The sequence below is a fragment of the Anolis carolinensis genome, unplaced genomic scaffold, assembly GCF_035594765.1.
Source record: "Anolis carolinensis isolate JA03-04 unplaced genomic scaffold, rAnoCar3.1.pri scaffold_10, whole genome shotgun sequence".
NCBI lineage: Eukaryota > Metazoa > Chordata > Lepidosauria > Squamata > Dactyloidae > Anolis > Anolis carolinensis.
The window spans coordinates 28,252,337-28,396,515 of NW_026943821.1; the positions used below are offsets into that span (position 1 = coordinate 28,252,337).

At 47.1% G+C, this 144,179-nt stretch overlaps 1 protein-coding gene and 2 long non-coding RNA genes across 3 annotated transcripts; 1 reads left to right on the plus strand and 2 right to left on the minus strand.

Moving 5' to 3' along the window:
* Positions 1-20,116: 20,116 nt before the first annotated feature.
* LOC134293877 (uncharacterized) lies at positions 20,117-31,251 on the minus strand. Its single transcript, XR_010000856.1, has 2 exons — positions 22,592-31,251; positions 20,117-21,474 (listed from the first exon to the last, which is right to left on the minus strand). It is a non-coding gene; the product is annotated as an uncharacterized LOC134293877 (long non-coding RNA).
* Positions 31,252-50,967: 19,716 nt separating this feature from the next.
* foxo6 (forkhead box O6) lies at positions 50,968-110,745 on the minus strand. The gene is made up of 2 exons (XM_062962918.1): positions 109,479-110,745; positions 50,968-56,934 (listed from the first exon to the last, which is right to left on the minus strand). Exons 1-2 carry the CDS (start codon positions 110,001-110,003, stop codon positions 55,486-55,488), a joined length of 1,974 nt encoding a protein of 657 aa, XP_062818988.1. The 5' UTR covers positions 110,004-110,745; the 3' UTR covers positions 50,968-55,485.
* On the plus strand, positions 76,999-93,238 carry LOC134293878 (uncharacterized). Its single transcript, XR_010000857.1, has 2 exons — positions 76,999-77,161; positions 91,930-93,238. It is a non-coding gene; the product is annotated as an uncharacterized LOC134293878 (long non-coding RNA).
* Positions 110,746-144,179: the final 33,434 nt, after the last annotated feature.

Genomic DNA, 144,179 nt, shown 5'->3' on the forward strand with positions numbered 1-144,179 from the left:
GCCGGCATTTTTCTGGCATTTCCTTATGGGTGCCATAAAATACCTCCCTGTTTTTAATATGCTGCCATATATTCCGGATTATCGAAGCAGATAATCCAGATTATCTGCTTTAAATTAGATTATATGAGTCTACACTGTCTTGATTTTATATGGCAGTGTAGAAGGGTCGTAAGTTCCTTTCCTTTTGAATATTTGGGACCAATGTCTCTGGTGACGCCTGTTTCCATTGGCGCAGGATGGATTTGCGATTTCTCCTCGCCTACAATCTATATAGAAAGACACCCAAATTGCTGTTTTAATTACACAAGTGAAGAGGTATTTTTTCTAGTCACTAGCAAAGTTCAAAAACAAATTAAGTTTAACCTTTGAGTCATTAGAGAAAGCCTGGCATTTTCCTCTTTTTTCAAGCTCTAGGCAGTTGGGGAATTTCAGATTCCGAACTTGATGGTCTTCTTCCATTGGGAATGGTTTTCCCCACAGAATATCTTCCCCCAAAGTCATGTGGAAAGAAAGCCCTACAAATCTTGCACATACCTGAATATCCCCGTACCCCACAAGCACGCCAAAACCGTGTTCTATGCATGACAAAGCACGGATGTTGTCGTCACCAGGCCATCCAGTCCAACCGCATTCTGCCAAGATGCAGCCCCAAAAGATGGCCTGCTTGAAAGCCTTCAAATGAGCCTTCACCGGACTCTGAGGCAGAGAGTTCCACTGCTGAACAGCTCTCACAGTCAGGAAGGTCTTCCTCCCTATGGCTTCCCCTCTCTCACATCTTGATCCATGGCCCTCATCATGTCTCTCTCTGCCTTCTCTTCTGCAGGCTAAGCATTCCCAGCTCTTTAAGCCGCTCCTCATAGGGATTCTTGTTCTCCAGATTTGATTTCACTTACTTCTTACGGCTGGTGGGAAAACGAAGGCAAGGCATCCAGCCTGGATTTCCACACGTCCATGGATGTGAACCCAACAACCAGCTGGCGGAGAGAAGTTTGAGCAGCCGCGGCAACTTTGGACGGAGCATTTGTTTCTGTACACGCAGCAGCGAGTAGCGCTCATGAAAGATGGATGCCTCCTTGCTCCCTTTCCTGGTTTTGATTTATTATTTACTTTGCCTTTTTCCAGGCTTTTTTGAGGTGCTGTAAATCATCAAAATCATTTTTCTCTTCTGCTTGGCCAGTGGTGAGGGAGAAACCAAAGGGGAATGATTGCATACCACACTCCCTGGCATCACAGCAAGCTGGCCTGTGTGTGTGTGTGTGTGTGTGTGTGTGTGTGAAAGAAAGAGAGAGAGAGAGAGAGCGAGAGAGAGAGAGAGAGAGAGAGAGAGAGAGAAGGGAGGCGGAGAAGCAGATTCTTTTTACAGGGTAGTTTGAGAAGTTTAACTTTTCACAAAATGACTTGTTAAAATCTCATGGTCGAGATTAAATTTGTTACAACATAGAATTATTTCTTATTATTAGCTTGGGTACCCAGCGATGCCCGGGTTATCTGAAAAGGGCCTTGATTAATTTTGGATGTTAGGTCACATCAGTTTGGTCATATGTTACGCCATTTCTTAATGGCCATATTATTATTATTATTATTATTATTATTATTATTATTATTACTACTACTACTACTACTACTACTACTACTACTTATACCCTGCTTTCTCTCTCGAGAAGGAGATTCAAAATGGCTATGTAGATATTATTGTTATATTTGTTGTTGTTGTTATTATTATTATTATTATTATTATTATTATTATTATTATTATTATTCCCTGCTTTCTCTCTCCCGAAGGAGACTCAAAGTGGCTATGTATATATAATAATAATAATAATAATAATAATAATAATAATAATAATAATAATAATAATAATAATAATGTGTGTTCCTCATGAAGCTCCAGTTTTCCAGATGGTTAAACCAGAGCATCTCCCTCCGGGTCTGCTTCCACCACGATGGTGCCAAAATCGTCCCCGTTCCATCTCGAGCAGTGATGCTTGACTCTTCCAAAACAAGTGCCCTTGACCGCCGTCTGTACAGAACCAGAGGGATGGGGAGAAGAGGCGAGGGGACAAGGCAGCGGGACAGAGGCGGTGGTGGGCGCATGGCGCGTGGGTGGCCAACGGCGCAGTGACACAAACCCCGCCTTCAGCTGGATCCATCAAAGCGGTTGTCCTAAAAGGAAGGGGCAGGTCCCTGTTCAAGTTGCGGCCTGCCTCAGGCCCCTGCCATTGCTCCATGCGCTCTGCATGCGCTGACTCCCTTGACATCACCAGCCAGTGCCTTGGCTTCACACTTTCTTAAATGCAAGCCCCATTCCCGAAGCGCCTTTCTCATTCATTTCATAAAACGCTATGGAGACATGTCAGGGTCGTGGTGTACTAACCTTAGCAGTGCAGATGTGTTCCTGACTGTTGCCTAAATGTGGGTTTCCAGGCTCAGGATTGAGTCCAGAACACCCATTTGGACTGTTGTTAAAATGCTCTGCCTTGAGGAGAGGATTGTTTTGATTTTAGGGGTATTCTAGAGCAGGCATGGGCCAACTTCGGCCCTCCCTCCAGGCATTTTGGACTTCAACTCCCACTATTCCTCACAGCCTCAGGCCCTTTCCTTTTTTTACTTTCCTTTCCGCTTAAGCAGCTAAGGGGGATAATAATAATAATAATAATAATAATAATAATAATAATAATAATACTTTATTTATATTCCATCCTACTATCTCTCCAAGGGGACTCAGGGCAGATCACAATACACATACATGGCAATCATTCAATGCCATTTGGACAGACAGGACAGAACAGATCAGACAGAAAGGAGGTATGTTGTGTCAAAGTCCAGTTTCAATGCCTTGGAGGTTGTGCTTGGATTCATCCACAGGGGGTGCTGTTGCTCCGTTCTCTATGACGAAGGGCCATCAGGACTTCCTCCTTCCACCTTCCTTTTGGTCGCCGGCATTTCTGGTCTTATTTTTATGGTGTCGTAAAATACCTTCCCCTGCTTAACTAGCTGTACTTAATTTCTCTACTTACAGCTCTAAGCTGTTTTCGAACTGCTTAGGTAAACAGTGAGCTGGGCTCGATGGTCGGTCGGGTGCTCATCCCGACTGCTGGAAAAGAAGGGCCTCAGGCTGTTAGGAATTGTGGGAGTTGGAGTCCAAAACGCCTGGAGGGAGGGCCCAAGTCGGCCCAGGTCTGGTCTATGATGTTATGGTCCTTGCCCTCTCACCCTCCTTATTCATATATTACTAGACGATGCACAGCACAGTGAACCAAATGGCATCCAAGGACACGAGTCTATGCAATTTCACGTCTCCAGAGATTTCACTTGACAGGCAATCACGGCTGAGCCTTTTGCAACCCAACTGATGTCTTGGTGAGCTCCGGTGCCTCTAATTCGATCAGCCTATCGGTAATGGCCATGGTCTGCAGAGTCCATTGAAAAGGAAGGGCCGAAGAGTGTCTTGTGGTGGCTACAGGGGACGTGAGCACAGCTGGCAAACTCACAGCTACGTATCTCGCTGCCATTGCTTCTCCCACTTCCCAAGTGAAGGGAGATGGTCTCCTTCTCGTTTTCTGGAGTTAGCCTGAGTGGCAAAGAATGTGCATCTGGAGGGTTAGGAACGGGCTCTTGCGCAGATTTCTTGTGCTCATTCTCTCCCCGGAGGGCGTTTAATGAAATCCTTCATTATGTTCAGATAATTATAAGCTCCTTGTTCCCGCGGCTGCCTCGCTTCGCCATCTGTGCTGCCAGGTAAGTGTGAAGTCCTGACAATTCCAGGTGCAGGGAGGCCCCGGGGGGGGGGGGGGGGAAGGGGGGAGGAGTATCTCTGGTGGTAGTATACCTGTTGTTGACATTTCTGGATGCTAGGTTATAGAGGCAGCTGACTTTCTCTTCATGCTCCAAAGACTATGTCAGACTACATGGAGAAGCCATTGAAATCCACAAGAAGCAGGTGGACAACTTCAACGGAAAGGAGGAAACCATGAAAACAAACACAATCTGGCTCCCAGTATTAAACACCTCTAAAATCAGGACAGTAAATGAGGAACACCAGTTTGTGTTAAGGGTTGTCTACTTTGCTTTGTTTCTAGAAATGCTATAATATTGGTCCTCATTTTGGTTTTCCGTAGGGTGTGCTTTGCCGTTCGGGGAGACGGCGGCAAAATGATCCTCCCCCATCCCCTCTCCTCCCTGATTAATAATCAGCTTTAAGAGGGACAAGTTGGAAGAGGACAAGGAATAATCAGCACAGAAAAAAAGTGAAGATGCCAAGAAATAATGAACCATCGACAAGGCGCCAGAGGGAGCAGCAAAGGCAGAGACGGAAGCGATTTCTCAGGCAGAAGGGAAGGAAGAACCAGGGAAGGGAAGCCAACACAGAATGAGAAAAGTAGGAAAATTTGGAGAAATTTGGAAATAACGGACCCTTCAAAGCAGGAGTTCCAAGCTGACCTTGCTAGAGAGGTAAGCCCAACTCCCATCATTCCTAACTATAAAAGTCCAATGAATGTTATCAAATGCCTTCTCTGCATCCAAGAACATCATCGCTCCTTGTGGTCTTCATGCCCCTATCGATATTCTACAGCATTTTATTCCATATATTCCAGGCCTGGGCCAACTTTGGCCTTCTCTCCAGGTGTTTTGGATTCCAACTCCCACCATTCCTAACAGCCTATCTATAAAAGTCCAATGAATGTTATCAAATGCCTTCTCTGCATCCAAGAACATCATCGCTCCTTGCTGGTCTTCATGCCCCTATTGATATTCTACAGCATTTTATTCCCTATATTCCAGGCCTGGGCCAACTTTGGCCCTCCCTCCAGGTGTTTTGGACTCCAACTCCCACCATTCCTGGCCTCGGGCCCCTTCCTTTTCCCCCGCAGCCGCTTAAGCTCATTAAAGTAGGGCTAGTGTTACATCCCACACTACTCTCTTGTTGTTGACAGCTTTAGACTTGCGGAAAACACAGCCAACTGCTGAAAAAAACCCAACAACAACAACCAAGAATGCCATCAACCTGGAAATGAGAATTCCCAATATGTGCTCCTATAATTATTATAATTATACCACTTTATATTACAGCACTATGCAATTAACCACTGGCTGCCCTGTTAGTAACCTTGACAAAGAACAAAAGCGCAAGGAGTGAACCTGAGCCTTTTGGGGGATAAAAAAGACTAACTTGCACAAATCAAGAATTAACTTTTCTCAGGTGGATTGTTCAGAAATGGCTTTCCTGCCAAAACCCAGTTCCATGTGTAGTCCTGCCCTTGGTTTGACTGCATTGTTTTAACTCTTTCGCATAGCAGTTCAGCGCACCTAACAATTTGCATAAATGGTTAAATGTATCTAAATTAAATGATTAAAAATCTAAAATAAGGAGTGTCTGCTAAAACCAACAGAAACAGCAGAAGAGGATGAATCACACAATCCTGAAAGCTTGTACAATGAAATACCTTATTTACTCAATTCTAATGCTCACCTTTTTGGACTAAATTAAGTAAAGGTACAGGTTTTACCTGACATTAAGTCTTGTTGAGTTTGAGTCTGGGGGTTGGTGCTCATCTCCATTTCTAAGCTGAAGAGTCGGCGTTGTCCATAGACACCTCCAAGGTCAGCTGGCCATTTGGTTGTATCTGCTGAGACCTCTCTACCCTCTCCTTGGATTGTGTGAGCTCCCCTTTACGACCCCAGCAGACACCATGAAGGCCACGGCCATCCAAGAGTGACAGCCTTGGCCCGGCTGGACTGGCTGGACACTGACATAGCACCACAGAGTATTTGGTTTGATGGGAGTGGCACTATCCCGGTGGATCTGGAACTGGTCTGAAGCAAACTGCCCTGGATTAAGTGCCTGGTGTCGAGGAGACCGACGGTTGAAATGCTGCTGTAGAGAAAGCCCACCCATGTGTCCAGACCACCTCTTGGGGGGCTTTTGACCTAGGAGGCATTTCCTCACAATGAAGCACATAACCCTAACCCGAATTATATTATATCTCTCCCATGCAGCCAAATATATGGTGCTGGGTGACCTAGGAGGCATTTCCTCACAATGAAGCACATAACCCTAACCCGAATTATATTATATATCTCCCATGCAGCCAAATATATGGTGCTGGGTGACCTAGGAGGCATTTCCTCACAATGAAGCACATAACCCTAACCCGAATTATATTATATCTCTCCCATGCAGCCAAATATATGGTGCTGGGTGACCTAGGAGGCATTTCCTCACAATGAAGCACATAACCCTAACCCGAATTATATTATATCTCTCCCATGCAGCCAAATATATGGTGCTGGGTGACCTCGGAGGCATTTCCTCACAATGAAGCACATAACCCTAACCCGAATTATATTATATCTCTCCCATGCAGCCAAATATATGGTGCTGGGTGACCTAGGAGGCATTTCCTCACAATGAAGCACATAACCCTAACCCGAATTATATTATATCTCTCCCATGCAGCCAAATATATGGTGCTGGGTGACCTAGGAGGCATTTCCTCACAATGAAGCACATAACCCTAACCCGAATTATATTATATCTCTCCCATGCAGCCAAATATATGGTGCTGGGTGACCTAGGAGGCATTTCCTCACAATGAAGCACATAACCCTAACCCGAATTATATTATATCTCTCCCATGCAGCCAAATATATGGTGCTGGGTGACCTAGGAGGCATTTCCTCACAATGAAGCACATAACCCTAACCCGAATTATATTATATCTCTCCCATGCAGCCAAATATATGGTGCTGGGTGACCTAGGAGGCATTTCCTCACAATGAAGCACATAACCCTAACCCGAATTATATTATATCTCTCCCATGCAGCCAAATATATGGTGCTGGGTGACCTAGGAGGCATTTCCTCACAATGAAGCACATAACCCTAACCCGAATTATATTATATCTCTCCCATGCAGCCAAATATATGGTGCTGGGTGACCTCGGAGGCATTTCCTCACAATGAAGCACATAACCCTAACCCGAATTATATTATATCTCTCCCATGCAGCCAAATATATGGTGCTGGGTGACCTAGGAGGCATTTCCTCACAATGAAGCACATAACCCTAACCCGAATTATATTATATCTCTCCCATGCAGCCAAATATATGGTGCTGGGTGACCTAGGAGGCATTTCCTCACAATGAAGCACATAACCCTAACCCGAATTATATTATATCTCTCCCATGCAGCCAAATATATGGTGCTGGGTGACCTAGGAGGCATTTCCTCACAATGAAGCACATAACCCTAACCCGAATTATATCATATCTCTCCCATGCAGCGAATTATATGGTGTTGGGTGACCTCGGAGGCATTTCCTCACAATGAAGCACATAACCCTAACCCGAATTATATTATATCTCTCCCATGCAGCCAAATATATGGTGCTGGGTGACCTAGGAGGCATTTCCTCACAATGAAGCACATAACCCTAACCCGAATTATATTATATCTCTCCCATGCAGCCAAATATATGGTGCTGGGTGACCTCGGAGGCATTTCCTCACAATGAAGCACATAACCCTAACCCGAATTATATCATATCTCTCCTATGCAGCCAAATATATGGTGTTGGGTGACCTAGGAGGCATTTCCTCACAATGAAGCACATAACCCTAACCCGAATTATATTATATCTCTCCTATGCAGCGAATTATATGGTGCTGGGTGACCTAGGAGGCATTTCCTCACAATGAAGCACATAACCCTAACCCGAATTATATCATATCTCTCCCATGCAGCGAATTATATGGTGTTGGGTGACCTCGGAGGCATTTCCTCACAATGAAGCACATAACCCTAACCCGAATTATATTATATCTCTCCCATGCAGCGAATTATATGGTGTTGGGTGACCTAGGAGGCATTTCCTCACAATGAAGCACATAACCCTAACCCGAATTATATTATATCTCTCCCATGCAGCGAATTATATGGTGTTGGGTGACCTCGGAGGCATTTCCTCACAATGAAGCACATAACCCTAACCCGAATTATATCATATCTCTCCCATGCAGCGAATTATATGGTGTTGGGTGACCTAGGAGGCATTTCCTCACAATGAAGCACATAACCCTAACCCGAATTATATCATATCTCTCCCATGCAGCGAATTATATGGTGCTGGGTGACCTCGGAGGCATTTCCTCACAATGAAGCACATAACCCTAACCCGAATTATATTATATCTCTCCCATGCAGCGAATTATATGGTGTTGGGTGACCTCGGAGGCATTTCCTCACAATGAAGCACATAACCCTAACCCGAATTATATCATATCTCTCCCATGCAGCGAATTATATGGTGTTGGGTGACCTCGGAGGCATTTCCTCACAATGAAGCACATAACCCTAACCCGAATTATATCATATCTCTCCCATGCAGCGAATTATATGGTGTTGGGTGACCTCGGAGGCATTTCCTCACAATGAAGCACATAACCCTAACCCGAATTATATTATATCTCTCCCATGCAGCCAAATATATGGTGCTGGGTGACCTCGGAGGCATTTCCTCACAATGAAGCACATAACCCTAACCCGAATTATATTATATCTCTCCCATGCAGCCAAATATATGGTGCTGGGTGACCTCGGAGGCATTTCCTCACAATGAAGCACATAACCCTAACCCGAATTATATTATATCTCTCCCATGCAGCCAAATATATGGTGCTGGGTGACCTCGGAGGCATTTCCTCACAATGAAGCACATAACCCTAACCCGAATTATATCATATCTCTCCCATGCAGCGAATTATATGGTGCTGGGTGACCTCGGAGGCATTTCCTCACAATGAAGCACATAACCCTAACCCGAATTATATCATATCTCTCCCATGCAGCGAATTATATGGTGTTGGGTGACCTAGGAGGCATTTCCTCACAATGAAGCACATAACCCTAACCCGAATTATATCATATCTCTCCCATGCAGCGAATTATATGGTGTTGGGTGACCTAGGAGGCATTTCCTCACAATGAAGCACATAACCCTAACCCGAATTATATTATATCTCTCCCATGCAGCGAATTATATGGTGCTGGGTGACCTCGGAGGCATTTCCTCACAATGAAGCACATAACCCTAACCCGAATTATATCATATCTCTCCCATGCAGCGAATTATATGGTGCTGGGTGACCTAGGAGGCATTTCCTCACAATGAAGCACATAACCCTAACCCGAATTATATTATATCTCTCCCATGCAGCGAATTATATGGTGCTGGGTGACCTCGGAGGCATTTCCTCACAATGAAGCACATAACCCTAACCCGAATTATATCATATCTCTCCCATGCAGCCAAATATATGGTGCTGGGTGACCTCGGAGGCATTTCCTCACAATGAAGCACATAACCCTAACCCGAATTATATTATATCTCTCCCATGCAGCCAAATATATGGTGCTGGGTGACCTCGGAGGCATTTCCTCACAATGAAGCACATAACCCTAACCCGAATTATATCATATCTCTCCCATGCAGCGAATTATATGGTGCTGGGTGACCTAGGAGGCATTTCCTCACAATGAAGCACAGAACCCTAACCCGAATTATATCATATCTCTCCCATGCAGCGAATTATATGGTGTTGGGTGACCTCGGAGGCATTTCCTCACAATGAAGCACATAACCCTAACCCGAATTATATCATATCTCTCCCATGCAGCGAATTATATGGTGTTGGGTGACCTCGGAGGCATTTCCTCACAATGAAGCACATAACCCTAACCCGAATTATATTATATCTCTCCCATGCAGCCAAATATATGGTGCTGGGTGACCTCGGAGGCATTTCCTCACAATGAAGCACATAACCCTAACCCGAATTATATTATATCTCTCCCATGCAGCCAAATATATGGTGCTGGGTGACCTCGGAGGCATTTCCTCACAATGAAGCACATAACCCTAACCCGAATTATATTATATCTCTCCCATGCAGCCAAATATATGGTGCTGGGTGACCTCGGAGGCATTTCCTCACAATGAAGCACATAACCCTAACCCGAATTATATCATATCTCTCCCATGCAGCGAATTATATGGTGTTGGGTGGGGATGTGGAGGAATAAGTATCTCAGGCGCCTGAACCCTTCCTTCTATCTCAGGAGAGAGCACCATGGAGAAAGGCACAGGAGGCCTGATTGCAGCCTATTTGTTCCTATACTATCTTTATAGAAATGATGTAATTAAGGAAAGTAAGATTCTGCCAGCACACTTCGTTTTTAATTATAATTTCGACTATTTCATCAAGGAGTAATTAATTACATTGTCTTTAATCAGTTGTTTTATGAATCTAGCAGCGTGCAGTATTTTCACAGACCTAGAGTAGGCAGCTGCTCTTTTCCTTCTGCATCACTTAATGAAGGTAAATAGCTTGTGCTATTTAAAAAAAGCCCAAAAGTGTGTGTGTGTGTGTGTGTGTGTGTGGGGGGGGGGGGGTTGGGGGTTGGGGAGGGGAGGGGATCAGATCTGCAAAGGAGGAAAGGGCCAGAAAGGCTGAAAAGAGAGTGATGGGGAAGGCCGGCAGGCGGGCAGGCGGGGGCCATGGGCAAGCTTCACTGGGATAGAGATGTGGTCACTCTTTTTCAGGCCGGTTCCGTCCAGACTCGCAGGGATCCTCAAACCAAGGCTGCAGCCCCCCAAGGTCCTTTACTTGGTCCCTGCCCTAAACTTTAGACTTAGGGTTGACCTAAGTCTGAAAGGACTTGAAGGCACACAACAACAACAATCCTAATTTGGGACTATTTCAAAAGACAACCAATTATCTTCCTCTGAAAGGCGAATGCCATCTGCGCTGCAGAGTTGCAACTTCTCACATACAGCGTTTGGATGGGGGAGAAATTGCCGCTTGCCTTCACCCTGGTGAGTGTTTCCTCTAATCTGAAACTTTGGGCTGTTAGCAGGACGCCTGCCAGGCACGGACCCTCCTGATCCGTAGTCCAAAGCTCTACACTCGACCTCACACCTGGAAACGGGTCTTGCTTACTATCCGTGGAGTCCAACTGAAGCATCTTTTGCCGACTTCTCTATAAACACTGCATGTTGTTGTTGCTGCTTACAGATTTGCTAAAATGTGTGTTGTTCAGAAACCTTTTACTGTGGCCACGGGCCAACTTTTTCATGATCCCAACATTGAGCGAAAGAGTTTTTGGTGTTGGGACTCACAGTTTAAGGACCAGTGACTTGGACAAAAGGGGCCACACGTGCTCCTCCCACCGACATACGGAGACCCCTGAGTGGACACACAGGCCCACTCTCCGCACGCCCGCTTTGCCCACCCAGGCCTTTCGCCTTTTGCCTGTCGGTGAAGGTGATTCATGTGGCGCGACTCTGCACACACTCGGTCCCTTATCGTAAGAGGTTAGTTGCCATGGAAACCTGAAACAGATCTTGGCATCCTGTCGCGGATGGTTTTCCAAGCTGGCAGGGTAAGGAAACTGTGGGGAAAAAATAGAATAAGGGTGCATGAGGCGCAATATATTGGGAGACACTGGTATTGGACCATAAGAACTGTCAAAACGGTTCTCAGTATGATTTGCTCCATTCTTTGCATATATTATTGGCCACTTGCTATTCATGAACTCAACATATATAGAGATATACTTGCATATGTTTGTCTTCATAATTGCAAATCCTTCCCTTTGGCCTCTCTTCCTTTCCACTAATCTATACCGGCTCTTAGGAATTGTGGGAGTTGCCGTCCAAAACACCTGGAGGGAGGGCCGAAGTTGGTCCATGCCTGTATTAGAAACACAATGCCATGTATTATTATTTTCCATCTTCATCAGCATGATACTTCATCTTGTTTATGGGAAGCTTCCCATTGGAGTGGAAGTGATCTATTGGACAGATGGCAAGCTAGTTAATCTCCGCAGACCAAAACCAAGGTCACAACAACGTCTGTTATAGAACTCCAATATGATGATGATAACGTAGTCTGTGCGCATTCAGAAGAAGACCTACAACGTCTGTTCTAGAACTCTCAATATGCCGATGATAACGTAGTCTGTGCGCATTCAGAAGAAGACCTACAACGTCTGTTCTAGAACTCTCAATATGCCGATGATAACGTAGTCTGTGCGCATTCAAAAGAAGACTTGCAAACCACTCTAAACACCTTTGCAAAAGCATACAAGAAGCTCGGCCTCTCATTGAATATCAAGAAAAAGATTGAAAGATGAGCTTAAAGCTAACTTTTAAAACTAGCATAGACACCGAGAGAGAACTGGGAAGCCCTGGCCCTTGAGTGCTCTAGCTGGAGGTCAGCTGTGACCAGCAGTGCTGCGGAATGTGAAGAGGCATGAATGGAAGAAGGTGCATCAAACCAATCCTTGTTGGGACCGCCTTCTGTCTGGAAACGGATGCCCTCACTGTGGAAGAACATGTGGGTCAAGAATAGACCTGTTCGGCCCTAAGTATTCACTGCCACGACACTACACTTGGAGGACCATCATACTTGGACAACGAGGGATTGCCTAAGTAAAGCTATTGGATATACATTAGAGTTCCGGTTATTCGACATAAATGGGTGGGCCGAATGTCGAATAACCGGAACTGATGGATAATAGGGAGGCCCTATGATCCCTCCTGGCAAGCTGGTTCAGGGAAGTGCCCTGTGCGCATTGCTGCCTAGCAACGTGCATGGGGTGCCTCCAAAAGGCCTGGCATGTCGGATAATACGGAAGGTCGGATAACCAGAAGTTGGTTAACCAGGACTCTACTGTCCTAGTTGCTGAGAAGAAACAGGATGTGGCAGCACGTGAGCCCTGGCCCCAGCCTGGCCGCCCGTCCCTTATCGCTGTTCTTCCTAAAGCCGTGCCTTTGCACTTCTTTGAGAACTCCCCAGGCATATTCCCCTCTGGCGGTGACAGCGCTTCCTTTCGGCTTCAAAGAGGGAAATGCTCCACCTCGCCCAGACGTAGGGGCTTCACCTGGTCAGACCCAGATCTGCGCTGGGGCACGGGAAGAAAGAGGGCAAGGCCTCAGAGGGGGCTCACAGTGCACTGGCAGTGTGTTTGCGTGTGTGTGCGTGGGGGGGGCGTGTTGGGGATGGGGGATACGGAGAACACCTCCCTTTGCTGTATGGCTTGGTAGTACACCGTTGCCATGACAACCGCGCAGGGCCTCTTGCTGCCTGCCATGGCCAACACAAAGGAGGGGAACGAGCATCAATCGAGGCTGCTCAGCGCCTGGTGGAAATCAATCTCGCCTGGTGACACCGCTGCTCAGGGGCAGAAGTGCTGCGAGATCCATCAAATGACGGCTGGGGCTTCTCTTCCCCTCCTGCTCCCCCCCCGCCGACCCCGACCCCAATCATCACCCAGATCCTGACACTCCTTTGGGTTTCGCTCTCCCCTGCTGACCTTTACATTACTGAAAAGCTGTAACCAGTGTTGCAAGTGGACACGACACCAGGCAGCAAGGCAGCTTGCCAATTAGGAGGCACCTGGAGAAACCACGCTACCTGTCGGCAGCCCCGGACCACTAACTGAGCAAATTAGCCTCTTCCGTCAGTCACTCTTGGTGGGGGAGGCTTTCCTTGGCCCGGCCGGGAGCGAGCCTGGCCCTGCCACCACCCCCGGCAAGACCCCTCCTCACACAAGTCTGGCCCATGTGAGAAGGCGGAAGCCTGTGTCTCAGGCACCACTGACAAGGCCACGGTTTGGCGGACGGAGCAGTGGTCAGCTGGTCCAACCAAAGGCAACACCTCATCCTGGAGAGAAGTGGCCAGTGCTGAGGTCACCCAGTGGGTGTCCTAATTCCGCGACCTCATGCCGCCACCCCTTAAGACCGTTCCTCATGTTGTGGTGACCCCCCCACCATAACGGTATTTTTGTTGCTGCTCCATAGCTATCATTTTGCTCCTGTTATGAATCGTAATGTCAATGTCTCAGATGCAGGATGTACAGTACAGTCTCACTTATCCAAGCTAAACAGGCTGGCAGAACCTTGGATAAGCGAATATCTTGGATAATAAGGAGGGATTAAGGAAAAGCCTATTAAACATCAAATTAGGTTATGATTTTACAAATTAAGCACCAAAACGTCATGTTATACAACAAATTTGACCGAAAAAGTAGTTCAATACGCAGTAATGTTATGTTGTAATTTCTGTGTTTATGAATTTAGCACCAAAATATCACAATATATTGAAAACATTGACTACAAAAATGCCTTGGATAATCCAGAACCTTGGATAAGCAAGTCTTGGATAAGTGAGACTCTACTATATTTTCATTCACTGGACCAAGTTTGGAACCTATCCAATATGCCCAAATTTGAATACTGGTGAGGTTGATTTTGTCATTTGGGAGCTGTAGTTGCTGGGTTTTATAATTCAGCTACAATCAAAGAGCATTCTGAACTCCATCAATGATGGAACTGAACCAAACTTGTCCCAGAGAACTCTCATGACAGAAAATACTGGAAGGGTTTGGTGGGCATTGACCTTGAGATTGGGAGTTGTAGTTCAGCTACATCCAGAGGACTGTGGGCTCAAACAGTGATGAATCTGGACCAAACTTGGCACAAATACTAATGTGCCCAAATGTGAATACTGGTGGACTTTGCGGAAAATAGACCTTGACATTTGGGAGTTGCAGTTGCTGGATTTATAGTTCAATTTATATACAATCAAAGGGCATTCTGAACTCCACCAATGATGGAATTGAACCAATCTTGGCATACAGAATTCCCATGACAAACAGAAAATATTGGAAGGATTTGGGAGGAATTGACAGTCTTTGGCGACACCGCCCTCGTGACCCCTCCCCCAGGGGTCCCGACCCCCAGGTTGAGAAATGCTGTAGTGAGTGATCCCTGGGAGCCTCGCCGTTCAACAACTAATTCAGTGGATCTCTAGGAAGCATGGAACGTGTTGATTGGATGAGTCCTTAAAACCGGAGATTGCAAAATTGGTAAATAAATACGTTATTGGGGAGAAGTATATAGGCATTTTCTGTTCAAAATGAATTGGCAACTGGAAAAAAATTCATTTGTGTGAGACGGTGATGATTTTTCACAACCACAGCATTGTCATTCAGATAAATTTTCAAAGTGTGGATCATGGAATAACAACTCCCTTTAAATGTCCTCTGCCTCCTGAGTGAGAGGTTTGGGTCGTATTTCCAGAATAGGACGGCGCTCGCCTGGCTCTTCCATCAAGCCGCTCCCCATGCCGAAAAGCAGTCTCTCCTCTCCGGGCTGCCCATCTCGCCTCCACCTGTGCGCCTGAACCTGGCTCCTCTTCTCTTCTCCAAAGTCCCCTTAATGTGTCGAGAGAGGCTGCCTGCACCGCATGCACACACGCACACTCTCCGCTCCCCCTGTGCTCCATGGCCTGTGCTCTATGGGCTTCATTAACATGCAGATTAGCACAATCTGACTGACTCGTTTAGCTGCTCCTTCTTTCAAACAGTCACGCAACAATGGAAATGTTAATCAGGTTCTAGAAATGGATGGCACTTCTGCTCTATTTGTGAGAGAACGCAGGCACCGCCAAGCAGCGCTTGGGAATTCAATCCTCACTCAGTCCTTACTCAACCCTCATTCCCACGCAGTTGAGCAAAGGTCCCTTCCTCTCTGGACTTTGGCCCGCCCTGCAGGTCTCCTGGAGCTGAAGTCCAAAACACCGGGAGTCCCGAAGGAGACTCAGGGCGGATCACAATGCACATACACATGGCAAACATTCAGTTCCATTCTTAGACATACAACATATAGACAGACACAGAGGCAATTTCACATTTTCCAGCTTCATGAGGGTATGCTCAATTCTGGCCACAGGGGGAGCTGCTGCTTCACCGTCCACTTGTGACACTGAGTCCTTGATGGAGTACTTCCTCATTCCTTTCTGCCCGCTGCTGGAAGGTTTTATGGTGTTGTAAATTAGTTAAATTAGCCTCCCCACATTAAGCGGTGCCTAGAATTTTCTACTCAACAGATGCAACTGTTTTTCGAGCTGCTTAGGTGGGCAGCGAGCTGGGCTATTACCGGTTGGGAGCTCAATCCAACGTGGGCTTTGATCCCATGACCTCGGGGAGTAGTAATTTATTGCAGCTGGCTACTAACCAGCTGCACCATAGCCTGATCCAAAATAGAGGGCTCTCCTTGGACCAATCCTTTCATGTTTTTATTAAAAACCCTGAGACCCCAAAAGACCCAAAACCTGTGGGCAAGGAAAGGTGTTGCTGGTTCCTACAGAAGCCTAATTCATCTCCCTTCCACAGGTGAATTTTGGCTTGTATCTGCAAGTTGCACAAGCACATGTATATATACACACACCACAACACCTATTGCCACACATTATTTTGCGAGCCCAGAGCCATTGCCCTCCCCAGGCTCAGGCTGGCAAGAGTAAAGTCATGAGCACCCATCAATCTAAGGGCCCTACTCACATCCCTTTCCTCCACGGATCCACCAAAGAACAGCCACGAACTTCAACCTAAGCAAAGACCTGGAAACCAATCGGGAGCAATGGCAAACAGCACACTACGTCGGGTTGAGAGCACAGACTCTCAACCAAAGGGAATGCAGCCTCTGGTCTTTGCCTTCACCTTGCCCTGTCTTATTCTGAATTGCAGCCAGACATACTGGGAACCTCAACCCATGCTTCAGTGGAGCTGAAATCACATGTATGTGTCTGGGGCACATTTGGAGAGAACCAACCTCTTTTAATCCTTTCTATTTTGGAGCAAGCCACACTGAGTCTCATTCTGGTGTTTCCTTTATGCCCACATTTTGGGTATTGTCCTCCTTCTAGTCAACAGGCTTCTGTTTCTTCTTCCTCTTCTTCTTCCTCCTCCTCCTCTTCTTCTTCTTCTTCTTCTTCTTCTTCTTCTTCTTCTTCTTCTTCTTCTTCTTCTTCTTCTTCCGCTTCCGCTTCCGCTTCCTCTTCTTCTTCTTCTTCTTCTTCTTCTTCTTCTGCTTCTGCTTCTGCTTCTTCTTCCTCTTCCGCTTCCTCTTCCTCTTCTTCTTCTGCTTCTTCTTCCTCTTCCGCTTCCGCTTCCTCTTCCTCATCTGCTTCTGCTTCTGCTTCCGCTTCCTCTTCTTCTTCTTCTTCTGCTTCTGCTTCTTCTTCCTCTTCCGCTTCCGCTTCCTCTTCTGCTTCTGCTTCTGCTTCCTCTTCTTCTTCTTCTTCTTCTTCTTCTTCTTCTTCTTCTTCTTCTGCTTCCGCTTCCGCTTCTTCTTCTTCTTCTGCTTCTGCTTCTTCTTCCTCTTCCGCTTCCGCTTCCTCTTCTTCTTCTTCTTCTTCTTCTTCTTCTGCTTCTGCTTCTGCTTCTTCTTCCTCTTCCGCTTCCTCTTCCTCTACCTCTTCTTCTTCTGCTTCTGCTTCTTCTTCCTCTTCCGCTTCCGCTTCCTCTTCCTCATCTTCTTCTGCTTCTGCTTCTGCTTCCTCTTCTTCTACTTCTTCTTCTTCTTCTTCTTCTGCTTCTGCTTCTGCTTCCGCTTCTTCTTCTTCTTCTTCTTCTGCTTCTGCTTCTTCTTCCTCTTCCGCTTCCTCTTCCTCTTTTTCTTCTTCTTCTGCTTCTGCTTCTTCTTCCTCTTCCGCTTCCTCTTCCTCTTCCTCTTCTTCTTCTGCTTCTGCTTCTGCTTCTGCTTCTTCTGCTCAGGACATTTTACAGCTGGAGAATTCCTTCGGCGTGAGCATCAGGAGCCGGTCTAATTGCTCCCTCTCTGCTCCGACTTTGCCATTTTAATGGCTGCGCTCGCTCAGCTGGCAATGTCAAGTGTCTCCCTTTTGCTCTTGGCCTCGAAGGCCAGGCACAGCTTGCCTTTACCACTATTTAATGTGCGCAGGGGTGAGCATGGCACACATTGCGGCCTTTGGAGAAATCAAAAAGCGGTGTGGGAGGCGAGGGGGAGGGGAGGGAACTCGGCAGAGGAGGAGGAGGAGGAGGAGGCCATGAGGAACGGCCTGCACAGTCTGCTGCACACGCCTTGTTAACAGAGTCAGGGTGAGCACTGGCTTCCAAGGAAATGCCATCGCATCTCCTGGGCCTTGGTGGCTACAGCCTCGGCTGCTCTCGTACATACCACATCATGAGCACTTGTCGCTCGCTCCAGGGCAGGGGCTGCAGCCTGCAACCTGTTCTGGCCTCCAAGGCGGATTCAGATGCTAACCACCTAGCAGCATTATACTGCTACATTCAGGCTTGGTGGTCACAGCATGCCACTGGGAACATTATCTTTTCAGAGTGCATTTGGTAGGCTCCTCCAGCAAACCATCTATGGTAGGCATGGGCCAACTTCGGCCTTCCCTCCAAGTGTTTTGCACTAAAACTCCCACCATTCCTAACAGCAGGTAGGAGTTGAAGACCAAAACACTTGGAAGGAAGGCTGAATTTGGCCCATGCCTGGTCTGTGGCCATATAGGATTGTAGCAGGCATGGGCAAGCTTGGGCCCTGCCGGTGTTTTGGGCTTCAACTCCCACCATTCCTGGCCTCAGGCCCCTTCCTTTTCCCCCTTGGGCCCAACCAAGAAGTCATGAAGTCATCCCTTTGACACCTGGGCAAACTTTGGCCCTCCCGCCGGGTGTTTTGGACTTCAACTCCCACCATTCCTTACAGCCTCAGGCCCTTTCCTTTCCCCCCTCATCCGCTTAAGCCGCTTAATTTAACTTAATTTATGACACCATAAAAAACTGCTGGCGGGGTACGAAGAACAGGTGGAAGTGCTACCACCAAAAAGGAGTCAATTTCACGCAGCAGCTCCCCCTGTGACCGGAATCGAGCATCACCCTCATGAAGCCGGAAGCTGGAAAAATATTAAATTACCTCTGTGTCTGTCTGTATATGTTGTATGTCTAATAATGGTACTGAATGTTTGCCATGTATATGTGCATTGTGATATGCCCTGAGAAGGAAGGACGGAATATAAATACTGCAAATTAATTAATTAATTAATTAATATCTGATACTGACAAAAAATAAGAAAATATACTTAAAATTGATTGAAATAGAAATCTCGGATCAGAACATTTAGAAAGCAGCAAAACTAAATATTTCTTCTTAATGATTTGCAACGATTTGGGGGTGGTGGGCAGCGGATCAGGCGCCCTTATGAGAAACATAGTAAGGATGTAGTTAGTCAGCAGCTGAGCCGAGGCTGGTTTCTTTCTCTGGGTTATTTTTCCTTTCTGTACCTGAAATAAAGGATGTGGGAGAGAGAGAGAGAGAGGCGCATTGTGTGCCTAGAGGGCAGTGGAGCAATTTTGACTTTAAAAGATGAGAGAGGGAGCGAGGAAGAGAATGCTTGAGAGAAGTGAGCTTTAACAACTCCTGATCCAGTCCCTGGGCATTCATTAATGTTTCATGGTGCTTTCAATTATTGCCTCCTCTGCCACCGCCATCATCTGTCTCTTCAAATAGACAGTATAATAACCACTCAAGCAGAAATCCACGGCTGCCTGCCCATCATCTCCCCGTCACACGGCTCCCGCCCGCCCAGCCAGCGCCATGCGCTTCCCCGAAATCGCTCCCGGTGTGTCTGAAGGGGCTCGCCCACCCACCCACCCACCCACCCAGCACCACATGCATGGGCCTGGGCGCAGGGAAGGGGTCTGGCCCGGCTGGCAATGTGCTGTGCAGTCTCCCACATTGCCAGTTCGCCTTCTTCCTTCCCTTCCTCCAGTATTTTTTCTACAATCCCCTTCTGTGGTCTGATATAGGCACGCGGCTCACTTTGACAGCTTACATGCTGGAGGCTGGAAAGGCTTTGAAGGATACAATGAAATGGATGTTCTCTTGTTGCCATTTACATATATGACAGTCTATTTCCTTGCAGATATTTAAAGCAGTATCCTTTCCGTCTCCTCCAGAGTTTGCACCAAGTTCACCCCTGGAGCTCAAGGGTGAGTGAGGATCACATGGCCCTCAACAGCGATGGTTGGAACACAACTTCCAGCAATCCTCATCATTGCCTGCACTTGATAGTGTTGGGGTAATCTCTGAGCGGTTAGACTCAATTTAACCCTCTTTGGGGGAGATTCCACCAAAATGTAGCAGAGAAGCAAAAGTAAACTTCCAAATGCAGCAGTTACTTACATGCGGTGAGCAAAGAGAAGCCTTTGTCTATTTAGGATTGCAATGACTGCAGAGTCTCAGTAAAAGTTCAAAAAGCATTTATTCAGGTAAAAAGAACTCCATTGTAGATAGAAAGGCTTGGGAGCTGTCTAGTCTACTCTAGACTAGTTTCTAAGGAAAAATAAGAAAGGAAAAATAACAAACATCTAAATAGTTACATCTTGCCTGGAGGGACAGCAAGATGCTGTTGTTAGTTTGAAGAACAAAGGGAGAAGAGAGAACCAAAATGGTTCCAATCTCATGGTCCAGTTTATTGGGGCCATAAAAGACATTCTGACCAATGGGAAGTTAGTGTCCCTAAAGATTCACATTTCTACTAACTTCAAAGTAAGGGATGTGACGAAAACAGGATAGAAAGAGGGGAAACACAGTAAAGCCTGTCTAGGCATGCTTTGGAAACAGGGACAGGATTCCCTCAATCTAACTCTATCATCTATCTGACTACATTTAGACTTGAGTAGTCCAGGGTGATTCCCAACAGATAGGATGGCTGGGATTGAGCAGACAGCTGATGCTTTTTGTCACCACAATGAGCTCAGGATGCTTGTTCATTCAACTTGAGGCTGAGAGTCTGTCGTTCCCGTGGAAGAGAAGGCCCAGCAAACATGAATTTGTTCATTCTCCGAGTGGGCAGCCAAGCCCGTGATTGTCTAGCATGGCCACCTTGCCTTTTGGGTCTCACACCCTTTGCTTCATATGGAACGGGGCACTTGGGTTAATCAGGGCTCATCAGCAAATCCACGTCGCCGTTCCCTCCAGGTTCGTGCCCTGCGGCTGATGGGTCTAACCACGAGCCGTCTTCCTTCCCTCCTCGGGAATCTCCTGCTGAAGGCCGTGATGTCAGGGAAACCCCCAGCCAATCCTGGTGCGAATCCTAGCCTGTGTCTCTTTTCAGCCAATCAGGGAAAGGAGTGGGAAGTCTGAATAGCTATCAGAACTGTATAAAATGTCAAGCATGCTTTCATGAATTTGTACTTGAATCTTTTGAAGCGTATTGCTTGTACTTGCATCCTTTCTGGCCGAATCGTAATAAACCTCGGTAGCGTTGCCTTCAACCCGGAGTGCCTACACCCTGTCCTGGCTGATCTGGTTTAGCGAAGGCTCTCCGGGCATGGACCTCTCTATCCTCGGTTCTAGCTGTAATCACTACAATGTCATTGGGGGTTAATTCAAAATGCTTATTTGTTTATTGACATCACCAAGCCCTACCTCCTGAGCCTCAGCAAATATGCAAAGCATTCCTTGCCTAGTTCTCATGTGGTGAGAGTCAGCAGTGTCCAAATGTTTCTTCTGGCTTGGAAGAAAACTCACTAACTTTTTTACTCCAAGACCAGAATACGAGACATCAGACGGATTGGTCCTCACTAAAAGGTTACCTTCTGGAGAGAGAAAAAACAGATTTGTTCAGGACAGTTGGATCAGATTACAGATTAGCTAGAAAATGATAAGCAAAGATAGACACAAAAGGGAATACGGCAAGGGGGGCTATGGAAATTTAAGGGACAGAGAAGAAGAAAAATAAACAAAAATAAACAAAAAGAATAAGAAGAAGGAGGAGGAGGAGGAGGAGGAGGAGAAGAAGAAGAAGTACAGTAGAGTTATCCAACACTCGTTTATCCAACATTCTGGATTATCCAACACATTTTTGTAGTCAATGTTTTCGAGACATCATGATATTTTGGTGGTAAATTCGTAAATACAGTAATTACTACATAGCATTACTGGGCATTGAACTACTTTTTCTGTAAAATTTGTTGTCTAACATGATGTTTTGGTGCTTAATTTGTAAAATCGTAACCTAATTTGATGTTTAATAGGCTTTTCCTTAATCTTTCCTTATTATCCAACATATTTGCTTATCCAAGGTTCTGCCGGCCATTTAGCTTGGATAAGCGAGACTCTACTGTAGTAGTAGTAGTAGTTAAATCCACTGTGGAATGGCCTGGAGGGTTATCCATCCCTCAAATTTATTATTTAAGGTCTTTCTTTCTCTTTTTTCCCTTTCCCTTCTTCCCTTGTCTTCTCTTCCTCTTTCTTTCTTTCTTTCTTTCTTTCTTTCTTTCTTTCTTTCTTTCTTTCTTTCTTTCTTTCTTTCTTTCTTTCTTTCTTTCTTTCTTCCTTCCTTCCTTCCTTCCTTCCTTCCTTCCTTCCTTCCTTCCTTCCTTCCTTTCTCTCTCTTTTCTCTTTCCCCCTTTCTTTCCCTACTGCCAGCTTGGATACTCTCAATGTATCCAAGCCATTCTCTATTTTATGTATGTTTGGAAAAAACTTTATGCAATAAAGATTTTTTTTTTAAAAAAAAGAAAGAAATATAACCCCCCCCCCCCCCCAATCCACAAAAGACCCCAACTTTCTCATAAAGAATATTTCTATTGGTGAAGGCTAGCTGTGTCCCATTCCACCCGTCTGAATCCTCTCCAAGCCCAGACTGGGATCTGCAGGAGTAAGATTTATGGGAAGGTAATCTGGCCTGTTAATACCCTTTTCGCTCTGTACCTTAGGAAAGGAAGAAGTTACTTTCGGTGATCTTCGCAGGTGAAGAGCAACGGCGAGGTTTTGAAGCGACTTGCGCGCCACATAGTCCCTGGGTTCCTAAGCAACCAGTGCTCAAATCATGCCAAGAGGAAGAAGAGAAACTAAAATTTTGCTTGCAAAACCACGTGAGCGAGTTGTATGTTGTCGGAATCGTTCATGGGGTTTTTTTTTAAAGATCTTTTCATCCCTATTTGGGTCTTTCTGGGAGATATATTTTGATGTTTGATGTTGAGCTCTTTGGGAAAACAGTCTCTAAATCAGGCATGGGAAAACTTGGGCATTCCCTCCAGGTGTTTTGGACTCCAACTCCCACCATTCCTGGCCTCAGGCCCTTTCCTTTCTCCCCTCACACCCGACCAAGAACTCATGAAATCATCCCTTTGACACCTGGGCAAATTTGGGCATTCCTTCCAGGTGTTTTGGACTCCAACTCCCACCATTCCTGGCCTCAGGCCCTTTCCTTTCTCCCCTCGCACCCGACCAAGAACTCATGAAATCATCCCTTTGACACCTGGGCAAATTTGGGCCTTCTGTCCAGGTGTTTTGGACTCCAACTCCCACCATTCCTGGCTTCAGGCCCTTTCCTTTCCCCCCTCGGACCCGACCAAGAACTCATGAAATCATCCCTTTGACACCTGGGCAAATTTGGGCATTCCCTCCAGGTGTTTTGGACTCCAACTCCCACCATCCCTGGCCTCAGGCCCTTTCCTTTCCCCCCTCGGACCCGATCAAGAACTCATGAAATCATCCCTTTGACACCTGGGCAAATTTGGGCATTCCCTCCAGGTGTTTTGGACTCCAACTCCCACCATCCCTGGCCTCAGGCCCTTTCCTTTCCCCCCTCGGACCCGACCAAGAACTCATGAAATCATCCCTTTGACACCTGGGCAAATTTGGGCATTCCCTCCAGGTGTTTTGGACTCCAACTCCCACCATCCCTGGCCTCAGGCCCTTTCCTTTCCCCCCTCGGACCCGACCAAGAACTCATGAAATCATCCCTTTGACACCTGGGCAAATTTGGGCATTCCCTCCAGGTGTTTTGGACTCCAACTCCCACCATCCCTGGCCTCAGGCCCTTTCCTTTTCCCCCTCGGACCCGATCAAGAACTCATGAAATCATCCCTTTGACACCTGGGCAAATTTGGGCCTTCTGTCCAGGTGTTTTGTACTCCAACTCCCACCATTCCTGGCCTCAGGCCCCTTCCTTTTCCCCCTCAGCCGCTTTCCTTTCCCAGGGATGGTGGGAGTTGAAATCCAAAACACCTGGACGGAAGGCCCAAGTTTACCATGCCTGATCGAAATGCATTCTCCTTGTAAACACGAAATCTTCCTTTCTTCTCTTCCTCGCTTTGTCTGTCTGTCACCCTCTGAATTCCAGTTTAGCGACGTGAGTTTCAAATATTAATCCCCAAAGTGAGGTTTGCATCGTGCACGTCACACCACCTTTCCCGTAACTCACTTATTTTGCATCTTCTCCTCTTTTTCTGTGTTAATAAAATGCATGTGTGTATCTACAGTGCAGAGAAAAACCAATATGCATGAGCACATCCGCATTCTGCCCTCAAAATGTTCTATTAATACACCATCTGAAAAATTCTTTGAATCTGTTTAAATGCCTTCAAACAGATTCGGATTTTTTTTTTCCAGCAAGGGTGCTTTCAAGCAGATTCGGATTGTTTTTAAAGGAGTGTTTCATCGATCCGCACACACGTTCACTCTACAGTCATGGAATATGAGGATTCCGCACACTAGGAGCACTATGTAACATAAAATGCTACATTTACACACACACACACACACACACACACACACACACACACACACACACACATATATATATATATATATATATATATATATATATATATAGGGTAATGAAATTTCGGCCTAGGACAAAACAACAAAACTACACATCCCAGAAACACTAAACTTGGCAGCACAACCTCTCATCCATGCCTCTACGTTCATACAACAAAAAAAGAAAAAGAAAAATTAAGTCCTAATTAGAGGGAGAGGAATAGTTGTTTTTATCCAATTGCTGCCAGTTAGAAGGCTAAGCCCCGCCCACTTGGTCTCCTAGCAACCCACTCAGCCCAGGGGACAGGCAGAGTTAGGCCTCACTTAGGCCTCTTCCACACTGCCTATAAAATACAGATTATCTGATTTGAACTGGATTATATGACAGTGTAGACTCAAGGCCCTTCCACACAGCTATATAACCCATTTATAATGGACTTAATGTAAGGTAAAACCTTTACCCTTTACCTTAACTACCACAAAATCCTCAATACTATTTCCCATACCACCATACTTTGCCACAGCAACGCGTGGCCGGGCACAGCTAGTATATATATATATAAATGTAATGTGCATTTCTCCCATGGAGTAAACAACAAAACCACTGAACCAAATCACACCAAATTTGGCCACAAAAGACATAGTAATCCAATCTATGTCTTTCAATTTTAAAAACCTAGAAAAATAAAGTCCAAATTACAGAGGACGAGGAAGAGACGTTCTTCCCCTGGCTACCAGTCAGAAGGGTAGGCCCCGCCCCTTTAGGCCCCGCCCCCTTTGTGTCATAGCCACCCCCTCAGCCACAATGGCGCCTGGGGGACAGGCAGGGTTCACTTAGACTTCTTCCACACTGCCTATAAAAAAGAGATTATCTGGTATGAACTGGGTTATATGGCAGTGTAGACTCAAAGCACTTCCAAATAACCAGAATGCCAAAAGGAACAACCAAAATATTGTATATTCACAAGCTTTAGGAAATAACATATAATAACTACCACCAGTTCCTCAATACTTTATTTCCCATACCACCATACTTCGCCACAGCAACACATGGCTGGGCACAGCTAGTAAAACATAAAATTCCACACTATGTAACATAAAATGCAGCTCAGCAAAGGACAAGACATTCCCACTTGCCTCCAACAGACAGGAGTCCCTTCTCCCACCCTGGACATCATTCTACGGGGGGGGGGGGGGGGATATATATATATATATATATATATATATATATATATATATTCTAAACCCGACTTGCCTAGTTTCCAACAGACCTCACAACCTCTGAGGATGCCTGCGATAGATGCGGGTGAAACGTCAGGAGAGAATGCTTCTGGAACATGACCAGACAGCCCAGGAAACTCACAGCAACCCAGTAAAATAAAAAATCTTTCATGTTCAATTTAGTTTTTAAACACATATTTGTTTATCTACAAATATAATTAAGTAATGCAATTGTGAGTGGTATTAGTAGGAAAGGTTTGGAATGTAACATGGATGGATAACACCCACAAAGCATCCAGAAATACAAGGTGGGACAACTGCAGAATTGGTGGGAAAACGGGCAGCGTTCCAAGGCCATTCCTTTTTCTCTTTTGCAGCTGATCTGTTTTCCAAGTTGCTGCTAAAACGTCCCAAATGATAATTGCCTCCCATCTATCTTCTTCTATAATCAGCATATCATCAATTATGTGCTGCTGGCCTATCTGTAAATATTGTGATGTCCCAACATATTTTCTGCTTCTCATTTCCCTTTGCAAGAAACTTTAATATTCCTCTTTCTCGGAAATCATCACGTCTTGGCCTGATTAACATGTAATGCTTTCTGTGAATGTAAGCAATGAACCATTTCAGGCGTGAAAAAAGTCACTCTACTATGATTTTTTAAAAACCTGTTTCTGTTTCCTTTTCCTCCCCAAAAGCCGGGTTCCCTCTTGAGAAAACTTCTGTTTCCAGCTCATTGGCATTCTCATGCAGGATGATGTTAGCCTTGTGTCTTCAATGGTGATCTGCTTGTTATTCTAGTAGGAATGCCTCTGGGTTCGTGGATATTTTAAGCTTTAGTACTTTTTCAATAGTTTTCTGAATCCCGATCCCAACGTTTTTTGCCTTCTTGCAGGACCACCACATATGGAAACACGATCCCGCTGCTTGTTTGCATTTCCAACACGTGTTTATCAATTGTGGCTGCATTTCGGCTATTTTGACAGGTGTCATGTAGGATTGATAAAACATTTTGTAGCTATTTTCCAGAAGGGAGGAGTTTCTGAATATTTTTATTTTTACTCTCCAGGGGTGTTAGACGTGAGAGTCTTGATTGATTGGTGGATGCAGCCATCAAGGATAGATCCATCCCGGTGCCGGACGTCCCAAGAGGCACCAAAGGGCCCGATCCCACCCACCTGTCCCGCCAGGTGCCCCTCTTGACAGACGGGCGGGAGACCCCGTCCCTTGAATCCCGGCCGGGGTCTGCCTGAGGAACAACGGCCCCTCGCTCTCCCCTTCAGCCAGTGTAATTTCCTCTCCTAATCCCTATAAAGGCTAAGATATTCAAATGTGGTATTTTGAAGCCTAATCAATGTACTAAAGATGTTCTAGCGCCACTCAGATTTAATTTGATCCCTCTGCTCGCTTTGTGGGGCTTTTAATCAAAGAGAGGTTGCAATTAGGTTAATGTCAGGGGTCACTTGGAAGGGCTCGCCTCCATTCAACGCTGAGATTGAAATGGAGATCTTCCAAAACAAAGGGCGGAGCTGCAGGGAAAAAAAAGGGGGGGATCTGCAGGACGCCTCGTCCCTCCTTCACAAACCAACAAGACAACAAAGATGGGAAACCGTCAGACAATGATTCCTTGCAGCACGTCCAGGTCAAAACGTGGGAGCCGCCTTTACTTTTCTTAAAACTTCCATCAACTGAATGATTTGGGGTGTCATTAAAATCCAATAAGCTAACTGGGAATGAGTGGCCCTCACCGGCATTGTAAATGGAGATGGAAATGATAGCGTAACAGTATGGTTGCATGCATGTATGACACACACATGCTTCTCCCTCAGCCTTGTTTCATAGCAAACATCACACAGCAACAGGTACGAATGGATTGCCTTGGAGGCCAGTGGACCATCTTAGGGCATCTTTCAGGAGGGCTTTAGCTGTGTATAGCTGGCAGACAGTGGTCCTTTCAAACTCTGTGTGATTCCACCTGTAAGATGAGGGAGGGAATAAGGCGGAGGAAGGCTGCACTGATTGGCCCTCATGAACAGCCAGGCATTTCAGCTTCACACTTGACTTCCTTTTCTTTCTGAAATGTGCTCAGAACATTTGATAGAACATATACCATGCAACTGTGGAGAGGTCTACAGAGGAACCACCGCACGCAGCAGCATTGCCCAGACACGGATCAGGGAACATGAAGGGAGCTGCAGACGAGCTCAGCCAGAGAAGTCGGCCAGAGCAGAGCCCTTGGGGAACCCACCGGGACACAGGATATCATTCGAGAACACGGAAATGCTGGTCCATGTCAGGCTACACAGGGAAGCCACTGAATTCCACAAACATGTGGACAATGCCAACTGAAAGGAGGAACCATGAAAACGAACACAATCTGGCTAAAAGTATTAGAAAACTCTAAAATCAGGACAGTAAACAAAGAACATCACTCAGAAAACAGGGGAATTCCAGGCATGAAACAATCAGGGCCAGCTAACACCTCCCAACAAAGGATTCCCCCAGGCAGGAAGCAGACAGGCCCCTAAGCTGCAAGACCATTCAATGCTAATCAAGCTGAAGTTGGCCCAGGCCTGGACTATATGGCATAGAATGCTATAGGATATCTATAGGGGCATGAAGAGCAGCAAGGAGCGATGATGTTCTTGGATGCAGAGAAGGCATTTGATAACTTTTATAGGGTTTTTATGGATAGGTTGTTAGGAATGGTAGGAGTTGGAGTCCAAAACACCTGGAGGGAGGGCCCAAGTTGGCCTAGGCCTGGAATATATGGTACAGAATGCTATAGGATATCTATAGGGGCATGAAGAGCAGCAAGGGGCGATGATGTTCTTGGATGCAGAGAAGGCATTTGATAACTTTTATAGGGTTTTTATGGATAGGTTGTTAGGAATGGTAGGAGTTGGAGTCCAAAACACCTGGAGGGAGGGCCCAAGTTGGCCTAGGCCTGGAATATATGGTACAGAATGCTATAGGATATCTATAGGGGCATGAAGAGCAGCAAGGGGCGATGATGTTTTTGGATGCAGAGAAAGCATTCGATAACTTTTATATGATTTTTATGGATAGGCTGCTAGGAATGGTGGAAGTTGGAGTCCAAAACTCCTGTAGGGAAGGCCCAAAAAATATATTTTTTCCTAAGTTGGCCCACCAAAACAAACTTGAAGTCCAAAACACCTGAAGGGAAGGCCCAACAAATATATTTTTCCGAAGTTCTGTTTTTACTTCTCCGTTAGTGGGATTCTCACTCCTCACGTGCCAGATTCAAGGGGCTTGGGTGGTGGTTATGAAATGGTGAAGGGAAACCTGTTTTGCGGCAGGAGGAGAAACAGCTGCAGCACGTGGGACGGCACAGGAAGGAGGGAAGCAAGGAATAAATAATGCCTAATGGATTGGAGCAGGAATAAGAACACAACAAACCGGAGCGATGTATTAATCTGGAACGAAAGAGACAGGAAGGGTCTGTGTGGGAGAATTCCCAGCAGCAGCCAGAAGAATGACAAAAAGTTGGCCCGGAACTCCGGGCTTGGATCCACGCTGGAGGCCCAGTGAGGGTGCCATGTGCGGCTGGCAATATCCTGCGCTTGCGAGCCAAGATTTCAGAAGCCAGCTCTGGCAGCCTGGGCTCCTTCCCGTCCCCTGCAGATCTCCAGCCGAGAAGAGAACCTAAAGACGCATGCTGGCTACAGACAGGGATTGTCGAAGGAGGGCTGTCATGGCCGGAGTCACTGGGTCGCTGTGAGTTTTTCGGTCTGCCTGGCCATGTTCCAGAAGCATTCTCTCCTGACGTTTCGCCCACATCTGTGGCAGGCATTCTCAGACGTCTACATTTAAATGAGCTATTCCCTCTCAGTTATGTTTCCCGGTCCCACATGATGCCTCAGAAGCCTACTTGGAGGCCCTCTCGCAGGTGGGGCGCAATTACTTGAACCACCTTGGAGTCTAAGATCATCTTGGGGGGGGGGGGGGCTGCTCTCTGTATTTAATCTTAATTTAGTTTTACTTCAAGTTTATGTCTTTTATGTCCAGGGCACTAGGCAAGTGTCGTGTGTAATCCGCCTTGAGTTCCCCTTGGGGCTGAGAAAGGCGAGATATACCCTGTTTTCCCGAAAATAAGACAGTGTCTTATATTATTTTTTGCTCCCATAGATGTGCTAGGTCTTATTTTCAGGGGATGTCTTATTTTTCCATGGAGAAGAATTCACATTTATTGTTGAACAAAAAAAATGAACATTTATTCTATACTTGTACAGTAGTTGTCATCACAAACCAACATAACCAAACCAGACAAACTGTGACTCTTGTCAAGAATGTCTTGTTACTACCAATATTTCCATGTACAACTGGTATGTACATTTACCAATCTTGCATGCTCTGGTGCTTTGTTTGGCAGGCGCTGGGCATGCTTCCAAACAAAAACTTTGCTAGGTCTTACTTTCAGGGGAGGTCTTATATTTAGCAATTCAGCAAAACCTCTGCTAGGTCTTATTTTTTGGGGATGTCTTATTTTCAGGGAAACAGGGTAAATATGGTGAATAAATAAATAAATAAAACCTTGAGTGAAAACACCTTCTTGCTATGCGGACCACAAGGATGAGTTCTGGTTTATTCCCAGGCCTTCGGAGCCAACTCTTCTCTTTTGCTCGCCTTCCCTTTCATCTCCGCCTTCCATGTTCTCAGTTGAGTAGGCTTGACACCCAATGGTTTTGACGGATCTCTTCTACCCTCCAGAACATGGAAAGGACAATATCAGGGAAGTGGTCGGGATCAGGACGCGGGCAACTTGACGAAGAAGCAGATTGAAGTGGAGGAACCTTCTTCCCCGTTCCTCGCAACCTCAGAGGATGCCTGCCGTAGATGTGAGCGAAACGTCAGGAGAGAATGCTTCTGGAACATGGACATACAGCACAACAACCCCACAAGGATGAGTTCTGGTTTCTTCCCAGGCCTTTGGAGCCTACTCTTCTCTTTTGCTCGCCTTCCCTTTCATCTCCGCCTTCCATGTTCTCAGGTGAACAGGCTTGACACCCAATGGTTTTGACGGATCTCTTCTACCCTTCAGGACATGGCAAGGACAATATCAGGGAAGTGGTCGGGATCAGGACACGGACAACTTGACGAAGGAGCAGACTGAAGTGGGGGGCCCGTCCTCCGCCCCCTCCCTCCCTGCCTGCGTTTGCTTGCGCGGAGTTGAGGTTCTGATCTGTTGCGTGCGCTCTGATGAGGCGAGACTTGACACACTGTGCCAGAATAATGAAACGCAACACACATTAATAGGACCTCCCACTGTTTGATCGCTTCTGCTCCACTGGCCCCATTGAAGATTTCACTTTTCTCTTAACAGTCACAATAACAGAATGTGACATTAAGCCTTTTACAAGCAGCAATTTATTTTAAAATATTAGGGCACTCAAAACAGTATCCAGAATGTTAAATAAGATATGCATGAGATGGAAATCAGAGCAGCCAGGCTCGGAAGAGACAAGCCTGAGACAGGGAAGGCAGCGAGCTCCCCTTTTATTCTTAATTGCTGTTTAAGGCATAAAGACAGAGCTGAGCTTCAAGGGGAAGGAAGGAAGGAAGGAAGGAAGGAAGGAAGGAAGGAAGGAAGGAAGGAGGGAGGGAGGGAGGGAGGGAGGGAGGGAGGAAGGAAGGAAGGAAGGAAGGAAGGAGGGAGGGAGGGAGGGAGGGAGGGAGGGGGGAGGGAGGAAGGAAGGAAGGAAGGGAGGGAGGAAGGAAGGAGGGAGGAAGGAAGGAAGGAAGGGAGGGAGGGAGGAAGGAAGGAAGGAAAGAAGGAAGGAAGGAAGGAAGGAAGGAAGGAAGGAAGGAAGGAAGGAAGGAAGGAAGGAAGGAGAGGGCTTCTCGGCTTGCACTGCTCCCGCGCTGGAGTCTCTCTTGCACACTCATCTAAGTGTGGGAAGTAGGAGGGATTAATGTCAGGGGGGAGGCATATGGTGCTGAGAGTCTGCAGGGGACATGCACAGGGCCTGATCCTGTCTCCAGGGAAGTTTTGGGCTTTTGCATCAGCCTTCTGCCATCATGCACTTTGCAAATCATACATGCAAACAGAAGCATTGACATCTGTGTCATCCAAGCTGAATGCAACCATGATAGCTGTGAAGAAGTGCACATTTCATGGTTCTGCTCAGTGGTTTTATACCCACAAGGTGAGTGAGTTCAGTCAGTACGTATGCTATCGAACACCATTACCCCACCCCCCCCAAATAAAAAGAAACTATAGATTAGTCCCCCCGGCTGAGAAGGGCGGGGTATAAATGCTGGAAATAATAAATAAATAAATAAATAAATAAAGTTTGCCAGGGACATCAGGTTGAAATGATATAATGGGGATTAAGTCTTGGCCACCTTACAACAGGACTAACAGCAGCAAGGATCTCCTTCCTATGTTAGGTCTGTGAACATTTTCATCAAGGACAGATAGATGATAGATAGATAGATAGATAGATAGATAGATAGATAGATAGATAGATAGATAGATAGATAGATAGATCTCAGAAATGGACATGTAGCCAATATGCTGGAATCCCAGCTACAGGGGACATTGACCTCTGCTTGGCCTGGGCTAACAGATGAACTACCTGGCTATTGTGTCCGAGATGGGTGAGCTCCTGGACAAAGGTGACAGTCAGGAGCCACTGTCTCTGTGTAATAATAATAATATCTCATTTTTTCTCTCCTGCAGGAGATCCTGAACAAAGGTGATAGTCAGGATCCAATGTTTCCGTGTACAGAACAACAGGCAGTTTCCTCTGCAAGATCTGATCATGACTGGCTGATACTCGCCCAGCTGATCACTTCAATTGAATAGGTTTTGCCCGACCATACAATGGGTGTTGAGGGTGTTGGCACACTTCAAATGGGATCCCCAGGGAGGGAAATCAGGATGAGAAAACATTTTCAGGAATAAAATGAGATAAAATTGGGAAGGAACACCATTAGTCTTCCTAAGCCCATTATGTGCCTCACAGGGCGTTGTGGAAGGATCAAGGTTTTTCTTAAACTAAATGTTGAAATGTGTCCTGAGATGTGGGGAGTGTACAAAGTGCTTGTGCAACTCTTGGCGGGTTCATTGTGAAGTTGCCTAAAACTGGGGAAAAGGTCATTGCGGGCTTCATTACTGGCGCCTGTGTGGCCGCAGATTCCAGGGTTCATTTTGGGATCCTGGTTTTCAACACCAGAAAACAAATATATCAAAAGCGCTACTCCTCAGTTTTACTAAGAAAACAATTTTGCACTGATTCCACTGACTTTAAAATGGCAGAAGTCTTCAGTTCTGAAGTTAGTCAAAACCAGCTGTGCAAGAACTGCTAATGATGCTCCAAGACCAACCTGTCCTGATTCTTTGCACTGTTGCATTTTGAAGTATTTATTGGGAGTGGGAGTGGGAGTGGGAGACATTATTGCTGGATGTTGTTGGACTCTGGTATACTGGGGAAGAGGCTGATCAAGATGGCACGGAGGGTCAGAGCGGTCCCTCGACGAAGCGGTCAGCACCACAGGGCTCCAGCCGCTAAGAACAGCCCGACTCCTCTGCTTAGAAGGGAAAAGCATTTTTGCTGTCAAATTCTGATTCCCCAAATTGAAAGTGGGTCAAGAGAATGAAGGTGCGGAAAATACTGCAGTACCTTTGAAGAGGCAGCATTTACCTGGCTGAGAAGGAATCTCAATGAGGTGCTTTAATGAGACCCTCCTAGCAATCGGTAACACAATGGCTTGTGGCGGTCATTAACCCTATGGGTCAGTCCCCCGGGCAGAGGTCTGACAAGGATCTCTCTCCTTCTGGAGGAATGCACTCATCTTCCCAATTAGCGGCAGCTGGAATCTCACAAATGGCACAATATCTCATACTTGAAGCCAGTGGCTCTCAGCGTGCCGATTGTGCCATTTCCACCTTCCTGAACGACTCCAGCAGCCCTTTCACTATGGTTATGGTCTGTCGGAGAAATGTCTCTTTCAGGAAATGCATGGTGTCCACCTGTCAGGTTAGAGATGGCTCAGGAGACGAGATTTCGCTCCACAATACAAGAAGAATCACATCCATCCAGTCTCGGTCCGGCATCTTTCCGCCACTACCAATGTCTTAGAACGGGGGCCCCCAAACTAAGGCCCGGGGGCCGGATGCGGCCCTCCGAGGTCATTTACCTGGCCCCCGCCCTCAGTTTTATAATATTATTGTATATACATATAATATTGATAATAATATTATAATGTAATACAATATAACACTAATAATAATACCATATAATAATATTAATTATATATTCTATATTACTAATAATATTACAATATAGTGGTATAATTCAATATAGTAGTATATAATGCTAATATTGTGCTATGCTAATAATATAATATATTGCATGTACATATAATTTGTAAGCCACTCTGAGTCCCCTTTGGGGTGAGAAGGGTGTGATACAAATGTAGTAAATAAATGCAGTAAATAAATAAATAATAAATAAATTTTAGACTTGGACTCACCCAAAGTCTGAAATGACTTGAAGGCACACAACAACAACAACAACAACAACAACAACAACAATCTTAATTGACTTGACTATCTCACTGGCCAGAAGCAGGCCCACACTTCCCATTGAAATCCTGATCAATGTATGTTGGTTAAAATTGTTTTTATTTTTAAATATTGTATTGTTCTTTCATTGTTCTTGTTCTTGTTGTTGTTGTTTTTGCACTACAAATAAGACATGTGCAGTGTGCATCGGAATTTGTTTTTTTGTTTTTTTTTCAAATGATAATCCGGCCCTGCAACAGTCTGAAGGATTGTGGACCGGCCCTTGGATTAAAAAGTTTGAGGACCCCTGTCTTAGAATATGAAAGCCGCGACCGCCTTGAAGATCATGGGACTGTCGTAGAAATGTTCTATGATGGGGAATTTTTCCCATGTGATGAGGTCCTTAGCTGTTGGTTCACAATCTTCTCCCACGCCCTTCAAGTTCCTTTTCTAATTTAAATATATCTATATATCTATATATATAAAAGAGTGATGACATCAGGGCAGCGGACAAAACAACAAAACTACAGGCCCCCCAACTTCGAAATTTGACAACACAAGCTATCATCCACGCCTCTAGGTTGATACAACAAAAAGAAAAGAAAAATAAAGTCCTAATTAGAGAGAGAGGAATAATTGCTTTTACCCAATTGCTGCCAGTTAGAAGGCTAAGCTCCTCCAACTTGGTCTCCTAGCAACCCAATAAAAATAATAAAAAACACTAAAAATAATTTAAAACACTAAAAATTAATACAATAAAATAATAAAATATAATAAATAAAAAGATAACTTACAATACAATTAATTAAAAAATACAAATAACGTCAAATAAAAATTACACAACAATTTTTAACCAATACCACCACCACTTTGCCACAGCAACGCGTGGCCGGGCACAGCTAGTATATATATAAAATCAGTGGTTGCCTTTGAAGCAAAAATTAAAGCATATCGCACAACGTGTCCACCTATGTCTCCTTACCTGAAAGTTGGCTTTCTTTTCAGAAGAGAAGATATATATCAATACGATTAGACTATTACAGGCCTGGGCCAACTTGGGCCCTCCTGCTGGGTGTTTTGGACTTCAACTCCCACCATTCCTGGCCTCAGGCTTAAGCGGCTGAGGGGGAAAAGGAAGGGGCCTGAGGCCAGGAATGGTGGGAGTTGAAGTCCAAAACACCTGCAGGGAGGGCCCAAGTTGGCCCATGCCTGGACTATTAGAATGACAGAGTCTGAAAGGAAATCCAATTTATGTGAATGTTGATATCACTTCTGTTTTTTTTTTAAAAAAAATACAGATTAGTATAGAAAAAGGACAGCACTGATTAAGAGGGAAGTGACTCAAATTACGAACAGCTTGATTATTTGTCCTGCCAACTCCATTCCGAAAAATAAGATTTTTTTGTACCTCACAACATCTGAGGATGCCTGCCATAGATGTGGGCAAAACGTCAGGAGAGAATATTTAATTTTTTAATTTATTTATTTTTCAGTATTTCTATTCTGCCCTTCTTTCTCACCCCGAAGGGGACTCAGGGCAGATCACAATGTACACATACAAGGCGAACATTCAATGCCATCAGGCATACGACATATAGAGACAAACACAGAGGCAATTTAACATTTCTGGCTTCATGAGGGCATGCTCGATTCTGGCCACAGGGGGAGCTGCTGCTTAATAATATTACTAATAATAATAATAATAATCATCATCATCATCATCATCATTTATTTATATACCGCCCTATCTCCCGGATGGGACTCAGGGCGGTTTCCAATCATAAAAACAACACAAACATTACATAACAACGTAATAACACATTATTAAGCAAAGTAAAAATACAATTGTAGAAATAAATAACACTTACATAACCTGATCAAGAGGACGGGAACCATAAACCCAATATATTAAAATGTATCATTTCAAGTTAGAGAAATCTTGGGCAATATATTCAGGCCCAGAAATCGGCAGCATTCCAATGTAATTACTGAAAAACCTGCCGTCATCCACTGACGTTTCATCATCCACTGAAACACTGAGTCCTTGATGGAGTACTTCCTCATTCTTCCACACACTGCTGGAGATTTTATGGAGTCGTAAATTAGTTAAATTAGTCTCCCCGCATAAGCGGTACCTAAATTCCTACTTGACAGATTCAACTGCCTTTCAGCTGCTTAGGTCAACAGCAAGCTGGACTATTTATGGTCAGGAGCTTACCCTGACCCGGGCTGGCTTCGAACTCATGACCTCTCAGTCAGTAGTGATTTTATTTACTTATTTACAGCATTTATAGTCCGACCTTCTCACCCCGAAGGGGACTCAGGCGGATCACATTGCACACATAAAGGCAAACATTCAATGCCATAACATAGAACAGAGACAGAGACAAGATGCAGGCACGGGCTGGCCTCAAACTCATGACCTCTTAGTCTGAGTGATTTATTGCAGCTGGCTAATATTTCTGGAACATGGCCAAATAGCCGAGAAAACACACAAGCTCTCTTCTCTGTTCTGTCTCCTTTCTCCATAAGAATGCTTGAACCACGGCCTTTGCTTGCATGCAGTGGTCCCAGTAAGAGGCAGTGGCCATGCTGGCAGGAAAGGAGACTGTTCTATTTATCCAGGCGGTCAGGAAATGCATGCTCTGCAGCCCTCTAACGCCCCAGCCTCATTTTTAGCTCCCGTCCTAGAGACATTTAACAATGGGAGAGACCCTGTTGCCTGGTTGTGTGTCCGGAGTCGAAGAGGGAGTTGAACGGTGGGAGCTGAAGCCCAGAACACCTGGAGGGAAGGCCGCAGTTTGCCCAGGCCTGCTCTAGTCTTTCAGAAAGAGCTTGAAAACCTGGCTCTTTACTCAGGCCTTTGGATAAGGATTGCTCATCCCCATAACAATCTGTATCTGTGACCATTCTTGTACCGGTTTTCACTTTTTACCTTTGTCAACTTGATATAGACACAGCAGGGTCTCTTCCCATCCCAATTTGCACTTCCAAGAATTTGCAGCACTTTATCAGTCGCCTCGTGTTTACAATATTTATATGGTGCACCTTACCCGGTCTACTTTTACAACCTCTCCGTTTTAATCCATGTTTTTATTAGCTCTTGTCATTTGTTTTATTGGCTAATGTTTAAATTTTTATAATTTGCATGTCTTTTGTCTATTGTTGTGTTTTATATTGCTATTGTTTTTATTCGGGCTTGGCCCCATGTAAGCCGCCCTGAGTCCCCTTTGGGGAGATAGAGGCGGGGTATAAAAATAAAGTTGTTGTTGTTGTTGTTGTTGTTGTTGTTATTATTATTATTATTATTATTATTATTATTATTATTATTATTATTATTATTATAGTCTTGCTGCGGAAGAGCCGGCAGTGGCCACAAACCCTCCCTACGTTTCAGCTTCTTTGCCTGGCAGATACAATCCACGTTTTTTAATTCTCCAAGAAAGCCCTTTTTTCCTGTTTTGCAGGGACAGAAGGGTGACTTTTATGTGCAATCTGTATGGCTCTCCAGAAAGCACTTACATTTATGATGTTCATGAAATTTATCGCCAGTTGGCAACGCGGCTCCCTCCGCTCTGCTCAAGCCACAGCGTGCAAGGCTATAACAAGGAGAGCCATGCATTCGAGTGGCATAAAAGGCTCTCCTCCTCCTTCCTGTGCAGTTTAGCCTCCTGCCCATCCTTATAAACTCTAACAAGTCTATAACAAGTGGGCAGGCTCTCTTTATACCCGGGGAGGGAGGGAGGGAGGGCGAGGGGTATGGGAAAGCGCCCTTTTTGCACAAAGCCCACACCTTCCCCCTAATTAAGGTTAAATAGCGCCATGTTTTCTGGCCAATTTCCTCCTTTCTCCTCCTCGTTCCCCATCTTAACAAGGCAGCCTTTAAAAAGGCGCCACTAATTGGTGTCTGGTTCGCAGCACATACTCTGCATGCTTTGATAGTTGGTCCGACTGCCTTTCCCCATCGATCAAACCTCTGCTGAGAGCCGGCTCATGGCACCGAGTGTGTGTCCTGTCGCAGGCCGAGAGAGAGAGAGAGAGAGAGAGAGAGAGCCCTTGTCGGGGCCCATGGGCACAAAGCCAAGCATGCCACCTGTGTGGCGATTTGGGAATGGGTGGGAAGCGGTTCTGAATGTTAAAGTTCGCAGCGGGGAGTTCTCCCGGATTCATCGATGAGCCTGGAACCACAGGTCTCGGCAGTGACCAGGGAAGCATTTGCACAACGAAAACTTGTGCGCCAGTTGCGCCCGTACCTTGGGAAGTCAGGCTTGGCCACGGTGGTCCAGGCTCTCGTTACATCTGGGATAGACTACTGCTGAGGGGGAAAAGGAAAGGGTCCGAGGCTGTTAGGAGTGGTGGGAGCTGGAGTCCAAAACACCCGGAGGGAGGGCCGAAGTTGGCCCAGGCCTGAGCTTTCAGGACCGCCTGGCCCTCTCTGGTGGGGTGGACATAGGACTTGCACAGGCCCCGTCAAATTCCCAGGCTGCTCTCGACTCACACACGAGCCCACTGCATGCCCAGGTGTGCAAGGCATTTGTGCAAGTCCCACGGTAGCATGCTGCAAATTACAGCCAAGCTCTGGGTTCCCTTTCCTCCTCCATCTACCTGCACAATTTTATTTTTAAACTTCTGTTTTATTTTTCTATTTTTCTACTTCTGTTGTTCTTGAAACGTGGTGCAGCCACCTCCTTGAGAACCCAAAAGAAACGCGAAGGCAGGCCGCGTTTTGGTGGCTCTGAACAATGGGTAAACGGCACACCTGCGTGCGGAAAGGTTTGCCTAAATGGCACTCCCGGCGTTGCTCTCAGCAGTTAACAGGTGCGAATTGGTAGCTGCTAGCAGGCCTCTTTCGCAGCCCAGCTTTGCCTTTGGTTCCTGCTGCTTCCTTTGCTTGTTCCTGGCTGCTAGACAAGTCAATTTTCCCTTTGCTGGTAAAAACAGCTCAAACGTCTTTGCTGATTCTGCCATGGCATCCCTCTTGTCTGCCTTTATTAAAAAGGAAAACACGGTTGTCATTCTCGGAGAGTTTCTCACTCATATCACTATCGGTAACACCGACAACTAGCAAATTGATAGATTTTGCTAGCTGTGGTTCACGGAAACTTCTAATTAGGTTGGTTACAATTAGTGAACCAAACTAATTAAAAATGCCAGGCAGTGGAACCACTAGCCCTGCGAGATGAGAGAACCAGCACTTCAAGAACAGGGAGAAGTACCGTATATACTTGAAGATAAGCCGAGTTTTTCACCCTTTTTTTTGAGCTGAAAAAGCCTTCCTTGTCTTATAATGGGGTCAAGGCCAAGGCCGGGCAACAGAACCTGGAGGCCATTGCTTGAAATAGATGATATATTTCTCTCTTACCCTCCCTTATCAGTGTGTTTTCCAAAGCCTCCCTCGCTCTTAACCAAGGGAATGTTTTGAAAAGAGAAAGATGCCCTTGCAAGTCAGGAAGAAGAAAAATATATATCCATTAATCTTATAAAAGCATTTTCCCTGAAAAATTTGTTAATCTCTCCTACAGACATATAGGCATTAACCCTCTGCATGCATTTGCAATCCCTATGAACTTATATATCTGTATCTATCTATACATTAATTTTATATATGATTTTCCCCCTACTATGTTTGCAGGACTTTGCAAATCCTATATACATATAGATCCATGTACCTGTATAATAATAATAATAATGATAATAATAATAATATTAATAATAATAATAATAATAATAATGATTTATTTTTCTATCCCGCCACCATCTCCCCCGAGGGACTCAGGGGCTAACATGGGGGCACAGACAACAGAGACAAAGTATAAACAGTTAAAACACATGGCAAAAATTAAGACCAAAGATTCAACAGTCAAATAAAAAGATTGATTAAAAACATTGCATATAATAAGACCTAAATAACCAAGCAAATGAAGTAATAATACAGACATCAACCACTATGGGTAAAAGGGGGGGTCAGGCCTGAGAAGATGCACGGTTTCAAGGCCTTTTAATAAAGTGCATGGGCAGTGACAGAGCATCGGCTGGAATAATGTGGGAAAGGGTAAATAGGAAGGGAAACACAGTGCTAGAAGGCAAAGTGTTAGAGATAAGGGTCTATCTGTTGGGAATCATCCTGGACTACTCAAGTGTAAATGTAGTCAGATAGATGATAGAGTTAGATTGAGGGAATCCTTTCCCTGTTTCCAAAGCATGCCTAGACAGGCTTCACTGTGTTTCCCTCTATCCTGTGTACGTCGCATCCCTTACTTAGAAGTTAGTAGAAATGTGAATCTTTAGGGACACTAACTTACCATTGGTCAGAATGTCTTTTATGGCCCCAATAAACTGGACCATGAGGTTGGAACCATTTTGGTTCTCTCTTCTCCCTTTGTTCTTCTAGCTAACAAGAAGCATCTCGCCATCTCTCCTGGCAAGATGTAACTATTTAGATGTTTGTTATTTTTCCTTTCTTATTTTTCCTTAGAAACCAGTCTAGAGTAGACTAGACAGCTCCCAAGCCTTTCTATCTACAATGGAGTTCTTTTACCTGAATAAATACTTTTTGAACTTTTATTGAGACTCTGCAGTCCTTTTGCAATCCTAAATGATCAAAGGCTTCTCTTGCTCGTCCCGTGTAAGTAACTGTTGCATTTAAAAGCTTTGCTTTTGCTACTCTGCTGGTGGAATCTCCCCCCAAGATGGTTAAATTGAGTCTAACCGCTCAGAGATTACCACAACACTATCATGTTGGGTGCTGTTCAAACGCACACTGAAAGGGCCATGTCTTCAGCTGCTTGATGAAGGCAGACAGGGTTGGGGCCAATCTACTCTCCCTCGGGAGGGAATTGCAAAGCCGGGATGGGGGCCACCACCGAGAAGGAAGGCCTTCTCTCTCCCTCATTCCAGCAAGCTGGGCCTGCGATGGAGAAGGGAACGAGAGGAGGGCCTCTCCTGAGGATCTAAGAGATCCTGCAGGCTCACAGGGAGAAAGGCGGTCGCAAAGGTAGACGGATCCCAAGCCATTCAGGGCTTTGTAGGCGAGTACCTGCACCTTGAAAGTGAACGGCAGCCAATGGAGCTCCTTGAACAGGGGGGTTGACCGCTTCCTGTAAGTTGCTCCAGTTAACAGTCTGGCTGCCGATCGTTGGACGAGTTGCGGTTTCTGGGCCGTCTTCAAGGGCAGCCCCACGTGGAGTGCATTGCAATAATCCAACCTGGAGGTAACTAAGGCATGGACCACCATGGCCAAGTCAGACTTCTGTATCCATATATATATATATATATATATATATATATATATATATATATACACACACACACACACACACACACACACACACACACACACACATACACACATTATTTAACCTACTGATGCCTAGATTAATGTAATTTTATTGGTATCTATTTTTATTTTGAAATTTACTAGTAGCTGCTTCATTTCCCACCCTCGTCTTATACTCTGGTCAATAAGTTATCCCAGTTTTTTGTGGTAAAATTAGGTGCCTTGGCTTTTATTCGGGTCGGCTTATACTTAAGTATATACAGTAAACGTTCTGGAAGCAGAGCTTGGGTGGCGACGAAGGTCACCTCCAGACTAATTAAGAAACCCAAAAGCCCGGTTCTGTTCTTTCTGATTTTATTTCGGCGATTCATACGCATTTTGTTTACCGCAGATGGTTTTCTCTCCTGGTGTGTTCAGAGGCTGTTTGTATCACCTTCCCAAGGTTGGTTTATTTTAACCTTATTTAAAATTGGAAAGAACAGGATCAAAATCTAGATGCAGCCAATGCTTCAGAAATCGGTAGGGAGTCAGGATCAATAATGGCCTTTGTAATGTTACTAAAATATATTTAAAAAAACACGAGTCTTGTGGACGCATGCTCCAGAGAGGGCTTCTCCAACATGCAGAGGTTCAACAGGAGGACGCTCTGCCCAGAGCGAGGAGGAGGCTCCTTCTGTGGAGGCTTCTGAGGGTGCTTTGATGGTGCTTTTCCTGCATGGCAGAAGGGGTTGGACTAGACCAGTGGTTCTCGCCCTGTGGGTCCCTCCCCAGGTGCTTTGGCCTTCAGCTCCCAGAAATCCTAACAGTTGGTCAACTAGCTGGGATTTCCGGGAGTTGTAGTAAGCCAAAACACTTGGGGACGCAGAGGTTGAGAACCCTTGGACTAGATGGTCCAGGTAGTCTCTTCCAACCCTATTATTCTATGATCCTATGATCCAGTACTTACATTGATCCAAGTTTTGAGGGTAGATTTTCCGACTAACTTTCTCAGGCATCTTACGCCGCCTTCTCTTCCTTCCCATCACTCTTCAGCAAGCCTCCAGTGATGCCAAAAGACTGACTTAAACTTAAAAAGGCCAAGCAACAAAGGAGGCACATGAAAGGCTGAGTGCCAAGTCATGACAGGCTATGAGTGCCCTTCATTACACAGTAACCCTCCAAAATGCTTTGATAGAGAGAGTGAGAAAGAAGGGATTGAGAGAGAGAAATGTGTTTGCTTTTAGCTCTCTCTCTCTCTCACACACACAGACACATTTGCACATCCGCATAATCTTCCTCGCTGCCCTTTTAGCAGGTTGGCAGGCAGAGAGCACCCTAACTAAAGAGTAAAAGGAATGAGCTGAACATTATACTCCGCTGAACTATGACATTCCGGATTACCAAAGGCAACCTTTAAAAATGATTAATTAGATGAGTTGGAAGCAATGTCAAATAGTCTTTCTGCTGCTCGGCTCGGTGCTGGTGGTGAGCGGAGACCCACTGTTCCCACGCTGCGCTGAGAAGCAGCCGGCCTCGGCCCCATCACAGCCCTCTCCGGCATCGGGGCAGCCTGGGAAATGGAAATGGAGCGGCCATCTCTGGCTGCAGCGCAGATTCGCCCAAAGGCCGCTTGGGCCAGACTGAACCGACACGCTTGGAGCCCTGAGGTTCTAGGCCTTGCAACCCACACAGTTCATATCAGCAGAGGATACCCTCCCCCTCGATGGATTGTCACCCAGCCGTGGAGGGGGTGCACGTGTCCCAGCGAAGCCGTTGGAGCCACGTGCTCCCAGAGGAGCTCCCAATCCGACGACCTCGATGGCAGAGCAGGCGGGTGATAACATGGCGCCTGTCACAATGGCTAGGACGGCGGATGAAGACGGCGACAGACGAGAGGCAACCAGTTGTGCCATAACCATGCCATTGGATTAGAACCTCTCTCTGTGAAGGTTGTGTGTTGGTCGGGTGTGCACTGATCTCCATGCACAAATTCACACACAGGCGTTTTCCAAAACAAACCAAAACCAACAAAAGTCTGATGTTGAGTGGCGACGGGGGCAAGACTGTGAAATCTGGAAGCCCCTGGCTACGGACCGGCACATGGGTGGTGGTGGATAGGGATTCAGTCTAACCGAGGTTGGAGGCATTCGAGCAGGACGCAGCTGAATCCACGACTGAGCAACCCTGTTGGGGGTCCACTCTGCCCACCCCATATGGGAAGGGGCCCAAAGCACAGCCTGCCTCTTAGTGATCCTGGACTGGATTTGCCGCATCCACTTGGCAGTCGAAAAGGAGACACGAACGTTGACTCTGGGCCCTTCCACACAGCCATCTCACCCAGGCAGATGACCCACAATATCTGCTTTGAACTGGATTATCTGAGTCCACACTGCCATATAATCCAGTTCAATGTGGATTTGATACAGCTGTGCGGAAGGGGTCCCATAAAGTCCGGCTCAAAGCAGATTTGGATATTCTCTTAGATAATCTGGATTATATGACAGTGTAGAAGGGGCCTGAGATGGACGAGGAGGAGGAGGAGGAGGAGGAGGAGGAGGAGGAGGAGGAGGAGGAGGAGGAGGAGGAGGGCAGAGCCCCTTTCTAGTAGGCTCAGGCAAAATCAAAACAAAAGCCCAACCAACCAACCAAAAAGCTCAGTGCCAGCCTCTCATGCGCGCGTGTTCTTTCTCATTGAGAACGCCTGCCATGCTGACAACCCTCTGATGTGGTTTGGCCACTCGTGTCCCAGTTTCCTCTGTGCGGCGCTGGAGGGTTCGGCACAGCCTTGTGTGATACATGCAAAAAGTGAGTTAGCCACAGATGAATCATTCAGCACCCCCCCCCCCCCTCCCTCACCTATTTTCCAGCCCTTTCCCAGTTATTTCCTGCTGAGGAGAGGCCCTTTCATGCTGATCCGCCTCAGAGCGAGTGAGGAGCGAGTGAGCGAGCGAGCGAGCGAGCGCACTCTCCAGGCCATTCCCAGGCTCAAGCGCCGGCGTGCCGGGCGGCTTCCCTCCATGCGCCATCCCTGGGACGCCATGCTGCTCATAAATAAATAAGAGAGGGAAAAGTTCTTAATCTTCATTCGAAAGCTCCCGGTATCACAATGCGGGCTCACAAAAGCCATCTTATTAGCCCCAAGTGCAAAATGCTGCCTTTTCTTGCAGAAGCTCATTAATTGCAGGTCACCATTCAACAAGAAAGATGAGGCACTTGAGTTCTTCAGGCCCTCATTAGCCACAGAGCTGAACAGTATGTGTGAAATTAACAGTCACCTGAGTACCTCTATAATTTCATAATTATTAGGCCTAATGGGTTAGTCTCTGCCAAATGGGTTTAACTCCTGCTTGGCTGGTTTGGGAGCTTGCAAACGAGCTGCTGAGCTTGCTCACTGTATGCTAGTATGATTTTGACAATGATTTTTTTTATTTACGTCTATTTTTTCATGAAAATTCTATAATCACTCAATTCTTTCAAGAGTATTGCATACTGTTTGCATTTTAACATATGTTGAGCTTTTAATTATTCATAAACTGAGTGCCAAAGAAACGGATACCCTCGGATCCTGGGGAGTGTGGGTGAAAGAGGTTTCCGCAGAGGGAACAGAATTGGCTTGGAAACGTGTTTGCAGTCGTGTGTGCATGTTTATATTTATACGTTTCTGTGTGTGCCCGCCTGCACACATGTGTGCATGTTGTGCCTTTGCTTCCTCTTCTTTGGGCTGACTTCTTTGCATTGCTTTTCCCATCCCATTTTCCTCTCCCCTCTTCATCACAGGCTCAACCAGCAAGCTAATCGGGGTGATGATTCCCTCTCTGGCTTGGATCTCTTTAGCGACAAGTTCCATCCTGGGAATTTCCATGATCTGTGCTTCAAAACAGCCACCGAGGAGTTCACTTCAACTTGCAGATTGTTTCTCGTTGTGTACCAGATATATCCCTACGTAAACTTCATGTGTGCCTGTTTGGAGGCCTGATCAGCTGTTTCAGGCTTTTTAAAAATTGACATGCGCTGGAGCAGTCTGAACAGGGGGACGGAGGGAAAGCACATGTTTTTGGGGAGTGCAGGGATCGACAGTCATGCGAATATGCACATTTTCCAGCTGGAAGCGGGATAGAAGCGGACCTTTTTAACCCGCGTTTTTCATCCATTGCAATGAATCAGTGCAGATTTACCACTAGCGTCATGTAGCCCCCCCCCCCCCTTTAACTTAGGAAACCCCATGATGTGTAGATGGGCCCTTAGAGATTCTGGGAACTTTGGTCCAAAAAAGTAACCTTTTCCAAGCTGTGGGCAATGGCATTCCATCCCGTCTTTGGATGGAAAAGTATGTCAAGCGATGAGAGGCAAATGCCTTCTTCAGTGCGGCGCGTGGAAGAGATCTGGGCGGCAGAGAGCAGCCTCTCTCCACACTGAGGTGCCTGGGAAACAGTGCTTTGAATGATGTTTCATCTTACCTCTCCTTGCCACATCTGTCAGCCTCTGCTAATTAACCGAGTTTGCTATCACCTTCCATGCTGATATGAAGGAGAGAGACGGGAGAGGGGGCCGCAAAGTGGGGGAGGGGGAGGTGAAGAGATTCCACAATTATAAATGATGTCTGGCAGAGAACAGTTCCATATAATGTATTATAAGCACTTAAAAAGCTAACCCATTCTGTCTCCTTTCCTTGGCATAAATAATGGCCTTTTTATGAATAAATCATGCAGACAAGGTCTCTGGAAATAGCAGGAACCTCAAGTATCATGTCTCCAACTGCTTTTATTATTACTTTATTATTGTTATTTTTTTGCCAGGACAGCAGAACACTCAAGAAATCTACTTCAGCATGGGCAGCTGATGTGGCTGCTGGCAAAGTTCACGATGCCACAGAGGAGTGAGAGACGGGGTTGGGGGCTCAACCGGGGGCTGTGGCCGGGGAGGCATTCCCATGGCCAAGGCCTGGGCCGAGCCAATGCTCCTCTGAAGGCAACACAAGGGATCCTCAGAGACCCCCATGTTCCTCAGCCTGACCGGTGCATGCAAGGAAGCCTCCACAACTCACGGCGAGAGGCAAGTGTGGCGGTGTGGCCCGTGGCTCGGCTTCAGTGCCGCCTTGGAGGAGAGGGCGGCCGGGAACCGGACAAGGCTGGAAAGCATTGCGTTCATTGGAGGAAGACGCCGAGGCCATTGCCACGCTGATCCCAATGCAAGACTTGCACGGGATGCCATCCTTAAGTATTCTTAAATACTTGCTTTTTTACCCACAGTTTTGCAGATGGTCTCACTGGAGCCGAGGAGAGGAGTGAGTGCGTGCCCAAACACACTCACGGGAGGTAGCACTCACGTGTTCCACTCTGCAAGAGCAAATAAAATTTTCAAAAACAAAAAAAACCAAAAAAAACCCAACAAGCCGAAGTAAACTAAGTGAGTGGACAATGTTGGGTTTGTCAGGCCTGGGCTTGGGGCTTGGGCATGCCGCCCTATCTTTGAGGGACAGACCCAAGGAGAGAATTATCTCCCCCCCCCCCACTCCCTATTCAGGTTGCCATATTTCATTTCCTCCAACCTGGGCATTTCATTTTCACATTATGCAAATCATTCTAATTATACAATTTATTATAATTACATGCATTCATCACGTTCTCTCTTCTTCTTTTTTGCATGTTTTTCTTCCATTAAGTTATAACCTTCCTACCATTTTTACCGCGACAACTCATCTGCACACAGTCGTGTGTGGAGGGCTGACTTCGGAGCAGAGAGATGCAAGCCGAAATCTCTGCTGGGCCATGGGATTTCCCATGTGGTCCGTGTGAATTCCCCGGGCTTCTCCCACTCACCATGCGTGCTCCTTGCTTTCCCTGCTTCCTTTCTCAGTCCATCGCACACCCACACAAGGTGCCACTTTCCTTGCTTCCTTCCTGCACCCTGCCATTTATTTCCACTGCTCACTCTTCCTCCCCCTTCCACCGCGCATCTTTCCAATGCGTCCTACATGGCAACGCTCACTCCATTCGCTCCCCTCCCTCCCTCCCTCCATCTCCTTGTCTCCTCACAGTTCAACTCCCTTGTTTCTTGCCTGCTGCCTCTTAGATCATCTACACCGGTCACTCCTTTGGCTTCTTGATCCTTTCTCATCTCCCATTCCCTTGTTGCACTCCTTGTGGGCTTGGAAGACGGATATGGGACACCCAGAATCATAGAATAGTAGAGTTGGAAGAGACCTCATGGGCCATCCAGTCAAGAAGCAGGGGGTTGGACTGGCAGTAACCTCCTTCGACTACGGACGGTACAGGAAATGGTGCCGATGGGCATCTCCTCCCGCTGCCTTCCAAGGGAGAGAGAGGAACACAGAACTGCTTGGGCTGAACATTTCCTAAGTTCATGTCCGCACGATGTGGGATATGTCACTCCATCGTATGTTTGAAGGGTACTACTTGTTGGAGGCTATTCAGATACTGTATAAGACCCAGTTGCTACAAAACTAATCCACGCGGTGCCATGGGATAGCAAGTGAGGCCGGGCCTTCATGTGCAAGACTGTATCGTGGTTGGGTTTTTAAATTATTCTTTCCGAAAACTTGCAACATCTCCTTTGTTGCCAATTACCTTCCTCTTCTACAATGGTGTCTGTTTTCTCTCTCTCTCTCTTCTCCTTTTCAGTTTTCAGCAGCTGAAATATCAATTCCAGATGGTAGGACATGCTAAAAATAACAAATCTTCAGGAACCATGAAACCTGCTGAAATTAATGAACCTCCTTGTGTTATACACAGACTGGTTTCCAGATTAACAAATGCCAATTCCCCATTAATTCCTTCTCCGTCCTTTGGGACACCTCGAGAAGGGACACTCAACTGACATCCTCTTGCTCGCTTTGGTGTGACAGGCTCCCTCCAGTTCGAGAAATAAGATCACCTTGAATCACAGAACGATAGAATCATGGGGTTGGAAGAGACCCCTTGGGCCATCTAGTCCAACCCCCTTCTGCCACGCAGAAAAAGTACCAACAAAGCACCCTCGATAGATGATCATCTAGCCTCTGTTCCAAAGCCTCCAAGGAAGGACCTTCCACCAGACTCTGAGGCAGAGAGTTCCACTGCTGAACAGCTCTTCTTATGGTGAGGAAGTTCTTCCTCATGTTCGGGTTGAATCTCCTTTCCTGTCATTTGAACCCATGGCTCCACTGAGTCCTAGTCTCCAAGGCAGAAGAAAGGAAGCCTCTCCCTCTTCCTTAGGACACCCTTTCACATACGTATGCATGGCTGTCATGTCTCCTTTTGACCTTCTCTTCTGCATGATAAAGATTCAACTCCTCTTTAAAATGTTCCTCAGAGGGATTCATGGTCTCCAGTCCTTTGATCCTTTTAATCTCCCTTGTCCTCTGGACTCCTTCCCTCTTAGAGTCAATCTCTCTTTTGAACTGTCGGGCCCAGAATTGGACACAGTGATATTCCAGGTAAAGAGTCTGACCAAGGCCAAAAAGAGAGGCACCGTGACTTCCCTCGATCTGGACACTAGACTCCTTTGGGTGCAGCCCTAAATCCTATTGGCTTTCTAGGCTGCTGCATCACACTCGTGGCTCATGTTCATCTTGTTCTCCACGAAGACTCCAAGATCTTTCTCACATGGACTATTGTGGAGACAGGCGCCCCCATCCTGTATCTTTGCATTGAGTTTTTCCTGCCTAAGTGTTGTATCTTACATTTGTCCTTGTCGAAATTCATTCCGTTAGTTGTGGCCAATCAGCTCTCTAACCTGTTGAGGGGATTTTGTGTCCTGATCCTTTCCTCTGGAGCCTTCGCTCTCCCTCCCAATCTGCCGTCACCTGCAGACTTGATAAGAAGCGTGCCCTATCAACCTTCACCGAAGGTGTTGAACAGCCCTGGGCCCAGGACCGAACCCTTGAGGTCATTAAGATTTATTTAAGAGAACAGAAGCAAGAAGACACCAAACCTTGGTAATGGTCAGATCTGCTAAATATAGCAAGCATCATATACACAGGCAATACAATTCAACTATTCTGCGTGCTATTCCCCTATTAATCTAAATGCAGTGTATGCACAGTCCTTTCCCTCATTGCCCAGGTACTCAAAATAATTTCCACTCTCTCTGGCTATTGCACGGGAAGACCTTGAGTGACTTTGCCAAATGGGCCACGCTGTTTCCAGCACGGAGAGGTCCTTGTTAGACACAGCGACGTGCCGTTTCTGATCCCTTCTTCTCAACCCATCCTGCCAGGACATCCCGCCCGCCCGCCCACAGCGCACGCTCCCACTCCGTGCGGCAGGCGCTTCCGCGCACGAACCCCGTCCCGGGAGGAGCGGGGCCTGGACGCCTGCTGGCCGTGCTTCCAGCGCGAGGGACCTCCTGCCTCGGCGGCTCCCACGGGGCTGGCTGTTCATTTCCAACCCCGCAAGACAATGCTCTCCTTGCACAAACAATTAAAGTATCAAGCACATAGGACCATATGGTAAAATATAGCCAAAGCAGCCTATGTGGCCAATTTTCTGTATGTTACCATATGGTGCTGTGTATTTAGCAAAAATATAACTTGACTGTTTCTCTTTCCATATGGGGATTCTTTTGCCTTAATTAATAACACGGGGGAGGGGGGAACGCTTTCAAAGGCTTCCAAGATTCCTGCAAATGACATATTTTGTGATAGAAATAAGCCCCAGGAAGGTCCTCCACGCTACTTCCATGTGTCTTGCTAGCTGCTGCCACCTCTGCCTCTATTTTGCCTGAGGGTTTATTATAAGTCACTGCAAAGTTTGTGACTTAGTTAATCCAGCTATTTATTGTTATCATTGCCATTATTTCTTCTTACCCTCTTGCCCCTATCGACCAAGGCGGGGAACTAGAATAGATTAAAATGCTAAAGTGCAACATGTGCAAACAGTTAAAAACACATAACACATAACCTAACGAATGGAAGATGACTGCAATGTTCCAATGGTTCCTGCAGTCTCGGCTGTCCCCTTTCTTGGGGATTGGAAAGCATACAGAGCATTTCCAATCTGCCGTTCCAATGTCGTTCACATTACTTAGACAGTTGCATCTGTCGAGTAGAAAATGTAGGTACAGCTTTTTATGAGGAGGCTAATTTAACTAATTTACGACACCATAAAAACATCCAGCAGATGTTTGGAAGTACTCCATCAAGATGTTTGGAAGTACTCCATCAAGGGTTCGGTGTCACAGTGGATGAGCAAGCAACAGCTCCCCCTGTGGCCGGAATCAAGAATACCCTCATGAAGCCGGGAGCTGGAAAATGTTAAATTGCCTCTTTGTCTGTATGTTGCGTGTCTAATGGCACTGAATGTTTGCCATATATATGTGCATTGTGACCCGCCCTGAGTCCCCTTCGGGGTGAGAAGGGTGGAATATAAATATGGTAAATACTGTAAATAAAATATATTGAAAGCCCATAATTTTCCATCCTCTAGTCTAGCTACAGCCCTAAATCTTGATAGCATTTTCGAAAAATGATTCATCTGATATACAGAACACTGCACAAGCACGCACACACACGCATGCACGCACATACATTTCTCATCATATTTAAAACAAATTTTATTCATGAAAATATGCTGTACAATGCACTATACACAGTTCTTTACATTGCCACGTACACAAAAACTAGAATAGCACAATCAAGAAGGTTACATTGCGTACAATATATGTGTGGTGAGAGATAACAGCCTGTTGAAAACCCCTTGCCCCACTGAATCTAAACAGGTATAAATATGAGGAGAAAAAAGACTTTTTAAAAAACTTTTGATTTGGCCCCTTCCCTTTGCAGAGCCTCCCTCCCGGCGTCGAGCTGCACTCCCTTCCGAAGGCCTGGCGCATGGACACGAGCGACAATCGCGGCCTGTTGTGTGAATCCCCGGCACTCGCACCCCGTAGGTAGGCAGCGTGGACCCGGTCTTCTTTGCAGGGCTGGGAAGGGGAGCGCTGACTGGGGTGAGATGGAGGGTGGAAAGGCTTGCCTACCACAACTGGGCTTAGTTCAGAGATCGGGACAAACCACCTTCTTCCTGCTGGATGGGCTCAGCTTTACTCAGTGTTGCTTATGGCAAAAGCTCAAGAGACAGACCTAGTTGCTCCTTAGAGTAAAGCTACACCTGGGTGTGCAAAGGACACCAGCAAAGACAACGTTCTGCAGGCCTCGCGATGGTTGCCTTAGCCGAGGATGGCCTTGCATGAGAGGTCTTAGAATCACACCATCTGATTTCAGGATTTACAGAATGTTATTGTGCAGACCACTGGCAACCAAGGTGTGTGCTTGCTTAGCCATTTACGCAAAGCAGTGACATTCCATTTTCTTAACATCTAAGCTTGACGAGAAGTGCATCAAAAGGCTCGGTCATGATATTTAGCACACTGCGCGGAGGAAAGGGGTTTAGCACGTGCCTACTAACATTATTCACTTTCTCCTTTTTCAGCGTCTTCAGCTGAGACTTCAGCACGAAACAGGGCGGTGGGTTTCCAGGAATGGGGGAAGGAATGGGAGGTCATTGGAAACCCCGTGCCATTTACACTAGGTGTAAAGGTGATGACTTTTAAGGGAATGACCAAATCACTTCTGTGCACAAGGATGGGCGAGTAGTACTGTCAAGGAAGTCATGGACCAAGTCACGCCGGATCGGTGCCATGAATGGTGGCCGCTCTAATGATAAATAACCATCTCTCAGTCTAAGACAAATTCCCATTGCCCAAACCTGCAAGTGAAATTGGATTCTGAAAAGTAAGATTCCCTGCCTACTGGCAGAGGACTTTTGGGGATATGTTTAACAAAAGAATGGGTGAATTCTAAATGGGTATACTGAAAACAACAACTGTTGTTGTTGTTTTTGGCTTAGTTGGAAACTTAAAGCCCTCTCTATCTATGGAACGATGGTCACTTGGTGTTCAGGCCACGCCAGGGTTGAAGGCACCTCCGCGCATGCAACTGCCATGCCTGGCTCCACCCACGTGACACGGACTCACCGCACCAGCCACGGGCAGACCATTCAGGATTGTCGCCAACTGCTCATTGTCTGAAGTGTGCGCAACTGAGGGTGGAGGGTCAAACTACCGCCAGTGACTTTGAGAAATGGGAAATGAGAAGATTCTCAATTGGGTTGGAGCTGCATCGGTCATCCAGCTTGGTTGTGGGTCCTCAGGTGGCCCTTGAGGCCAAGTGGCGTTGGCACAGAGATGGCAGGGTTTAACAAATCATCATTTCCATTTTCAAGAGAGCAGTTAAATATCACTTGTCCAAAACACGCCTCTCCCCAGTGGCTAAACCTGATGGCATGATTACCTTCCTTTCCTTTAGAAAAAGCCACCACTGCATTGGCTGTTTTTGTCAGCAAAGGGAGCACAGACCCACGTTGCCAGACCCACTGCCCTCCTTCCCGGCCCCTCCCCTCGCTGCCTTCACGGACGGCCGGACATGGCTCCGTCGCCCGCTCCTTGCTCAAGACCTCCCGGCTCCTCAGCACTGCACTGCACTGCACTTTCATACAAGACAGTAAACACAACGCTTAGCAAATATGACACCATTGCACACATGACAACCCCACAGTTAACACACCACAAAGATGGCTGAGCAAAGAGGACTCTTCCTGGGCTGGGCTGGGCAACGGCCCTCTCTCTGCGGCCACAAAGGTGGAGGTCGGAGCGGCTCCGTTGGCCTTTCCTCCATTCAAGAGCAAACTCACACCATACACTCAATAGCCCCGTGCCTTGGCTTTACTGGCCTTCGCGGTATCCCACAAGATCCGGGACCTTGTCGTTTGGGGTGGCACCAGAATTCACTCACGGAGAATCCTAAGGATCCCTTCCTAAACTGCGAATCCCAGGACTCCATCAGGCAGTCTAAGTGGAAGCGCTAGAACTGGATCGTGTGGGAAAGCTCGAGCCCACACTTCAAAGCTCCTTTGCTCTGTATCACTTCAAGATTGTGTCTGTACATGTGTGTATATGTGTGAGAGAGAGACTGAGAAAGGGAGTGAGAGATTTCATACTTGCAGGATTATCCCTCCTCCGGGTCCTTTAAAGCGGGCATGGGCAAACTTCAGCCCTTCAGTTGTTTGGGACTCCAACTCCCACTATTCCTGGTGGAAGTTGGAGTCCAAAACACCTGGAGGGCAGGCCGGAGTTGGCCCAGGTGTCAAAGGGATGATTTCATGACTTCTTGGTCGGGCCCGAGGGGGAAAAGGAAGGGGTCTGAGGCCAGGAATGGTGGGAGTTGGAGTCCAAAACACCATTCCTAACAGCCTCAGGCCCCTTCCTTTCCCCCCTCGGCCACTTACGTAGCTCTTCTTTACTGAAAGCCTTATTCATAACCAAGACCAATATTGGCACTAGATCTTCTTTGAAAGTCTTATCATACAAGGCTGAGAAACCATCAGGTCTGGGAGCTTTATTGAGTTTCATTTTATCAGTTGTTTCAACTAGTTCCTCTGGTGTGATTGCCTTCTTTGGCTCTAGTTTCATGGCCTCCGTGAATGTTGTAATTTTTGTCTCTTCTAGTCCTGAGGCTGTTAGGAATGGTGGGAGTTGAAGTCCAAAACACCTGGAGGGAAGGCTGAAGTTTAGACGTGGTCTCTGTCTTGTGTTTCCCCAACTACATACCAATACTTATGTTTGCTGTGGCTTCCTCTCCCCGGTCCCAGACATGGGCAAACTTAGGCTTTTCTTCCAGGTGTTTTGGACTTCAACTCCCACCATTCCTGGCCTCAGGCCCCTTCCTTTCCCTCCTTGGGTCCGACCAAGAAGTCATGAAGTCATCCCTTTGACACCTGGGCAAACTTTGGCCCTCCTGCCGAGTGTTTTGTACTTCAACTCCCACCATTCCTGGCCTCAGGCCCCTTAAGCTTAAGCGGCTGAGGGGGGAAAGGAAAGGGTCTGAGGCCAGGAATGGTGGGAGTTGAAGTCCAAAACACCCGGAAGAAAGGCCAAAGTTGGCCCATGCCTGCTCTAACCCTCCAGAGATCTTCTCCTTCTATAGGATAAGCAATCTTCCCTTTGCCTGATCAAAACAGACCTGGTCCTGCCTTCAGAAAGCTAGGTATTTTTTTGGCAAAAGTGTATGCCGAAGCAAATAAAAGTCACCACAGTTTCTTCACAGTCCTTCCTGTTCACTCCTGCCAATTTCCCAGACCAGCAGTGATCCCCTAGGACTTGATGTCGTACCAAATACTATGTGGACAATATCATGAGCATGCGTGTGCTGTGGCAAGCACCTTGATTAAGGATAAAGGAAGCCTGCAAAGAAGCGGCAGGTCTTATTCTCCTTGCTAAATAACAAGTCCGCTACAGAAAGGGAAATCGGAGCCTTTCTTTGCTTCTACGTAAGCACAAGTATGACCCCACTCTCACCCCAAAAAACCATAAATGGAACAAGTGGAGAGTGATGAACCAGACCCGGATCAACATTGGCTTTAGCATGGCAAGTGCTTCCTCTGCTGCTCGTGTTCCCAGTGGCTGATGAACATGCAAATGTGCATTACAAGACTGAAAACTGAGAGGATCTTACGCAACTGGGGGGTTTTTTTTTAAGCGTAAGGAGCCACAGATGAACGTACACAGAGTATCAGTGTCGGGGGAGTGACTGGGAAATAGGCTAAAAAAAAGAACAGTCCTAATCATCACCATGGCTATCTATCTAAACCAGACTGGAAGCTTGGCAGGAATGCCAGACGGCTCTTCAGACCACACATCAATCACCTCTATGTCTGTGCAATAGTGCAGGTGCCCAGGTAGGGAGGAGGGAGGGGCGGGAGAGGGTCAGCAGCGCTGCAATGCCATGGCTAACTGGTGCCTATTGCACACATCAAAGACAGATCCAACTTACTGCACAATACACCTGGCACAAGCGGGAAGCCGCTGGTACCTGTCAAGACATTTTACCCTACATTGTGTGAGCGTGTGTGTGTACGTGTGTGTGTAGTGTCATCGTCAAGTTTAAACAGATGGCTCTAGCCTGGCTGAACAAATGAAGGCAAGGGAAACAAGGAAGGCAGCGCGGCGGGGAGGGGGATCCGGGCCCTCTCCCCACCCGCCGACGGGCCTGAGCCGGCCTCACCCCGGCACCCAGCTCTGGTTGGGGGGCTGCGGGGCGCTGGGCAACGTGGCCATGCTGAGGCCGTTTTGCGGCGGAAGCGCAGAGTCAAAGTTGAAGTCCATCTCGTCGCTGTCCATGAAGTCATTCAGGATGATGGACTCCACGTCACACTCCAAACTCCCGTTGAACATGTCCAGGTCCAAGTCTGCCGGGAATCTCTCCTGACCCAAAACAGGGGTGTGCATGGCTTCTGGGTAGGGTCCCTGTAAAGAATCCAGCAACCCCATGTGCGCCCCTGGGTTGTTGATATAGGAATGGATGTGCCCGTGGTGGGGCATGGCCACCATGCTGCAAGTGTCGCTGGGCAGGCTCATAAGGCTGATGGGAGAGGGTAAGGCACTGTTGCTGACGGAAGGGTGGTGGCCGGCTGGTGACGGGTGGTACAGCGCACCGCTCTTCATGAGGGAGGGCGGGTGGGGGTGGTAGGGAACCAGGCCAACCTCCCCGCTGCAACCGCTCCCACCATTGCCACTGCACATGAGAACGTTGGGTCTGTGGCTGCGAGGCGGCGGCCCCATGCTGGAGGCCTGTGGCATGTGGGAGTCGCTCTCTTTGTGAGCGTAGGAGACCGAGGAGAGCAGATCCTGCAGCGAGGAGTTGCGGTAAGAGTGCATGGGCGCAAAGCTGGCCTGCTTGTTCTCCTGGATGGTCTGCATGGGCAGGCGGCGCATGAGGCTCATGGCGGGCTGGCTGTAGATGGTCCCGCAGTAGGTGCTGCCCCCGCCGCCCCCGCCGCCCCCTCCAGCGCCCACAGCCGAGCACTTGGCGCTGAAGCTGAAGCCGGGGCTCCTTTGCCGGAGAGCGCCCGCAGGGAGCGGCTGGCCCGGGCTCAGGCTGTAGTTGTCCTGCAGGTCGTCCAGGAGGCTCTCGCCCAGGCTCTCGCTCAGGCTGATGGTGCCGGTGAGGTCGGCCAGCCTGGGCATCTCGACGGAGCAGCGGGCATTCAGGGAGGGGGACATGGTGCTGGAAGGGCTGGGGTACATCAGCGGGGAAGACGGAGTCCCGTCCTCCTCTTCCAACTCGTCCGGCTCGTGGTTGGCCATGATGGGGGAAAGGTGGCCGCCCAACGTGCTGGCGGAGGAGTTGGCTCGTGTCCGAAAGTCGGCCCAAGCGTCGTACTCCTCGCTGGTGTGCGAGGAGGGGCTCCCGGACCACTTGGCCGGCGGCCTGGCCGGGCTCTCCTCCGCGCCGCGCTCCTGGGAGGCCTGGAGCTGCTTCTTCTTGCTGGCTTTGCCCTTGATCCGCAGGAACTTGCTGTTATTGTCCATGGAGACGGCTCGCCGGCGCGGGGTCTTTCCCGTTTTCCCGCCCTCGGGGTTCAGCATCCACCAGGAGCTCTTGCCCGTGCCCTCGTTCTGCACGCGGATGAATCGGGTGTGCAGGGACAGGTTGTGGCGGATGGAATTCTGCAGGCAAGACACAAGAAAGGGAGACCTCCATCACTGCTAGTCGGCAGAAAGCCCCTCACGTGGAGCCCCTTCCACCCCCACACGGTCCCATAAACACAGCTTCCAGGAGTCGCCTTTTCCAACCACACCTCCCCGAATCCTCCTGGCCTTGGCCATGTTACCTGGGCATTTCTGGGAGTGAAAACTACCCACCTGGCTTCAAAGCCTCCATGGAGCACATGCCTCCTACAATCCCTCTCCCGGATTACAACAGGGAGTCCTGTGGGCCTGGGAGGCTGTTGGATGCCGTCCTATAAGTCCTAGGTGGGATAACCAATTATCAAGGATGATGGGACCTGGCAGCAAATTATGTTTGAAGGACCACGGGCTCCTCCTCTCGTTATAGGAGACAAGTTGAAGTTCCCCAGAAAGCCAGATCCTCTATTCTATTCCAATTTCAGGGGATGGTCGGAGGCACATCTCATGTACAGATAGATACCGTGACTCCCCTTGTGACCTAGAGTATATTGCGCAAATGAAGCCGCCCAGAGTCCCTTCGGGTGAGAAGGGCGGGATATAAATGTTAGAAATAAATAAATAAGAAAGTCTGTGGTGATTAGAGTGAGGTATTGAATTAAAGGACAGTGTGTGCTCCACTCATGACCGGTACTTCATTTTTGGGCTCCAACCTTTTCCTTTCATATGTTCATCCAGCAAACAACCAATATAATTCGTCGCCACACCACAAACCTGCCTCCTGCCCTATCCCTGCAGAGTGCTGATGGAGGATCATTGGAGAGGCCAATCAGGAGCCTACGTTACTTGAGATGGGAGTCCATCATTTTCGACCCCCAGTTCGGGTACACAAAGCACAGCCGAGCACCAGACACGGCTTCAGCTGCAAAGACAACACTGGAATCAAAACTTCATTTGGATTCGTTTAGACCTAATGAACTGTAACTCCCAGGATTCCACAACATTGAGCCGCAGCAGGTGTCAAACTGCAAATCCCACTGAAATCCAAATAAAGTTTTGATTTCCATGGGATTTACTCTTGAGTAAGCCTTCCCCCAGCCTCCCAATGTAGTAACTGTTGAACCCTAGCTCTGAAATCACTCAGTGGCCTGGCTGGTCACTACGGGAAATGGGGTGTTGCCATGTGGCTTGCCTTGTACTTCTGGCCAGACAGACCGCACACGCACACGCACACACACACACACACACACAGCTCAATTCTGCACGGCGCCCATTCGTGCGTTGGCCCCCAAAAGACATTTATCACCAAAAAAGATGAGAAGAGAAGGCGCTGGTTCTCATACACATTTCCTACATTCATTCATATGGACAGATGACAATTTAGATGTCAATGAATCACCCTGTAACCTAAATAATGATGCACGGCACCTGTCCATAGTTGGGGAAACTTTGCCCAGTTTTGTGTGTCTGCTCGGCCGGCCGCCCGAGGGCTCATTATTATGGAGAAGAAGAGACGTGAAGCCCCCCCCTCCCCGCTGCCCCTTCTTTTGGGCCTTTCCTTTCAACCAGAGTCATCAAAAGAGAGAACGCCCGCCCGCCCGCCTGCCCTCAAAGGCTTTCCTCTCCCAGGGAAAGGCCACTCTACCCTCCCTTTCTGGTTCTGCAAACACTGCTTCCCTGTCTTCCACCTCTCCTCTCCCTTCTCTGCCACACACACACACACACCAATAGATATTTGCTGCATTAGCCACGAGCCAGTCTCCATTATTCAGCAGCAGTTGCCGAAACAGCCCAACTCTCGTGTCTCCAGTTGGGCTTTATCGGCTGCCACCCTCCCTCTGCTTTACTGTCGTATCATTGCGTGTTCAGACGGACGGGTGAGTGGGCACCCGCACCATCCTGGCCACCTTACTGAGCAGCTGTGTGTGCAACAGAAAGGCCCGGCGGGTCCCCCATCTCCATGGCAGACAAAGACCCACGGAGCTGCTGGAGGTGCCGCTCTTGCCAGGGCTCCCTGCCATTGGATGCCACGGGGCCGGCAGGGCACATCGATGCTGCCATGCACGTGGAGGAGAGGAGGACCACCTGCTTGTCCAGGGAGTTCGAGCCATGAGAGACCGGGAACGCTGGAAACCCTTGCCTGTGATCTGCAGCTTACCTCCATCCGGGGGATTTTCCCATGGAATTCCCAGTAGGGCCCGGCAGGCAATGCTGGGCGGCTCCAGGGCCCTGCCTGCCAGCGCATGGTCTGCAGGCCGAGAAGGGGCGGGGGCTGGCCGGCCCCTCCCTCCCACCGCGCTCTTGGCACTGGGGGTGCTCTACATCAGGCCTGCACAGCTTGCCAGAAGGAAAGGGCCGACATCAAAGCAAGCACCGCTTTCCCAGGTCACTCCTCCTGCCGCTCTTCGCCCAGCCCGTGGCGCCTTCCAGCCGCACCTGCCCCTACCTGCCACCCACAGGCGCCACTGAAGGGCCAGAGGCCGAGGTGGCACAGCGTGTTAAACCGCTGAGCTGCTGAACTTGCGGACTGAAAGGTCACAGGTTGGAATCCAGGGAGTGAGGTGAGCTCCCACTGTTAGCCCCAGCTTCTGCCAACCTAGCAGTTCAAAAACATGCAAATGTGAGTAGATCAATAGGTGCCACTTCAGCGATATTCCATGCAGTCATGCCAACCACATGACCTTGGAGGTGTCTACGGATGAGCACCAACCCCCAGAGTCGGATACGACTGGATTTAATGTCAGGGGAAAACCTTTACCTTTTATGGTTTATGAGCCTGACTTAGTTTTTTGGAATCAGAATATTAAATAAAGTATTTCTGAAACTTCAAAGACAGCAGTCAAGCAAAAGCAGCATTTGTTAAACACAACAGGTTGATTTCCTTATTTTATGAAGTATAGCTGAAGGATTTTCTGCATGTTGTTGCTGACAGATTCACGTAAATGTCTAAAACAGCCACTAGGTGGCAAGCTACACACATTTTTCACAACCCCCACATTCAGTTAGTGGACCCCAAATGTAGTTGAGACACACAGTTTAAGATGAAATGAGAAAAAGCGGGATATAAATAAGCATACAACAACAACAACAACAACAACAACAACAGAGGTCCTATGAAGTCTGCTGCAGGAATAGAACCAAATGGCTGCTTGGTTTTCCTTGCTCTCCTGGCTACTGAATGGCTTTGAGTAGAGGCATCCATCACGAAAACAGATACACAAGAGGGGGAATGAGATGCAAGTACAACCGATGGAATCATACAATCTGCAAATGTGAGGCAGGATCTGCAAGCCTACATGGAAGAGCTCAGTTCTGTCTCTCCAGGCTGACCTGCCCCAGAGGACAGATAGGAAAAGGACATTCATGAAACTATCTGTTAAAAATCCTCCTGTGGAAAAGAGCTTCTCGGGCGTCTTTAGGGCCAGCCACGCTTCTGCTCCTGCTTCCGCTTCACACCTGGGTTTCCTCCTTCTGCACAAGAAGAGCATTTCCTATCAGTCCAGGGAAAGGGAATGCTAAGCATGCTGTATTGTGCTTCAAAAACAAAATCCAAATTCCGAGCCTCTATGAATTATGCATGAGTATTTAGATGCCTCTGCTTGTTCTGCATTAATGTATTCGCTATTCCTGAATCATAACAAGAAGCTATGGATAGCGCCCAGGCCCCAAGCCCTCGCTGATGCTAGAGTGCATTACGTTTCATCTTCTCAGATGACGCCAATCTTCTTCTCCTCCTGTGTTTTTCAGCTCTGCATTTTTAGGGATTAAATGCATGTGTGTGTATTTGTGTGCGTATGTACACACACAGAGTCAGCTCTCCACATTCACTGAGGTTAGAAGCACAGGAATCTCATGAAGATGAAAAGCTACAACAACACTAATTGCCATTTTATTTTCTTGACCTGAAAGAAAACTTATCTACGAATTTCTAGGTCCACTTCTGGCAGAGCTGTTCTTTCAGGACCCCTAGAGACCAAATCCATGAACACTCAAATCCATAAATGTTGTGAATGTGAAGGTCTGACTCGTGTGTGTGTGTATGAAAAGGAATAGGCTTCATGCCTGGTATCGATATCTTGGGGAAATTATTTTGGACTACAATTCCCAGAATCCCATCTAGCATGTAATCTGTGGGTCTCTCCTTTAAGAAAGGACAGAGGGCTACTGCTGCTAACAACAACAACAACAACAACAACAACAACAGCAACAACAATGATAATTAGAAGCCAGCAGCAATAAATCACCACTGACCAAGAGGTTATTGGTTCAAAGCTCAGGTCAGACTTAAGCTCCTGACCATTAATAGCCTAGCTTGCTGCCCACCTAAGCAGCTTGCAAACAGCTGTGAGTAGAGAATTCTAGGTACCGTTTAATGCAGGGAGGCTAATTTAACTTAATTTACGACACCATAAAACTTCTGGCAGAAACACAAGAAAGTACTACCATCAAAAAGGACTCACAGTGGACAATGAAGCGGCAGCTCTCCTTGTGGGCGGAATCTAACATGCCCTCATGAAGCCAGAAGCTGGAAAATGTTAAATAGCCTCTGTGTCTGTCTAAATATGTTGTATGTCTAATAATGACATTGAATGTTTGCCGTGTATATGGGCATTGTACTGCGCCCTGTGTCTCCTTCAGGGTGAGAAGGGTGGAATATAAATACTGTAAATAAATTAACAATAACAGCAACAACAATTTAACCATGCTGAGAGGAAACTATGAGTATAATTCACGAAGGCAGTGTTTTTGCATGTTCTTCCTCAAAGCAGAGAAAGCCTGCTGTCGGGTTCTGAGAGCCTTCAAAGGTGATCTATAACAGCTTCTTAATAAATGCGGGTGCTTCTGATTCATTCCGTGGGGTCAGGGCTGCATTTACCGGCCAAGCGCCTGCCCACAGGCCAGGGGATGAGAGACGAGGCCAGCCCCATAGACTGCCATGTTGAGGAGAGGCTTTTGGAGCCCGCACAGCATCTGCGCCATGCCCCTGACCAGAGGCCTACGAAGGAGTGGCGGGCAAGCCATAGGCCCCGTATATCACATTATGTAATGGCGCACTTCTCTGCACTTCATTTATTTGGCGATTGCTCGCAGGCTGGCACCTCGCCAGCAGCAGCCACCAAATCCAAGTCTGCAGAAATCAATCTCGCGCTGACTGATTAAGCCATGGTTAGAACTAATTGCTCCTTCGTGTGTGGGGAGAATAAATTATGGGCTTTCATCTCAGCATGTTTAAAAAATGTCATGGCTGGAAGGGTCTGGGTCTTAACTCCTTCCTTCCCGGCACGTTTGCCTGGGACGAGGGGAGGGATGGGCGGGAAGCCCGGCTGGCTGGCGGGTGGGGTCCGGTCTCAGTCGGGGCGGACCGACCTTGAACTCTCGGGCTGTTTGGACATTAAAGCCCGAAACCAACACATCAGCCAAGGGTAAAGGGGGAATTGTGTGAGTTGTGATGCAATATGGATGGAGGGCTATAGATTTCCCCGACCCTGCTGCTCAAGGTTTTCAATTATCCCCAACATATAAATTCTCCAAACTGCCAGCACTTCCTTTAGAGGCTCTAAGGCCAAACATGACATTTATTCCAGGTTGGATTGTTTGACTAATCCAGTACTCCACAGTGATCCACAGCGATCCACCCAATTCAGGGCTGATTTATTTTTACATGTTGTCTTTACTTATAGTTTTAGAGACTCTCTTGGAGATTGTTTGAGCAGTTGAGGCAGGAAGGAGGCATTTCTTCTTCGGGAGAGATAAAGTAAAGGTAAAGGCAGTGTCACGAATGGGACCCTGAAGAAGGAGACAGAAGGCCTGATCCTTGCAGCCCAGGAGCAAGCCATCCGAACAAAGGCAATGAAGGCCAAGATTGAAAAATCAGCCGATGACCCAAAGTGCAGACTGTGCAAGGAAACCGACAAAACCATTGATCATATCCTCAGCTGCTGTAAGAAAATCACACAGACAGACTACAAACAGAGGCACAACTAGGTGGCCCAAATGATTCATTGGAACTTATGCCTCAAGTATCACCTCCCAGCAGTAAAGAACTGGTGGGATCATAAACCTGCAAAAGTATTGGAAAATGAGCATGCAAAGATACTGTGGGACTTCCGAATCCAGACTGACAAAGTTCTGGAACACAACACACCAGACATCACAGTTGTGGAAAAGGAAAAGGTTTGGATCAGTGATGTCGCCATCCCAGGTGACAGTCGCATGGACGAAAAACCACAGGAAAAACTCAGCTGCTATCAGGACCTCAAGATTGAACTTCAAAGACTCTGGCAGTGCAGGTGGTCCCATTGGGTGCCGTGCCAAAAGATCTCAGCCGGCATTTGGAAACAATAGGCATTGACAAAATTACGATCTGCCAACTGCAAAAGGCCACCCTGCTGGGATCTGCGTGCATCATCCGAAAATACATCACACAGTCCTAGACACTTGGGAAGTGTTCGACTTGTGATTTTGTGATACGAAATCCAGCATGTCTATCTTGTTTGCTGTGTCACATAATAATAATAATAATAATAATAATAATAATAATAATAATAATAATAATAATAATAATTCTGTCAGAGAAGGTGAAGGGAAGGCTGGGCTGCAGGCATGGAAAGCTTGGCAAGGCCACCTAGACCCAGAGGCAGGAGGGAGCTGATGGTCCAGATGGCTTCGTCACGATGCCTCAAATGCCTAAACCCGCACACGTTGGCCTTTGTAAGCCATTCTTGCAAATGAAATCATTTATCCCTTTCAAAGGAAATGCAGGTTTCACTGGGCACCAGCAGGGATGGAAACACTCCTCCAAGAAAGACTCGGGGAAAGGAGGAACGCATTCCATCTCAAGGCATGTCAGATGTGCCTTCCCCATTTCATGGTCTACATATTTGTGGGTCAAGACGGATTTGCTGCCCTGCATTCGCCACCTTGGATCGGGAGAGAGGCCAGAGCCCTTCCTGCAGGGAAGATTCATTAAAACAAGGCAAGAGTGGCAATTAAGGCTCGGCTTAGCAGAGCCAAGGGATCCATGCACGGGCATGGGTGGCTGGGCCAGGAGAGCATGTGCAGACGTGGGCGAGGACCGAGGAGGAGGAGGAGGAGGAGGAGGAGGAGGACAGCAGGCTTAATTAAGGGAATGGAAGCAGCCAATTTGTGCTGCTTGGCGCTGTGTCTGCCACCCTGAGAAAGCTGTGGCTCTGGCTCTCGCACAAAGTGCTGGAAAGGCACCCAGACCGGAGAACATGGCAACTCTGCATTCCTAAAGTCGGAACAGAATTGTTTTTTGTTCGTGGATCTAGTTGGCAGGCTCTTTGTAAGGCTGTTGAGAGATTTATGGCCACAGAGCAGGCATGGGCAAACTTGGGCATTTCCTCCAGGTGTTTTGGACTTCAACTCCCATCATTCTTGGCCTCAGGACCTTTCCTTTTCCCCCTCAGACGCTTCAGCTGACCTACCTCATACATGCTTGTGAGTAAATACCCTGTTTCCCCGAAAATAAGAGAGTGTCTTATATTAATTTTTGCTCCCAAAGATGCATTAGGTCTTATTTTCAGGGGATGCCTTATTTTTCGATGAAGAATTTATTTATAGTTGAACAAAAAAATGAACTTTTATTATATATTGTACAGTAGTTGTCATCACAAACCAGAATGACCAGACAAACTGTGAATCTTATCAGGAATTTCTTGTTTCTACCATTATTTTACTGTACAACCATCTATAATATGTACATTTACCGATCCTACATGCTCTGCTGTTCTGTTCATTGGGCATGCTTCCAAACAAAACCTTTGCTAGGTCTTACTTTCAGGGGAGGCCTTATATTTAGCAATTCAGCAAAACCCCTACTAGGTCTTATTTTCCGGGGATGTCTTATTTTCAGGGAAACAGGGTACTTTTACTATTTTGATTTGGTGTCTCTGATGTTTATTTTATGCGCATGACTCTTTAAAAGGGAAAGGGAGGCTGGTTGCTTGCTTTACCTCTGCTCAATAAAAAAAACCCCAGTCTTCTGTTTTGCTATTCTGCTACATGCCTTAATGTCTTAACATTTCAGGCATAAGCATGTCCAATATCTAACCCAGGGGTCCTCAAACTTTTAAAGCAGAGGGCCGGTCCACAATCTTTCAGACTGTGGAGGGGCCGAATTATCATTTGAAAAAAAAAAACCCCGAACAAATTCCTGTGCACAATGCACATGTCTTATTTGTAGTGCAAAACAACAACAACAATGAAAGAACAATACAATATTTAAAAATGAAAGCAATTGTAAACAACATAAACCTATCAGGATTTCAATGGGAAGTGTGGGCCTCCTTCTGGCCAATGAGATAGTCAAGTTAATTAGGATTGTTGTTGTTGTTGTGTGCCTTCAAGTCATTTCAGACTTTGGGCGAGCCTAAGTCTAAAATTATTTATTTATTCATTTACTACATTTATTTATTACATTTATATCCCGCCCTTCTCACCCCGAAGGGGACTCAGAACAGCTGTATGTACATACAATATATTATATTATTAGCATAGCACAATATTAGCCTTATATATGTTCTTATTATTAGTAATAAGAACATCAGCCCTGGCCTTGTCTTTCTCAACTGCAGAGTATGCCTGTCCTGTCTGGCACAAGTCTGCCCATGCAAAGCAGGTGGACATAGCACTGAATGAAACATGCAGAATCATCACGGGATGCCTTAAACCTACACCTGTTGATAAACTCTACAAGTTAGCTGGCATTGCCCCTCTTGACGTGCGACGGGAAGTTGCTGCTAACAGTGAGAGAAAAAAGGTTGAACATTGTGAAAGCCACCCACTGCATGGCTATCAGCCCCCTCCCACCAGGCTCAAATCAAGGAAGGGCTTCATGAGAACCACCACTCCCTCCTCTTGATGTTCCTCCAGCAACAGCAAGAGTGTCTCTCTGGGCAGCTAAACCTGGCAATTCCAACTGGATGGCCCCCCATGAGGGTCTTCCTCCAGGGGCAAACCAGGAATGGGCAACTTGGAAGTCCCTGAACAGACTCAGAAGTGGAGTGGGCAGATCAAAAGACAACTTGGCAAGGTGGCACTACCTGGAGGAATCCTCCACCTTGTGTGACTGTGGAGCTGAACAAACAACTCAGCATATGTATGCTTGCCCACAATGCCCTGCCTCATGTACGGAGGAGGAGTTGTTTAAAGCTACAGGCAATGCGGTTGCTGTTGCCCGCTTTTGGTCCAAAACTATTTAGTTGCTTGTGATTTCTTTTCTTTTCTATTTTATTTCCATTATTTGAAATGTATTTGCTGTACCAATGCTTTTGACATGAAATAAATAAATAAGCCTTATATATTACTATATTGAACTATACCACTATACTGTAATATTATATGTAAAATATAACATATAATTAATATTATTATATGGTATTATTATTAGTATTATATTGTATAACATTATAATATTATTATCAATATTATATACAATATATTATATTATTTAAAATGATATAAAAATATTATATTATAAAACTGAGGGCAGGGGCCAGGTAAATGACCTTGGAGGGCCATATCCGGCCCCCGGGCCTTAGTTTGGGGACCCCTGATCTAACCCATATTGGTATTTATCTAACAAAAAAAATGCCTGATGGTAAATCCCCTTGCAATAAGCCAAGTAGGCTGCCTGTATCCAGGTTTACGGCGGTCATGGCTTCCTTACCGGCCTTGGCACAGGCAGGCGAGAACATGGTCTGCAGGCGTGAAGGAGGCGGCCATGCCAAGTGGCACCAGGAGGCCCTTTGCACCAAGGTGACGGTGGTGCCCGTGCCAGCAACCCCTCCCTCCCTCCCTCCCTCCCTCGGGAAGAGCTTTTCTCTGAGGAGGCAGGCTCACTGTCGGGAGAAAACAGCCAGCGTGAAATAAGTCTGATTAGCAATTAGTCCCATTGTAGAAGGATTAAGGGGAGGAGGGGAGGAGGCATTGTTCTAGAGAGCGACTTGATGATCAATCTGCATCTGGATCAAGCGGCCTTGTGCCCCTTTCTTCCTGCGAGTGCCCTCTTGACCATCAGCATAAGGAAAGGAGCATATGGGCAAGGGCAGGGTGAGCGTGTGTGCAGTGTAGAAACAATAGGATGCTTCAACACGCATGTGTAGCTCCATGCTTCCAACAATAGGGCTTAGGATATGCAAGGCGCCCGGCACATGGGAGGTGAGCTCTTACGCACACTCCCGTCCAACATTCCTCGGAGGAATCCGAAAGTGCAAGCGACACCGGTATCTTTCTTTCTCCTTCCTTTTTTGCAAGGCGGGACTTGGCTAATGGACGCCGATGCCTCCCCAGTCTCTTGGTGCGCGAAGCATGTGCCAGGCTCATCGCGACTCCTTTTAAGAAGCAAAGCACATATTCAGCTTGGGGCCAAGTTATCTGAAAGATTACCCAGATGAATGTGAGTGCGCACATATAGATGCCTTCAAGTCGCCTAGCAACTTATCGTGAGCCATACATTTCACAGGGTTTTCTCAGGCAAATAAATAAATAAATAAATACTCAGAGGTGGCTCTACCTCTAGTGCACAGAAGGTGTAGTTTAGTGATGTGCCAGCACTCTCTGGCAGAGAAGGCTAAAGACCCTGTCCCACAATTGCATGGCATTGAGTCGCGGCAGTTGAAGCCAAATCAAACGGCCTTCATTCCCTCGGCAGCACCAGCTACAATCCAGCCAGAAAACAGGAGCGCACTCTTTGAGGCATTGTGGCCAAAACGCAGGGAGCAAGGACGGGGAATCGGGAGAGAGCCAGGATTTGCGGGGCTGGAAAGGGAAGAAGAAAGCAAACGTATTTCCATTGTGCTGCTGGTAAAACAAAAATGTTTGAAGATGGAGAAACCCACAAACTATTTAGGATTGGGGCAATAGTAAGTCCATACACAGAAAGCTCTAGGTATAATATATAGTACAAAAATAACAAGAGCTGTGCTAGTCCAAGTTGAAATCAAATGTATTCCGGGTCGTGGTGCAGCTGGTTAGTAGCAGTTGCAATAAATCACTACTGACTGAGTCTGGGTCAGATTGAGCTCCCAACTGTTACTAGCCTAGCTTGCTGTTGACCTAAGAAGCCCGAAAGTCAGCTGCATCTGCTGAGTAGAAAATTTAGGTCCCGCTTTATGAGGGGAGGCTAATTTAACTTATTTATGACACCATTAAAACTGCCTGCAGCGTGTGGAAAGAAATGAGAAAGTACTACCATCAAGGACTCGGTATCACAAGTAGATGGTGAAGCGACAGCTCCCCCTGTGGCCAGAATTGAGCATACCCTCATGAAGCCGGAAATGTTAAATTGCCTCTGTGTCTGTCTATATATGTCGAATGTCTCATGGCATTGAATGTTTGCCATGTATACACGCTTTGTGATCCGCCCTGAGTCCCTTTCGGGGTGAGAAAGAAGGGCGAAATATAAATACTGTAAATAAATAAATAAAACAAATATTCCACCATTCTGTTCATTCAGATGCCTGTGGGATATCTACAAGAAGTAGCAAACAACACTCCTGAGTTTAGTTGGAAGAAGAGAGAAGGAGGCCTTTTCTGTTCTGTTGTCAGACTCATACCTGGTCCCACCTGGCCTAAGGAGTTTCCATTTGCGCCCATGTTCTGGACTCTTGGGGTGCCTCCAATGGCCTTTATCTTATAGATACCGGCATTATGTATTGCTTGTTTACTAATGATGTAGTGGAAAAACTGTAATTGCAGGAGTTTGCCTCAATAGGCCCTGCAGCCTATGGTTTCATGTATGTGTGTATGGGGGGGGGGGCATAGAGATTTTCTATTTTTTCTTGATATAACTCTGTGGTTGAAGACTCCATCATAAACACAGGCATCCCAAATAAGCCAAACAACCAATGAGCCAATCGCTAATAAAAGTGTTCCATTAAGTTTACGGGGCATGGTTGCAATTCCACACATAGTAACTCGGGAACAACCTTCACTGAAATTGGTGGGGCTTACTCCTGCCGCATAAATTCACATTAAGCCTTTACAAAATACCTTCAGCCCGCTATAATATAACCTGTTAGTCATTAATTGGAAATGCTTGCAATCTTGCAAAGAACTGATTCCACTTAAACTGCCAGCATGAAACAAGAATACTATCAAAATATCGAGACCGGCTTGATTATTTCCCTCACTCTCCTCCTTCCCTTTTCTTAATATATTGCAAACAACAGGAACACTTGAACCCCTTGCAATCCCGTCATTCAGCGGAGCAAGCAGTGTCGTCCCTGTCCCGAAAGAGATTATCGGGGATTTGTTGGGAATCCCTTTGCTGAAATGCTTGGGGCCAGAAGTGTTTGGGATTTCTGATTGTGGAATACTTGTATACGGATGGATGTATATAGGACACACCAAAACATGACACTCATTTATGCTTGATATACACCTCATACACATTGCCTGAAGGTTATACATAGTATTATAATAATAGTGTGCAAGAAACAAAGATCCTTGGGTGGAAGACACAGTGCCCTGGGTCACATTAATGGCTGAAAAGCACATGTTAAAAAGGTGCACTTAAAATCCGATTTCAGCTGGAAAATGTGCTTATTCGCATGACTGTATTTCCCTGTAGTCAAGAAAAACACATGACTTCATTCCTATATGCTGGTGGGGACTACTCCAGTGCGTGTCTGCGTTTTAAGATCCTGAAACAGCGGATGAAAGATGTAAACAAATGGAGCCACAGACACACAGGTGGCTCAATGGAAGCACGAGAGGACAGCAATTCCCATAAGAGCGCTCCGCAGCTATTCCTCTGTTCTCATGTTGATGAAATTGAACAGAGCTTGAATTTGCACAGTGCGCACCAACATGGCAGGGAAGTAACCCCAAAGGGAAATGGGGTTAAGAGGGAAAAAGTAAAGGCAGCAGGTGGGTGAAGATAAGTGACAACAACAAATCTGCTTGTGTGCACATTAGTGTATTTGCATCTTTGTCCCGGATTACAAGGCTGTCTGGAAGGGCCCTAAGAAGGGGAAAAACTAAATACTGGGGTGAGATTCAGGTCCCCCCCCCCCCCCGCCCGACTTGGGTTAAGCCAAGGTCAGGCTGCATCAAAGTGGGCTTGTCCCAGGTTAATCTGGATCAGCTGCTAGTCCACATGGTCACTGATCTACATAGTGGTCCGTGTAGAAATGGCCTTTGTTCACATCATTACTATCAAACGGTATATTGTTGCAGATAGACAAGTTACTTTAAACTTCCTACTGCCAAGCTCTGGCTAGAAAATATTAGAAAATGACACAAATTGCTCATCAAAGGCTCTGGCTCTGAATGACACCTTTCTCTCTCTCTCTCTCTCTCTCTCTGCAACTGCTAAGGCAGTGATGAAAAGTCGGGGAGAAAGAAGAGGTGACAAGAGCGAGTGAGCGAGAGGGAGCTGTCTCTCCAGGTTGCTACAGAAAAGGCTCTTCTCTTCTCTGTTTCCCGTCTCCTCTATGCAGGAAATCCCAATGAGACGGCTCCCCTGTTCTAGCACAAACACACACACACACAAAGCAAAAGTCTGGAGGCTGCTGCACACAGCCGACTTGTGGCTCTTCTTTGGCACCACGTGCTTGTCCTGAGATGAACTGGTGTGAAGCAGCTGTTGGTCTAGACAGAGGGGCCCCGGGCTGCAACTGCACATGCCTTTCTCTCTCTCTGCCAGCCGGAGGAATGAGCGCTGCAAACCTCACTGTCTAGGACCTTTCAGCTGCTGGGTGAATGGAGAGGAGACGCTCTCGGTGCGGCCGAAGCGGGCTGGGACCTTGCCCTTTGGGTGCACCTTGGGTCCTCCTCGGTCCATGAGAAGAGCCTGCAAACCCAAAGGAGCGACACTGCCAAGCTCCGCTCGCTTAAGGAATCCCTGAAGGAAAACTGAAGGCCTTACAACAAAGCCCGGGCAGTGGCTTGGGGGTGCCGTTACAGGGCAGCAAATTTCTTGAATTCTTGGATTTATTTTAATTGTATTTTCAAATGTCAATGGAAGGGAGAAGCACTTTGGAATTTTCCACCTCCTGTGCCAGAATAACTTGGCCCGCTTTAGGAACGCTGAGGTCTGATCTTGCTGCAGCCAGGACTCTTGGTTGGGCTGCCTGGGGGGGGGGGGGGGTGCGTGCTCGTGCCGCGCGGGCAGAACATTCCTGCTCTGGAACTCCAAAACATGGAAGGCTCCAGAATTGCCCACATGGGTGGCTGAGACAGTGAAGGACACTTCTGCTTCCTGACACTTCCGTGTACCCAACATGCCGAAATATAGCTCTTTGTCAGCTCTGGCAAGTGTAGGAAACCTCTGGAAGCTACGGATTTTAGCTATGGACTACATCTGGAGGGCTACAAGTTGCTTACCCAGGCACAAGGGACTGGCAAGAGCACAGAAAGACTGTGTGTGTGTGTGTGAAAGAAAACTCCAAGTCTCCCCAGAGACTGGAGTATTGGATCCTAGAAATGCACTGAAGGAACTTGTTCTACCCTTAATTTAGAAAGCAGCTTCTGGGGAAATTGTGCCACACCACACGGCAAGGGGGGGTGGGGGTGGCACAGTGTGTTAAAGTACTGAGCTGCTGAACTTACAGACCAAAAGACCCCAGGTTCAAATCCCGGGAGCAGAAGAAACGCCCGCTGTTAGCCCCAGCTCCTGCCAACCTAGCAGTTCGAAAACATGCCAATGTGAGTAGATCAATAGGTACCGCTCTGGTAGGAATAAAACGCTGCTCCATGCAGTCATGCCGGCCACATGTCCTTGCAGGTGTCTATGGACAACGCCGGCTCTTCGACTTAGAAATGGAGATGAGCACCAACCCCCAGAGTCAGACACGACTGGACTTAACATCAGGGGAAACCTAAACCTTTACCTTTACCTACACAACAAGGGGCATTAGCACTGTCAGCATCTGTCCTTGATTTCCGGCCATGGGTTTAACAAGCACATTCTGGAGTGCTGTGGTGGTGGGGAGTCCCACAACAGTTGCGCATCCGGCTAACAAGAGCAAAAGGTGGCAGGTTGCTAATGAGATGCCATGATGCCAAGCCCAGCCCAGCCCAGCCACCCAGAGTGGGCTAATCACATGCATCACTGTGGGGTTAGTTGCTGTTTGTTTACCTCGCAGTACAAACGCTCACTCACACACACCACGGGAAATGCTGGAGACACAAGTAAGGCCACCTCAGATGTATGTTCAGAATGAAGAGCCTCAAAGGTCACATCCGGTGCACAAGACCGGTGTGGGCAGGAAGCATCCATGCGAGAGATACTGTGGCAACAGACTACATTTGGGCTCCATTTGGGCTCTTCCAACAGAGTGAGGTTTCTCGCTCTCACATCTCCTGCATGCTCAGAGTGGAACTAAATTCACCCCAAACAATGTCCAGTTTTCTTTCCTACTGGCCAACATTTTGCATTTGCACTTTTTTGACACATTTCAAACTATGTTTATTTTCTATTTATTGTGCAGTCCTTGGAATAATGCATAAATCTGTGGGCAAATGATGTAACAATTTGCAATTCATGACTTTGCAATTAGAGTCTTGTGACTTGCCAATTTTGAAGTCTGCACTTCATTGACTTGAATGCACAAATCAGTTAATTCAGAGCTCTAAATGACTTGACTGCATATTACTGTTAAGTAGGTATTAGATAGTGAAGATGAGCATGAATCTTACAACCAGTTAGAGGTTCCCTTAGAAACTTAACGAGAGACTGAAGCAACTCTCAAATCAAAGTTGCATTAACTCATTTGCTCTCCTCTAAATCCTACACTGGCAAGTATGTATACTATACAAAACCTCTGAAGTCTTTTTGTTACATTTCCAGTTTGTTGTGATGTTTTCTTAAAAGAATTAACAATGTAAAATAAAACAGTTAATATTGAAATTTCTGAAACATTTCTACTGAACAGAGTTTATGGATTGTAGATAATGTTTAGAAGTACCTTGCAATGGCATGCCAGCCACCTAAGATTCCTCCTGCCAAAAAGCCTTTCCTTCCTCAATTCCCCCTTCGAAGTGGTGACAGAAAGGGCTCATGTACACGGACACTGACGTCAATGTAGATGTGCCCACAAGTCAGCATGGAAGGCGATCAGCCCCATGGCAACAAAATTCCACATAGGGCTAATGCAAATTAACCTGGAACAAATATCAAACATTTCCTGATAATAAATCAGCATTTGCAAGGCTTGCTAAACAGACTGATTTTCCTTTTTATGAAATACAGCTGAAGCATTTTCTGCAGAGTCCACTGCACTTGGCTGATGCTAACGGATTTGTGTAAATGCCTAAAACAGCCACCAGGTGGCGTTCATAAATCTCTTACTGCTGCCAGTAACTTGTTCCTGACCCAACGCTGAACTAAGGGGACCTCATTTGGGCTGAACATGATGCTCAACCACTCCCTACATCCGTTCATACCAATGCCTCCCTCTGCTGTGAGGTTATAGGCAGCCTCTTCTGGGCAGAGTGGAGAAGGAAGTCAAACGGCAGAGGCATCCGTGATCGATCGTCTCCCAGCCTTGTCCAAACTGGCTGCTTTCAGCTTCTTCTCTGGGTAGAGGTTGCCTGCCATGTCCCGGCAGCCTCCTGCTCATTAAGCACACTAATGAGATGTTGACCAAGTTCCCGGGGAGAGAAGGGGCAAGGAAGGAAGCACACGGGAGGGAGGCCAGAATGCACGCATGACGAGCAGGAGCGAAGCCCTGGCCAAGCTGACACCGACATGCTCTGGGAAGCGCCAGGCGGTGCGGCGTGTGTGCCAGCCACCTGCAACAGAGAGCTCGGTGACTGATGTGCTCCATCAGGCCTCTAATGGGCATTTGGTTCAATTATCAGCTTGTCGAGTTCTTTGTGAATCAAACAATGCACTGACCTGGATGCTCTGGCTTCCATTGAACAGCTACAGAGAAAACCCTGCAGTGCAGGTGCTAAGGCACATTCTAGGACAGGCAGAGTGTTTTAGGGAGAGTCAGTGGGCTTCCTCTGTGGTGGGGGGCTTTTTATGATGTGCAGTTGCAGAACACGTCTGGGGAGAGGAGGGCAATGGACTGGGGAGACAACACTGCACAGCAGGAAGAACCACGGTTTGGCACCACTCGGCATTTCCTCGCTGTGGTGTAAGAAACCACCTTTCTGGACAATGGCTCCCAGAACACTCACCAGCAAGCACATTTGCTCTAACAACTGGGGGATGTTGGGAATTGTTGACCAAAAGGCAACAAGGTTCCCAAGGTTGTCCAAAATCTCTCTTTACATACTTCTGCCACTGATTTTTTTAGTACCCCCAACCGTGCTTTTTCAGTAGGAATGGACTGCTGGAGGACATCTGATCACTCTTGCCATTAGGACTAAGCAGGTGGGTTTTCTATTATTATTATTATTATTATTATTATTATTATTATTATTATTATTATCATCATCATCATCTTTATTTATACCCCACCTTTCTCCCCATAGCCACCTTGAGTCCCTAAGGGGAGAAAGGTGGGGTATAAATAAAGTCTCCATGGCATGACATTTTTAGATACATACATACATTAGAGATGAGCTAAAATGGGTCCATTATATGAAAATATTCAAGCTGCTAGAAATCTACCTCCACTTTATAATTTCAAAGGAGGCCTTAAGATAATAAAGGTGAGCAGCTTCTCCTCCTCCCTCCAACCTGGCATGATTTGTGGTTAAATCCGACTGCCTGTCTGGCACCGTAGTATCATCATGTTGGCTGTGTGATCTCTTACTGACTGGCAGAACATTAGGGGCTGCCATGAGATGTGTGTGTGTGTGTGTGGGGGGGGGGGGGGATGCAAAAGCAGTGCCATGAATTGACAAAGGGTCACGGAGGAGCTCTTGCCTTGCCGCCCCTCTCTTCTTCTTCTTCTTCTCCTCCTCCTCCTCCTCCTCCTCCTCCTCCTCCTCCTCCTCCTCCTCCTCCTCCTCCTCCTCCTCCTCCTCCTCCTCCTCCTCCTCCTCCTCCTCCTCCTCCTCCTCCTCCTCCTCCCCTAAAGCCTTTGCTGTAATGGATTATGCAGGAAAACTGGGCCCAGGCTGTGCTGCTGTGAGCAAAGATTATCACAGCGAGAGCAGCATTTCTGGGGAGTTAGAGAATTAATTAAGGATGAAAGGACAGATTTATCAGCCTAAGACTGAATAGCTGAGATGCTGCAGCTCTTCCATCTCACCTGTTCGGTGGCAGGCGGTTAGGAATGACGGGAGTTGGAGTCCAAGACACCTGGAGGGCCGAAGTTGGACCAGGCCTGCTCTACAGGGTTTGGGATAAAGTCCATTCCAATGATCATGTAAAGGTAATATTTATTTTTCAAAAGGATTTACATCATAAAAACAATGATATAACAAGTATCTCAAAGCATACATTTTCTAGCTTTTGTCAAAGCAATTTTTCCTGGTAACTTCAGTAAAAAATCAGCTTGCTTAGGAAGCTACATCTCTGAGAACAACTCCTCTTGTTTATAGACTTCCTTTCTGGATATCAAGTGGAGGAAAAGAGGGAACATTGCAAACGCACACGCACACACACACACGCACACACACACGTGTGTGCAGATCTACTCAACAGCACTCAGGAGATCAGATTTTGCTATTTTCAGATTTTAGGTTTGAAGTCTCCTAAGATAAAATTGGACATGGAATTATACTACATAATAATAATAATAATATGAAATCCAGCATATCTATCTTGTTTGCTGTGTCATAATAAAATAATAATAATAATAAAATAATAATAATAGTAATACACCAATTACAAACCTCAGCAATAATATTAAGATAGAAACATGTAGCCTCATTGAAACTACTAAATGTGAAGCCACCACCCAAATGACCTGTTTCCTGGAACTGAAACACTTTTGTTACTTTCATCGTTATATAGGGATGGACTCTTGATTTAGGCATGTCCACTTGCGCACCGGCTTGCGACACAATTTCTGCCCCACCTTACCCCCACTCTCAAACCCATTCCCTTGCCTCACCAGGAAGAGAGCTTGTCCATGCCAAGTGGGAGATTATGGGAGTTGTAGTACAGGAGTACCTTTTTCCAAGCATTGATAAAAGCCTCCTCCTAGTTGTAGCCTTTTAGGAAGGGTTTGTAGGTTTCCTTCAAGAGAAGGATGTTCTGTTATTTGAGACCTGGTGTTACGATGGGCTCCTTCCCAGTCGGTACAGCTTTCTCCTTCTCCTGACCAAAAGCCACAGGAGCTCTTTGCAAGCCAAGGAGATAATTGGCGGAAACAAAACCAACCGCAAGAGCCGCCTGCCCGCCCGCCTGCCATCCGCCTGCCCCTTCCTCACTTATTGCCTGGTTCCAGGGCACAATGTGGAATTCAGTCATGGCAATGGGAAGTAACAACAGCAACAGGTAAGGTGTCAAAAAAGCTCTTGCTTTTTGGAAGCTAATTGCATCCCCTCTTGAATATTTTTTTAACCGTCATTAGAATTTTTAAAAAATCACTTCTGGTTATGACAAATCACTCATCCCTCTCCTACAGTATTGGCACTGATCATGCAATTAAATTGATTGCATGTTCATTCATGATGGCACGACATCAAACAAGAACGTAATGTATGGGATTGATCAGAAATTAGAAACCGTTATTACAATTTACATATGTAATGCACCCGTATCTCTTATACGAGGGGATTGGTTTAACCTCCAGTTTGCTAGTACAACTGAATTACGGTGTCGCGGAAGGATGCATGCCTACAAAGCGTGTCACCAACAAGGAATGTCTGGCAAGCTCTACTCTAGGGGATGGGTGGGTGGGTAATATGACCCTGGCATCTTCATGGTGAGTCTCCTCGCACCTGTGTCTTCCCAGCTTGTCGGCCCTCAACCTTCCGGGCCGGCTGGCATGTCTGAGCAACCCAGGTTAACGGTTGGTTAGCAGCTGTTGCCATCCCTGCTGCTGCTGCTGCCGCCCCGCAACTCCCTTGCCTTGCCTGCTGCCAGCACGGCTTCTGATGAGCGGCTCTTCAGGCAGGCAGGCAGGCAGGCAGGCAGGCAGGCAATTGACTGGAGGCTGATTAGAGGCTTGAGCACAGCCTCCTTGCAGCTATTTTTAACCCGGCTGTCACAGGGCTCTCCCCACCGACTCTCAGAATGTGGCTCTAAATGCAGAGCTTCCCAGGTGCAATGGCTGGAAACCTCAGGTCAAAAAGGTCGTGGGGTGGGGACGGTGGGAAAACCAACCCCACTGCCCCTTCCCCTGCAGCAGTGAGTTACGCGTGGGCTGAGCCAGTAGGAGAGAGCAGTGACTCGGTAAGGATATTTCTTAGTTACACTGTTGTCGCCATCGTTGATGATTGCTCCAGTTGTTCAAATAGGAAACAGAGACCTACAAGTGCCTCTTAGTTAGGTCTGTCTGTTTGTCCATCTGGGTCGGTATGGTCTAATCCCAGGGTCTCCCAACTACGGCCAGCAGGCCGGACGCGGACCTCCAAGGCCATTTATCTGGCCCCCGCCCAACACTTTATTATTTATTATTATTAGGCTTATTTATACCCCGCTTTATCTCTCCGCAAAGGAGACTCAAAGTGGCTTACAATGTATGGTGACACAATTTAAAATATATAAACATGCAAACCTTAAAACAGAATTAAACGCAACAGTATTAAAATTCATGATTAAAATCCATTAAAACATATTCAAAGCTAAAAATCAACTTTAGACTTTGGGTTGAAGTAAGGCTGAAATGACTTGAAGGCACACAACAACAACAACAACAACAACAACCACCACCATCTCTGGATGTGGGGTCAACGACAACTCCCATCATACTGGGCCAGTCCACTCAAATTTCTCCAATGTTTTTTTGTTGGTCATGTGGGGTCTGTCTGTCGCTTTTGGTCCAGATCCATCATTAGTGGGTTCTCAGCACTCTCTGGATGAGGGTGAACTACAACTCCCATCACGCTGGACCAGTCTCCTCAAATCTCTCCAGCGTTTTCTGTTGGTTGTGGCAAGTTTTATTGTTTTACTAGCTGTGCCCGGCCATGCGTTTCTGTGGCTTATGGGAATGCTTTGTTGGCCAGGTAGAATAGCAGTGAATAGCCTTGCAGCCTCAAAAGCCTGAACCCTGGCTGTCCCCTGCCACCATTGTGGCTGAGGGGGTTGCTAGGAGATGAAGTGGGTGGGGCCTAAACGGGGCAGGGCCTACCCTTCTGACCACAACGAGGGTTAAAACGGCCCTTCCTTGTTCTCTAATTTGGACTTTATTTTCCAGGTTTTTTTGTTTGAAAGACATAGATAGGATGACTATGTCTCTTGTGGCCAAATTTGGAGTGATTTGGTTCAGTGGTTTTGTTGTTTACTCAGTCTTACAAACATACATTACATATATATACACACACACACACACACACACACACACACACTAGCTGTGCCCGGCCACGCGTTGCTGTGGCGTTGTCTGGTGGTGTTGGTGAGAAATTGTTGAGGTAGTGGTGGTATTGAATGTCTGTTGTATGGTTGTCTTTATGTTTAGTATGCACACTGAAGTGGATTATATGGCAGTGTGGAGTCAAGATAATCCAGTTCAAAGCAGATAATATAAGATTCTAAATGGGTTATATAGATGTGGAAGGGCCTTGAGTCTACACTGCAATATAATCCAGTTCAAATCTGATAATCTGTGGAAGAGGCCAAAGCGAGGCCTAACTGTGCCTGTCCCCTGGACTGAGTAGGTTTGCTAGGAGACCAAGTGGGCGGAGCTTAGCCTTCTAACTGGCAGCAATCAGATAAAAACAATTATTCCTCTCCCTGTAATTAGGACTTTATTTTTCTTTTCTTTTTGTTGTATCAACCTAGAGCCGTGAATGATGGGTTGTGTTGTCAAATGTCGAGGTTGGGGGGCCTTTAGTTTTGTTGTTTTGTCCGCTGCCCTGATGCCATCATATATATATATATATATATATATATATATATATATATATATATATATTCCAGCTTGGCACCCAGCACAACTGGGCTCGCCGGCTCTTATATCCACTGCCATACAAATGGGAGTGGGCTTTGGGGTCCCGTTTTGTTGCACCCCTTGTTTTCACGGCCACCCAGGAGTGCAGGTTTTCCTCATGCAAATACATTTCTGGTGCCAAGGATGTGGAAGCTGGAGCACCAACATGGCAGCCAGTGGGTGTCACCGGTGCTGGTGGGAAACTGCCAGACAGACCCCTTTCTCTCTTTCCAGCCTGACCGGCTTTACTTCCCTCTCATCTCCCACAAACTGGGATTTGTGGTGCAACCTGGGGGGCGGGGGCTCACCAGCCTATTGTAGTGTTTTAATGGGCCAGTGTCTTCTGCCTTGACTCTCCCCATGGGCTTGGAGGGCAGAGGGAGCGATGGGAATCCAAGAGATCCTGCCAGCCGTCAAGATGCCAGGATGGAGCCTCCCAGCGCATTGCATTGCCACAAAGGAGTTAACGGTGGCGGCGGCAATTACGGAGGGGAAAGCAAGGCCAGGTGCTTCCCTGCGGACACTGCATTAGCACCATGGCAACAGACCTCAGCGCTCCAAGCCGGGCTCGCGAGGGAAGGCTTGCCAGCCGTGGGCACAGAGGCCAGGGCGGCAGGCAGGCAGGTGGGGGGGGGGGGGGGAGGGACAGGGGCCCCAGGAGTCACCCAGCTGGAGCTTGGGGGTCTCTCCGAGCTCACAGGGAAAGCGAACCCACTCATTGGGGTGTTGCTGTGTGGTTTGTTTCCATGCGGTCTGGCCAATGTGCCCGAGCAGCATCTTCTCCTGACGTTTCGCCTGCATCTGTGGCTACTGGCATCTTCACTTGTCTTCTGAGTGGCTGGATCCCACTCAAAACACACACATCCAGCTTGCTAATTGCACCCTTTACACTCGGGTGACAGGCAATGGTTCTTTCCTCCCACCCTGGACATCATTCCACAGGAGCTTCCAGTGGCGCAGTGGGTTAAACCCTTGTACCGGCAGATTGCTGACTTGAAGGCTGGGTTGGGAGAGCGCGGATGAGCTCCCTCTGTCAGCTCCAGCTCCATGTGGGGACATAAGCCTCCCACAAGGATGGTAAAAACATCAAAATGCCCAGGAAATGTCTCCTGGGCAACGTCCTTGCAGACAGCCAATTCTCTCACAGTAGAAGTGATTGTCAGTTTCTCAAATTGCTCCTAACACAAAAACATTTCCACAGGTGTATTATATACTCCACTTACTTGACCACCCCCAGATCCTCTGAAGATGACATTAGCCACAGATGCAGGCAAAACGAAAAAAGGAGAAAATGCTGCCATAACTCTTTGGCCAGAGCCCCAAAACCACACAACAACACTCCAGTGATTATGGCCGTGAGACAATATCTTCATTTTTTACAATTTTCTCTGTTGCCTCTTCTTCTTTTTTAGAGACATGGTGAAAAGGAGGGGGGGGGGGGAAGCACTGGTTGTGCCTCCAATGAGAACCACCCTGAATTAATCATGGATGTGGTCTTGACCTTAAGCGGCGGAGGGGGGAAAGGAAGGGGCCTCAGGCCAGGAATTGTGGGAGTTGAAGTCCAAAACACCCGGAGAGAAGGCCAAAGTTGGCCCATGACAACACATCCCTGCATCTTATATCATTCATTCAAATGCAAAATGCTTCCAAACAGTTCTAATTGCTCGTGTGTGTTCTCCACCACCGCTACCAACATGTGTGTTTTTTAAAGTTGTTCTGGGGGGCTTTTTCAAGCTAAAACAAGAGCCTCTTCCCATTTCCTTTGCTGCAGAATCCCTCAGCTCTTGCAAAATATTTACAACTCCCGTCATCCTGGACGTTGTCCCTCCCTCCGCCTCCCCCACATTTTTTTTGCAGGGCTTTTTATCTTTCTTCTAAATCTGATATGCGTACACCCACTTGCTCTCCAGTTTTCCTGACTTTGTTATCCTCTCTTCTGTTAAGACATGCCTATTTTGTCATCCCCATAGCTAGCTTTTCAAAGACACCCCCCTTTTTTAAAAAAAGAAAAGAAAAATTGCACGCCCAGTGAAGTTAGTCGTGTCTGAGGAAGGCAGATGTCTAGCTGCACACAAATTTAGCACGGCTAAAAAAAAATCAGTGCAAAAATGAAGAGAAGAGCACCAGAATCAGGAGGAGAAAAGGAATTAAATAGATATTGCATACATTGTGCAATAGTACCTAATACTAGTACTACGACTAACAGTAATAATTTATTATAATAAATAACATAACCATCAGGAGGAGCAGACAAATTAACTAATATTACAAGCCATATCTAATACTAATAGTATTTCCTACTAATACTGATAGCTTAGTAATAATTTATAATATTATAATTTATTATACTACATAATATAATAAACAGGAGGAGCAGTGCAATTAACTGGGCATTGCTTACAATTTATAATACTAATAATAATACTTACCTACCACTGCTACTACTAGTAGTAGTAATAACTTTTTATAATAATAAATAATATAACAATCAGGAGGAGCAGACAATTAACTAGATTATTACAAGCAATGCCTTATACTCATAGTATTACCTACTACTACTGATGCCGTAGTAATAATTTATAATATCATAATTTATTATACTACATCATATAATAAACAGGAGGAGCTGAACAATTAACTGGAAATTGCATATAATGTTTAATACTAGTAGTAATATCTACTACTACTACTACTACTACTACTAATTTATTATAATAATAAATAATATAGTAAGCAGGAGGAGAAGCCCTAGCCAGCTGGGCCAAAACACCTGGTGGACCGTAAGGTGTGCAGGCTCACTTAAGGTCACGTCAGTACATGGGCGCATGGTTACTTGGGAGCCCTGCGTCTTTTCCCCAGAACCAGACCTCTTATTTAGGAGTACAACAAACACATTTCCCAAAATCCTTGGCAGTGATGAGACTGGTTGGGATATTTCAGGAGTTGTATTCCCCCAAAAGCAGTTTTCCCATGCTCTGCTTTGAGCTCACTTAAAAACCATTGGGACCAGAATACAACAACCTGGATGTCATTCACATTTGACAGCTATAGCACTTGGATGCCACTGAAGTGGTGGCGGCTCCCTGACAACTCAAGTGGTATCAAATGCTGTAACTGCTGTGATGCTAAACAGGTCTTGCTTAAAGGCGGCAACATCCATGACTAGCCTAGCGTTGAATCATCCAGGTGAAGTTCTCACTGCACTACGGCAGTCGGCTGCTGTGCCGCGTGACAATTCCCAAGGCGAAGCTGCTGGGCTGAATTTCCCCCGGAGATGCCAGGAAAGCCCTTGGCTTTCTAATAGGACAGAGCTCCAATTACTCCTGCGCTGAGCACCAGAAGCAACATAGAACATCTCACTGGGGTAACATGTAATTTTGGCATGCAATTGCAGCACTCTTTCCCTTGGGTTCAATTTCCTACACCCAGAAGTGTTAGATCCCTTAATTAAAGCAGCCCAATCCCCTTTGCCATAACGAGCTCAGCCCTTTCCCCTCCCGGTCCTCATACGACCCCTCTTCCAGACCGGCTAAGATACACGGCTAGTCAAGTTGAACATGGAGTGAAAGGTATAGGCAAGGCAAACAAGCAAAAACAGTCTTGAGAAGGAACCAATAAAAGTCTCCCGGCGCAGAACTGAGCGTGTCCAGGTGATTCTTTGATAAAGAGAAGCCCTTATGATAAACGGTGCAATAAGCAAGCTGCTCACGGAGAGCTAGAGCTTGAAAAGGTTAACTTTTGGGCTTTTGATGCCAAAAGTCTCCCAGTCAGGGTTTGGAATTAAAAAAGAAAAATGCACATCAGTTCAAAAAATTTACAGAAGACGCTCGGAAGGAAAAGCGAACAAATAATTTGGAGATACTTCAAGAGACCGAGATTTGACAAAAACACATCTCAATGTTGCCAAAAGGAAATCAGATATATTCTGGATCTGCTAAAAACTGGGGAGATGGCGAGCATACAAAATAATAATAATAGTTGTTGTTGTTACTATTATTATTTCTTTCCAAGGCTTGAGGTACAACAAGGAAGGAAATTGGAAAATAATAATATTTACTGGAATACCGGACAAGGATGAATTTGTTGATAAAGAGAAGAGACAGGAAGATACAATTCACAGACTACAACTTAAAATCATCAGATTCTTTAATGTTTTATGAGATGTGTGTTAAAGGGTTAGAGAATAAAAAAGAAACAAAAGGAAGGAAGAGGATGCCGCCGTTCAGGTGTCCAGCGGATCGCGCACGGCTGCATCTCGGGCACCTTTGGCGGTGTGGCATTAGAGAGGGCGGCAGGCCAAGGCGTCTGAGGCCTCGACTGCGTGACCAACACACGCCTTTGCTGAATCCCAAGAGGCCTTTTTCTGTGCAAGGCACCGGAGCACAGAATGGCGTGCCAAGCCCTGCTGCTCCTGCTCCTCTCCTCCCTCCTTGTCTCCCTACCTGCCCGGACTCCCTTCCGGATTCTGCGTTGCCCAGGAAACGCCTGGTGACATTGCAACCACCTTAAAGCAAGCAGAGAGAATCTCTGCTCTAGGTGTGAGGGAGGCTTTTTACAGTTGCTAAGGAAACACCAGGATCCCAGAGATCAGGTCCTGCCAGGTGAGGGAAGAGTGGATGCGATATTGTCGGTGCGAGGCTGCCTGCCTGTCTTGATGGCTAACCTTGCGCAACATGCCACTTCTCTCCTTGGGGAAAGGGGAGCAGCAGGGCTGTGGGCCTTGCCCATATTTCACCGTGTAATAGTCACACTCCCCTTTTTAAAAGAGAAAAAGAAAACATGGTGCGACTATTATGCGATGAAATACAGTAGTTTCAAGGTCAATTTACACCAGGCGTCAATCTATCCATGTTACTTGTCCATCCCAAACTGATTTCCTGCCACTTCTGGGCAGGTGAGGGCATCCTCCCATCTCCCTCTACTCTTCGAACAGCCCCTCTTGTCACCTGGACCATTCCCCCCACCATATTTCCTACAAAGTTCAGCTTTAAAGGCAGGATTATTGTTACTATTTATTATATTAATTTCTGCCTCACCTTTTCCTGACAATTACTACCATCACTACACTGAGTGACAGTGAGCTTCACAGTTCAACTATGTGCGGTGGTAGTGGGGGAAATCGTCCTTCTTCCTATCCTTTCACCATATCTTTGCTTTGTGTGACCCTGGCACTTATGAGAGATAAAGACAAACGCCTCGCCCTTGACATCCTACGTGTCCATCAGTATCCGGCAGTCCTATCCAAGCCGAGGCTCCTCTCCAATCCACTATTCCACCTGAGACATTGACTGGGGAGATCTGCGATTACTCATCCCATTAAGGACATACGAAGAGTGAGGATGCAGCAGACCAAAGGCCCATCTCATCAAACCTGTTCCCACCGTGGCCGAACAGATGGGGCTCTTATGAACACAGAAAGCTTCTTTCCAGAAATCGGTATTCACCGGCGTTCCTCCCACTGCCCCTCAAAAACAGCCATCACAGCTACGAACATCAGGCCGCAAGAACTAGTGCTCAGGGCTGCATGTGGTGACAGCAACAGCTTGCTGCCTTCAGGAAGCATCTGCTACTTTCTAGGAAAGATCTCCCCAGCAGGCTCACCTTGCACAGCTCTGAATACACAAACTGAAAGGAAAAGCTGCAGCAGCCAGAATCCCTGCCCAGTGCCCAGGCAGTGAGTGAGGGAAGGCCCACTGGGAGGAGGGAGGAAGTGGTCTTTCCCCAGGGAGTGCTCTTCAGAGGGTAGGCCCAGTCACAGAGAGCCTCTCTTTGTCATCCCAGCCAAGCACACACCACACCAAACACCGTATTTCATTGCATAATGGGCGCCCCCACATATAAGTCACACCCCCATTTTGGGGCTGCCAAAATTGGGGAAAATGCTTTCCGTGCATAATAGCACATTGCTTAACTGCATGCCTGCCCCTTGGAGCTACAAGGGGAAGAAACACAAGTGGGTGGAGGCGTACTTGCCTGCAGTGAGTGACAGCTACAAGGCCTCCCTGTCTGGCTGCTGAAGGAGGTCCTGTAGCTCTTACTGACCCACTAACTCCAGGGGCCTGGGAGCCATAGGCCCTGCCCATATTTCACCATGTAATAGTCACACTCCCCTTTTCAAAAAGAGAAAAAGAAAAAGGTGCGACTATTATGCGATGAAAATAGAGTAGTTTCAAGGTCAATTTACACCAGGCACCAATGTATCCATGTTACTTATCCATTCCAAACTGGTTAGTATTGGAATAAAAGAAAATGACCACAGGGCTATCAGGCAGGGGAAAAGGTCAAGGACCAACCAACTGCAGCTACAACTCACAGAATCCCCTGCCTTACATTGGACTATGTGCAAACAATGAACTTTTCCAAGCTTTGAAGGAGACAAAATCACTGTGTGACCTTCAAATCATGTCACCAAACTCCAGCCTAGAAGGCAATAGGCCCCAGAGCCGGCCGTAGGTATTTTTCAAGTGTAGGCAAACAGAATTTTGCCCCCCCCCCCAAAAAAAACCAATCACTGAAAAATAAAAGCGTTGGATAAGTAAAAATGTTGGATAATAAGGAGGGATTAAGGAAAAGCCTATTAAACATCAAATTACATTAAGACATTTACAAAACATCGTGTTTTACAACAAATCAACAGAAAAAGCAGTCTTGACTGCGCCCGCGTATGTTTTGCGCCCGAAGCGACTGCTTAATTTGCCTCATTGTTGGACCGGCTGTGATAGGCCCCCTTCCCAAAATAGCTTTTATCTGTGCTTTCTTGGTTCTTTTACATGTACCTTCTCGTTGCTTAGTCTTGTTAATTTCCTGCTGCCTCTCCTGACAGAAAACCCTCCCTGCATTTCTGATTCAGTTATTCATCCCAAACTCCACATTTGCAAAAACATGGCTAAAATCGAATGGACAGTCCCAACCAGAGTAGGGTATTAACAAGTTCCAATGCAGCCCTTTATTTTAGTTAGTAATTGAAACCAAACTTATAGAGAGACTTGCACCTGGGGAAAAAATACCACGTTCTCTCAACCAGGTGCCCGTCCATCATCCCCTGTTCAAGACAAGTATCAGCACGGTGGCTACGGAAGTTATAATCTGACACATTTAGAAGTTACAGGGATGCACACAACAGGTATACCACTGGCCAGGTGCACCTGATGGCGGCACGCCCTTCTCCCTCCGGCCTAGGAGACGCATCTCTCTCACACGTCCACACCCATGCCAGCCCACAGATAACGCGGGCTTGATCCATCCGCTGCCATAAAGTCACAGCACTGATTCATTTTATGATTCACACACACCCCATCATGATGTTCTCAAGGATGCTAGCACTTCAGCAAACTGGAATATTTCCATGTTGCAATGATCCAGAAGAACAGAAACGATAAAAAATAATTTATTCCCAAGGGAAGACTCTCTCTCTCTCTCTCTCTCTCTCTCACACACACACACACACACACACACACACACTTTCCCCCTTTCTTTCTAGCATTCTCTTTTTGAAAAGACTGGAAATAATTCATGACTGAATCCAGCCCTCCAGAGATCTCCTGGCAAAGCATCCCGTATTTCAAGAGTTAAGGCCCAAAGGCATCCTTTTTGCCACAGAACCCTTCTCGCTGCTTTTCAGAAGGAGGAGGGAAGGAAAGCGGGGGGGGGGGGGTCTTGCCTACATCCGTCTAGCAGCTAAACCCCTGTCGCCACGGGGGCATTAGTACCATTACTGCAGCCGCTCCCCAGAGGAGAGTGAGTGGATCAAAGGGTTTTAGTTGCAGACGGCTCCTAGACAGATCTGGAGTGTCTTCAAGGCGGCCACTTGAGGTTACAAATGTACTTTTGGCCTGCAGCTCTGCAGTCAAAATTTTCACAGGGACTTTTTTCCTGTTAACCCCTCACATGCAGCCCTGAACACGCACACAACGAAGGGGTAGGGAGGGAGGCATTATTACGCTTTTTGCCAGGAGGCATTAGCAACTGTTCCTTGCGCTGCCTTCGCATGTGACACACACAAAAGATGAATCCCCCCCTCTTCCTCCTCCGAAATGTTGAAGGATGACTTCTGAAAATCCGTGCACCCCCTCCCCAAAGACGACTGTTATCTCTGCCAACCCATGTTGGGTACTGCTGGAGGCTCTTCTCTGCCTGCCCTACACTTCGTTTCATTTTGTCAACAATTGCCTAGCTTTTGGAGCAGATGTGCTAGTCACATTAAGAGATAATTCTGTGTGTGTGTGCATGCACATGTGCTTCTGTGTCTATGCACACGTAAGGTAAAGGTAAAGGATTTCCCCTGATGTTAAGTCCAGTCGTGACCGACTCTGGGAGTTGGTGATCATCTCCATTTCTAAGCCGAAGAGTCAGCATTGTCCCTAGACACCTCCAAGGTCATGTGGCCACTGGTATGACTGCATGGAGCACCCTTACCTTCCCGCCGGAGTGGTACCTATTGATCTACTCACATTTGCATGTTTTCGAACTGCTAGGTTGGCAGAGGCTGGGGCTAACAGCGGGCACTCACTCCGCTCCCCGGATTCAAACCTGTGACCTTTCGGTCTGCAAGTTCAGCAGCTCAGTGCTTTAACACGCTGCGCCACCGGGGCTCATACCCCCCCCCCCATGCCATACCCCAATACTTCATAAATGAATACCTGAATATGAACAGCCATACAATATCACAGTGCGGTCAAGGTGGCAAAAATGAGGAAGAACACGCATAGGACAGGCTGCAGCAGTTTGCTTTTGCCGCAGTCTGTGCAGCAGGACAAGATTCCTCTCCCTCCTGTCTGTATCTCAATGGTGTGCTAATTATGTACAAATCTACTTTGGATCAGTTTGCAGCAGCTAATGTAATCTGAGAACAAAAGGAAAAGTGGGACGAGGGAGAAACTGGGGTAACATAATTCACTGCATAACGGTCGCCACTGCGTGATGGGTACATCCTCTTTTTTTGCACACACACACAGCCCAATTGGTATTACTACTTCCTTCACATGACCATTACATTAGAGCTGGCTGGGTCTGGGGTTTTCCCTCTTTTACTTCCAAGGAGGCAGGAGGGAGAAGGCCTGACTGGCTCCATTGGGATTCCTTTTTTAAGACTGCCTTTCCTTGGAGGAGGAGCAGGCTGGGTCTAGGGCTCTCCATTCTCCCTCCCCAACAGAAAGGCAGTTTTGTTGTTACTGTTGCCTGCCTTCAATCACGTCCAACTTATGACGACCCTGGAAGAAACCTATTACAGGATTTTCTAGGCAAAACATATACAGAGGTGGCTTACCTATAGGCTCGGAGCCTATATTGGTCTTGTCTTTATTCTGTGTTAAAAGGCATTAAATGTTTGCCTATATGTGTAATGTGATCCGCCCTGAGTCCCCTTCGGGGTGAGAAAGAAGGGCGGAATATAAATGCTGTAAATAAATAATAAATTACCTTTGCCCTTCCCTGAGGCTGAGAGAGTACGACCTGGCCATGGTCGGCCAGTGGATTTTCAGAGCCGTAGTCCAATACTCAAACCACCAACTACACTAAGTGTGATGAGGCCCACAGAGTCTTAATGTATACAGGTCACAGGAACCAGGAAAATAATGTTGGAAACTACAACTCTCACAATAGTGTAACAGTGCATTGCAGCCTCAATATTTTTAACAGTCTCTGAATTTGGGTTGTGTTGATATGTAATTTCTTTGTCAGGAACCCAACCAGCCCTAGAGTACATTCCACTTGAAGTGAAACCAAATGAGAAACAGAGCTGCTCCAACTTCTGCCTGTTGCCCAGACGTACCAGCTAAACCTCGGTAGTTGTCTTTTTATTCTGGATCCTGGGACAAATGTAGGCAATGCTTTGGCAGGCAGAAGGACCCGCATGAGCAGAGGAAGGGCATTTCAGAGAGGAGTGACAGCATCAATTATTCAAGCCCTAATAGCGACTGCAGGGACCAGGCAAGGGCTACGGCCCGATTCCTGCATGCGGAGCCTGGCTCCAAAGATGTTCTTCCACAAGCACGTGGTTAGCACGTGTGAACCTACCCAAAAGAGACTGGCAGGCTACACTGGCATTTGGGTTCCCACCCTGTCTCTGCAAGGCAAAACCCCAGAGCGACCATCAATCATTGTTTGCTGGTGGGCAGGAGAGGAGGAGGCCACGATCAAGGCATCATAAGACACATAAATTAGATTTTCCAGTGGGAAGTCTCCCTCAGTAAAGCACTGCTCCCGATTTGCTTTGTGGCGATGCCTTGATCAAAACCTGCTAAGACTGAGCCCAGTGTTTCTCAAACGGAGCTCCTCCGGGTGTTTTGGGCTTCAGCTCCAGAAATCCCTGCCAGTTGACCAGCTGTTAGGAATTGTGGGAGCCAAAGTCCAAAACATCTGGAGGAACAGAGTTTGAGAAACAGCAAGCAATGCTTAGGATGCAGCGATCTGCTTAATGATAGGGCTTGTCCTATTCCTATGTATTTCGCAGCAACGTGAAAGGAATGCTGAATCTTGGAATATGGATTTCTTGACACAGATTTTTAAAATTTAAATATTTGCATTTTTGTGAAGAGGAACAACCCCAATCTCCTTTAATACATGCAAAACGAATGGACATAACTGCAGCATCTGTTTCCCTCTCTTCATCTTCCTCCTCTCACTGGAACTGGGAATGCACTGTTAGTGAGGAACACCGAGTCACAAACCACTGCACCTTGCTAACAGGTGTACACACATGCATCGTGAGGACCACTGACATGCAAGCATCTCAGCACGAGCAGGCATTGGTCTAACCCTGTCAATGATCAGGATCGGTCATCTCTCCGTGCCTGCTTTCCATTCCTGGAACGGATAGCAGGAAAGGACAGGATACGCAGCTGCTCAGTTCAAAAACCGGCAGAGTTCTTTGAGCTGCGGGGACCCGGCAATGCCAAGTATGAGCAGAGGTCTGCCGCTAAATCGGGACGGGGCTCTCCAGCTCTCCGGATGGTATTTCCCAGAGCCAGGAAAGAAGAGTCTGCACAAGCGGGCACAAACAGTGACCCCGTGTCAAAAACTAACCTGCCACCATCATGCCATCAATCCCTCCGCTCTGCCTGACATAAATCTGGAGCCCTAACAGCTGGCCCAGGCCTTGGCAAGCAGCCTCCCATGCAACCTCTTCTTGGCTCACACTCTCAAGCTACAGGATGGAAATTTTCTTGGTTTTTTTGTTGTTGTTTTTTTCAGAACCGTGGAGCCAAAAACGATGCTGAGTGAATCCTATTGCCGGGATTCCAGAGCTGCCTGGCTGGCTGTGAAGTGGGTGGTGGGAAACTTGGCTGCTGCTCCGGCTGCCGCTGCTGCTCACAAGAGGTGCTTTGAGGACAAGCGGCTGAGCTCACACAGCAGCCGAGGAAGGGCATGGGCGCCTGTCCTCCTCCTCCTCCCTCACTGTGCCTGGCTCTCTGGCTCCCCAGGTTGGGCCTGGAGACTGGGCACACTTGCTGGAAGCTCAAGGGAGGCTCCCTTCTACACTGCCATATACAAGCCGGATTATCTGCCTTGAACTGGATTACCTGGCAGTGTCGACTCATAATCTCATTCAAGGCAGATAATGTGGATAATCTGCTTTGATAACCTGGATTATCTGGCGGTGTAGGAGGGGCCTAGGTGAGCAGGACTCAATATCCACAGCCAGTGGCCACACGGTGTATTGGTTTGGTTGTTTCTTTTCCCTTCCTTCCTTCCTTCCTTCCTTCCTTCCTTCCTTCCTTCCATCCATCCATCCATCCATCCATCCACTGTATGCTCCTACAAGGAGGTCAGGGGAAAAAGCAACAACAGCAAGGAGGAGAAAGATTGAAACCATCAGGCTGGTGAAGCTCAAGCCCTGAAGCCTATCCCAAACCAGCCCTCTGGGGTTCCTCAGGAAATGCCTGCCACGCAGCTTAAACATGGGCAATGCATGCTGCAAACTCAAATGTGGTGACTGGGGACTTCATCACACGCAGTAAAGTGTGGTTTCCCCCGACAATTCTTAACTTGATTGGCAGTCGACATTATTTGAAATTCTGTGCAGAGACGTGCAAAAACGTCAAATTTAAAGTGTGATGGGAATTCCCCATTGTCTGCTTGTCAAGATAATGATGATGTCATTCTGGAGGAGGAGCCAAGGTGGGACCGAGGAGGAAAGGCGGAAATTTATATCTTTTTGTTATCAATATGAATTCAATTGAATTTCCTTTTGAATTGATATATGTCTGTACTTATAAAGAGAATTTATAATATAGAACAGTATAGAACTGAAGAAATCCCGTTTAATGATCTTGTGCTAAAAAGTACTTCAGCGAGAAGAAACACAAGAGGATTTTTTCAAGTAAAAGAAAACTGGGGGGGGGGGGGATTGCAGGAAATGGGTGGGTGGGTCCTTGCAATGTCTTGATTTCCCACCAGAGAGCTGGGATTTTCCTAAGCCCACTGTCCACCCCCCACCTCCCCACCCCATTCCTGCAGTGTCATAACCTAGAGCAGGGGTCCCCAAACTAAGGCCCGGGGGCCGGATGCGGCCCATCGAAGCCATTTATCCGGCCCCCATAGCACAAGGGCAGAAGGGGGTTGGGCTAAATGACCCAAGGGGTCTCTTCTTCTCTTAAAACTTTTATTATTATTATTATCATCATCATCATCATCATCATTGAGGCTGGGTGGCCATCTGTCAGGGGTGCTTTGCTTGTGCTTTTGGTGCACAAAGGCAGAAGGTGATTGGACTCAATGGGCCAAAGGGTCTCTTCCAACCCTCTTTTTAAATTATTAATAATTATAATTTATTTATTATTATTGCTCGGTGGCCAACTATAGTCCGGCCCTCCAAAGTCTGAAGGATCTTGAACTGGCCCCCTCTTTAAAAAGTTTGGGGACCCCTGACCTAGAGTGAAGCGGACATTGTTTGGGGGGAATAACCACTACCACCAGCACGATGCAAAATAAATGCCATAATCCCTTTCACACAGGACAGAAGCTCTGTTAGAAGATCATCCTGTGTTTAAACATTGCATTTTGGGGTTTTAAAAAAATCATTGTTAATACTGATAGTCCATTCGTGCCATTTTTTATTCCCCGTTCTCTTCAGGAAGGGATCACTGACAGACTCTCCCCGGAATTGCCAGAGCCTGTAAACAAGAACTTCTGCATGACACGCATGTGCTCTACTTCTAAGCTGATGGTCATCTCCTTGAGCAAAGGGCACATAAAATATGCTGTACCCAAACTTTGGCCCCTTCGACGCTGCCCTATATCCCAGGATCTGATCCCAGATCATCTGCTTTGAACTGGATAAGTCTACACCGCCAGATAATCCAAGTCAGATCATCTGAGGTCAGAAACAGTGTAGATCCAGCCAATGTTTCTGATTAAGAGAGCCACCATTAGTGGTTTGAGTAATGGACTACAACACTGGGTTCAAGTAACAACAGCATTGGCTGCCTCCTGGTTCTTGTTGAACTCAGGTATTATTGGAAATTTCAGCTAGTTCAAAGAGTCCTCAAGGGAGCTAGCTACAAGGACCGAACAACTCCCTGACTAAAACAGCTCCACTGGCTGCCGATTAGCTGCCGGGCCCAATTCAAGGTGCAAGTTATGGCCTATAAAGCCCTAAACGGTTTGGGCCCCACCGATCTTCACGATCGCAACTCCCCCGATGCCCCAGTGCGGTCCCTTAGATCCTCCGGTGAGGTGCTCCTCTCGATCCCACTGCCGTCCCAAGTATGGCTGGTGGGGACGAGAGAGAGAGAGAGAGGGCCTTTTCGGCGGTGGCCCCCCGCCTCTGGAACACCCTACCCAAAGAGATAAGGTTAGCTCCATCAAGAACATCTTTTCGTAGGGACTTGAAAACTTGGTGGTTCCAATGGGTTTTTGGAAATGACTAATCTGAACCTTAGACACTATTTGGGGTCTAGATTAGTTTTGGAAGCGATCATCTTGTAATCCCTAGACGCCTCTCTGGCCAGTACAAGACTTCTGTCCTGCACCTTTCCTGCTCCTTGATCTTGTTATGGTGTTTGTTTTCAAGTTCTATCTGATAGCTATATAGTAGGCTGAAGTGGTGCAACCCTGGCCTAGGTTCCTTTGCTATCAGCCACACTTCACCCCTGGCTTATGCCTATTTTTATTAGGTTAGTTTTACCCTGGCCCATATTGCCATCTTGTTCACTTTATATATTATACCCATTGGCTCTAGAATCACCCAAGGGTGCGGTTGAAATTGTTTTTATTTATTGGTTTAATTGTTTTTAAATGTTTGGAATTTTAAACATGGTTGTTAATTATTATACTGGTTTTTGTATCTTGTATGATGTATATGTATTGAATGTTTCATTATGTGTACACTGCTTTGAGTCCCACACGGGAGATACAGCGGTATATAAAGTTTTGTTGTTGTTGTTGTTGTTGTATTGGCAATATATGAATGACCTAACGATAAGATACATTTCCAAGAAGATACATCTTGCCTCTAATGCTTATGGAAGCAAGTCTGTTTATGTGTGCCTTCCTCATGAGTAGAATCCTATATAACATATGGCTACTCCTTAGCCGAGCAGAGCAGAGAGAGGCCTCCATAAAGAGAAGTGATTATTATAGAACTGCACCTGACAAGTTCTGCCGTGTAATTAAATCCGCTGTTTTTTTAGAGCGGCTGCATTTGAACTGGTTTCAGAAATTGCAGGATGAGTGTCTCGCACTCCCTGCCTAGCATGTCTTTGAACAACCAAAAGTACAACCACTTCTCTGCTTGATATTTACAAAAAAATAGGTCAAAATATTGCAGAGCAAACAGATGCAGCACAACATGGCCCAAATACACCGTTACTGGGTTACTGGGAGTCCAGCAGAAACTTTTGGTGGGAAGACCAGTACAAGAGCCAGTTAGAGCCATGCCCATATTTCACCCGTAAAAGGACAGAAGAGAGAATTGCTCCTTGTCTTGCTTGAAAAACACATTTAACGAGTGCAGCATGAGTCTGGATTCTGGCCAGCTGTGCCTTTTCCAAGGCACACCATTTCGTTTTGGGCCTTCCTATTCCCTTTCTAGACTAGATCCACAAAAACAAATAAACAAAATCCAGGTTATCTGCTTTGAATTGGATTATATGACACTGTGGATTTATATAGTCCACTTCCAATCAGATAATGTGGATTTTCTGCTTTGATAATCTGAATTAAATGGCAGTGTGGAAGGGGCCTGAGCCCAATCTGGGTCGCAATGGGCAAGCTAATTGGGATCTGGGATCGCTAATTGGGATCGCAATGGGCAAGCTCCTGGGATCTGCAGGGCAGGGAAGTAACTTCACCAAGCAGTGACCCGGCAAGCCGGAGCCAGCCTCCGACCCCCAAGACTTGGGATTTCTCTGCCAGTGACCCAGCGGCAAGCCCTTCCCAGGTTCCCAGGCCTGCTCAACGCACACCCGTCCCGCACATCGCACTTCCACACACATTCCGTTACGTGTGTTCCAAGCCTTGGCAGCCCCCCTTCCCTTCCACCCCACACACCCCACCCCATTCTTCTGTAACACAGCACATAATCCCCATTTCCGCCTTGGCAGCAGCTGCGCCTAGAGAGTCCTCCGCACACTTAGGGCAGGCAAGGCAGGCCAAGAGCTGCCAAAGAGCAGCCAGCGAGGAGGGGCAGCATGCTGTCTATGGCTGGAAGCAGACCGCCAGCCCAGCCAGAGATCTGGGGCAGCCTTGCGTGCAAAGGAAGGAAGGAAGGAAGGAAGGAAGGCAGGCAGGCTGGTTGGCTGGCTGCTGGCGGCGCCGGGATGGGGTCGTGGGCAGGCCAGGGGACCAGAGGATTCCACCACACGACATCGCGGAGGGGAGGGGAGAGGAGGTAGCAGCCTTGCCGTGCTTTCGCTCGGTCTCTCTTCCCCTCTCCCACTTACCTGTCAATTCAATTTTATTTACTGCTCACAGCAGGCATGGGCCATCTTCAGCCCTCCTTCTGTGAAGGTCGGTTGGACTGAGAGCAGGACATCCCTGGCCAATCTTAACGCTCTAGCCCAGGCATGGGCAAACTGGCCCTCCCTCCAGATGTTTTGGACTGCAACTCCCACCATTCCTAACAGACTCAGGCCCTTTCCTTTCCCCCCTCAGCCACTTGGGTGAAAAAAATCGCTAATATAATGGGCTTGATTGCAATTACTGCTGAGGGCGTTATATCAGAGCTAAGGAACCACGCGTGGAAAAGAGGTCCCACAAAACGGGTTCCTTGCCTCCCTTTCCCAATCCCTCGCCTGCCTTGCAGTTACTCACCAGCATCGTTAGGCAACCTCTCTTTTAATGGACTCTTAATAACGCCATAATTCCTCTTTGCAGCGAAAGTTTTCCAAACAGTCAAAGAATCAAAACATGAAACGATTGCTCCTATTAGCATTAAATTCCACTCTGAGAAAAGGGATAAATCAAATTGGGGAAGGAGGAGGGACTTCAGTTCGAAGCAGAACTATTTTAAAAAGCAATTGTTTTCGGTATTAAAATGTATTATTATGCTCTCTTAAACATTGAAACTTCTAATCCAATCAGAACAAAGTGCAGCCATAAAGCAGCAGAAGAGGGAACTGTGCCTATCGCATGGCAGCAATAAAACAGCAGCCGACATCTCTGGGACTCAAGTAGGTTTGACAGTCTAAAAAGGAGGCAGGGAGGGGAGTATGGATCCAGAGAGGAAGGAGGGATTGATGGGGCTGGCATTTCCTAACCGATGTCTGGGTCCTCCGCAGCATCTCTGCTCAGAGGGGGAAACAGGGCAGCCCAGAGCCTTCACATTAACGACAGCCTCTCAACTCACCTTAACTCCGTTATCTGGATTTGGCTCATACAGAGCCGTTCCCCCCTCATGGTCTATGGGAATGACTGACTGCCTTCCAAGTGCGGGGTCTTGGTGGTGGAGCTATTCTTGACCTGCATGTTCTTTCTTCCGCAGTGAGGGCATTGGTTTCCAGGTAGAAGGGCTGGCTTGAGGCGCCTTCTTCCTCTTAACTCGTTTCTCCCTTCCGCACTCCATCCGTGCCACTTCGAATTCCACAGCATTCTTGGTCACAGCTCTTTTTTTCATGTCAGGAGCGACTTGAGAAACTGCAAATTGGTTCTGGTGTGAGAGAATTGGCCATCTGCAAGGACGTTGCCCAGGGGATGCCCGGATGTTTTGATATTGTATCATCCTTGTGGGAAGCTTCTCTCATGTCCCTGCATGGGGAACTGGAGCTCCCCAGATTCGAACCGGCAACTTTCAGGTCAGCAACCCAACCTTCAGGTCAGCAGTGCTGCTGGCACAAAGGTTTAACTCATTGTGCCACCGGGGCTGACCTCCAGTGAGATGCTCAAGGGCCAGGCTTCCCAGTTTTCTCTCGGTGTCTCTGCCGCAGTTTTTACAGGTGGCTTTAATCCCACCTTTCAATCTCTTTTCCTGTCCACCGACATTCCATTCTCCATTATTGAGTTGAGAATGAAGTCATTGCTTTGGGAGATAATGGTGATCTTTGGTCATTCAGACAACGTAGCATTCGGTCCAGCGGAGTTGATGGTGGAGGACCATTGCTTCAGATGGCAGGCCTAGTTGTGTTCTGGCAATAGAGTCCCCCCAGGTGAGGACTGTAACAATGTTTTCAGCAGAAGTTTATGAGCAGAAACTGGGTTGTCCTCTTCTTCTCACGAATGCTGAGCAGATTTCCTGGACTGGCCAAGCCTAGAAGACCTCCGAGATTGCTTCAAATTCCATGATTCAGTAAAGAACAGATATTACGCAGAACCCACTGCTCTATACTATAACAGTCTCACTACATTAGAATATGTCCTTATGCCAATTTCACATTAACGTCCTATAAAAATATAGACAACCCTTTGGTTAATAGCCTTCTTCAGACTGGCGTCGGGAGATATTTTGCTCCTGGATTCCACACTAAGGCTCTTCCAAAGCAGCCGACGGAGGCTTTGATTTCTGACTCTTGCTCTTACTTCCCTCTGTTTTGACCGTGAGATAGAAACCACCGGTCTTCATATTGCAAGGGCAAATATATAGGAAACAAGTACCAGTTTGGTTTGAAAAAAAAACAAACCACTTGCCAAAAGCTTTCAAAACTAGGCCAAGCACCAAAATTATGTTGTGTGAAGAACAGCTTCCTTTTGTTTACTTGGAGCAAACAACACGACTGACTTATCCAAGGGTTAATGTAAGTACTCTACCTTAACTCTTATTTTAAAAATAATCCTCTCCTTCTCTGAGAAGAATGGTGGAAGTTTCATTGGGTGACCCTACATTCTACTAGACAACAGACAGGAAAAAACTATCCGCCTTCTCCACATCGTGCCCTCTTTCATACATGTCTGTCTATCCATTCTCTCTGGCTTGACTCGCTTTCTTCTCCTCAACCAATTTGCAGGTACAATCATCACAAAGAACAGAGGGAAAGGAGGGCAGGGGATCCAAACAAGCTCATTCCTGGAACAGAAACTGTCATTTAGAAGGACATATGATTCTCCCATATAAGTCAATGGCCCCCCTATCCGTTTTAGCATTTCAACATTCCTACAAGCAGGGTTCTTTTCCTGAAAGTCAACTGGTATAACAGACTTACTTCAAGAGTGAGAACACAGAGTAAAGGAATACAGAGGTAGAGAGCAGGTAACATTTTCTCCAGCCATCTGTAAAAGCCTAGGCAATTGTTTCAGCAGCAATCCCTAGTTTAGGGACAGGAAGACACCTTAAACCAGTCTGTTGTATTTCTATTGAACGCTCTCTGACCGGCCGGCGGAAGCTCTCCTGCTCCCCAGGCAAAGGTCTTCCTTCTCCTCAGCAACTTGACCCTTTTAGTTAAACTCGTTCATATGCAACGGATGCGCGGCTCCATGACTAAGCTATGGGTCCAATTGTGAATTACTAAGAGTTAGCATGCCAGAAAATGTTGTTCCTGTATAGTATCCATTATGCAAGCTGCCCAAAGGAATGCAGGCTGCGATGGTGGGGATTGTAGTCCAACCTGGAGGGTTCGGAGAGGGCTTTCCAGCCTACCTGTCTACCAAGCCTTCGCTATTCATTTTGCCATGAACTTGTTCTTAATGCATTTACCTTAATCCAAATAAGCTACTTGGGCTCACTCTAACTGACTTGACGAGATGCCAGTTAAGAAGGGAAGAACTGCAATAAATCGGACTTGGGGTCTGTTAGGGATTGCGAGAGTCAGAGTCCAAAACACCTGGAGGGAGGGAGGGAGGGCCGAAGTTGGCCCAGGCCTGCTTTAAAGACATTTAAACCGTTCCAAATCCCTGATGTTAACAGGACTGCTCTTTCGTTGTTGTTTTTACTTGCATACACAATACATTGTTTAAACCTTTCTTAAACAGAATTGGAAGGGCCGCTCAGCTGAACGCCCTGCAATGCAAGAATACACAATCCAAACACTCACAACAGATAGTCATCTGGTCTCTGTTTAAAAATCTCCAAAGAAAGAGATTCCACCAGACTTTGAGGCAGCGCATTCCACAACTGAACAGCCATGACCATCAGCAAGCTCTTCCTAATATTCAGGTGAAATCTCTTTTCCTGAAGCTGGAATCCATTGCTCTGTGTCCTGGGGCACATCGACATTGACTACTCCTTCATGTGGATTGGAGGCAGCTTAAAAATATGGTCTAGATGTGCCCCCATCTCTAGAGCAGCAGAAAACGACCGTGGTCCACCTTCAAAATGACATATTTTCAGGTGTTTACAATCGGCTACCACATGATCCCCTCTTATCCCGCTCCAAGCTCAACAACCTATCCATACCCACTCCATTAGCCACTCCTCATAGGACTTGGGTTCCAGGCCTTTGATCATTTTGGCCACATCCATATGGAATTATTCTGTCACGTAGCTGTTTAATTGTGGCATAAATGGAATGTGTATTAATGCATCTTGAAAAGCTAGGTCATTATGTATATAAGGCACTTCCTCAGAAGCAACACCTCCTCCACCCATCCACGACAAATCAAGCCAAGACCAGCCCTGTCCTTGATAACTTTCCAGAAAGCAGTGGAAGATATTATGTTTTCTGGAATAATTGATATTCACAATGGTTGTCAATTGGTTTTCAACTCCCAGAAGGTAGAAAAATGGGGGAAGGAAGGACGGACAGATAGACGGAGCAGACAGTCAGTATTCACCTGCTTCGCTAGACTAGGTAGGTAAAAAATGCCGGCCAGCCTTTGTGCTCATCACAGCCCTTTCATGTTTGAAAAAGGTGACTAAAGAAACCAACAAAATGATTATTCAGAAGATTAAGAAAAACCCAAAAATGTGCTTATTAGGTTTGTGTCAGAAGGGAATTGGTAAATACTATGCAGAAATGGGCCAATATAGTACGTGTCAGCAAGAATCATGGCAGCAAAATCTTGGAAGGGGAAAAAAACTCCTTATTGAGGCTCAGAGAAGAAAAGTAGTTGAGTGTCTTCAAATGGCCAAGCTCTCCAACGGCATAAGGGGAGGAAATGATGAAAACGGAGTGTCCTAGAGCAGGGCTTCTTAACCCCTTCACTCAATGTTAGGGTCATGAAAAAATGGCAACAGATAAAGGTTTCTGAATGCCTCCCAACAACACCAATCTGTCTGCAACAACATGCCATGTGTTTACTGTGGATTCTGCAGGAAATGCTTCAGCTGTCCTCCACAAAGAGGAAAACCAGCCTGTTTAGCAAGCCTTCCAAATGCTGATTTGTGATCAGTAAATGTTGGATTTTTATACCGATTTTAGGGAAAAAAATCTTGCCTCCTCGAGTAGGAAAACATAAAGAAGTGCTGGCCTAGAAAATGCCACACATCACCCTATGGCGCGCATTGCTAGTGGTGCAGAAGAAGAAGACGGCCGAGACAGCAAGCAAAGGGCTCGGGCGCAGGAAACGACACCGGCTGCGGCCCCTCCCTCCCTCCCTCCCTCCCTGATCTCCTGCTCAGAGAACGTTCTAGAAGGGCCGGTTCTTCCCACTCACCCCAGGGGGGATTTGGGAGCCGCTCTGTTGTGTCTGTGACACACCTGGCAGAAAATAGGTCTGTTCCTGCTGAGCCATAAGCGCTGAACGCTGGCGTTTCCCTCTCCCACACCCATCTTCAGCCTGAAAGCACTGGTTCCGGGTTGCAAATGGTGTGGCTCCCATTCACCCTAAGCTCTCTCACTTTCTCTCACTCGCATCCACTCGGCCTCTCCTCAGCTGTTTCTCCTCCAGTGGGTGAAAGCAATCTTTGTGCCTTGCTGGCAAGCTGCCAAGACAACACATAATAATGAACAGATGCTGTCCAAAATGTGCTGGAGCAGAGCACGGGCAACAACGCTACTCCGAGTGTCCTTCCATGCACTTAAATGCCTTTCACCTCAGCTAACATTCAGGCACCTTCAAGGGGGTGGGGGGGGGGAGTTGGCTAATTAAAAGGAATGGTGGGGGGGCAGTTGGCTAATTAAAAGGAATGTTGGGGGGGGGGTGAGACAAAAGCCTCCACTGCAGACTGGAGGATGTATACAGACCGATTGCCTAGTGCGGGGAGTAGAGACTTCATGTTACCCAGCAAGTGGTGTGCATTGAGCAAACGCCCGAGCAGGCCACACAGCCTGGGAGAGCAAGGAAAGGGCCTTGAGCACGGCCTTGGTGTGCCGGCTACAGCAGGGATCCTCAAGCCCTTTAAGCCGAGGGCCGGTTCACGGTCCCTCCGACTGTTGGGGCCTGATTAGAGTTTGAAACAAACACGAAGGGATTCCTATGCACACTGCAGAGATCTTATCTGTAGTGCAAAACATTATGAATGAACAATTCGGTATTTATAATGAAGAACAATTTTAACTAACAGAAACTTATCAGGAATTTCAATGGAAAGTCTGGGCCTGCTTTGGGCTGATCAATTAGGATTGTTGTTGTGTGCCTTCAAGGCGTTTTAGACTTAGGGAGACCCTAAGGCCCCTTCTACACTGCCATATAACCCTGATTATCAAAGCAGATAATACACATTATCTGCTTTGAACTGGATTATATGAGCCTACACTGCCATTACTCCAACTCAAAGCAATAATCTGGATTTGATATGGCAGTGTAGGTATAAAGGTATGGGAGGGGGGCGGGGGTCAACGGCCTTGGGGGGCTGCGTTGGGGTCCCCTGGGCTGGAGTGTCGCCCTGAAGAGACCTGCCTGCGTATCCTTGCTCAACTACGGCACGGCCTCGCCTTTCCTGCCTGCCTTCGCTCCATCCCTTCTTCTCTACCTTACCTACTACACAGGTCTCTTGTAGGTGGGGAATATATTGGTGTGTGTAAAACTTCAGGAGAAAAATGTATTGAATAAGCATGAGATTAAGTATTTCTTTCTAAGGATTGCAACTGAGTGGTAAAGCACATGCACCATGTGCAGAGGTTTCAGTGTTCAGTCCCTGATGTCGGAATAAAATGCGCTGCAGGGAGTGGAAAGCACGCCTGCCTCCCGAGACCCTCATCATCGATCAGACAAATGTTCTGAATTCATATAAATCACCTTCCCGTGTTGTTAATCTACTACCACGGGATGAATTCTCCAAGATGCTTCAGTACTGCGTATTCTTCAAGCCTAAATATGTATGTTCCAAACAGCATAAAATCAATGACACATGCTCTAAGAACATGTGTGCCATGCCATCCCATAAGATGATTTTATTTAAAAAACCTCTTGCAGGAATACAAAAGCTGAGCAATAAACCCTTGTTTAAAAGAAGCAGCAGCTCCACTTCAGAAGCCAGAAGTATGCATTTTATAATAATAATAATAATAACTTTATTTTTATACCCCGCCCCATCTCCCCAAAGGGACTCGGGGTGGCTTATATGGGGCCTAGCCCGATAAAACAATCAAATATCAATAACACAGCAATAAAACAATTATACCAATAAAAAACATCAATATCAGTAAAAACAATTGTTAAAATTGACATGAAACATACAATATTAAAACAGGAGACTAATTCATAGAACCCAGTGCAGAATGTGCCGAAATGGGGAAGGTAATTTCACAGTTGAAATGGACAATAAAGTGCAATATAACATTGGCAACACCTCAAGAATGGGCTATTATAAAATGGGCAGATAGATCAGTCCAACAACAAATTAAGTGTCAAAGGCCTTTTGTTGAATCCACTGTCAGCATCAGGGAAAACCTTTGGTGCTACAGCTCCCAGAATACCCAATGCTTACTGGTGCTCTTGCTGGGGGAGTCTGGGTACTGAGATCCAAAATGCAACTTGTTGCCAAGGTGTTCTGTATCTCAGCCCGAAGCAGCAACCCTAAGGAGGGTTTCAAGTCCCATCTGTTCAGATCTGGCCGAGGAGCAAGCCTGAGCTGTGCTAATGCTCTTCTGGGTGCATCATTTTCAATATTTTCAAGGTCTTCCAAAGTATTAGCCCAAAATCCTGGAAATGGTTTTTGCATCTTAAGGACCTAACATTATTCACACGCACAATATTGTTGCAGGAAGAAGAGGGAGGTGGGGGAAGCTCCCTTTGAAACGTGGAAGTGGCACCTTAAATGTACTTTTTATGCCCGCAGTTATGAACACACACAAACACACCCGCGAAAGCTAAGAGGAGAGCAAGCTGTTCATTTGCAGCCTGTCCCTGGGGTTTAATAAAGCTCTACTCACTGCTGTAGTATCATTTTATGCTGTCATAAAGCTGGACCATTTAGCAGGTTTGTGTTACTTCAGCAGTTAGCACTGCATGAAAAGCAATTCCAGAAAGGTGAAAAAAGGGGAGGAAAGGAGGGAGGGAGGGAGGGATGAAAAAGGAAGGGAAAGAAAATGTTAAAGAAACAGAGGAAAATCTAACGCCGAAGAGGGAGGAGCAAGCGTGTTCTCCAATCAAAGGATCCTCCTTCCCCATGCAGTTAAGAGTTCACAACACAGAAATCGCCCAAATATAGGAAGTCCTATGTCAACTCGCCACAAACAATAAAAGAGTCGGCAACAGCGTATCAAAGACTCCTATCTATGTGGAAGTTTATTTTATTTGTACGCAGGTAGACTTGAGTTAACAAAGTAACTTTGTTCTTGAGCATTACTTTTTAAATAGGAAGGATCAACACTGTTAATGCTTTTGTTACTGTGTTCCGTAACAGGGACGTACTGTATATACTCGAGTATAAACCGTCCTGAATATAAGCCGAGGCACCTAATTTTATCACAAAACTGGGAAAAACTATTAACTCGAGTATAAGATGAGGGTGAGAAATGCAGCAGCTACTGGTGAATTTCAAAAATAAAAATAGATACTAATAAAATTACGTTATTTGAGGCATCAATAGGTTAAATGTTTTTGAATATTTACATAAAATTGCAGTTTATGATAATAATAATGAGACTTTAATAAGATAAGACTGTCTAAGTCTGATTACCTATATACTTGAGTATAAGCCGACCCGAACATAAGCCAGCCAGGATCCTCACTCGAGTATAAGCCGAGGGGAGCTTTTTCAGCCCTAAAAAAGGGCTGAAAAACTAGGATAATACTCGAGTATATACAGTATACTTCCATGTTTTGTAACTTTTGTAACAAGGCAAAAGCATGAACGAAGTTTGGCAAAATTGTTTTTCCCCTTGTCTCATGGGCATAAGACCCAGACACGCATGAACATGCATGCACACACATACATGCAAGGCAGGAACCTCTGCTGAAATGCAGTTACCCCCAGTGCAGTGGCCAGAAAACCTACATGAAAGTCCCCAAATACCTGATTTTGATAAAATTGTAGGATTCTTAAGTAATTGTGGACTGATATCACACTATAAATCTTGAAAGTGTGAAAATACCCCTACCCATAAGGATTCTGCAATCTTGTGATCCTTTCAAACACTGCTCCTGAAGCCTACCAAAACACGGGGAATTCAGGCAACAGAGTTGTAGCTAAAAAAGTAACTTCCCCAAGGCTCCCTCCTATCTTTCCAGCCCAGGGTTGTCCACTCTTCAGGGTCTTTCCCTACCTTCCTACCTGGTCCTTCCAGCTGGAGATCTTAAAGGGATTGACCTAGAATCTCCTGCCTGCAAAGCAAGGACACTGCCCTGAAACCACGGTCCTTTCCTATGGTCTTTCTTTCTCAAGAGGAGGACACACTGCTACCTGACCAAGGAAACTGTCAGGAATTACAAGAAGTTGACACAACCTAGGTAAATAATTGATCCTTCTTGAGCCCTTGAGAGAATTATGCCACTTTGCTAGTTTCTAGCCTTGTCACGAAGAAGCCTCTTCCTAAAATGTAGGCAAAGGGAAAAGTAAGAAGGCTCGGAGATTAAAGTTTCCGGCACTGACAGGCCTATATCAAACAGGCATCCACTGGCTGATCGCTTTATTGTTATATTTTGGATGTCAAAGTGGCACAAAGAGTGCTTGAAAATGCATCAGAGCTCCTGCTTCTTTGACAGAGGGTGTTGGTTTCCCATTAACAAGTGGAATGCATGAGCTGGAGCAGAAAACTTCAAGCACTTTGGAATTGATAAAATAACAACTCCCTAATTAAGCAGAACTGTCACTCACCAGGGCCTTCTCTGCCGCATCAGAAAACAGCAAAGAGCCTCGCCACACGTGAACAGCATAGCAGTGGTGAAGCCCAGCACCAGGGTGAGGAGGAGGAGGTTTCGAAAATCCCAGAGCTATGATCCATATCCCTTCCTGCCAATCACAGCGCAGGGCAAGCAGAAAACAGAGTTGGGAAATGCTATTGTCTTGGAGTACGTACAGCTTCTCGAATCTCCCAGCTAGGAAGGACATGTGTTACCAGACAGGGGATTATGGGAGCTGTAGTCCGTGAGTAAGTAATTACAAGCTCTAAGGGAGAAGCAGAGGACAGAACCACTGGCACTAATGTCTTAGCCTACAATAGAAGAACCATCGCTGCCTGGACAGTAGGATTACGCTGGAAATCCAGAGAACTGGGGGACATAAAATATTAAATAAAAACAGAAATACGACAGTGGAACTGCTTTTGTTGTTGTTATGTGGCTTCAAGAGGACTCCCAACTTGTGGTAATCCTATGATAGGGCTTTCTTAGCAAGAGTTGTTCAGAGAACGATTATCACTGCCTTACTCCTAGGCTAAGAGAGTGTGCCTTGCCCATCTTCACCCGTCAGTTTCCGTCACTCAACAGGGATTCCAGCTGTGGGATCTGAGAGTCCTAGGCCTCCAAGGCCATGGATATTAACCAGGTTCAGATCCACCCACTAAGTGACCTTGAGGCAGACAATATCTTTCAGATTTAACATCTATTAAATAAATAATCTACTAAATAAGTAAATGCCTCACATGGTTGCTGTGAACAGAAGAAAAAGGAGAGAGAGGGACAAGTTTGCTGAAGTCAGCTTTCTTAAAGGACAGAGTGCATATCTGAGTGTGGTTGCTTTCCCTTTTCTGCTATGTAACAAACTCTAGAAGGACATGGTCACTCCTGCCTAAGGGACCTGACACTTCCAGCCCATTTACCAGGTCATCACTATTGATTAGAATCAGATCGAAAAGAGCTGATCCCCATAAAACTGTCTGCAAGGCAAGCGAAGAATTTGTTCAACCTGTGATTATTGGCAGAGTTTGTCTTCCAACATATATCAGGATAGTAGGAAACTCCCATTACTACTACATCTATCTTCACTGAATGTGTGGTCATCTGTTCTAGGAAGACATCATTCAGTTCCATCCAGCCTTGCTTGGAAATCTGTAGTGGACCCCCACAATGACATTCCTATTAATTCTTCCCCTCCTTAAATTTTATCTAGATACTCTTGGCTTCTAGGATTTATATCATGGACCTTCTCACTGGTGTAAACATCCTTGATATACAATGCTATTGCTCCTCCTTTCTTATTAGGTCTATTTCTCCAAAATAGTATAACTATTACTACATTCCAATCATAAGATTTGTCTCACCAGGTTTCAGTGATATCAACCATATCATATTTGCTTGACGGTATTAGGTTCAAGTTCATCTAGTTTATTTCTCATGCTTTGTGCACTATTGTAGAGACACCAAAGGCCATGGGCCACCCCCCAAGCTGCTTGTTTACATTTACATTTTCAATGACCCAAAAATGAACCACTATGGTATACATTCAGTCGACACCATCATAATTCACCAACTACCACTACCAAGCTGCCACTACTGAGATACGATCCTTTCCCAAAGATTACTGTGCCATTGGAACAAAGAGACCTTTTGGCATCCTAACTAAGGCAATTTGAACCACTCTGCATGCATTTCTCTTTTTATCAGCTTGGTTGGAACATGGTCATATTAGCCACATTGTGCTCTCCACTGGTTTGCTTTATCAAGATACCAATGGCATCATACAAATTTCATCAGTAGGCACCATCTGAATCCAAGTTGCAAAAACATCTCTATTTTGCTCCATTGCCACTACACCTAATCATGGGACGTGGGACCTTTACATCGCAGAGAAATCAGTAATCCTGAGAAAATCAGAAGGGAGAGAGAGGAAAAAAAAGAGAAGCAGCTGCCTAGCAGATTAACTTTCTTGACAGAAAGTTAATTAGCGTTGAGTCCTTTCAAGGTTTTGTCCAGACAACTTCGGTTTGACAGGATGAGACACTCTTTTGCAGAACTTTGTCTTATCTGCACATCAATTGTCCAATGAAATGGTCCATGATTTCAGACAGGAGCCTCTAAACCCAATGCTAACAAAAACAGTGCTGGAGACTCAAGTCACACAGCAGTGCTGACAGAGGGCTGCCACGGCTTTCCCTTGGGTTTATGTAGGACACGTCTTACTGAAACAAATCTGCACAACACAAATATTTCTCAGAGGCAACATATTAATGAAACCCAAATGCTAAGGAGAAGGCTATTTTGCATTGAAGTCCCACTTTGACTCTGATTTCAGAGAAAGGTAGAAAACAAATAAATAAAGGCACGTATGCCCCACTTGTGGGCTTCCTAGCGATACCTGGCCAGCTATGGTGAGAAGCAGGACACTCACTAGTATCTGATGTAAGGAAAAATGGCTCTTCTCAGCCGGGGACCATAGGCAGATGATACTGGTTGGTGTAGCCTGTCCATTCCAGGCGAGATGGAATGATCTAGCATAGCAGATCCTTCCTTTAATTCAGCAGGACTTCTCTTGGGCTCATACTCCTTAAGGTCCAAAAGCACTGAAACGCAAGGATTCAAACCTGTCTCTTCAACTGTGGCCAAGGAACCAAACACAGAGAAGGGGTTATAGCAGGCAAACATGAATCTGGAAGTCAGTGCTATTCATGAGAGTGTTCTTAATCCCAAGGCAAACTGGGCCCCCGAAGCCCACCTGATTCAAGGTAGTGTTTATTATAGCCCGAACGTCTGACCACTGTCTCCCAAAGCAGTTACCATACTTTATCTCCAACTTAAGAAAGGAAAACAGAATGTCAATGGACAATAAAATAAATTTAAAGATAGGCTGAACACTAAACTAAAAAAATGTGGTACAAACACTGAGAACTGGGAGGCTCTGGTACTTGAGTGTTCTAACCGGAGGTCAGTTGTGACCAGTGGTGCTATGGATTTTGACGAGGCACAAACACAGGGAGAAAGGAAGAAGTGTGCCAAAAGGAAGAAGGCATGTCAAGCAGACCCCTGTTGTGACCGCTTTCCTTCCACCGGGAAATCTGTGATCTCAATGGGAATGGCATGTGGATCCAGAACAGGCCTTCACAGTCACTGACAGATCCACCGCTAAGACTCTACTCTGAAGCACAATCCTACTCGGATACGAGTGACTGCCCATGGTATTAGAGCATGGCTGGAGGGCAAAATAGTGAGGAAGGACCACGGCCCCCCATTGAACCTGACACCTTTTGGCCCCCTTGTCTGAAGTGGCTATGGATGTTGCAAGAGGTGGGCAAACTGGGCTTCCTCTGGATGCGGCTCAACTGGACTAAAGAAGAGGGAGGGTCTCCCCCCCACCCCTGCCATACTCTTGCTTTCTTTATAAGTGTGGAGTGCAACACACTTTGACACCAAATCACAGTAAAAGGGAAGAGATGCATTTTATTCAGCATCTCTGTGTATCGGGGGCAGGCGAGTGGGTGAAATAACCCCACAGTCGGTCTTCCTGCTGCCCCCACCCCAGTGCCACAAGATTCCCTCTCATCCCTTGGTCAGCGCACTTTCCGGCTCTCCCTCGAAGGCAAAGGAACACGCCCCAGCACCAAGGCATCAGAAACAGACAGGAGGGAGGGAGGGAGGGAGGGAGGGAGAGAAGAAGAGGCGCAGCAAGTCCCATTAGGCTAATGAGCAGGCGTGCCCTGTGCGGGGGGGGGGGGGGGGGGAGGAAGGGAGGGAGGGCTCATCAAAGGCCGGCAGAGTTCCTCATGGCATCTGTGGATGGTCGGGCGGCACCTTCGGCTTCCTGCCTTGCAGAGCGCAACCTGGGCACACGCTTCCCGCCGGTGGAGAAATACTTTCCCCAGGGGAAATCATCCTCAGTTGCATCATCATGTGCAGGAGCGGCGGGGGGGGGGGGGGAGGGAAAAGAGTCGCCTGTCAAATCCTCAGGATCCTGGCACTCCAGCAATTGGTGCCCCATTCAAGGGGAGGGGAGGGGGGGGGGTTTGGACAAGACCTCCAGCAGCAGCTTCCTTGCCCACTTCCACTCACGCTCGCTCCCGAAGCCGGCCAGGCCCTCCTTCTTTCTGCCACCTCCCAATCCGCCGGCCCCTGGCTCCCACCGGCTCTGCAGGTGTCACATCACCCTCTCCATGCACCTGCTCCCCCCCCCCCCCCCCCCGTGGCAAAGATCCCTCAGGAAACCACCAAGGAAAGCGGCCTCTCTCAGACCAGGCCTGGCCCAGCTTCGCCCTCTTCCCATCTACACTGCCAGACAACACAGCTTGAGCTCCAGTCCAGCGGTCAGGGGAGGGCAGGCCAGGGCAGACCAGGCCAGGGCAGACCTGGGCCCTCCCCCTCCCTCAAGGGGTTTTGGAGGCCGACCCCCCCAGTTCCATCATCCCGCAGCTCTAGGGAGTTCTTGGGGGGCTTGGAGTCAGAGCCCGTCCAACAAGGAGGCGAATTAAGCGGTCACTTTGGGCGCAAAACATACGGGGGGACAGTCGAGACTGCTTTTTCTGTTGATTTGTTGTAAAACATGATGTTTTGGTGCTTAATTTGTAAAATCTTAATGTAATTTGATGTTTAATAGGCTTTTCCTTAATCCCTCCTTATTATCCAACATTTTTGCTTATCCAACGCTTTTATTTTTCAGTAATTGGTGGTGGTGGGGGGCGCCAAAATTCTATTCACCTACACTTGAAAAATACCTAGGGCCGGCTCTGCTTGGAGTCCACAACACCCGGAGGGAGGGGGGCCGAGGTTGTCCCAGGCGGGCTGACATCCGGGCACCCCGATCCGGTGAAGGCGCTTCCGCTGGGGCTTTGCGGGGTGGGGCCCCTCCCCCCGCCCCCTGGAGCCACGGTGCCCGGGAAGGAAGGCAGCCCCGGCGACGCAAGCCCCCCCCCGTCCTGGACCGCCCCCCCCCCCCGCCGCCACCTGTACCCACCCGCGAAAGGGAGGGAAGGCGCTCCAGCCCGGCAGCCCCCCCCCCCCCAGGCGAAGTTGGAGGAAGGCGCGCGTGGGGGGGGGGGGGAGGGGGGGTGGGCACGGACGTACCTTCCAGCCGGCGGAGCTGTTGCTGTCGCCCTTGTCCTTGAAGTAGGGCACGAAGCGGACCATCCAGTCGTAGATCTGGGAGAGCGTGAGGCGCTTCTCGGGGGCGCTCTCGATGGCGCGCGTGATCAGGTCCGCGTAGGACAGGTTCCCCCACGCGTTGCGCCGGGAGGTCTTGGCCTTCCGCACCTGCTGCTGCTGCTGCTGCCCGGGCTCCAGCGAGGGGGGGGCGGCCGAGGGGGGGGCGGCGGCGGCGGCGGAGGAGGAGGGGGGCACGGGCGCCCCAGGCCCCCCGCCGCCCGCCCGGTTCTCGGCCCCGCCGCCTCCGCCGGGCAAGGCGCGCCTCCTGCCCCCGCCCGCCCCGCCCCCCTCCGCCGCCGCCTCCTCCTCGTCCCCCTCCCCCTCCTCGCCCTCCTCCTCCTCCTCCTCCTCCTCGGCGCCCGGGAAGCCCGGCTGGGGCAGCGGCCAGGTGCAGGAGCGCGGCCGGCTCCGGGGCGCGAAGTCCGGGTCCAGCGCCTTCTCGCCCATGCTCCGCCGAAGGGACCCCGGGAGGGGGGAGGCAGGGCGCCCCTCCTCGCGCGGCCCGGTCCCGGCCCCTCAGGAAGCGGCGCTCGGCGGCGGCGGAGAAGGAGACGGAGGGAGCGGCGGCATCAGGCGCGGCGGCGGCAGCATCGCCCCGAAGTGGGTCGGGAGGGGGAGGGGCTTGGCGGGGGAGGGGCTTCTCCCTCCGAGGAGGAACGGCGCCGCGCGAGCAACAGATGAGCACGAGCGGGAGGGGGCGGCGCGCAGAGACCCCGGCCCCGCAGCAGCCGCCCGTCCCTCGGAAGGCGCCTCTCTCGGCTCTCTCTCTCTCTGCGCACCTGGCGGGGGGGGGGGAGGGGAGGGAAAGAAGGCAGGCAGGCGCTGTCTCTCTCTCTCCCGCTCTCTCTCTCTCTCTCACACACTTGCGCGCAGCCCGGTCACCTGCGGGGCCGCCTCCTCCTCCTGCTCTCGGCGGCTCCCCGCCCGCCGCGCCCTCCTCCCGCCCCGCCTCCTCCTCCTCCCGCTGCTGCTGCTGCTGCGCTCCTGCCGCCCCAACCGGGCGCCACCTCTCTCTGGGGATCCGGCAAACAGGCAGCACGCTCCGGAGGAGGGAGGGAGGGAGGGAGGGAGGGAGGGGGCGGCGACGAGAGGCACGCGCGGGAGCGGAGGGGCGGAGGGAGGGGGAGCCCGCCAGACGAGGGCCCGGGAGGGGGCGTGGCCTGCGCCGCACCTGGCGCGAGCGGGGCGGAGGATCAGGAGGCGCCCGCCCGCCCGCCCTCCCCCCTCCCGCCTCCTCCGCTCGGCTCGCTGCCCGGCTTCCTCCCTCCGTCTGGGTGCGCCAGCCGAACCACGTGATCACAACAAGCCGGGTTTTCCCCGGCGGCGGGGGGAGGGAGGGAGGGAGACGGACGGGCCTCCCCCCGGGTCCCTTCCTTCTGTCTTCCTTTCCTTCCTTCCTTCCTTCCTTCCCTCCTTCCTTCTTTTCCTTCCTTCCTTTCCTTCCTTCTTCCTTCCTTCGTTCCTTCCTCCCTCCTTCCCTTCCTTTCTCCCTCCCTTCCTTTCCTGGTGTAGCGGGGGGGGGGGGCGCTTGCGCGTGCTGGAGCGCTGAACCCGCCATAAGGGTCTCTCCCTCTCTCTGGTGATGTCCATCTCCCCTTCCCACTCCCAGCCCTGCCTTGAGACCCCCCCCCCCCCCCGCCATGCCCGGCCACTAGGGATCAATGGGACTCGGTTTCGGGGAGAGGCCTCCACGCGTGCCGTGACCCCAGGGCAGCTCATGAAGGACCGCTCCCCTCCGCCTTCTCCCCCCGAAAGGAGGAAGGAGAAAAGGGGCACGGGCTGGGCTCAGGCGCGCTCCCATTGGCTCATTCCGAAAGAGGGCGGGCCAGAGGGGCGGGGCGGGGCCGGCGAGGGGAGCCTCCCCAGTGACGCGCCTCGCCTTGATTCCCCGCCGGTAACCGGGGCGACGGGGCTCCTCCGCCGGGCGCGCTCCACCGGCCCAGCCACGCCCCTTCGTGACGCGGCAGGCGGCGCCCCGCCCCCTCCTCCACCTGAGGCCCACTCGGGGCGATTTCGTCGGGACCCGCCCCCAAATAATCGCCACGCTTCGAAGAGAGCTCCTCTGCCTGAGGCCCTGCCTGTTCACAGCTACACCGAGAAGGCATAGGAAGGAGGAGCTGGGAGGGGCCACAGGAGCATCCAAGCATCCCGACAGATGGCCATCCGGCCTCTGTTTAAAAGCCTCCAAGGAAGGAGCCTCCACCCACTCCGAGCCAGAGAGTTCCTCTGCTGAACAGCTCTCCTACTGCCAGGAAGTTCCTCCTCATGTTCAGGCGGACTCTCCTTTCCTGCCATTTGAACCCTCCAGCACAGGTCGGGTCCCTCTTCCCTGACCTGCCTTCCGACTGACCAGGAGCACCTCTGCCTCCTCTAGGTTAAGTTCCGATTGGTTTGCCCTTGTCCAGTCCAAGAGGAAGGACAGGCCCTGGTTTAGCGTCAGGACCGCTTTCTTGGCTCTAGGTGGGAAGGAGCCATAGAGTTGGGTGTCATCTGCATACAAGACTCCGGAGGTGCAGAGGAGCGGCCCTTCTCCTGCCCAAGTGCCTCCACCCCCTGACTTCCCATGGTTGGACACAACTGCTGGCTTTCCATACGTGACACTCCTGAGCAGCGGCAGCTCCTTGACTCACTCATCCTCTCTCCAACATCTCAGACTGGAGGAGGCGGCATGTTTGGGCTCCGGTTATCTTTGGCTGGCACAGGAGGCTTGGTCTCCCCGCAGCACAGCCAGAGCCCTGCCAGGTGCAACAAGCACATTCAAGGTGTCTGGAGTTCCTTTGTGTAGGGCTCAGCAGGTTGGGCTGAGGACACTGAAGGCGTGCCCGCCCGCCCGCCTGCCCTTTGGAAGGCAGAGCACCTGGGCTGGAGGCCGGCCAGCTTCCCTCCCGAGCACAGGCCTCTGCCCACCCGGCCAAGCCAAAGGAGACGGGCCCGGCGGTGAGGGAGCACCAATGCTCTCCTCCGAGATGTGCATGCTCAGAGACAAGGGGAAGCCAGGCAGTGCCATGCGGCTGTTACAGCCACGCCACTGAGCAGTAGTCGGTCCACAGTATCCGATAATCTAGTTTATCTGCTTTGAATTGGATTATGTGAGTCTATACTGCCATATAATCCAATTCAAAGCAAGTAATCTGGATTTTATATGGCCTTTAGCCTTGAAGGCCACATATGGGGCTTCATCTTCCAGAAGGTCACTGTGGATAATGATCCAAATCTGGCAGTGAAAGTGCCAAAATGCCTGAAGGAACAAACCTTGAGAGCTCCTTGAAGCCAACCTTCTCTCTCCCCGTCCCACCATCCGCACTTGACTGGTGCACCAGTGGGAGGCACAGCAGAGCGCTCTCCCCTATAATTGGGCTGGTCACTCCCTATGACCTCACCACCATGCAATGCAAGGCATTAAGGCAGGCACGGCCATAGGCAGACCGGAGCTGTAATTACCAGCCTTGCCCTTGGAGCTTGTGAGAGGAGGTGGTGCCCATGGTCCTTGTGTCAGCATTTATTCTCTTGGCTAAAATGCTAGGCCATCAGGTGCCTGGTTTGGGGGCAGAATGTGAAATGAAGGAGAATTTTGTTTCCTAGTAATGGCTCAGGTTTCTTAGGAGACAGAAGGCTGCCCGTGGCTTACTGAAGGGCTCCCCAGAAAATGCAGTGGCGTCTGTCTCTCTTGCCACCCTGAGCCTGTGCGGGAATGTCCAATTTTGTTCCCCGGCATCTCCAGATAGAAGAATCAGGCCAATAACCGTGGCTTCTGTAGTGAGGGCCAGTTTGAAGGAGGGTGCAGGCTCCTCGTCCGAGTGACGGCCTCTTCCCGAACCAAGAGGAGCCGGTGTGCTGCGGCCGAGCATGGTTGGTGGAGATGGCCAGGGCTCCTCGGAGTTCACTGCCTAACCAAGCGCAACGTGAAAAGAAATGTGCGTAGTGCCAGAGACAGAATGCAAAAATTTCCCAGCCTTTCAACATAAGAAGAAAGCAGTGCTTCTCTCCTGAAGGGGAATCTGACAGAGGCAGCATTTGCTCTCATTTTCCGAAGATATTTCCCCATTTGGGGACAGGATCTGTCATGAGCCTGAGATCCTGGAAAATTGCGTTCCGGCAAGGTGTGGCCCACGTCCTTCCTTGCTCTCCGAAATTTCATCTTGGGTACGGCAATGGAGTTAGACAGTTCCTTTTCCTGCATAAAATATGAGCGCAAGTATGCTAATGAACACTGATTTATCTCAAGGAAAGGCATGCTTCAGAAAAACAGACTTTTACATTAGAAGCCTTGGAAAAAAGTCACTTTGGAAGACAACCAGTGTGGTGTGATGGCTTAAGTGCTGGAGACCCGGTTTAAAATCCCCACTTAACTGTGGAGCATCACTGGATGACCCTGGGCAAATCTTGCTCTCTCCACCTCAGAAGAAGGCAAAGACAGACCCTTTCTGAACAAATATGGCCATGAAAACTCATCATAAATTGGAAATAACGAGAACAAGATCTTGCACGGGAGGAAGGTGAGCAGGCAAGGTCCGTGTGGTGGAAGAGATGGCATACGGCGAGCTTGCATCTGTTGGATCAAACCTCTCCAATGTAGCGAGAAAGTCAGAAAAGCCAAAGCGCGGGATGAGCTCAGACTTGCTCGAGAGATTGAAAAACAATAAAAAGGGCCTTTTTGGTTATTCCTGAAGCAAATAAAGAGAGCAAGGAGGTGATGGGAAACGATAACAGAGAAGAGACAGAAGTACAGTAGAGTCTCACTTATCCAACATAAACGGGCCGGCAGAATGTTGGATAAGCGAATATGTTGGAGGCATTAAGGAAAAGCCTATTAAACATCAAATTAGGTTATGATTTTACAAATTAAGCACCAAAACATCATGTTATACAACAAATTTGACAGAAAAAGTAGTTCAATACGTAGTAATGCTATGTTGTAATTACTGTATTTACGAATTTAGCACCAAAATATCACGATGTATTGAAAACATTGACTACAAAAATGCGTTGGATAATCCAGAACGTTGGATAAGCGAGTGTTGGATAAGTGAGACTCTACTGTACTCAGCACCTTTTCTGCTCAGTCTCTCATAGAATCATAGAATAACAGAGTTGGAAGAGGCCACATGGGCCATCTAGTCCAACCCCCTGCCATGCAGGAAAGGCACAATCAAAGCACCCCTGACAGATGGACGTCTCAAAAGGTAAAGAGTGCTAAGCTTGCCCGGGGGCAAAGACACCTTATCTCCATTGGTTTTATGCACAGAAGCAGTTCATTGTGCCTAAAACATGTGCCTGTTGATGGGGCAGCATCCTGCAGAGCGCCTGAAATCACCAAGTTTGCCTAAGGTCGGCTTCCCTCCGTCTGCCAGCCTTGCTGCTCACAGTATACAAATAAAGCTTACCTGATTCCTCATTTCTCAGAGCCTTTTATGCATGCGGAAAAATACCCCCCACCCCCTCTTTCTTCTTCCAGCAAGTTTTTATCAAGGTGGCAAACTTTCATCACTGAAAATGAATTAGCCATGGAGACACATTGAGATAACAGCACAATTTCCTTTGATCAAATGGTGGAAAGGGGAAATAAGCCCGGCATCAAAGGTATGTGCGGAAATGTATCCATTCTGGCGTCATGGTATATTCTGATAATCAAAGCAGCCCTCTCCTTCGCACTTAATCACCAGTCATTCTGGGCTAACAGGACAACAACACACACTTCCAGAACCAAGTTGTGCGTTTGCAACAAGGCTCTGACTTCTCACACAGCGCCCCCTGGAGGCCAGGAGAGGAGTTCAGGCAGGAGAGAGAGTTTGATTGGATTGAGTGAGTGAGTGAGTGAGTGAGTGAGTGAGTGAGTGAGTGAGTGGAAGACCATTGCAGAGAATGGAAGTCTAGCCAGGCTTTTCTCCTTCCTGCTGTCTTTCCAGGTGCAGGGAGTTGGGAGTTTTTGTTGTTGCATGCATTTTCCCAACAACAGACTAAAACTACCATCTTTGCACTGACTTTGTTGTTGCTCTTGCTATTTCCCTTCAAGTCATTTCCAACTTATGGCAGCTCTAGGGAGACCTTATTGTGGGCTTCCTTGGCAAGATTTGTTCAGAGGCAAGAATTTCCTTCTTCTGAGGCTGAGAAAGCGTGACTTGCCCAAGATCTCTCCGTGGGTTTTCATGGCCAAGCGGGTATTCAAACCCTGTTGCCCAGAGTTGTATGCCACCATCACAATCAATAGAATCATAGAGTTGGAAGAGACCACAAGGGCCATGTAGTCCAACCCCCTGCCATGCAGGAAAAGCACCATCAAAGGACCCCTGACAGATGGCCATCCAGCCTCTGCTTAAAGCTTCCAATGAAGGAACTTCCAGTAAACTTTGAGGCAGAGTTCCACTGCTGAACAGCTCTTAAACGACTGCACCATGCAGCTCCTCTGATCTTTCCAGAAACAAATTAAGACATATACAAAAACGGACTGGATTAGGAATGGAAAAAGAGAGAGCTGGCCTCTGTTCCAGTCGGTTTCCTGACACTCGGGAATGACCACTACAAAGAATCGTGCAAGGGCAAGTTCTTTGGGCTGTGCAAAGTCCCTCAGGGACTTTTTATAAGCAGAAAGGGATTCCCAGACTGAACTAGGACCTGAATCTTTCTTCACCAGTGTAGACAGGAGAGCATCTGCCACCATTCCAGAAAACAGCAGGCAGCATTGCTGATTGGGCCAAATGCCAAATGCCAAGCTCTCCCTTGCAAGGCTCTGCTGCCACCTCCAGAATCTGCCACCGAAGGAAGCCATACGGAGGCAGCTACAGGAGGGGAGCAAAGCGAGGGCGCTCACAGGCTGTAGCTCAGGGTTATGACTTGCCCAGTGTGGCTGCAATGCGCACCCTGTGGCAAATGCGCATCCTGGGCTAGGGACGGCCCCTTGTGCAAAAGAGCCCCCTCTTTTCCTCTTCTGCTTCATTCCCATTGTACATGCATTTCCAAGCATCTCTTTGTAAAAGGGAGCAAGGAGGGAGCGACTGGACGGGCAGTCCTCACTCAGCCATTCAGGAATGTGCTGCAATGTTCTCTCTCTCTCTCTCTCTCTCTCTCTCTCTCTCTCATTCTCTCTCCCCCCCACCCCCATTCCTTGGCTTGGACCCTGCCCAGCATTTCCCAGCAAGCTAGAGTAAGTGGCTGCTTTCCCAGTAGTACACACTGGATATGTTGTTTGCACGAGCCTCCCTGGGGGCAGAGGCAAGGACTGGGAGTTTTGAAAAACCCAAATGTGCATGGCCAGCATGCTCTGGACAAGCCATCTGCTTGAGTTCGGTGTCCAAGCCAAATTCCCTGGATGGGTTTGAAGGTCAGTGAGCAAAGAGATTCAGAGTGCATGCGCATTGTCATAGGAATGCCACCTAGACTAGTTGAGGGAAAGGGGAGAAGGAAGCTAGGAGTAGTAAGCCTAGGCCCAAGGGGGGAAGGGGGAAGAAGGGAGAGAACGTGGGGGGCATTTCAAAAGCAGCTGAAAACACAACAAAGATCAGGGTGTTTGTCAACGGTGGGATTCATGAATTAGTAGCACTGCCAAAAGTAGTAATGGGACTAGATCTCATTTAAAGGGAGTACACTAATCAGTACACATAATAAAAGTGAAAATGTGTGTGTGTGTGTATGTGGCATGGGTGTCCACTCACACAGACAGAACTCCGGCCTCCACAAACAGGCTAGAGTTCCTAGTGCTGAGGATCCACCAAGGCAATCCCTCCCAGGACATTGCAGGTGACAGCCAGCACATCCCAGTGTTCCTTTCTCTCTCCATTTGCATGACCCCTCCCACTGCCTCTCCCTTAACCCTTTACTACCCTTTCCTATGGCACACAGCAAACAGAGGAATTGATCAGTAACTGAACATACTAGAGAGAGAGGTTTGGGGAGAATTCATGATTTATAGGAGTTGTAGGGACTGGGATGTATAGTTTACCTGCAGTCTAAGAGCACTCTGAACCCCCCAATGATGGACCTGGAACTAACTTGGCACACAGACCCAACATGTCCACATTTGCATACTGGCGAGGTTTGCGGGTGATTGACCTTGACATCCAGGAGTTATAGTTCACTCGTATTCAGATAACATTGAATTCATCTGACGATGGATCTGGACCAAACCTGGCACACAGACTCTACATGGCCAACTGTGAGTACTGGCGGAGTTTGGAGAGACTTGACCCAAGATTTTTGGGAACTGTAGTTCACCCACATCCTTATGCATTTCCTAATGGGAGCATTCATAAAAAACAAAAGCAAAGACTGATTTTTTTCCTAAGAAATAGCGTAACATAACACCAAACTGATATTACCTATAATCTAAAAACAAACAAGGCCCTTTTCAAATAACCCAGGCACCGCTGGCTACCCAAGCTAGTAAGGGATAAAACCACCTGATGAAGAGTGAGAAGTTGTAGTTCTTTGGTTGGTTTGTTTTTATGTGTATTTCATTTTTGCCTTTCTGTTTTGTTATTTTAATAGTTGTTTAGTTGTCCTGTAGCAGTAGATAGCATGTCATTGTACGGTTTGTTGTTTTACGTATCTAAAACTTTGCTTGTGAGCTTTATCTTCCTTTTTCTTGAATAAAAATTCCTTTAAAAGAAAAGGCAGCTGAAAATGAATTGGGAATGTCTCTGCCAAATCTGGACAGTTGGAAGATATGTAACATTCTGGGCGGGGAGGCTTACAGACCTACAAAGAATTAGTTACTGCCTTGGAGACTTGAGCAAAAGTGGAATAACCGTGGCTCGTCGTATCTGAATCCTCAATGGGAGCAGAAAGATAAAAGAGGAAAGCGGCTTAGCTTGCTGGGAAATTGCAGCTGCTTCTCTGAATTGATCATTGTGTTGTTGGTGCTCCCTTTTGACTTCTGGATCTGGGCTCATGGAGAAGGCAGGAAATTGTCCAAGGATATTTTTAAATGGATGCCTTGCCTTTGGAACAAAACCTACTAGCAAGCAAGACATCTGAAAAATCTCAAAACCCAACATTCCTGAAGCCTGAGCCAAAGGGCCTGCAAAGGAGAGGTCAGCTCAATAAGAACGTCCAGTTCCCTGAAAACTGGCCAAGAAGGGGGGCAGAAATGCTGCAAGGCTTTCCAAAGGAATATTAAGCTGGCCACAAACACCCAGAACTGCTAGGCTTGAGCGATCCATGAAAAAATTGATTCTAAACTCGTTTCAAAAGTAGGGGGCGCCAGCGTTTCGTTTCTGATGTCATTTCCGAATTTTGCCCCCCAAAAAATTTGAAATTAACGAAAGATTCGTTATTTTCGAAATTAATTCGTTAATGGCGGACGCGCATGCGCAGTGGCCAAAAAAAAACAGCACGAGGGGAGATTTTACAGGACTCTCCCGCCCTCATTTTTTGAGTGATCTTCTTCAAACTTGGTACAGTGGTAGAACACATTTAACACTGATAGCTCACCAAAATTTGGAACGTTTCCCTTATCCTCTGATTTTTGGCGAATTGTCATAGCTTTTATAATAAACCATTTTTTAATAATTGCAGAAATCTGTTCCTGGTTTGAAAGTCTTATTTCCTGTTAAATTGGATTGTCTTTACTGTGAAAGTCATTGTTCTACTTCAGAAACTTTGTTTTTGTGGCTGAAACTTTGTTAAATTGGTGTGTGTGTGATATATACTGTATATATATATATATATATATATATATATAGTCCCTGCATATGTGTGTGTGTGTGTGTGTGTATAGGTAAAGGTAACGTTAAGTTCAGTCATGTCTGACTCTGGGGGTTGGTGCTCATCTCCATTTCTAAGCCCAAGAGCCAGTGTTGTCCATAGACACCTCCAAGGTCATGTGGCCGGCATGACTACATGGAGTGCCATTACCTTCCCGCCAGAGCGGTACCTATTGATCTACTCACATTGGCATGTTTTCAAGCTGCTAGGTTGGCAGAAGCTGGAGCTAACAGCGGGCACTCACTCTGCTCCTGGGATTTGAACCTGGGACCTTTCGGCCTGCAAGTTCAGCAGCTCAGTGCTTTAACACACTTCGCCACCGGGGCTCATGTATATATAATATACATACACATACACACAATGTGGAGAATATGTGGAAAGGTAGATAGATAAGTTGGGAGCCACAGCAAAGGCACCTTCCTGGGAGCAAGGTCTAATAATAATAATAATAATAATAATAATAATAATAATAATAATAATAATAATAATAATAATAAATCCCTTACAATATCCAAGATGGCTCACTGCTACAGAATCTTGGGAGGTTTAGTTTGGTATGGTACCATTATTGGCAGAGAAAGCTAAGCTGTAGGAGTTGAAATCCAATCATTTATCCTCCCTATAGAATCAATTTTATATGCATTTTTAGCTACAGAAAAGCTAAAATCAGGACAGTAAAAGAACAACACCCAGAAAATGGGAATTCCAGACAGGAAACAATCAGGGCCAGCTAATACCTCCCAACAAAGGATTCCCCCAGGTAGGAAGCAGCCAGGCTTTGAAGCTGCAAGGCTATTCAATGCTAATCAAGGTGACCAATTGCAACATTCACACTTGCCTCCCACAGACAAGAGTTCTTTCTCCCACCCTGGACCTTCCACAGATATATAAACCCCACTTGCCTAGCTTTGCACAGACGTCAAAACCTCTGAGTATGTCTGCCACAGATGTGGGTGAAACGTCAGGAGAGAATGCTTCTGGCACATGGCCATAGAGCCCGGAATACATACCACAACAGTGTGATCCCGGCCATGAAAGCTTTTGACAACACAACCACAGTATCCATTCAAGTTCATGTAGCGTCGTATGGAGACCTGTATTGGGGGGAGGGAGGGTGCGAATCTGGGCCCCTGGGAGTCGTAGTCCTCCCTCCCTCCCTCCCTCCCCGAGAGCAGTCGAGGACGGGCCTGGACCACACCCCCTCACATCCCGGGCCTCTTCCTCCTCACCGCCGGGCCCCGCGCCAGCCTCCATTTCTGCGTGTCTCTATAGAGCTCTGTCTCTCTCGGTCTCTCCATTCCCGGCTCCATCCGCCGCCTTCCCGCCTCACAGAGAGACACCAGGCCTGAGCTGAGGTGAGGCGGCGGCGGCGGCGGCCATTTTCCCCCTCCGTCTTCCTCCTCCTCCTCGGCCTCCTTCCCCCTCGCCCCCTCCCATTGGCTGAGCCCGTGACGCCCCTTTTGCTGAGGGGCAAAAGGAAAGGGCCTGAGGCTGTTAGGAATGGTGGGAGTTTGGGTGATTTGCAAAAGCTTTTTTTCCTAACGAAAAAAACGACGACATAACAAAAAACGGCCTCTCGCGGTTCGAAACCGCGATATCCAGACGTGTGGACAATCAAGGCCGTATATTGCTTCAAAAGTAACGAAAGTAACGAATTAATAATGGGTAACGGGGAAATCGAATTATTTGAGCAAGCCTAAGAACTGCCCTGGGTTCAAATGACAGGGAAGGAGGTCCCACCTGAACATTGGGAAGAACTTTCTGACCGTAAGAACAGCTGTTCAGCGGGGGAACTCTCTGCCCCTGAGTCCCATGGAAGGTCCTTCCTTGGAGGCTTGTATATAGGGGCTGGATGGCCATCTGTCGGGGGAGGAGGGGGCTTTTCCTGCTTGGCAGAAGGGAGTTAGAAGAGATGGCCCCGAGGTCTCTTCCAACTCTATGATTCTGTGATTCTATATCTCAAAGCTGAAGCTCCTCTCACTTTGCATGCTCATTAAACCACAAGGGAGTCATTTCGGATATGGCCAGAAGCCGGAGACTTTGTCCACACAAAGGTTCCTCCCAGCCGAGCGCAGCCGACTTCATGACCTGAAAGAGCCGCGCATTTGCCGGGGGAAAGTACTGTGCACACGGAAAGGGAAAGCCTACCAGAGTTTCTTCCTTACAACACACGTCGAAGCGCCCTAGATCTTTTCATTTCTAAGAAGTGCAGTTCTAGGCTGCATCCATATGAACACAGTATTTAGATCAAGGGTCACACCTCTAGAGCCGGGCACCACACAATTCAACAAGGGTATTGGCAAGCTGGAACTTGTCCAGGGAAAGGTGACCACAGTGATAAAAGGCCTACAAGCAGTACCTTGTGAGAACCATGATCTATGAGGCTGACCCTATCAGACGCTCGCTCCATTTACCACCTTCCCACCATAAATTCTGCTGCCAAATTGTAAACCTGCTTCCCGGCAATGCATGTCACCCTCCCTCTCCTTCTGCCGCCAGACTTGAGACCCCTTCCCTTTTTGCAGGGCTTCTATAGGACTAGCTCATATTTCTCAGCCAGACACCTGTCCTTAGTTCAGTTTTGAAAACTTGGCAACGGTCAAGCGGGGCTGGCGGGGACTGAGACGGGGCCCTCTCGGTGGTGGCCCCTCGACTGTGGAACTCCCTCCCCAGCGATATAAGATCAGCCCCCTCCCGCTTGGTCTTCATAAGGAAAGTAAAAACCCGGCTCTGGGACCAAGCTTTTGGATTACTGCGCAGTGCCATAATAGGTGTGTAATATGTATAATGGCCTCGGAATGGCTTTAGACCACAATTTTTTGGATGGTGTGATTTTTAACTGTTTGTATTGTTTTAAATTTTATGTTTTAAACTTTGAAAATCTTTACTATTTCAGGATTTAATTTTATATGTGTTTTGGGGCATCGAATTGTGCCATGTGTAAGCCGCCTTGAGTCTCCTTCGGGGTGAGAAAGATGGGGTATAAATAGGACAAACAAACACATAAATAAATAACCCCCTGTAGTTCATTATGATTTTGTTACTAATCACTACAGATACTTGCATTATGTGTACCTCATTACCATTGCTCCTCAAAATTTCTGAGCGTGGGTCTCTCTGGGCGACCTACATCAGTAGCAGATACTAGCCGTGCAGCCTCCGCCTGAGACACGAGTTTGGGTGCAACTTGTTGGAAGGAAGTCCAGCCTCTGCCACAGATGAAGTTCAGCTGACTTCCGTGTCTCCACCGTGACACATCATGTGCTGTTAATTCTGGTCGGAATTACCTGCAAATGGAAATATCTGCTAGGCCGTTTGCATTAAGTGAGCATTCAAAAAGCAGCTCATTTAACAATCTGCACCAGGTCTGCGCAAGCTGTTGGCCATGTAGGATTTACATGTGTCTTAGCCTTGCTCTCACAGCTGTGTGTTACTTAGCAACCTAAACAGGAAAGAGGGTTTTTTAAAGCCGAAATTTAAGAAAACGAATGGTTGGATTCTTGTTAATGTAGCTGCATGCAAAGTATTCAAGACCACAACATGGAACATCTGGGAGAGAACATAGATTCCACAGGACATTTTTGTAATATCATAAAATGGAAGCTCGTGTAATGATTGGAGTGTGACCAGCTTCCCCTGGAAATGAGTCTGCTCTCTTGTTTGAGAACATGTAAATGGCAACCGTAATAAAATGTTGCTGTGTGAAGAAGACCTGCCCAGTGCCCACTGCTTGGTCAGTCAGCATTGCCCTCTTTCAGGAGGGCACTCAAGGATATGGTGTGGCGGTCCAAAGGAAATGCACTTTATCTATTTATGAATTTGTTACCCATAATGTGCACCGTACACTTTGCTTATCCACTATTGCAACCTCATTGTTTTTAACCTGATGTTTTAATTCTGCGTTGTGTTTTTTAACTTATTGTGTATATTTTTTATTGGTTTTGTTTTTGTCCTGATGTTTTATATTTTATCATTGTTTGTATTTTGATTTTGCTGTAAGCCGCCCCGAGTCCCCTTCGGGGGAGATGGAGGCGGGATACAAATAAACTTATTATTATTATTATTATTATTATTATTATTATTATTATTATTAATAATAATTAATGAAAACAGTGTTTTAGCTGCCCGCACAAAATCCCAAAATAGCTGTGTGTGTGTGTGTGTGTGTGTGTGTGTGTGTGTGTGTGTGTGTGTGTGTTGTTGGTTTCACATAAGAGAGATTGCCCTGGCCTGGTATTCCTCATTCCTGCTTGAGCGAGAGAGATAGCAGAAGTCAATTCATGCAAAGCTCGCTTTGCCTTCTCTGGCGAGCCAGAGTTCCAGGCAGACCAACCAAGCAACTTATTTCTCGGTGGCATTATTGACTTTCAAAGGGTCTGGGAGGATTATCAGGATTATCAGCAGAGCGTTCCCCCATGCAGTTGTTACAAGGCCTGCCCATCACGCAGTCCAGCCTCTTGGAGAGGTTCAGAGATGGGAATCCTGCCCTCGAATACTGTGAGCATTTACATGGTCTCTTGGCTAGTGGATGCCAGAGCCATCTGTTTGGCTCGACTGAGACCTAGTGCTGCCTATGCACATCCCTCCCTCCCTCCCTTGCCTCTCATGCGTACACAGGGAGCGCTTTGGCATCTCGCTCTGCAGCCTGAGTGCCAGGCAACACGGAGGAAGCCGTGCCTTGTCCTTCCTGCAGCAGCCTGAGCACAGTTGCGCCCTTGGTGACAGAATGAGTAGCAAATGCTTGGATATTTATTTCTTGCTGCGGAATCATTAATGCCAGGCAGAGAGAGAAGTGTCTTATATGCCAAGATAAACTGCCTCTCATTTGGTGGTGCACACCTTTGTAGGGAATGGGGACGGGATGGGGTTCACGCCCTCTTCTTCCTTCTTTCTTCCTTCTTTCTTCTTCCTCCTTCCTCCTCCTTCCTTCTTCCTCCTCTGTCCTCCCTCCTCCTCCTCCTCCTCCTCCTCGTCTCTTCTTCTTCTTCTTTTTTCTTCTTCTTCTTCTTCTTCTTCTTCTTCAAGTAGTAAAATATCTTACTTCCAGGCCTTCAGAGATGGCAATACTTCTTTGCAGTCATGAGAAAGAAGATGAATGTGGAGAATGTTGTGCATTTCCTTGGAAACAACTTGCAAAGTTCCAGCTTAAAAACAACTAACTACCCTGGGCATGACTTTTTCCCATTCCTCTTGGTCGTTTGTCCTGGACCATGAATGTAAATCCCTGTCCTGGTTCAAGGCTCAGCAGATCAGTCTCCCTGGACTCTGCTGTGGATCAGTGCCATGGCTTCCATCCTCCCAAACCAGCAGAGGGTATGGCTCTGGCCTGGGCCAACTTTGGCCCTCCTCCCTGTGACCCCCACAATAATTCCTTATAGCCAGAGATAGTTGAAGTCCAATACACTTGGGGAGAGGGAGGGCCGAAGCTGTCCACGCCTGGTATAGCTTGAGGTGAAGGGGTAGCAGTGCAACACACTGCAGGTGTACCAAATTGAGAAAAGCTGTAGGATATGGAATTAAGAACAAATGCATCAACCCGTTTCTGACCTGTGACGGTTTTGAATGCATCTATTCATTAAGGTGTCCCATTTCCATGGTTTATTTCGGCTACAAGTCAACCTCAATGAGCATGAGCATGCCATCTAAGTAGGATGAGCTGTAGTCCAATGCAGCTGGAAGGTGTGCCAACTTGGAGAAGAAAACTGAACCACACGTTGGGTTTTAAAAGAAATGTCCATGAATCTTGAGTGTATGTGTATATATATGTGTGTGTGTGTGTGTGTATTTATATATATTCTGTTCAAATATAAAATAGCTCTCTCTCTCTCTCTCTCTCTCTTCTCTTTCTCTCTCTCTCAGACACATACACAACTTGTCGCTTACAGATTCAGAACATCAAATGTCACTCTTAAAAAGTTACTGTGGAATCAGTTACTATTGTTTTCTTATCTATGTGCTATTAGCCCTATTGTTTATTTTTCAGTTTTTTCTGTTGTAACCTGTAAATGGAGGGTCTGGCCAAATTGTGGGATAGAAATAATCATTCATTATCCTCCTGCTCCCAGTGATATCAATGAGCAATCTGGAGTGAATTCCCTCTGGAAGTTTCTTCAAAGATCTGAGGTTTGACCTAAATGACAGACAAGCCCCATGGCTCAATGGAGGAGCACTGACCTCGCACATGAAAGGTCCCAGTTTGACACCTGCAAGTACAGCCGGGGATAGACAGCTCCAGTCTGAAAGCGGGCCCAGCCATTGCCCACCTTGCTCCCTATTTTCTACATTCTCGCCCATTAATGGGAATGAAGTGGGCCACTGGTCTAATGCCTCGTAAGGCAGTCCCTTCTGTTCTATTCCCAGTTGCCAACTGCTGATCTGGGAAATACATGACCTAGTTTCATGGCTCATTAGCAGGCAAAGTTCCTTGTGAGAAACTGGTTTGTGAATTCTTGATCTTAACCTTGATTAATTTCAAAGGGTTGCACAACTCCCTTTCATTTCCCAGCATTCTCCTGCCACCTCCATCTATCCTTGTCAGTCCCTATGAAATCCAGCGCAGGGAGATATTAATGGCAGTAATGCCTGCCCAGCGCTATCTGGACCGGCAGCTGAGCATTGTGGCACCTCAGGGACGAGCGAGAGAGAGACACACACATGGTGTTGTGGGATTATTCTGCCTTAACATCCGCGGGGCCCTTAGGCAACAGGCCCTCGCGCAGCGTGGCTAATTCTGCGCAGCCTTTGTGTGCGAGTGAGAAGGAACCTGCTGGCACGCTGGCCGCAGTCGGATCAGATCAATGTTTCATTCTGGCAGAGGCAGCTGAATGTCTTGCAATGGGCAAGGCTGCGGGAGAGCCAGAGGAGCTGTTCACTTGTGGGACGGGGCAGCTAATAGGGCTGCTCTCTTGTAACAGTCAAAGGGATGATGGGTTCTTGCTCAAATACAATGCAAACAAAGCCGTGCCAGCGAAAGGGAGAGAGAGAGGCCTGGTGCAGCTTCTCTGTATGGCCAGCTGCAACTCATAGGAACATAGGAAGAATGGTACTGGATCAAAATAGAGGCCAGGGCTTGGAAAATTCCTTCTTTTGGGCTGTAGTCTTCATGATCTCCTAGTCCAGTTGGCCACTGTGAGTTACAGTTCAAACTACAGGAAAGGAGATTCCACCTGAACATCAGGAAGAACTTTCTCACTGTGAGAGCTGTTCAGCAGTGGAACTCTGCCCCGGAGTGGCAGCCTTTGGAGGCTTTTAAGCAGAGGCTGGATGGCCATCTGTCGGGGGTGCTTTGAATGCGATTTCCTGCTTCTTGGCAGAGGGTTGGACTGGATGGCCCGTGAGGTCTCTTTCAACTCTATGATTCTATGATTCTATGATTGCGGGTAGTGTTTCAAACTCTGTCAAAGCCCTAGTGTTCCCGCACAGAGCTAACCTGGCAGGAACGGGAAGGCCACCGATTGTGCGAAGGCAGCAGCCCCTTCCTGCGAACGCTGCCCATCATCCGGTAGTCAGAGTCTGGCTGCTTCTGGTCCAGGAGGTCTCAAGACCAGCCCTTGCCTCCGTTCTCAGGGTAAGGGAAGAATCTCAGGGCAAGAGCACTGCCTGGAAACATCTCTCTGTGCACACGCTTCCTTAAATCAACAGTCACCCACCAAGGTGAGGTGGGGATGGCAGGGAACAAATGGCACAATTTCTATGGGGATGGAAAGAAGCATCATAATCATGGCCCAGGGGATGTGCCATGTGTCCCCAGCTGCCAGCATTCATATGTGCGAGCCAAAGCTGCTTCTTGGTTTGCTGTCATGAGGGCGCACTACTCCAGATAGAATAAGCAAGGCGGGGCATTTCCTCCACATCACTCCTCCCGCCCTGCAAATCCCCCGGGCTCTTGTAAAAAGTATATGCACTGGGTCATAAACAAGGAGCAGCTCCCTTGAGGATGGGAGGGGGCTGCTTGGTGCATGACGGGCAGGCTGGACCTGGCACCGAGGCATCATCGGGAGGGAGGGAGGGAGGGAGGGAGGGAGCCGCCTGACGCAGCCGCGGTGAGTTCCAACTCTGACCCACTCAAGAGGTGCGCACTGGTGAATCCGAAGACTGGAATCAATCTGACAATTAAATCGGAGGGATTCTAGGAGTTACAATCCAAAACAACAACAACAACAACAATAAGAATAATAATAATAATTTGGAAACAATAGACATTGACAAAATTACAATCTGCCAACTGCAAAAGGCCACCCTACTGGGATCTGCGCGCATCATCCGAAAATACATCACACAGTTCTAGACACTTGGGAAGTGTTAGACTTGTGATTTTGTTATACGAAATCCAGCATATCTATCTTGTTTGCTGTGTCATACAATGTTGTTGAATAATAATAATAATAATAATAATAATAATAATAATAATAATAATAATAATAATAATTCCAAGTCCCGGTGTTGACAAAAAGCAATATTTCCAGAGCAATACTTCCTGCTATTAGAAGATTTTTTCCTAATGAGAGAAGGAAGAGTGGTGCCTTTTCCCAGGTGGCTTTTGCCAGTATGGTTTTCATAAACCCTTGTTCCGATGCAGTCTATTGCCTGATAAATTAGGGACACTTTATAGCCCGCTCTCAGTTTAAAGAATCAGCCAAACAGGAGGAATGGTAAAGAAAGGGGGAATATTACATCTCTTCATAAACAAACAGTATGGCTATGTGAAAAATATGCTATCATCATCATCATCATCATCATCATCATAGGCGCTCACTCTTGGCCGAGAACCTGCACTGGCCTGAAACCAGTCCGCTGGGATTCTCCAAACATTGGCCCCGACCCCCGTTGCAGACTCGGCTCTGGCATTTTCTGCTGAATGATGGATGCTGGAGTTAACAGAGCCATAATTCACAGAGAAACCATTATTGAGGAGAAGCTGCATGAAGTGGGAACATAAATCTCTGGCTAATGGATATGGGGAAATCATACCGATTGAGTCCCGCTTGTTAATTTACACCACAGGTAATATGGGATCATGCTCTTTTCTCTCCAGATTAATTGATCCAGAATAACTGCAGCCACCTGGATCCCTTTTCAAGAAAAGAGGTGTCATTATGCACACTTGAGCAGAGGCTCATGCGCATTCTTAAAAGCAACACATTGTTTCTGAAGCTGTGTCATTTCTCCAGTAAGACGATTGGGGATCCAGTGAGGAGAAAATAAGATATTGAGAATAAAATATACGTAAATTGATATATGGCAATGTTTCAAAGAAGAAACATGTAAAAAGCGTTCAAGGGCCATTTTGTGGTAGTGTAACAAAACCAGATGAAATCATTTGCCTAGTGATCTCTCGTACACACAAATGCACACACACGTCTATATTTCTCTCTGTCTTGTCTAAATCCCTGCTTTGGTAAGGGTCTTGTGTCTTTCATAACTGTCTGGCAGACAGATACAGCAGCTCAATGGTTTTCCTCCACGGCTGCAGGAAAGTGTCACTTGCCAGTTTTAAAACTCAACGCTGCTCGAGGCAAAGGATCTCTCCCAGGAGGGGAGAAAACGCTGAAATTCAATGATGTGCAAATGTATACGTTGTGTATTGTCCAGCAATGAAGGATAGCATGGAAGGAACAAATGCTGCTCTCCATCTAGCCAAATCATGAGCTTATTTCCCTGGTCTTAATCGGCTGGGATATCCCTCCAAACAGTGGGTTGTGTTTCGAAGGGCATCTGTGCTGCTGGCTAGAGACAAATGGACCTTTGAGGAAATCAGACTTGTCCTTGTGGGCAAAGGTAAGTAAAGCTTCTGAGCGGTGATGGCCAGATCGCTTTCTGCCAGGGCTAGCATACTGTATATACTGGAGTATAAACCGACCTGAATATAAGCCGAGGCGCCTAATTCTACCACAAAAAACTGGGGAAACTTATTGAATCGAGCATAAAACGAGGGTGGAAAATGTAGCAGCCGCTGGTAAATTTCAAAAATAAAAATAAAACTAGATACCAAATAAAATTACATTGATTGAGGCATCAGTAGGTTAAATGTTTTTGAATATTTATATAAAACTGTAATTTAAGATAATAATAATAATAATAATAATAATAATAATAATAATAATAATAATAATAATAAGACTTCAGTAAGATAAGACTGACCAACTCTGATTATCTATGTACTCCAGTATAAGTTGACCGAATATAAGCCGGCCAGGACCCAAGTATGAGCTGCGGGGGCTGAAAAACTCAGCTTATACTCGAGTATATATGGTATTACTCATTTGTACCTGGAATAGCAGCCATGTTTGTCTCTAAAAGCTCATCTTCTTCAGGAGCCTTAAATCCTGGCTCTGAAAGTGCCTTTCTGGGTGCATCATTGGGTACATAGACTTGGCTGGAGCAGATGTGTTCAGGAGTTTTTTTTTTCGTGTCAGGAGCAACCTGAGTTGCTTCTGGAGTGAGAAAATTGGCCGTCTGCAAGGACGTTGCCCAGGGGACGCTCGGATGTTTTTACCATCCTTGTGGGAGGCTTCTCTCATGTCCCCGCATGGAGCTGGAGCTGATAGAGGGAGCTCATCCGCACTCTCCCCGGGTGGGATTCGAACCTGGCAACCTTCAGGTCAGCAACCCAACCTTCAAGTCACAAGGCTTTTATCCCCTAGGCCACCGGAGGCTCCTGCTTTCAGGAGGGGGGGTGATCTGCCTGAAAGTTTGCTTTCAGGAGTAACTTTCAGGCAGATCACCCCCCCCCCCCCCAAAAAAAAACCTTTTATATTAGGAAGGCATCAATATGGGAGACTCCCAAGTTTCCCCCCCCCCCAATGAGCACCTCTGTGTTCGGCTCTTTTCCTCCCCCCCCCCCCCTCTTTTTCTTCCTCTTTCTGCTGGCTGCCCTAATTTTTCATTCACCTATAATTTTCTCCATTGACTTTAATTAAGTTCTCCCCAGGCTTGCTCAGTATGCAGGCTTCCCTGGGTCTAATTAGACTCTCATCATAAGCAATCTACATGGAAAGCAGACACGTGCACAAGAGCATATTGCACGCACACGCAAGCGGGCGGGCCTGATTTATTGAGAGACTACAGCAAACAGATGGGTGCATAAAACATGACAAATAACTCTGGTGCAATTTAAGCAGGGGAGGGGGGAGGCGGCCTCACGCACATGCTTGGCGTCGTCCCTGCACACTGGTCCATGCCACACGCCTCTCCTCCTTCCTCCCTTTCCTCTCTGCGGGCATCATCGCCACGTTCACGCCATAAAACCAATAGAGCAGATCGGAGCAAATCCGTCACTGACTGTAAAAGTAGGAGTAGTTGATAACAATGGTTCCCAGTTGAACCATAAGGAGATCTCTCATGCTGATCTGTTTCTCGCCATGTACTTAAGATCCAAGGCGTGTGCCGAAGTGAGTATCAGAGGGAGATTGCCCACAGCGAGGGCTTTGTAGTAGTTGCTCCGGGATGGAGTGCCAAGGGTTTATGTGCTCGGGAAGCCAGTGGCCTGGTTGATGCTGCTGGAAAGTCTCAAGAGACCCAGGCCTGGCAGGCAATAAGGCCAGTCCGACCTCCTCAAGGTACCTATCCCTGGCTGGAAAAACCAAACACAAAACACCAGGCCTGGGATGGAGTGAAGGTTGGGGAGGAGCAGAAGCCACTTGGAAATGGCTGGGTTTGGAATGGGCCAGGAAGAGGTGGGAAAATGCATGACTCAGAAGCCATTAGAAAGCCAAGAGTCGGCTGGAATAGCCGCACATTTGCTTTCTACTGGTTCAATCTGCAGAAATTTTGTTTCATGAACAAAATCATTTAAATCTATATATATAATAGAGTGATGGAATCCCGGCGACCAACAAAACAACAAAATGAAACATCCCACAACCTCGAAAATGGACAGCACAACCCCTCATCCACGCCTCTAGGTTGATACAACAAAAAGAAAAGAAAAATAAAGTACAAATTAGAGGGAGAGGAATAATTGTTTTTATCCAATTGCTGCCAGTACAGTAGAGTCTCACTTATCCAACATAAACAGGCCGGCAGAACGTCAAAAACATTCAAATGAGAGTAGATGAATAGGTACTGCTCCGGCGGGAAGGTAACGGCGCTCCATGCAGTCATGCCGGCCACATGACCTTGGAGGAGTCTACGGACAACGCCGGCTCTTCTGCTTAGAAATGGAGATGAGCACCAACCCCCAAAGTCAGACACGACTGAACTTAATGTCAGGGGAAAACCTTGACCCTTTACCTTAACTACCACCAATTCCTCAATACTTTATTTCCCATACCACCAGACTTCGCCACAGCAACGCGTGGCCAGGCATAGCTAGTTGTTTTATAAAATTCCCTTTGGGGCTATGTATAAAATATGCGTATGAATTTCATGTTTAGACTTGGGTCAATTTCCAAAATATCTCATTATGTACATATATATGAGCAAATACAGGTATTCCTGAAGAAGACCCAAAATGGAAGACACAACCCTATTGGATGAGGGATACTCAACCTGTATCAGACGTTGAGGCCACAATCCTATAATAATGATGACACGAGACAGAGTGTTCTGTGTGAATGTGCGAAACAACAACCACCCAGTTTATTTTATTGTGTTTGCATTCTCACACAGAGAGGGAGGAGGAGACGGAGGCCGCTTGCTCTGAGCTGCCAGTTTGTTAAACGCCTGGCTTGGAGTGGCTTCCAGGGACATCCTCGGAGCCTGGATAACTGCTTGACATGTGGCGGAGGCAACGGTCCAAGGTGGCCCTACAAGCACCTCGGTCTGAGGACTCTTCCCCCCCCCCCCCCCCCCGCCATCATCCCTTGAAGCCGGGCGGGCGTTTGAGAGTTGGCAGCGTGGACCTGTCAGGCCGCCTCCCTTTCCTGTCACTGTCGCTGCCATCTGTTACTTTGTTTTCTCGCTGGCTGTAGTACTGGCTTTGCCTCCAGCCCTGCTGTTGGCGTTGGTATCCTGGCAGAACCAGTAGGATATTGGCCCTTGTCACATTCTCCCCAGTCTGGTGAGATCCATAGAACTGCTGTTCAGCTATTTCTCCATTTATAGGTATGTGCGTGCATTCTTCCCGTGTGCCTTCAGTGCAATCCTAGCTCACACAGTCCTGTCCTAGAGTTTTCTTGGCAAGATGTTCAGAAGGGATTTGCTATTTCCTTCCTCTGGGAGTAAGAGAGTCACTGGGTGGATGTCCGTGGCTGAACCAAGTTGCAAGCCTTGGCTTCTGGACACTCTCAGCACTCCGACCACTAGACCAGGGATCCTCAACCTTTTTAAGCCGAGGGCGGTTCAAGGGCCACCCACTCCAACTCCAAGCCATGCAGGAAAAGTTCTTCCTAATGTTTAGGTGTAATCTCGTTGTGGCACTTTCCCATGTTACAGTACCAGATAGGCATGAGAAGTGTGTTATGAGTGTTACAGGTCAAAACAGAGTTACACCACAAGACGAAAGTTGAGGGATGCCAGGTATAATGACAAGGTTTGTGCCTGCGCCCAATTATGTAAGCGGGCAACTAATCCTTCGGGTTTACAATGTTACTTCCACAACAGCGTCATAGATTGCCACTCAGTCGGATGCAGGAAGCTGGCTTGCAGACGGGTTAAGCCTTTTCACTGGCTGATCTACTTGGAATCAACTATAGCCCGTCTCCATGTAAATACGGCAAAGTGGGGAATCCGATCAAGGGAACATAGTTTATGTGAGGTGGGATTTCCTGCTGAGTGTGGATATGGCTCTATGGCCGACTGGGAGTGATGAGTTACACAACCCTTGGTCTTGCAGTCTCAGACTGATGGACATTGAAACCCAAGACACCTGGGGGCAGCAGGCTGGTGGGGGCAGGGCAAGTGGAAACCATATGTATTTTATCCTTTCATTTTGTTGATTGTTTCTTCTGTTATTTTCTCAGCGTTTTAGTTTCTTTGTGTAATAATAAGGCAGACTGACTCTGATGGATCTCCAACTTGAGTTCTAGCAAAACACCATGCTGCCTATTTGCTTTAAACACTTAAATACAACCCAGGGTTCATATCACAGCTTCTCTGTGGCAGCTAAATAAGTAACACATTCAGAGTTTATAAACTGTTTCTCACAGCTTGTTTATTCAGGGTTATAACTTGAATCAGGCTCCTTATGGAAGCATGACTCATTGTTTAATGTGTCATCTTATTAGCGATACTTGCTTTTGCCTTATATTTCCTTTGCTGCCACTAATTACTGAGCCCACTGTGAGCTCCATTTTCCAATGGTAGTGTATACAAGGCAGGAAAAGAAATCAGATGTTGTTAGGAAGAAAAATTCCTCAACTACGTTATCTGTGGACTTGCCTCAAAAGTTCCAAGAAGAAATATAACTCGAGAACTCGCCTAGTTCAACAAGTTAGGGTTAGGTCATTCGCTGCCACGAAGGAGCACTTTGCAAACAAAGGAGATTAAAATATAAACACAAACAATGAAGTGCACCTGACAGTGTCCCTTTAAATTATGCTTTTCCCTCTGGAAACATTCAATAAATCGCAGGTGGTAGTCATAAAAGTACCTGAAATGCTCCTTGAAAGATTTATGAGCATCTGACTCCAATTCTCAATAAAGTGAACATGCTGCTTGCAAGATAATTTCTCCTCCGCCGTGTTGCAGATTCCTCAACTCCCTTCAGCCAGCCGGATCCCAAGTAATACGGCCTTGCCAGCCTATCTGAATTACAGTTGCTGAGAAATAGCGAGCATGCCTGATTTACAGGCACTTTCTAGGATCGTATCCCTTTCTGTCAGCGCACAGGATCCATTTGTGATTTGATCAAATACCCATAGTTTGGCCGCATTACTCCCAGGTGAAACAATCATTCAGAATCTCCATCCTGGAGACTATCGTGCCTGATAAAGAGAAATGATGGCTCTCAGATACTAACAAGTGGGGGACATTTGTCAGCAAAACCGCTCAGAGCGGAAGCACCGGCGCATGGCCTGGCATGCTCAGAAATTCAGGTGGGTGGGTGACTCCCAAGGAAACACTGGGCGCGGGGACGGGTCTCTTCCGCTTTGGGGAATTGCCAAATATAAAGCCAGCTGGAGACCGTTGGTCAGTGATGGTGAATATCATCCCAGCACCATCCAAGACAGCCAGAGAAGACCCTAAGATCATGATGGGAGGGAGGGAGGGGAGGGGGCTAGTAGGGTGTATCTAGATGCTGTTTTAAGTTTTAATATGTTAATGGTTTTAAATTGTATTTATATGTTTATTGTTTCTATTATTTTATGTTATTTGCTTTGTATAATGAGGCATTGAATTTTTGCCTAAATGTATAGGCATTTAGGGTGAGAAGAGCGGGATTGAAATGATGATGATGATGATGATGATAATAATAATAATAATAATAATAATAATAATAATAATAATAATTAAAAAAAGATGGTTTCGTCCACTTGTCCTGTTCATATTTTGGAAATGTTAATTTTTCGACTAAAGCACCCAGAATCCTCCAGTAAGTAGGGAGGGAGTACCAGAAGAGTATTGCAGGTACTCTATTCAGCTATGTTGATTTTGGAATCAATGGGAGGAACTTGCAACTGAATAGAATATTTATATCTAGAGTAGAGTCTCACTTATCCAACATAAATGGGCCGGCAGAACGTTGGTTAAGCGAAAATGTTGGATAATAAGGAGGGATTAAGGAAAAGCCTATTAAACATCAAATTACATTATGATTTTACAAATTAAGCACCAAAACATCATGTTTTACAACAAGTCTGCCACTTGTTTGGAAGTGTGGCTGGCTGCACTTGTGTTGTTGTTGGGCAAGTTGTCCCGCTGTGCGTTGCTGTTGAGAGAAACAGCTGTGGATCTGGGTGAGAGGCAGACTGTGTTGGATAATACAGAATGTTGGATAAGCAAAGGTTGGATAAGCGAGACTCTACTGTATTTTCATTTTTTGAGACCCTGCTACTGCTTTCAAAAAGGTGAAATAAAGCAAACCATTCATCCTAAATCTGTCCAATTCCCTGTGCGTAGCATTTTGTATCCAAACCAGACCATTGGGACAGCGGGATACACAACAGGGCCTTCCGTTAAAGATGTCTGGTTCTGCATAAGCTTATACAGGATGAGCCAGGCTTTCAGGTATCCTGGATGAAAGATTAAAAGACCTCTGTTCCTGGCTTCACTCCCGTCTGTGTCTCATTCGACCCCTTGGCTGCGTGACACGCTGGGCTCCTGGACCCACGGTTTGGCAGTAGCTGAAATCACTCAACATGGGTACAGGAAGCATCCTAACTGAAGACAGAAATAACACAATGCTATTTTATAAACATTCACTACCCCTCCTCACTGTGAGGCTCTGTCTGTCTGTCTGTCTGTCTCTCTCTCTCTCTCTCTCACACACACACACACACACACACACACGTCTCCAGTTTGCCGCCTGGTGAAGAGGAGCAAATGGTCTTCCCATTGATCAAAGGCAAGATACACAGTCCTGAGAACAAGATAAGATACTTTGGCACAAAAAGCAGGACATTCTACACCCGCTTTCCCCTTTTCTGGACAATAAACACAGAAGAATAACATTAAATAACTAAATCTTTCCTGCCCTTTTTGTCACCCAAAATGACATAGCAGCCACTTTATTCTGCCTGAAGCATGGGTGGGGAATGTGTGTTTCCCAGATGTTATTAGATTGCCCCTCCCATCAACAGTGACAGCTACTGGGAACCGCAATCCAATAAACTTGGAGGGCCATCGCTGCCCATCCCTATGTAAGTTCATAATTTAATTTAACACTATGGGATAGGATGCCTTGTAAATATTTCTCCTATGACATGAGAATGGTAACTGCAAGCCTCCAAATGCTGTTGCATCTCAGTTCTCATCAGTTCTGGGATAGACGGGACCGTAGTCCAGAGACATCCAACAGGAACTGGTTCCTCGCTCCTGCATTATAGTATATGAGCATACTAATTTTTATGGATGCAGAAATAAATACGTTCTCTGGAGGTCATCATTGGCTCAGGGTATTGCAGTCTCATAACATTCCTAACACATGGCAATTATATGAGAAATGGGACATGCACTGCACACACTCCCCGGGTGGCACACACAGAGGGGTCTCAGAACACTTTCTATCCATGGTTATAGTGACACAAATTTCACGGCTGCCTTTTTGTCTTCAAAGATGGGAGCATTCATGTTGAGAATTACAATGGGCTCATCAGCCTGTTGATTTTTTTCTTTCTCTCTTCTTTGAATGCAAGTATGCAAACGATTAAGCAACATGCCTTGTGGGCTATGGGCACTTCCTCACCAAGGATGGTGGTGGTCGCGTCGGCCTGCGGACGTCTACACAACGCACACGGGCGGCAGCTCCAAACCCACAGAAGGATCCCTATGTTCCCCTTAAAACCATTTTGTCTACCCTATACCATGCAGCTGTGGACAAGTCTACATAGGGACCACCAAATGCAGCGCCCAAACACAAATCAAAGAACATGAAAGGCACTGCAGACTAGCTCAACCAGAGAAATCAGCCATAGCAGAGCACTTGGTGAACCAACCTGGACTCAGGATATTATTTGAGAACACAGAAATGCTGGACCATTCCAACAATTATCATGTCGGACTACACAGAGAAGCCACTGAAATCCACAAGCATGTGGACAACTTCAGCAGAAAGGAGGAAACCATGAAAATAAACAAAATCTGGCTACCAGTATTTAAAAAACTCAAAAATCAGAACAGTAAATAAGAAGCAACACTCTGAAAACAGAGGAATTCCAGACATGGGATCCAGGGGCAACTAACGACTCTGAACAAAGGATGCCCCCAGGCAAAAAGAGCCAGGAGATGAAGCTTTTCAATGCTAATCAAGGTGATTAACTACAACAGTCACACTGGCCTCCTACTGACAAAGAGTTCTTCTCTCACCCTGGACTTTCCACAGATATATAAGCCTTCCTTACTTAGTTTCTCCATACCTCATAACTTCTGAGGATGCCTGCCATAGATGTGGGCAAAATGTCAGGAGAGAATACTTCTAGAACATGACCACACAGCCCAGAAAACATACAACAACCCATTTTGTTGTGATTTCTCCAGACTTGTGCTTTGTCTTCATTACCCTTACGGCCTTTCTAACATTCAAATCAAAATGAAGAATATTTTTAAAAAGTAATTATACTTTTCAAAGTTCAGCTTCATGAGAAAATTGTATGCAAATCGCAGTTTAAATCAGGGCAGCATATCTTTAAGAAGATTGAGAAGTTGCACAACCTTCGCTGGCATCATTGATATGTAATCAACCTAGATGTATGATTCTGCTCCTTACTTAGGCAAATTTTAATGGCAATATTCAAGTAGATAATTGGTATTTATCACAATGGCTGATGTGAAGAAGCTATAATCTTGTTACAAGTGGAACTGGACTGTCATAAATCAACCTGCTGCAAGGTTACTGTAAGGCATCGGCATGTTTTGCCTTCCAGATGCTTTTAATCACCTTTCTAAGTCTTTCACACATCCTTTAAAAATTGTTTAATTAACCTTCAGCTCTGAAAGTGTCAGGAATAGAGACCCAGTCAAGAAACTTCTGGATCTTTCATCTTCTCCATCCCTTTATATAATTTAAATATATAATATCTTCAGACTCCCTAATTGATCCTATCCATATGGTAAAGTTTATATTTCCTTTGTGTAGTAATCTTTCACTATTTATAATTTTAGCTTTTGCAGGATTTCTTGTTGTCTTTCTCCAAGTTGCAACAAAACAATTCCTAGGAATTTTGCTGCTCAAGGTAAAAAACAAGCTGGTCAAATTATTTAGCACTGACAGGGTCTTCCATCTGCTCATCGGTTAGCAATCTAGATATACCTCACAACCTCTGAGGATGCCTGCCATAAATGTGGGCGAAACGTCAGGAGAGAATACTTCTGGAACATGGCCAGACAGCCTGGAAAACACACAACAACCCCAATCTAGATTTAACGAAAAACACAAAGATTTTATAGTAGAAAGAAACTCCACGCTGCTAAGATGTGGAAGTTACTCAGACTAGAGATCTAAGCTCGCTACATCCTGGAGGGTTGAGAGATGGGAAGGAGAATGGAGAAGCATCCCTAAGAGAATCAGTTTGCAATGCCGAGGGGCCATGACAGACAGGCGACTGCAGAGGGAGGACACTTCCGGTCACACAAACTAACTATCCAACTTCATTACTATTGCCCACGGCAAGGCATTCTTCACTCTTCAGTGCAGACATGGTTGCCTGTCCATCAAATCTGAAGGCAACAAACACGATGAGGGGTGCAGAACAGGCTATGGCCTCACCTACGCTGGCATATAACGCAGTTGCAAATCGCATTATATTATCCGTGCAGACTCCTATAATGCAGTGCAATGCAGATAAACACGATCATTGTCATTTCAAGCAAGACCTAATTAAACATGTGTTCCGTGTGTCTTCTCGGGGTATTGTGAAGGGATTGTGTTAAGTAATGCGTGGTCATTCCCCGAGGTCCGGTGTGCTTTGTGCTTGCGCAACTCTCTAGGGAAGTTCAATGGCGGGTGGTTTGAGGCCAGGGAAGAGGTCCATGGAGCCCCTTTGGAGCTGCAGACTCTGGGGTTCGGGGTTCAATAGCACATTTATCCTCCATCTGACCCGAATTCTGCCTAGACATTGACGAGGGAGGGAATGGAGACAAAAACACTGCTTAAAGTCTATTTGAGACCAGAGGATATTTTTCAAAAACAAAGTTATATTACACTTAATGCTTCTGCAGCCAACTACCTCAGAGCAAGCGCTTCCCATTGCAAAGGATGTGGCTTTTTTATGCCCCTCCCCTTATCTTTCTCTAACAAGCTTTCCATAATACATTTAAGTCTTAATAGTCAAAATTGTATCTGCTTTGTTTCAATTTCCTAGCATGAGATGTGAATCCACTAAAAGACTAATATTTTTTCTAACTTAGTTTCTGGGTTGGGTTTTCGGTTATCTCCTTACCTATCCGTTTAAGTATATGGTGATGTTTTTTCCTCTTGGTGAATTATGTCTGCCTGGCAATAAAACGTTATGTATTCACAAGCCCCATAATCTTTAAAAGCATAGTGATGCATGCCTCAGATGAGGAAAGAGCTTCCATCCAGTATGTTAATAGACAACATTAGGGCAATAATGAAAAGCACTTGAGACAAGTAAGCCCCTATCAAACGCTGAGTAATAGGGTTGCAAAGAATGAATCATAATGCACCTCTTTTACCAGGGATATTAAGACGTCTGCATTAGTGCAGAGTCTATTTGCTCTAACAGCTGCCTCATTTCTCTGATTAAAATGGGAGCAGAGATGTGTTCTTCTCTCACATCCCTCCCTTCAGTCGACTTGCATCCCTCCACACGTATGCCCTCCGATACACACACGGCAGCAAATGGAATAAGCGTGAGGCACGTTTCCTCCCTTTCCCTGCAGTTCTCCTTGGGTGGCTGGGACCCCGATCGCGGCAAGTGACGTCCCATGCACATACCGACGTCTTTGTGCTTCTCTCATGTCACGAAAAGGGTGGGATACTGTGATAGCCGGCCACTTAGAGACGTTCCCTTGTTTGGGAATATGACAAACCATTATGGCGAAACTTCCATCCAGGCCCAGGCTATTTCTCAGATTGCATCTCCCTGTATCGACCATTTCGGGCACTTTGGTCAGCGGAGAAGGCCCTGCTCTCGCTCCGACCCACGTCACAAGCGCGGCTGGTGGGAGCGGGAGAGGGGCCTTCTCTGGAACCCCCTCCCTAAGGAAATAAAAATGGCCCCCACCCTCCTCTCCTGTAAGAAACAGTTAAAAACACAGCTATGCACCTTAGCCTATGGAGAGGAGAACTAACATAACTGCCACCCCATAGCAGCTATGGTCTAAGTGAAACTGAACATTTTCAGCAACTTGGTCACTTTAACTGGTCCAGGTATACGCTCGCTCTGTGCAATAATGTTTTTACTGATTGTCATTCTTAAATTTATTGTTTTTAATGTGGAATTTTTTATTATAATGTATATGTTATTGTCATTTTATACTTTTGATATTATGAAGAAATTGTGGCATTGAATGTTTGTCGTTTATATGTATGTTAACCGCCCCGAGTCCTTCTGGGGAGAGAGGGCGGTCTAGAAAAAAAGCTTTATTATTATTATTGTGTTGTCGAAGGCTTTCATGGCCGGGATCACAGGGTTGTTGTATGTCTTTCAGGCTGTGAGGCCATGTTCCAGAAGTATTCTCTCCTGACGTTTTGCCCACATCTATGGCAGGCATCCTCAGAGGCTGTGAGGCATGGAATTCCATGCCTCACAGCCTCTGCCATAGATGTGGGCAAAACGTCAGGAGAGAATACTTCCGGAACATGGCCACACAACCCGAAAGACAGGAAAGACAATCCTAGGCTTCATTATACACTTAGACAAAACACAAGGGTCCGGTGGAACTGCCTGCCACCTGATCCCATAATTAGCAATCATACAAAGTTTCCAATAAATTATGGAAACCAGGGAATGTCCACTCTTTTAGGGAAAGCCACTGAGATGACGCGGATACCTAAAGGAGGAAGGGTTTCATGAAAAAACCTCTGGACTGTTATGGGTTTCCCCAGGAATCGACCTCGGGGCACACCGGCTGGACCGCCCCGACCCTGACCCAGCCGCAGCAGCCGCATTCGGCCTTGAGAAACACCCTCCGGCAGAGCCAAGTCCTGCTGCATGTGTGTGGAACGCGGGCCGCCAGAACTGCCACCACAGCTGAGTGGTGCAAAGCCCAACGCTGAGCAACCCAACAGATGGAGCTCTTGAATACAGGACGCCCTTGTAATGGAAAAGATGAATAATTCTGGGAGAGAGACTTATGCCAGCTTTCAGAACACTTGGCCTGCTTTAAGAATCCAAGAACCTGGAGTACAGCCTGACACAGGATGGCATCTTAATCAGCAATGACATCCCACACACCAAAAAAATAAGAGCAGGAAGAATATTACTGGGTGGGGGGATTTGTTTGTGCGTGGGGATTAAATGGGGGTCCATGTTCCAACCAGGAAGTGTCAAGTTTCACATAGGTTGAAATCTAGAACTGACATTAAGATTCTGTGTCTGAACAGCACCTAAAGGCTTTCTTGACCCAACAGAAAGGGATCCTGGGGAACAGAGAGAAAAGCTTGTGATCTGCTGCCACAAGCGATACCCGTTGCTGCCATTGCAGGGATGCCCAATTCTTGCCCCACATTCAGGAGAGAACGGCCAGTCCTGTGGATCATCCCTCCCATTATCCTTGTGGCCATCAACAGGGGTGACGTTCTCCAGATCCGCTTGGTCTATAACCCCGGCCTCTGCTGGCCAGGGACCGATGGGCTGGGGCTTCTGGAGGTGCTCTGGCTCCCAAAGGACACAATCCAAGATGGTCAGAGGCCAGTTCATGCTTGGGTGGGAGACTGGAAAGGGGAGGGCCAGATCCAAGCCCAGTGGTTCTCCATCGCAGACATGTTACTGGAAAAAGGAATGAAGTGGAACTCACCGCTTCCATACTCGGCCTTTGGAGGCACCTTTGGCGATGCGGCCTCTGTGAACTTTCTCTTCCATCGGTTGGTCTAACGCAGCAGCATATAATATAAGACAGTGTCTTATATTAATTTTTGGTCCCAAAGATGTGCTAGGTCTTATTTTCAGGGGATGTCTTATTTTTCCATGAAGAAGAATTCACATTTATTGTTGAACAAAAAAATGATCATTTATTATATACTGTACAGTAGTTGTCATCACAAACCAGCATCACCAGACAAACTGTGAATCCTATCAAGAATTTCTTATTACTACCATTATTTCCATGTGCAACAATCTATGGTACGTACATTTACCGATCCTGGCTCTTCCAAAAGGCCTTCGATGTTTAGTTGTTGCTGGATTGATCTATCTGTCCATTCCATAATTGTCCCATTGTTGTTGTCTTGCCATTTTATACCGCACTTTATTGTCCATTCAACTTGAGATTTCCTTTTCCCATTTCGTATCACTCTGCATTTCGCCTGGGATCTACGAATTAGTCTCCTGTTTTTAACACTGTATCCTGCTTGTTGATTTTAATGATTGTTTTTATTAATGTTGATGTCTTTTACTGGGATAATTGTTTTATTGCTTTGTTACTGTTATTTGTTTGTTTTATCGGGCCAGGCCCCATGTAAGCCGCCCCGAGTTCCTTCGGGGAGATGGGGCGGGGTATAAAAATAAAGTTGTTGTTATTATTATTATTATTATTATTATTATTATTATTATTATTATTATTATTATTATTATGTTATGGTATTCGGCGGGCATGCTTCCAAACCAAAACTTTGCTAGGTCTTACTTTCTGGGGAGGCCTTATATTTAGCAGTTCAGCAAAATCTCTACTATGTCTTATTTTCAGGGGATGTCTTATTTTCGGGGAAACAGGGTAGTAAGCCCAAATGAGTGTCGGGGTGGGAGTTATCCCACCATGCTAATGAGAGGGAATGGGGAGCCCCATTCACCCTATGCTGCCACAGAGCCTGCCTGCTAGCCAAACACTATGCTCGCGAGCCAGGCATTTCGGGAAACCTGACAACAGCGAGGTTGCTCCCAACCAGGCTTCGAAGCGCACGGCCAGGGCCTCCAACGGGGACGTGCTGAACAGCCATGGGATGCCATCAGTTGCCACCAGTACGGCTCCAGCACGCCATTCCAATTCATATGGTAACGGAGACACCGAGTGCCAGGATGATGAGAAGGCTCAGCAGCGTGGGTGCAAAACTGGGCATTGAGCTTGATGGAAAATCTGGGCCCCAGTTTTTCTTCCAAAAACAGTGATGAATGTGTTCCAAAATGGCACGGATTTCCCTTGAAGTTCTTTTGTGTGTGTGTGTGTTTTCTTTTGCAGATTAAGAAAGGCTCTTAAAGGAGAAAAACAAAAAAATAGTGTGTGAAGCATCAAATGGAGGTTTGGAGGATGTGGATTTGGTGAGAGGGGGGCGTATGCATACCAGTGCAGTGGTGGAGAAAAAGAGCTTTACTCTCAAATTAGAAATCTGCCTTATGTTTTCCCCAACCCAAAATTTCTAGCATTTTCAAAGATGAAATATTAACATATAGAACCTTTGCTATCTTCACCTCCCTTTGCCTGCTCCCTTGTCTTTGAGTGCCTAACATGTGGATTATGCAGTGGGATTATTTCCTGCTGTGGCCTCGAAATTTCAGGAGAAAATATCACCAAGGACATTGGAAGACACTGGAAGTGGTGTGGACGGAGTCCTCTTTTGCATTTTCTGGTAGATTTGGTTTTTTAAATTGTGTTTTACATACCGTATATACTCGAGTATAAGCTGACCTGAATATATATGCCGAGGCAGTTTATTTTACCACCAAAAACTGGGATAACTTATTGACCTGAGTATAAGCTGAGGGTGGGAAATGAAGCAGCTCCTGGTAAATTTCAACCAAAAAAAGAGCTACCAATAAAATTACATTAATCGGGGCATCAATAGGTTATATGTGTGTGTGTGTGTGTGTGTGTGTGTGTGTGTGTATATATATATGAATATAGATATACAGATACATGGATCTATATGGCTATAGGATTTGCAAAGACCTGCAAACATATGAGGGGAAAATTCATATTATATATATATATAGGGTAGATAGATAGATACAGATATATAAGTACATAGGGATTGCAAATGCATGCAGGGGGTTAATGCCTATATATCTGTAGGAGAGTTTAACAAATATTTCAGGGGAAAATGCTTTTATAAAATTAATGGATATATATATTTCTTCTTCCTGACTTGCAAGGGTCTTGGTTAAGAGGGAGGAAGGCGTTGGAAAACACACTAATAAAGGGAGGCTAAGAGAGAAATATATCATCTATTGCAAGCAATGGCCTCCAGGTTCTGTTGCCCGGCCTTGGCCT

What these genes read in the sequence shown, in the direction of transcription:
- foxo6 (XM_062962918.1), bottom strand. Translation starts at nt 110,003, where the DNA reads ATGGGCGAGAAGGCGCTGGACCCGGACTTCGCGCCCCGGAGCCGGCCG. An exon ending in ACAGCTCCGCCGGCTGGAAG is followed by an intron (nt 56,935 to 109,478) that starts GTACGTCCGTGC and finishes TCTTGCCTGCAG; the next exon opens with AATTCCATCCGCCACAACCT.